The sequence below is a fragment of the Musca autumnalis genome, unplaced genomic scaffold (assembly GCF_047663935.1).
Source record: "Musca autumnalis isolate F117 unplaced genomic scaffold, ASM4766393v1 scaffold_3, whole genome shotgun sequence".
Taxonomy (NCBI): domain Eukaryota; kingdom Metazoa; phylum Arthropoda; class Insecta; order Diptera; family Muscidae; genus Musca; species Musca autumnalis.
In genome coordinates this window covers 104088955-104233133 of record NW_027411866.1, presented here as the reverse complement: position 1 = coordinate 104233133, position 144179 = coordinate 104088955, and the positions used below count along the sequence as shown (strand labels likewise).

The window sequence follows — 144179 nt, the reverse complement described above, 5'->3', positions numbered from 1 at the left end:
TCCAATCGTCGGATACGCGTTTTTCATGCCAGATGGTGCTAACTAACTGACGCATACACCTTATCATCGCGTCGCCCCCGGGTTTAAGCATCTCGGCTGATAAGCCATCAACTCCTGCTGCTTTATTATTTTTCAGCCGGTTGATTGCTGTTTTTACCTCATCTTGGCCGGGCGGTATACATTCTATACCATCTTCTGGGATTGGATCTGTGGTATCATCGTCTTCGCTACTATTGGATACCAGCAGATTGGAGAAATGTTCCTTCCATATCCTGAGCACGCTATCTGTATCTGCTACCAGATTACCTTGCTGGTCTCTACAGGAGGATGTGCCTGTGCCAAAGCCATCTGTTTGATGTTTCACTCTTTGGTAGAATTTTCGGACTTCATTCTGGCTCCTGTGCATCTCCATTTTTTCACACTCCCGCCTTTCCATTTCTCTCTTTTTCTTGCGGAAAAGACGTTTCTCTTCTCTCCTTTTCTCTCGATATCTCTCTCGTGCGCTACTCGTTGCTACTGATTGTAAAGTAACTCTATATGCCACATTTTTCTCTTCGGTAGCAGCACGAGACTCCTAGTCATACCATGAATTCCTTTGTGGAGGTCTCTGGTATCCAAGTATGGATTTTGCGGCTGTTTGCAATATTTGCCATTGGCAATATTTTGCCATTGTGTTGTTATGTTATGTGTCCTGCAATTTGGAATTAAGATTGGTATTGGGGTGTAGGATTGGCGATGTTTTGGGAATTGGTACTTATGGTACGAAAAGTACTAAATTTGGTACAATTTGGATATGGGTGAACGGATAGAGCTTGAATCCTGAAAGTTGGAATTAATATTACTGTGGGAGTGTAGGATTGAGGATTTTTTGGAAATTCGTACTTATGGGTACGAAGCGTACTAAATGGTACTAAATTTAGTACAATTTGGATTTAAGCGAACGGAAAGTACGAAAAGTACTTAATGGAACTAAATTTGGTACAATTTAGATTTGGGTGAACGGATAGAACTGCAATTCTGAAATTTGGAATTAAGATTATACTGGAGTGTATCACTGAGGGAGTTTTAAAAAATTTTACTTATGGGTACGAAAACTAGTAAATGGTACTAAATATGGTACAATTTGGATTTGGGTGAATTAATAGAGCTGGAATCCTAAAATTTGGAATAAAGATTGTCGTTGTAGTGTAGGCTTGAAGTAGTTTTGGAAATTCGTACTTAAGGATACGGAAAGTACTAAATTTGGTACAATTTGGATCTGAGCGAACGGATAAAGCTGGAATCCTGAAATTTGAAATCAAGATTACTGTTAAATTGAAGGATTGAGGTAGTTTTGGAAAATGGTAATAAGTTTGTTACAATTTGGTATTGGATGAATGCATACAGCTGAAATCGTGAGATTCGGAATGAAGATTACTGTTATTATTTTGTATTAATGTCAGTGTAGGGTTGAGATATATGGTTGTCGAAGTACGTATCATAATTATACGAAAATTACAAAATGGTACTCAATTTGCTGTTGGGTGTAGAGACAGAGCTGGAATTTTTATTTTAAGAGTTAAGTTGAGTATTAGTTTGTAACGTCGGTATATGGACGTGTGTTAAAAATACGTACCATAAATTGACGAAAAGTACCTAAGCGGTCTAAATGTTGTATCGGGTGTAGGAACAGAGCTGGAATACTAAAATTTGTTCTTACAGTAACGGTTGGTATGTGGGGTTAAGATATGGATATGGCTTTGGAAATGCATATCTCATGTGGCTCTACAGTTTATTTTCAATTATATATCTGCTTACAGTGGCTTCACAAAATTGCCCAAAATTCTGATAAGTTCAAATTTTAAAATCATTTTGTGCGTGAGGGTTTTCAGCGAATCACCTTATAATTAAGATTTTATGTAATCTTTTGTAGAAACTCATCACGCTATGATACAGGGATATGAGGTTGTAAACAAGTCATAACCCTAATGTTCGTCCGTCTGTTGAAATCAAGATACTGCTCGCAATTCTGAAGATAGAGCTTTGCAATTTGGTATAGAAGTTTCTACTACTCCTAGGATGTTTGGTATTGCAAATGGGCTATATGGGTCCACGTTTTGATATAGCTCCCATAGAACGGTACCACCCTATTTTCGGTATTTTGAAGGTTTAAGCCTCATTATCAGACCGAAATGGCTGAAATTTGAAACTTAGTCTTCGTTGGGGTAAAGCTTTTCCCCAGAAATTTGTCGGTACAGGTCCACGCCTTCATATAGTCCCCATAGAACGGTACCACCTGATTTTCGGTATTTTGAAGATTTTGTCCTCAATATTCCACCGAAATGGCTAAAATTTGGTATTCAGTCTTCGTTCTGGGTATAAAACTTTTTCCCAGAAGTTTGTCGGTACAGGTCCAAGCCTTAATATAGCCCCCATAGAACGGTATCTCGCGACTTTAGGTATTTTGGAGGGCTCTGCCTCAATATTCCACCGAAATGGCTGAAATTTGGTATTTAGTCTTCGTTATGGTTTAGTCTTCGGTTACTGGTTCCGTTATATTTGAGTCATTGAATAAAGTGAAATCCAAGTCAGTAGGCGTTGACAAGCTACCAATAAAATTTATAAAGATGATTTATCCGCACGTTTCCGATATTTTACTCCATTTTGTAAATTATGTTCTTATGACTTCTACATTCCCTCAGTCTTGGAAGAAAGCTCGAATTGTCCCTATTCCTAAGATTAAGGGTGTTAGATGCCCGGATGATCTTCGACCAATTTCGATCCTCCCAGCAATATCCAAAATGGTGGAAATTATTATGAAGGACCAAATTTTGGACTATGCATCGAGAATGATATCTGATACCCAATTTGCGTTTCGGCGCGGGCACAATACCACTCACTTACTCATAGAAGCTATTGATTGCATTCGCCAGAACATTAATGAGGGTAAAATATCTGTACTCGTTTCTCTCGATCTATCGAAGGCATTTAACTCTATTAATCATGTTCATATGATTATGAAACTAAAAAATATTTTCAGATTTTCGACTACTGCTTGCAAACTAATTTATTCATATCTTACTGGAAGGTCGCAGTTTGTCTCCTTGAATGGCTGTGAATCCGATACAGTTCACCTTTATAGCGGCATACCTCAAGGCTCTGTGTTAGGCCCACTCTTATTCATACTATATGTGAATGATTTGGTGAATTATACTGGTACAGAATTCTGCAAAACCTTTCAGTTTGCTGATGACATTTTTTTACTCTTTAATGGTCACAGTGATACTCCTACCCTGCTTGAACGACATATTAATGTATGCCTTAGTCGATTTTCTTCTTGGGCATCATTAAATTTTCTTTCTATTAATACTTCTAAGACGAAGGCTATAATGTTTGGAGTGTTTAATAATAGGTATCCTGCTATCAATATTAACTTGCTGAATGAAAATGTTGACTTTGTTACTCACCACAGATGTTTGGGAGTTGATATTGATAACGACCTGTCTTTTAAATATCAAATTGACTTTATATCTGGAAAGGTCTGGTCTACGCTGCGAAGGATTCATGCTGCCAATTTGTATATCCCTTTTCATATAAAAGAGAAATTGGCTCATGCTCTGCTTATGCCTACAATTTTGTATGGTTTCGAAGTTGTGTCTGGAACAACTGGGGTGAATCTTGTCCGTTTGCGGAGAATTGTAAATTCGATTGTCCGTTTTGTATATAATGTTCGAAGAAGGGATCACATTTCTGGATATGTAAAAAGATTCATTGGTTGTTCCTTTAATGACTTTACCCGATCTCGAAATCTCTTTTCTTTTTATAATATAGTAAAGAACAGAAAACCAACAACTTTGGTGAGATGTTTTAGATTTTCGCATTCAACTAGGAACCCACAATTGGTTATTCCTAGAATCTACAAAAATTCCTTCACAAGATCATTTCTGATTCGGATTTCGCGATGTTGGAATGCATTGCCTCATGAACTTCGAATTTTTTCCCACACAAATAATGTTTTTCGATTGAAACTTCTTCAGCATTTTGCATCTAATTAATATCATCTTATGCTTTTTTGTTTTGCGTCGAATTCTTTGATCATTAACTTGCGAATTGCTTATATTTATGGCTGGGGAGCCGATAGATAGTGAAAGATAAATAAATAGGAGTTTGGTAATTTTTATGGAATAAATATGTTTAGTTTTATAACTCAGGTTTTTTTGAGGACTAAGTAATATGTATATATGGTCTTTTAGGCCTTGTATTATGAAATGAAATAAATAAAATAAATAAATAAATAAAACTTTCCCCATAAATTCCCAATAAGTTTGTCCGTACAGGCCCACGCCTTAATATATCCCCAATAAAACGGTACCTCCTGATTTTGTTGGGGTTATTCAACTTTCCTATCTAGATTTGTCGGTATAGGTCCATGCCCTCATATAGCCCCCATAGAACGGTACCTTCCAAATATTCTGTATTTTGAAGGCTATGGCCTTAATATTCCACAGAAATGGCTGAAATTTGGTATTTAGTGTTTGTTGGGGGTATTCAACTTTCCCCCAGAAATTGGTCGGTACGGGTTCACGCCTTCATGTAGCACCAATTTGGTATTTAGTCTACGTTGGAGGTAAAAACCTTTCCGACTGAAATTCGTCGGTATAGGTACACGCTTTGATATAGCCCCCATAGAACGGTACCTCCCGATTTTCGTAAGTCAGAAGGTTGTGACGTCAATATCCCACCAAAATGATTGAAATTTTTTATTTAGTCTTCAATAGGGTTATAAAATACTCCAGAAGAATTATCAGTATAGGTCAACGTCTTTCTATATCCCACATAAAAGCGTACCTCATGATTTTCGGTATTTTGAAGGTTTTAGGCACACTATCGTACCGAAATTTGGTATTTAGTTTTCTTTCCGCAAGAAATTTGATGGTATAGATCGACGTTGTGATATATCCCCAATAGAACGTTACCTCCAGAATTTCGTCATTTTGTATCCCCGATCTGACCACGCTGGAGGTAACTTTCGAAAAATTTAAAAAACGTATTGGATTATTTAGAAATGTAAGTAGCATAGAAAAAGTTTGGAAAATTTTCAAGTCTATCGGAACAAAATTATCTGAAAGGAAAAGTCATTGCGATTTGTGTCTAGTACGCGTTTATATTTAGTTTATCGAAACAGAATTTTTGAAGTCGGTATCCACTAAAGCTAAACCGATCATTATATATTTTTTTTGGCCTCTTAGGTACATGAAAATCTTGACATTACCCCCTTTTTTGTAAAAAATTTTGTTCTTTTCACACAAATTGTAAAATTTTGTGGATCGATTTACTTCCTTTAGCGCAAATGTAGAGCGCAGATTTTTAAATGAGGAATTCTTAACGATACATGGAACGGGTATACGAAAAATTAGGTATGAATTCGTCTATATTATTACGAATATAGACGAATGAACAAAAAATAGTTACAAAAACAGGGAGTTAAACTAGAGAAATTTTCTTTTTATTTTTTAATCTTTTTATGGCTAAAAAACTGCGCCTTTTTTCCTCTAATTTGAAATTTTTAATTTGACAGTCCACCTTCTGCAATATTATGGCGTGCAGAGATTTGTATAGGAAATAGCAATCTGTAAAGGGAAGAGGTCAAAAACTGAAATAAGAATTAGCTACTGCCAATAAGATCGTTTACTGGAAGACAAACACTGGTAAACCTCTATTGAAATAAGACGTCAAAATTCTTCAAACGACTATGGTCAATCTGTGTTAACGGTGAATATCCGCCTCCGGACATTGACGAACTTATTTGTATCGAGTTACAACGATTACGGCAAGAAAATGAAACAAGTTCAGCCGGACCGAATTTGTTATACCCTCCACCACGAGCTGTATTGAAATTAATAGGAACAATTATTTTAATTTCGTTTATGAAAGTACTAAACTCTTCCTTTCATTGCAGGAGTAGTACATATATCCCATCTAATGATACTCTCTTCAAAACAGCTCATATGGGGCAACATCGTTGTGGACCAATATTTACAATTTTCCGAATTGAGCGAAATACATAAAATTGGGCAAATCCGACTAGACCTAAACCTGGATATTTTTTCGAAAATACCAAAAATCGGGATGTACCGTTCTATCAACACGTAGACAAATTTCTGAGGGAAATTTTTGTAGCCCAGAAAAAGACTAAATACCAAATTTCAGCCATTTCGGTGAAATAATGAGGCTAAAAGCTTCAAAGTACCGTTCAGTGGGGGCTATATGAAGACGTTGACCTATACCGACCAATTTCAAGTGGTAAGTTTTATAACCTCAACGAAGACTAAGTACCAAATTTCAGCCATTTCGGTGTTATAATGAGGCTAAAACCTTGAAAATACCGAAAATCGGGAGATATCGTATATATAATGTATATAATATTTTTTGGTAAAAATGTTTCTTAACCTCTGGAAACACAAAATTCCAAATTACAGCCGATTCTGTGATCAAATGGGACTAATACATTCAATATATATTAAAGTGACGCGTACTATATGGGGCGTTATAAGGGGGCTATACCAAAACGTGGACCTATATAAACAAATTTTGGCACAAATGTTTTTAGCCTCTGGAGACAAAAAATAGCAAATTACAACCAATTCGGTTGTCAAATGGGACAAATATCATAAAAATTCCTTCAAATTAGTCCCGTTTTCAATATCAAAAGTCCTACGTATATGTATATAGTAGATTTTACCAAAATTTCGTCCACCTGCTTCAATCCGCTCGGACGCTAGAGTGTTTCCACAGACGGACGGACATGGCTAGATCGATATAGAATTGCACGCTGATCAAGAATATATATATGTAGTTTGTAGGGTCTACAATTATTATTTCGAGTAGTTACAAACAAGGAGTAATAGATGTGTTTGGTTGGAAATTTATACTTAGTTCTCCCACCTAAGTGTGCAAGAAAGAGTAGAAGATCGATGTAATGAAATTCGATCCCAAGTTTCTCTTCAAGGATATTAAAGAAAGAATATAAAACAGTGTTTTCTTTTTCAATCTTATTTTTATTATATTTTCATAATAATAATTTATCACTTTTACTTCACATATATATGTATGCGTATATGTATTGTTCACATTATATATTATTATTATAGATTACACAATAAAAATGTATACTTATGTTTCAGTATTTTCCATTTTCGGGGGGTACTTAAAAACTAAAAACTTCATTACTGCTATTCATAAATATATATAACTTAGAAAAATATATAAAATAATAATTATAGATATGTGCGTATGTATGACAGGCTTTATGATATTATTTCAATATTAAAGCTTAGTTTTTATCATTTTTATTTATTTGGGAGAAGGTAAGGTTTTGAAAGAAAAACAATAATTTTTGTAATTCAAAATTCTGTTACAAGAGAACATTTACGAATGTTTTCCTTTTTGAAAAAAAATATATTTACATTGTTCTGATTGGAAAACATAAATGTACTTTGTATTATTTTTGTTGTTGGGATTTGAAGGGAATGTTAAAGAAAATTGATTTTGAGTAGTGGAATTCAAAATACTTGCAAACAAAATCAATATCATGGGTAGCGAAAACATTCCACCTGTTTTTGGGGTGTATTTTATGATTTCAAGGATTTGTAGAGTGATCTCAATTTTTTAGAGGATATTCATTCCTCGATTCTTTTGACTTATACACTAAATAAACAATTTGTTCAATTGTTTAATTTCTTTCATAGTATTCTGTTATACTTGGATCTACAACTAAATAAAACTTAAGGATTACAGTAACAGGAGAGGGAAGGGTAGGGTAGGGTAGATTAGGGAGATGATAATGTTTACACACATTGGAGGTCTTGTGTGTTAGTTCTACTTCTCGTGGCAGACGACAGAAAAAATTAAAATGCAATTAAACAAAAAATAGTTTTTTTTTTAATTTTACATCAAAGGACCAATTACTTGGGAACTTTACAGTTATTGGCATGTTGCGAAGTTGACGCCGTCGCCGCTGAATTCTGTTCAGTCAATGATGATTGCTCAACATTTGTGCCCATCGAGGAGTTAATGAAGTTGATGTATTGATGCAATTTCAAGGCAGCAATCAGAGAGCTTAGATAGTCGTTTACATTGCCCTTTTGGACTTTGCGGATTTGTCTGGAGACATTTCTATAGACGCGACGGGATATCTTGTTCTTGAGTCTGCCGACTGTCTGTACGGTGTGTAGTACTGGGTCCTCGCTTGCGGGAACTGGGACTAAAAGTAAACAAGAAACAAAACAAAATTGAAATTAGTATGCAATTTTAAATAGTGAATTGCTTAAAACTAATTTATAAATATTGGCCTTTTCTATAGCTATGGCTTACCATGAACTCATTGAGTTGCCTATCGATTATATTGATTATTTCGGGATTTTTTCTAACATATTCTACAATTTCGGTTATAATTTTCAGTGACATGGATAGAAAGACAGTGGATGCCGCAACTAAGAATCTACTATCAAGTTCAATATCTGGATTATAAATTTCTTCAACTAAAATGATGGAAGAAAAAGAAAAGCGGGAAATTTTGATTTACTGAATTGTTAAATTTTAGTCACAGATAGAAAGATTAAATATTATTGGACACAAAGGGAATTTTGAAAGGATTAAGTTAAAAACAAGATAGAGGGATGGCAGGCACATTCCTTTCTAACCATGTTTAGTTGTTAAAACGGACATTTTGCTTTTCATTTTAAGATATTTAGAAATGTTAGTCGATTAATGGCAAGTTAATAATGTTTGGAATTATTCAGAAAAAGGCGTGGATTTTTAAGGAACATTTTCTAGAGCAACATCACAGCAAAAGACAGGCGTGGATTTTTAAGGAACATTTTCCATAGCTACATAACAACAAAAAGCAACATCACTCCTAGAGGTTTGGATTGTTAAAGAATTGTTCTAGATTGTTCTAGAGCAACATCACTGTTATAGGCGTGAATTTTCGAGGAAGATTATCCAAAGCAGCTAACACCAAAAGGCGTGGATTTTTTAAGAAAGATTTTCCAAAGCAACTTTACAGCAAACAAGTAAGAAAAGCGTTAAGTTCGGCCGGGCCGAACTTTTTATACCCTCCACCACAAATTTCAGCCATTTCGGTGGATTAATGTGACCACAACCTTCAAAAAACCGAAATCCGGAAGGTACCGTTCTATGGGGGCTATATGATGGCGTGGACATATACCTAAAAATTTCTGGGGGAAAGTTTTATAAGCCTAAAGAAGACCAAATACCAAATTTCAGTCGTCTCGGTGTGATAATGAGGCTAAAACTTTCAAAATATCGAAAATCGGGAGATATCGTATTATGGGGGCTATATCAACACGTGGACCTATATACAAATTTTATGGTAGAAATGTTTCTTAGCCTCTGGAAACACAAATACAAAGTTACAACCGATTCTTTGGTCAAATGGGTCGGATACATTCAAAATATATTAAAATGACGCGTACTTTATAAGGGGCCTTATGTGGGGGCTATACCAAAACGTGGACCTATATAACCCAACTTTAGTAGGAATGTTTTTTGGCCTCTGGAGACACAAAATACCAAATTACAACCAATTCTGTGGTCAAATGGGTCTAATACATTCAAAATATACTAAAATGACGCGTACTTTATATGGGGCCTTATATGGGGGCTATACCAAAACGTGGACCTATATAACCCAACTTTGGTAGGAATGTTTTTTGGCCTCTGGAGACACAAAGTACCAAATAACAACCAATTCGGTGGTAAAATGGGACAAATATCTTAAAAATTCCTTAAAACGACGACGCGTCACGCGTCATTTTGTATGGAGGCTATACGAAAGCGTGGACCTACATAGCCCGCTTTCAATACCAAAAGTCCTACGTACATATAATATATTTTCCCAAAGTTTCATCAACCTACGTCAATCCGTTCGGACGCTAGAGTGATTTCCACAGACGGACAGACGGACGGACATGGCTATATCGATGTAGAATTGCACGCTGATCAAGAATATATATACTTTGTGGGGTCTACAATGATTATTTCGAGTAGTTACAAACGTAGTGACAAACTTAATATACGCCCATCCTATGGTGGAGGGTATAAAAATACCCTTTCTCAAAGAAAATGTGGTTCTTAAGACTCCTTCTCAAAGAAACGGTGCTTCTTAAGACTATTTCTCAAAGAAAGGGTGCTTCTTAAGACTCTCTCTTAAAGAATTGGTGCTTCTTAAGACTCTTTCTCAAAGAATGAGTGCTTCTTAAGATTCTTTGTCAAAGAATGGGTGCTTCTAAAGACCTTCTATGGAAAAACTGAGTAAACCGATAGACCTCGGATATTAGTTTAAATTTTCTCTAGCAAGAACATAGCATGAATCGGTCAAATTTTAATTTATTAGGCTTAAGGTAAGGTCACATTAGTCAAATATTTGCTCCAGCGACCGGCAGTGTGTGCTTACTGCGAGGAAATGACCGTAAATAATGCAATGAATTTTATTCTCACTCGCTCTCAGTAAGCGCCCACTGCCGGTCGCTGGAGCAAATATTTGACTAATGTGACATTACCATTAGCTCAATACAGAGATATCGCCCACTATCGAAATTCTGATGTGGCAACTGCTAACATCGGTTTGTATGCCATTGCGTACAGTAATTATTGGGGCTTTTGTTGTAGCAATACCTCAAGCACAATTGGTTCCTTGAGGTTCGCGTAAGTGTTGCCAAACAATTTTTTCATTTTTTCATGTGGTTTTAAAGCGTTATGAGCTTCTTACTAGGTTAACATTCTTAATTAAGATTTATTTGACGTATACGCAATGATATTGACATTGGGTTTATTAAATCCATTTATATAGACGCGTACTATTATTGTAACATTCAACGTATTTATTCTGACTTAGGCAAGACGGCTGTGGGTGGCCACACATTCTACAGTCGATTTATAAAGTATGATGTCTGCAGCACTAGCAGGCATGTCACAAAAACGAATTCCGATCGAAAGTGGAATTAATTCCGTATTTAGCATCTTCAGAAAACGAAAAACGAAGAATTTTTCGGAATGAAACCATTTTTGATTTTGCAAACGGAATTGTATTTATATTTTTTTTTAAATTTGCCACTTGAAAACAGTCTAAAAACACTTAGAAATAATAAAAATGTTGTTTTGTTAACAAATTTACATTTAATTTCATATTTAAACTAAATAATGAAGTTTTCTGATTTTACAAAATCGATCCGAATCTGAAGAAGCTAAAACAAAAACGATTGAAATGAAATTACGGAATTGAAACCATTCCGATCGGAATCTGTGACACGCCTATAGATTTCATTTTAGCAAATGCATCGTACCATGGTACAATAATTCATAGGTAGGCCAGGTATGAGAATCGCCAAAAAAATACAACCCTGTCGCTATGGCGTAAAACGTCAAAATTGTTTTGATGAATGATAACGGATGAGTAAACAAAGAAGAAGAAGTAGAACGAAATGTGAAATGAAAACAAAACAGAGTTGAATTTTTTGATCAATAATAAATATCAACTCTGCATGTCAACACGGTTTTGACAGATTAAGCCATAACAAAAAAAAAAAATTGTAATCAGCTGTTAGCTGTGGCCTACCTAAGAATTATTGTACCATGCATCGTACTCTATACTAGCATGGAATGGCAACATTTTCAATTGATGCTTTAGAGCTTTTAATTGTAAAACATTTTCTATAGATCTCCTTGGTTTAAAAATTGTATGTAAAATGTTATACTTCATTATAAAATTTATAGATCCATGCATAGTATTATTAAATTGAACTTAAAACATGTCAATTACAAATATTTGATAAATATTGAAGATAGAAAAAGCCAATAAATATTATTTATTTTTTAATGCATGCAACAAATTCTTTAACCCCGTCTATTACTGCTATATACCCTTTTCTGTTTTCTATTAGGGTGTAATAGAAGGATTTTGTATACGAAACGAAACCAAACAAACAACAAAGAAAACTTACTGTCATTTTCGGGATGTTTGCCATTATGGCCATTTTGTGTGACAGCAGTGTCTTTTACATCTGAGAATTAAACGAAAAAATAAATAAAAATAAGTTTCTTTTTGTTAAACAAAAGAACATTTATTGACTTTTTCTAACACACAGAAAAACACAATTGAAATTAGGCATCATGCAATATTAAATTTAAACATTTATGACGAAATTCCAATAAAGTAAAAAATAAACTACTAGACATGCAAATCAAAATGGAACACACAAAAATGCACACGGCGTTTTTATTTTTATACCCTCCACCATAGGATGGGGGTATATTAAGTTTGTCACTACGTTTGTAACTACTCGAAATAATCATTGTAGACCCCACAAAGTATATATATTCTTGATCAGCGTGCAATTCTACATCGATATAGCCATGTCCGTCCGTCTGTCCGTCTGTCCGTCTGTCCGTCTGTCCGTCTGTGGAAATCACTCTAGCGTCCGAACGGATTGACGTAGGTTGATGAAATTTTGGGAAAATAAGTTATATTTACGTAGGACTTTTGGTATTGAAAGCGGGCTATATAGGTCCACGCTTTCGTATAGCCCCCATACAAAATGACGCGTGACGCGCCGTCGTTTTAAGGAATTTTTAAGATATTTGGCCCAATTTACCACCGAATTGGTTGTAATTTGGTACTTTGTGTCTCCAGAGGCCAAAAAATATTCCTACCAAAGTTGGGTTATATAGGTCCACGTTTTGGTATAGCCCCCATATAAGGCCCCATATAAAGTACGCGTCATTTTAATATATTTCGAATGTATTAGACCCATTTGACCACAGAATTGGTTGTAATTTGGTATTTTGTGTCTTCAGAGGCCAGAAAACATTCCTACCAAAGTTGGGTTATATAGGTCCATGTTTTGGTATAGCCCCCATATAAGGCCCCATATAAAGTACGCGTCATTTTAATATATTTTGAATGTATTAGACCCATTTGACCACAGAATTGGTTGTAATTTGGTATTTTGTGTTTCCAGAGGCTAAGTAACATTTCTACCATAAAATGTTCATATAGGTCCACGTGTTGATATAGCCCCCATAATACAATATCTCCCGATTTTCAATATTTTGAACGTTTTAACCTCATTATCACACCGAGATGGCTGAAATTTGGTATTTAGTCTTCTTTAGGCGTATAAAACTTTCCCCCAGAAAGTTTTAGGTATAGGCCCACGCCATCATATAGCCCCCATAGAACGGTACCCTCAGAATTTCGGTATTTTGAAGGTTGTGGCCACATTAATCCACCGAAATGGCTGAAATTTGTGGTGGAGGGTATAAAAAGTTCGGCCTGATCGAACTTAACGCTTTTCTTACTTGTTCCTACTAAAACCTCCATTCAAAATAATCCAATTTACTTAATTATATTTTTTTTTTTATTTATTTTCCCTGCACTTTTTGTCAACAATACAAATAGAGCACAAAGTCCATCCACATCATACATTGTATTGTGACTAAAATAAAATAATGTTTGCAACTAAAAACACACAATGATGTTGTTTACATAGTCTTTTGTTGAAGTATTAAGGCCTGCGTCAGATAATAGTGTTTATTCTTCTCATCATCAACAACATTGTTTCATATCAGTTAGAATTGAACCTTGGGCCATTCAAACAAAAAAAAACTGTAGCGTAAATATGTGAGTTTGCTTACTTTTCACCTTGGTTAATATATACAGACAAAGGTAATTGATGGAATTCTTAATATTTATCTTATCATAGAAATTATTCTATATTTTCGTGTTGCCAATTTTTGTTGCACTCACACATACGAGTACACGCTTAGAAGTGATAGTAAAGAAGTTCGAATATCGAAATTGATAGAGAATTGTGGCTAATAATTTTTATTGACTATTAAAAGAGAAATGGATTTGATTTGATTCGCTGAAAACTCAATGTACAGAACATCCCAGAAGGGACAAAGCGAGACTTATCTCATATCAATGAGTGCATTTTTAGGAACATTTGCTAGAGCTACATCATAGCAGAAGGCGTGGGTTTAGGAATATTTTCTAAAGAAACATCGCAGTGAAAGGGGTGAGTTCTTAGAAACATTTTTTAGAGAAACATCCCAGCAAAGGCGTGGATTTTTAGGAACATTTTCTAGAGAAACGTCACAGCAAAAAGCGTGGATTGTTAGGAACATTTTCTTGAGGAACATCACAGCAAAAAGGCGTGGATTTTTATCAACATTTTTTAGAAGCACAAAGGCATGAATTTTTAGCAACATTTTCTAGATAAACGTCAAAGCACAAAGGCATGGATTTTAGGAACATTTCCTAAAGAAACATCACAGCAAAAAGGCGTGGAGTTTTAGGAACATTTTCTAGAGAAACATCACAGCAAAAAGGGTGGATAGTTAGAACCATTTTCTTGAGGAACATCACGGCAAAAAGGCGTGGATATTTAGCAACTTTTTCTAAAGAAACGTCACAGCACAAAGGCATGGATTTTTAGGAACATTTTCTAGAGAAACATCACAGCAAAAAGCGTTGATAGTTAGAACCATTTTCTTGAGGAACATCACGGCAAAAAGGCGTGGATATTTAGCAACTTTTTCTAGAGAAACGTCACAGCACAAAGGCATGGATTTTTAGGAACATTTTCTAGAGAAACATCACAGCAAACGACGTTGGTTTTAAAAAGAATTTTCCAGCAACATCACAGCAGAAAGGCGTGGAGTTTTAGGAACATTTTCTAGAGAAACATCACAGCAAAAAGGCCTGGATTTTTAGCAACATTTTCTAGATAAACATCACAGTACAAAGGCGTGGATTGTTAGGAATATTTTCTAGAGAAACATCACAGCAAACGGTGTGTGTTTTTAAACAGATTTTTTCAGCAACATCACAGCAAATGGGAACATTTTCTAGAGAAACATCACAGCAAAGTGGTGTGGTTTTTAAGCAACATCATTGCCAACATCCTGCGAAACATCATAACGAAAGGCTGTTTAGGCAACATTTTCTAGATCAACATTACAGCTAAAGGCGCAGACATGTTTTTTTTTCTAAAAAACGGCGCTTTAAAATATCGCTTTCTCCAAGAAAGTCTGCTTCTAAAGATTTTTTAAGAAAAACGATGATATAGGCTTTCCTAAAAGAAAGGGTGAATCTTAAAATCCTTATTCTGAGTTGTAATCCTTTGAGGGTCGCGACATTCTGTAGGCAGAATACTCTTTGAAGGTTTTCTGCAGACAGAATATCTTTGAATGTTTTCAATAGACAGAACAAATTCTAAAGATTTTCTATAGAAGGAGAACCTTTTGGAAGTAATCTATATATAGAATACCACCTGAAAGCTTTCTATAAAAGAAAGGCCTTTTGAAGGTCTGCTATATACAAAATACCTTTTGAAAGTCTGCTATACTCAGAAGACCTTATGATGGTATTCTATAGACCGAAGACATTTTGAATGTCTTTTTAGACAGCTTTTCAATGTCTTCTGTAGATAGAAAACCTTCGGAAGAACTTCTATGCACAGAAGACTATATGAAGGTATTCTATACCCAGAAGACAGTATGAAGGTCTTCTACACACACAAGAATTTATGAAGGTCTTCGAGACACAAAAGATCTTATGAATGTCTTTGATACCTCTGTATGAAGGAATTCTATAGACAGAAGACCGTTTGAAGGTCTTATATATTCAGGACTTTTATAAGCAGAAGACATTTTCGTAGCCGCTTTGTCAGAGTATTTTTAGAAAGAAGGCAATCTGAAGGTCTTCATTTAACAGAAAACATTTATAGGTTTTCTAAAGACAGAAACCATTTAGATTTTTTATAGAAAGAAAACGTTCGTACTTTTCTGTAGGCAGAAGAACTTCCAAGTCTCACTTTAAATGTCTTATACGGACTGAATTAATTTCGGAAGAACTTACAGGATAACATTAAGAGGTCTTCTTCTTTCAAATAAATCATCTAATCTAACTCTGTCTCGACTTTAAACACAACACTTTACGCACTTTATGTATTTTCGATAACCTCACAAAAATCCCTTTACACACAACAACACAAACATACATATCTGCCCACCTTAATACTCACCATTATCATCTTCTTCAACATCTGATTCGGATTTGGGGAAATAGTATTCCAATAAACGTTCAGCCAATGCGGTTGTGGTGTCAACACCATTTACAGCTAAACTACCATATTGAGTGGCCAAAACTTCATTAGCCTTCTGCCAGGCTAAGTCCTTCAAAGAGGCAGCCTTTTGTTGACCAGCAGTTTTGAATTTAACAACACGATCAATATGTGGCTGGACAACATCAATGACTTTATTTTTCGCTTGATTATAGATTTCCTGAGGGGTGTCCTTAATGATGGGTGCCTTAACTTCCAATTTATCGATGCCCTTAACCAAGGTTTGATCAACATATTGTATGGGGCGATCCAATCGGCTGACAATGGGTGCAGCTGTGGTAACGGCACGTGATACACAATCTTCGGCAGCGCTCAACGCCCAATTGAAGACACGATTTTTTCCTGGAAAAGAAGAACGGAGAGGTTTTTTGTTATTAAGTGGCTCAGAATACAAGTGAGGTTAGGTTAAGGAATATCTTTTATGTTGATTGTAGGCTATTCAAGTTTTGGGTGAGATTGAAAAATTTTATCACTAAGTCTTTTGTATATAGAAATAAGTTATGGGTTCGTAATTGGATCATACTAATTATTCTAACATTGCCCTGGGGAATTTTTTAAGAATTCTAAACGCACAATCAATCTAAAAAGATTATCATTTCAGCGAAATCTATCAGTGAGAAATTATGGCTGCACTGCAATGCATTTCTTTTTCAGCAAAAACAAATAGCATTATCTCGCCGTTTTTTCATGTCTGAGAGGCATTATTGACCCGATTCTGATATGGCAAAATATATGGCAATGTCAGGGTCTATTGTTTCTTTTTCGATGTTTGTATGGTTTTACAATCGTTTTATGGACTTTTTTCTGTGCTTCGTTATCAGACAATTGCCAATTGTACTTTAGCAATTCAAATTGGGTTTTTTCCCCATCCAGACTGGCCAAGTATTTAATTATCGCCAATATCAGCGTCGACGTCAAATTTTAGCTTTAAATAAATCATAGGATAATACCATAAACAAATCGATAAGGTAACATTTATTTTGTTCCAGAACCAAAGTCATACGATGTTTGCCAAAAATAGCACAACAACAAAATGCATAAAGCGAAATTCTTAGTGTGGGGAAGGCCTTTTCTTGTTATCATGGCTAGTAAAGAGAGCAGTTTTTTTGCAATCAAATCATCAGATTAGTAAGTTTTTTTAATATAATTTTAAATTTTGTAAATTAAAATTTCATTCAAAAGCAATTTCCAGCGACAGCTACGAATAGTTAATGAATAATATATTGTCACATGTAAATGACTTAGACGTGACAAGTGATCTGTAATCAACTTTTATTTCATCATAAATAATTCATCCATGAACAAACAAAAAGTCATTATTAATAAACAAAACAAAAAGTTTTCTGTTTCCCTTTATACATTTTGTTTTTTTTAACGAAATAAACTGTGAATAAATTGAAATGCGCATTAAAAAAACACACACAAACAAAAAACCATTACTATAATTAGTTATAAATTACTTGCATTGTTGGTAACACTAAACCACATGTCTACAGTGACAAGTGTTGTATAGAAATGTTTGTTATGAATAATTCAAGTGGGCTAAATATGATCTCAGAGAATAATTTCACAATTTTAAAAACAAAAGAGGAAAAATTAAGCCTTAACCTAATTCTCAAAAGGGACAACATCTTATGTCGACCCTAACCTAACCCCAAACGAAAGTGAATTTGGAGAACAATTTTGGAGGTGTGAAACAACATGAAACAACACCCAAAACGAAAATGAAAATATGCCCAAACAACAAAAAACCTGCTGGGGCCTATTTTCATCTTTTTGGGACCTTTTTTCATTCAGCGGTTGGGTTTAATTTGTATAGGAGTGTAATTGATTTGTGATTGTAATTTTATATGTAATTTAGTGTTTAAGAAAAACAACAAATTGGGATGCATTTGTGAAAGTTATTATTAGAATTTCGTACATTTTTTAATAAAAACGCCGATTACTTAAAATCGCGCTATTTATTTGGGAAAGCTTAATAGTGTTTGAAAAACTTGAATTTAGGAGAACTCTGGGTACAGTAGCCAGTTTCTAAACATACCCCACGGTGCTCTTGAAACAACTTTAAATGAAAGGAGCTTGGAAGTTTTTTCGGATTCTGAAACCACAATGTTCCTAGATGAGAAAAATCGAAAAACAAACAAAAAATCGACGGAGCGCTTTTTAAATAAATCACGGTCAAAGTTCACATTTTTAGGTTTATTTTAGGTTTTCGCGATTTTGCTTGGAAACAGCAAGCTCCAATGGAGCTGAAGAAAATGTTGCAGCTGTGAAAATTCTCTAGAAGATTCACCGTTATTATTTGTTCCTAGGTTTTACCATTTTTGAGATATAAAAGTTCAGGTACATTTTTAGGTTTTTTTGTTAAGTTTTCACGAGTTGCTTGAAAACGGTAAGTCCTATGGAAATGGAAAATCTTATAGCTGTGATAGTTCTCTACAAGATTGGCTTTCGTATTTTTTTCTAGCTTTTACCATTACTGAGATACTCTTGTGCCAGACATTGAAAATATAACATGAAAATTTGTGGACTTTTAGGAGAGAGAGGAGGTGAAGGAGTTCCCTTTCTCCCTTGTTACCCATAAACTCAAATAATTTTCATAGTCTGGCACAAGAAATATATAAGTTTAAGTTGGGAAATTGCAGTTATGGCATTGTTTTGTACGGAGAGAGAATTGTCCCAATTTGAACTTCTATATCTTAAATATGGTGAAGTCTACGAAAATACAATTAAGGACAATCTAGTAGAGAATTTTCACTGCTACCACAGTTCCTTTAGTTCATTTTTATAGGGCTTGCGCATGGTAGAACAATATAAGGTAACAGCAAAACCCAGCTGACTGAACTGGGCTGTAATGTTAGTGTAAAATTCCGTACGACATTTTATATATATGTTTCTATTCTCTGTGTATATTAGGGATAAATATTTTTTGAGGAAAAAATATATCATTCCGAAAAAAACTATTTCCCATAAATACTTCTTCATATCAAGGACAAGTAACCTCATATCCAAGTCCGAACGACGTGGTGTTTTACCACTTATAGAGGCGGTACAATATTTGTTAATATGTGTGGATTTTGTTAAATTTGAAAAAATAAAGCCCAAATAAACATGTGTCTTTTGATTTTTTCAATGAATTTCCAGCGATCCCAAAGATTTTTGCAAGAATTCTACCTTCTGCGAGAAATTATCCATTTAGTGGAATGATATGGAAACATTCAAATTGAAAATGAAACGAATTTTCATTGATGTTTTTCAAAATCTTTAATGAAATGTGAAAAAATCTTGGTTTTTTAAATTCCAATAATTTATAGACATTTCCTTCTTTTGTTTACATATTCCGGTGACACTAACATTACAAACAAAAATAATTTTCTATTTGGTTGTTGTTGAGTTGTATTTGTTGTAGTATTTACTTTACCTTGTTTGTTCTACCATGGGGCTTGCGGTTTCCAAATCTTTGAAAATTCCAACGACAAAAAATAGAATATTTGTGTCATACAGTTTTTCGATTCTTCGTTTCAGCTTACAAAGAAATTACATATGAATATATATTTTATAAACAAAATATTTTTAATTTAAAAATTGCATAGAACAAGAATCCAACCCCAGCATCCTATATTTGTTCTTATTCGATTGTATTTCCATCCTAAACAGACTATTGCGAATTAAACAGCGGATCCAAGGTAGGGATCACTCGACAATAAGATGTCTAAGGAAGCCTTGTTTTTTAAGCTTTAAAACTATTTTTTTATTTATTAATTTTTATTTTATATTTATTTTCTCTAAATCACATATTTGTTAGTGATTGTAGTTCAGCTGCAAATTACAGGATATACCCAGCAAAAATTCGGATCCGGTAGTCATTACAAAGTAATGTAAACAAGCTTCTTTTCCCATTACAAGTAATCTGAAAAGTAATGGGATACTTCTTAAAAAAATTACAAGGCAAACCTACTTACTTTGCTCCTCACTAAGTAATGAGGACGGTGGCACAGTGAGTGTGTGTCTGACTATAAATCCTAGGGTTGTGTGTTCAAGGCTCACTGTCGGCACGCGAGTTTTTTTTAATTAAAAAATAACAGTTCGTGGTGCACATGTGTACTGCACTTTTAAGTTCTTAAGCAACCCTTAATGTTCGTGTGCGTGGCATAGTAGGTAGTGTCTTTGGCTAGAAATCAGAGGGTTCGTGTGTTCAACTCGCACAGCAAGCGAAATAAAATAAAAGTAAAGAAGTGTGATGAAATTAAAAAAAAAATCTCTACATTAACTGTTCTAAAAATAGAATTTTTTCAACTTACTTTTCAACTTCTAGTGGCCACAGAATAACTAGTTATTCTAGTGGTCATAAAATAACTACAAACTGAGTGCGACATGCCCTTGTAAAAATAATGGGGAAGAAAGGGGGTTTGCGAGTAGTTACGGCTGCCAAAAATCCCTTACAAAACCCATGATTTTGGGAGGACTTTTTTTGCTGGGTAATTACCTGAAACTAAATAAAGTCTTAAGGCTTCTCAACAACTGACCTTTTCTACAGTAAAAAAAAAGAAACTGCTAAAAATCGTTTAACTGATTTAGATTACTTTCTAGAATAATCCCATCACTTTACCTTAAACTGACCACACCCTGGGCATGTGCTTAGTTTCTGTTTTTTGTTTTGCATAGCAAAATTATTGTTATTTGTAAATTAAGGTTCATTTTAAAAACAAAGCACAACCTCAATCACATTTCATAGTTAACTGCTATAGTTCATACCTATTCAGCCAAAGGGGGAAAAGGCAAATTTGCTGAATGAATGAAAAACTACACCCAAGAATTTTCTCACAATTGTATTTGTTGTTCTACGACGATATCTTGACCGCAATATCTCCTCCTACTCCCCTCAAAAAGTAATAATTGAAAACAATTAAATTTAATTGAAATTTAAATTATCAACAATATACTACACATATGTGTGTATGTATATATGTAAGTATGGATGTGTGTATGTTAAATAACCGGGAAAAAGTTCATCATCATCAGATCCAACAAATTCATTCAATAACAGAAAAATCAATAAAAGGCAAAGGCCTTTAAAGAAAGCTAAATTGCTAAAAATATTGCCACTATACAATAATAATAAATAAACCAAATAAAAACTGTTTGCCAATTAGAGCGAGAGAGAGACAGAAAATGATAATGGAAATTATTGCTTATTGGCTTATTGATCATATGCATATTGACGTGATGACCTCTTCAAGCAAACAGAAAATGCTGATCAAATTTTAAATTTCAATAATTGATTTGAATTGAACAAAAGGGAAATGCAAAACAAAAAACGTGAACTATTTAATGATGGCTGTCGATAGCCGTAATCGCTAGAGCTTTTAGTTATAAGTTTTTTTCACTTTAAAACTATAATAAGTATATAAATGAATAGTATTTAAAATGAATAGTATAAAAAATAATGGAGACAAGTCATCAGGTAACACAACCCATAAAACTACAATTTTCCAGTTTTAAAATTCGTATAGAATTCTTAAAATCACAAATCAATATTTGGGCTGAGTTCGTTGTTTGTTTTATCTGCAAAAACATATTTTTCCCTACGATGTTTCAGTAATCGGCTATAGATAGAATTCAGTCCGAAATCTCTAAACTCTTATCATATTGTTCGCTGGGCTAAATATATTTTGGTATCACGTTTAGGTACAGATCACACAAAGAAAAATTTAATGTCACAAAATGACGTATTTCGTAGCATTTCCTAACAGATAGCGGATTTAAATTTAATTACACACACTCAGATTGTCAGTTATATAAACAAAAACAACAAAGCCAGTTATAAAAAAACATCATCATCATCATCATCATCATTACCGACATCATCTGCTTTATCTGCTTTGTTAACTTTTGTGAGCAAAGTCCAAATTAATTTACATAAATACTTCATATATATAAATAAATAAAAGATGAGAAGAAACACAACTGAATAAAATATTAAGTCCCCCACCCTTTCCAATTTTAAATCTACTTTTTTTGTCGGAGATACAAATTATTCTAAAAAAGTGTGGCATAATACCCAAGAATTATTAATTAATTAATTAATAGCACGGTTTTTTAATTAAAACCAAATATTCAACAGCTTTTTAATTCCAGTAATGACACCTGTTATATATTCTGACATTGAAAAACTGAATTGACGTAGAAAGAAGATAGAATATTCAATGTTGCAAGAAATACATAATTCCTGCGTCCTTTTCAACCATAATATAAAGAACATCTCCCCCAAAGACAACAAATATTAATTTTGGGATTTGTCATATGAAATTAGCTGAGTTATAAATTGCAAGCACATTTGCTCACACACCAATTATTATATTAATACTTAAATTTATTAGAAAATACTAAGTGACCGGTTTGTGATTTGTGGTGAAATCCGAAACATTATTTTTCTCCAACTGTCTCGAAAGTAATCATATCAATCATGAACATATATCCCTCATTTATGTTTATTTTCAAATACAAATGCAAACTACAACTGCACCCCGACTAAGTGAACATATAGAGATTTGAGGCGACATCCATAACTATATTATATTTTCGAAAATGATCAAATTTAAGCCACTTTTAAGCTTCTTTGCTTTTCAAATAAAAAATTAATAAAAAACTACAACTGCTCCCCGCAATTCAAGCTTTTTATTTTTTGGAACATTTTAATACGAACTAAGACATTTTTATAACTTTGAGTACAAAGTCTTCAAATAATCAGCTGTATTTGGTAATCAAAATATTTACTAAGAGCAACAATAACAAGCATTTTAAACCAATTTGCTTAAACTCAGATTATCACAATAAATCCAAGAGAATGAAAGAAAAAAAACAACAAATAAACAACAAGTAAATTCTGGAAATATTAAGCCACAAGTTGTTTGCTTATCGTTCAAATAAAAATAAAATATCAAACAAAGACTTTCAAAAAGAGATTCGAACACGATTAGTATGTATTCGTAATTACTCTATTTATGGACTGCAAATTTATTATTCATAAACATAAAAATGTTTTGAATAATATTTTAATTAAAATATAATTATATTTTATATATATTTCTAGTCAATTAGTATTATGCAGTTTGCAAATGAACTAGTTCAGTCAACTATGCACAGAAATTAGCAATTAAAATATAATAAGGAGCACCAGAATTATATATTATTCTTACTGAGACTTTATCGAACCGTCAAACAATTGAAATTTTAGTAAATTTGTATTCCACACTTAAAAAAATGAACTACATAGTTCAGTTAAAGTAAACACTTAAAGAAGTCGAACTTCTTAATAAACTAGAATGGTGAACTAATGAACTAAAAGGCTCATAGAATTGTTGAATTAATGTAGTTGAACTCTTCAATGAATTGACTTTAGCCGATAGGGTGGAGCTGGTCCTCTAAAGAAAAATTTGCACACATGTATTGGTATTTTTGCTTCCAAAAAGTCATATTTTGACTATTGGGCCCCTCGAAATACTTTCCTCCTCTTTAAGTTGATTCAAACGATTAAAGTAAATAGCGAATAAACTACTGATCATAAATACTTAGTGAAAATTAATCTAAGAGCAAAGAAAATTTCATTGGAGGTGAGGGAGCTCATAGTGAAACCTTGAAATAATCTCCAAAACCTAGAAATGATTTATAAAACCTTTGATCACACAGAATCGATCATACAAACTAAATTAATTAAATTTTTCAAGAAAAATCAATATAGGAAACCTATAATGTCTGTTGTGGATCAACCCTAGGACAAGAGCACACTACAAACCGCTTATGAACAATTAACATGATACGGTTCATTTCATCTTTAAAATGAACCAAATTTCGGAAGATTGCAACACTTATCTGAAGCAAATTCGATATGAAATGCTGAACTTCACTAAAAACCCTGAATTATAAAATGCGTTCAAAAGCAAACTACAGAGAGCGTTCTTTTGGACGAATGTGTGAAATATACATATGTTTTGTTCCCGTACTTTTTAGTGGTGTAGCTAGCAAAGGAGCAAACTGTCAAATTTGTCTTTACCATAGAAATTTATTCAAAATGTACGGGAACGGAAAGTGGCAAAACTTGCGAACAATCTGGCAGAAATGTCAAAACAATGTATCAGCCAATCAGATGCCAGCAAATAAGCTGCTAGTTTCTACTCACCTAAATTTGTTTGGTACAAAATAGCAAAAGAGAGCGTCATTCAGCGAAATTTTTGTTTAAAGAGAAGTGCAAGTTTCGCAATTATTTGGAATACTAGCACAAAATTGGAAATTTAGTAGAGCTAACAAATTTTTTTGCTGTCGCTAAACAAAGGTTGCATCGGCCACCAAAATATGTGGTTTGTGTTATCTGTCGCGAATTATTTACAAAATTATAGTTTTTTTTAGGTTTAGAGTCCGATATGAAGAAAGTTTTACGACAGCAATCAGAACGATAGTCGGACTGTCGATAGTTTGTAGCTCTAAAAGTAGTAATATGAAGGTCAATGGAAAACCTTTTGGCCTAGACATTTGACATTTTTTTTGAAAGTTTGACGGTTTTTAGCCTAAGCGTCAGGGCAGCTTCACATATGACCATGTGTTCATGTGTTGAGTTGTTTACAGTGATTTGAAAAAATCACTTTGCAAACAAAATGGAATTTACTTGAGAAAATTTTCGTCCGATAATTGTTCACAACTTCCGACGTGAATAATTGAAGTGTATCGATAAAATTAAATCTTTGTATGTCGATAAAGGACCATCCTATAGCACTATGAAGAACTGGTTTAATGAATTCAATCGTGGCCGACACTAGCCAAAGATAACGAAGTTCGTGAGGGTCGTCCAAAAACGGACGTTTTGCAAAAAAAAAAAAAAAAAAATAAGCCGTGTGTGATAATGCAAGAACGCAATGCTATATACCGTGAGATGGAGGCATCCTTGGGCTTTTTTTCCACCAACTAACATTCGATATTGCATGAACACTTGGCGGCAAAAATGGGGGTTTTCTCGTTTGATCCCCTGTCGATCGGTGCATGAAATTTCGAAAAAAATAGATCGCGGTGCTTCAAAAGAAGTTTATAAGGTGGATCCAGGTGATGCATCATGGAACTATTCGTATGAGCCCGAAAAATAGCAGCATTCGCCAGAAGATGCTGCAAAAACCTTTAAAAATCATGTTTTGGAGTTGTCTCAATCAAGCCACATGGTCCTAAATCAAACTGTCCCGAGTACTCTTAGCTTAAAAACAGTCAAACTTTCCAAAAAAAAAAGCCAAATGACGCTTGGCGACAATGCGTGTTGCCTAGGCCAGAAGGTTTTTTAAACCGCCATAACTTTTGTCCGCAACAACCAAAAATTGGCTCGCGACCAGATTCGTACTGGGAATTTTTTTTAACCTACATATCAAAAATCGTTGATGTAGCGCGAAAAAAATTTATCCTTTTTTCTGAAATGGAATATGAAATAATTGAAAATATTTGTGATATATTCAACGATTTGAACATATAAATTCAAGGTGGTGGTTCACTACAATAGAAAAGTGAACTATTCAGAGCGTTCCTCAAAACGAATGTTTAAAATAAATTAAAGTCAAAAGATTGGAACACCCATCCGATACAAACACAAACTGGTGTTCAAACTGCTAATTGTAGTAAATTTAAATGAAAGTTTAAATTACTATTGTTTATAAAAACCGAACTATAAAGTGTGTTTTTTAATATTCACTAAATGTCAAAGATTGGAACACTTGCCAGAGGATATTAATGCCTAAAAGTTCATCTTAAGGTTAGACAAACACCAGCAAAAAAGTCATTACCAAGTAATGACGTTATTCATTAAATTTTGGCAGTAAAATATACCCTTAAATTGGCCGTAAAAGTCGTTGTTTTTACATGGAGATGTCATAGGCAAGAAGTACTTCCTTAAATATGTTTTTAAGTACATATTTAACCACATACCGGCAGTCGAAAAAGCTAAAAACATACGTTCTATTTTTATAACAATTGAGCTGAATTTATGTTCAAATTCAACACTCCACATTATTGTTGTTTTTCTTTTTCTTTTATTTTTCTCTCTGCTGGTTTTGAACAAACGAACTTTTGATTTTTAGCCAATCACACTACACACACACGCATGTGTACATCAACATTTCTTCGTAATTTTGAAAACAAAAAACTGCGATGCTTACGATGCACTCGGATACACTAGTTCTGTGTTACCTTAATCTTTACTTAGTAATGAGTAAAGTAAGTAGTTATGTGTAAGTATATATGTACTACCTGATAATGCGGAGAGTAATGAGCTTTAATTACTCGGTAATGCATGAAGTAATGACATGTTCCTACCATTTGGGCATGCTGTAAGGCGTGGAAAATATTTCCTTAGTTTACAACTACTAGACTAAGCTCACTTCTAAATTTATCTCCTTCTGTCAATTAATTTCCTAGGAAGGAATGTTATAGGGTGATTTAACTTTTGGGATATTACAGATGCGATAACTGTTATCCACAGTTTTTAGTTAGAACATGGAGTTCGATTTTCTGCAATCAGTTTATTATCAATACGAGGAAGGTTTTCGACTGCGGTCAAATATAACATATAAAACAGAAGGCGTCAAGCTGTTCCAAAGTTTAGATAACCTATGGTAAATGGTTTATATGCATATTCATTCTACAAACATTCCAGACGGGACAAGGGAGGCTTCTCTCATATCAATGAGTGCACCCCGATTCATATTAGCTCAATAATATGGGACCTACAGTTTATCGCCGAGTCCGAACGGCGTGTCCTAAGACACCACTTGTAGAGAAATTTTACATGGCTGAAATACTCAGGAAATGTTGCAAACATTACTGAGGGGTATTTTGCCACCGTGAAAATTTGTTGTTGCCTAGCCGGGGAATCGAACCCACGACCTTCTGTGTGCAAGGCGGGTGTGAATACCATTGCACCACGGTGGCACCAATGATAAATGGGTTCACTTCGAAAAAATCCGAATTCAAATTTGTTCGAAATATTGCCAAACTTCTCTTTTTTGAAAAATATTTAATTATTTTATTTTTCAAACAAACAAAAAAATTATTTGTTAATTGGAGTTTGGTAGCAGTTCGGACGAATTTAAATTAAATGATCTTCGGCCTCACAGGCAAATTTTCAAATTAAATTCGAATCATCTCACAAAATCCGGCATAAATTCTACAAAAAGCAGGTGTTTTAGATCAGACTGGAACCCGGTAAGCAATTGTTTTTTTAAGTATGATTCTAAATACACCGTGTTCATCTCTAAGTTAGGCCTTAAGATGTTGCATTAAAAAATAAAAAGAGTTGCCACATAACAAGGCAGATTAATATTCTAAGTCTTATTTTAAGGCATCAGTTTAGTCTATGCACATCCAAAAAATCTCTATTCCTGAAAATGAAACAATTGCCATCTCGAAATCTCTCATATCTATGATTCGCAATTCGCACAAAATGAAAACCACATGTCAAAAATGTTTTTAGACCGTATGTCGACCTACAAAATTAAAAATGGCTTCACCCAGTAAGCACATTGGACGAGCGTGTTTGTCATGTCTTGGCCACCGCAAAAATATTGCCAATATGGATGGTAATGGATGGATGGCTGGTTAGCTAGTTGGTAGATAACGAACGAACGAAATAATAATTACAGTTCATTTGCATAGATGCAAACCAAATAACCGACTTACAGCGACAGTTGTTTACAACAATTTTCGTTCTGCTCTTTACATAATGCAACTGACATTTATTTATTGACAACATTGGTTGTTGTTGTTGTTGTTATTTTTTTGCCAAAGTATATAATAACCGTTTTTTGTGCAATAAGAAACTCTCAAGGTTTGCACTGAGATAGATGGCAGGCAGAAAAGAATGAGAACCGAACACTAGAAATCGAGAATCGAGTTCATTGAACTTCGTGTATTACATTGAAATGGTCGATGAAGTTTCTAGCTTCGCCATTGGCAGCCAGTAAAGTACATTGAGGTCGTTTGTCATTTTCTTTGTCGTCGATTTTTCTACTCCAGTGGCAATGAGTGGAGTTTCGTTTCATTTTTCTTGTTTTTTTTTTCTTTTTTGTTCTGTGGTACCTACCTTTTACTTTGCCATAGACATCTTGTGATTTATCCCAGGCGGCACCAACTACAGGCAATTTAATAATACGTTCCAATGATTCCAAATGTGGTAAAAGATTTTGGGTATCTTTTGTTTCAACAACGGCGGCAGAGTTGCCATTTCCGGTGGCTGTTTTGTTTTCTACACTTTCCATTTTTTTATTGTTGTTCTTGTTTTATTTTTTCTCACTTTTTTGTAAAATAATATTACAAATTGTTAATCACTTCTTTGTTTAAACTTTCCGAAATTATTTTTCCAAAGTAATAATTTTTTTACTTTTGTATTTCTTTGATCACTATTTTCTTGTGGTTCTTTTCTATCTTTTTGTTCAAAAACTTTTAGAATTAAAGTTATAAAAAAAAACCGTTTAAAATTTGTCCAATCAACGGTATATGCTCTCTTTAGCGCGTACACAAAGTGTCTGACTTGCTGTGAAACTGGTTCCACGGATAATATATAAAAAAGAACTCAAGTTGTTACGCCTGCATTTCGTTTGCTCTGTGCGATTTGGCTGAGTACAAAACGATCGAATTTTTGTATTTTTATTCAAACTCATTTACTCAGAAATACATACATACAGTCCACAATACCCAGTACCCTCAGTTTTTGGCTTATCATGGCGTGAACTTCGCTCGTTTGCGTGCTCTTAATCAACGGTTTGGGTTACTCACCGATTTGTTTGTTTTTTCCATTTCGTTGCCATTATGGTTGCCACTCTTTATACCAAAGTAGGGAAGTTCTAATATTTGACAGACATGCCAGCATGAAGGCAAAATAAACTATGTGATACCGGGGGTCCAACTATGTGATACCCTATACCACTACTCTTCTGAATCTTCACAAAACCTACAGTAATTAATTTTACTGATATCCAAACCTGAATGAGGTGGATATAAATCGCTTACACAACTTATGTCATTTAATTCAAGCTGACTATCAATTAAGTTTAAAACCTTTGCATGCCCGCAATGTGAAGTTTGTCACGATCCTGACTCTCGGGGCCTAATCCTGGCTGTGGAGCGCTTTCGATTGCTTCGGTAATCAGAATTGACGCACACTTGATAATGTAAACCGTAGTGCTTTATTTCCAAACAAATTTACCGTAGAATAACAATACCACGGTAGCGGGTTCTTTCGTACCGGATTGACCCGAGACCATAGTGTTTCGGCCAGCATCAATCCTATGATTCCACCTATGTTTTATGCTGCTACAACAACAACAATAAAGACGCTTCTACGAGGATTAGAGGAGATTTCCACAGCTCGCCAGATATTACCATCCTGGCAACCAGTCATTTTCCTTGGCTCAGACCACGTTCATAGACCACCCGACTTGTTTCGGAACCATGGCAAAGCTGATTGGCAAGGGTTCAGAGAACTTAACAATCAACGCTGAGAGCGATGACCACTCCCTCAGATCCTCGGTTACCCGAGAGAACGTTCTGGGTCATAATCACTTCAGCACCCGCTCGCTACATACCTGCTGGTCGAATACTTGAAATCAGACCAAATTTCCCAGCAGAGGCGACGGGACTAGAGGATGAGCTTTGTCGTACGAGTCCAGTTGTCCAACATTAACATTTATTCCGGAAAATGTATAGTACATATCTATAGAGCTCTGAACCAAAACACGCCATGCGCCCGAACAGTTATGGTGGCACTTGATCTACCGAAGGCCTTCGATACCGTCAACCATGCCAAGCTGTTCGAGGATGTAGAGCCGTGTTTTAATGGTTGGATAATCAACTATATGTGTGGACGCCAGTCGTTTGTTGAATTCAGAAACAACAAGTCCAAAACCCGTAGAGTTGAACAGGGAGTTCCCGAAGGCGGGGTGATATCCCAGGAACTGTTTAACCTCACCTTTCTGAAATTCTACACCCTCTAGACGACTTAGAGAATATAATGTATGCGGATGATTGTATCATCTTGGCGTCGGGTCTTATCGTCGATGACATACATATGTGATAGGTTAAATGTCTACATATCTGACCTAGTGCAATTTTTTCATCTGAGGAATATGAAAATATTCGCCGCTAAATCCACAGCCACACTGTTCACCACATGGGCGGCTGAAATGAGGCCCTCAATGAACATATTGGTCGATGGTGCACTGATTCCCACCACTAACTGTCCCAAAATATTGGATGTAACGTTGGATAGCATGTTTAAGTCGTCCGCGTAAGCCGCAGCTATTTGATATAAGATGAGAAGTAGTAAAAAGGTCCTCATGTCGCTGGCCGGCAGCACTTTGGGTGCGGCACCAGCGTGGTATGCAAATGTTAGCGCTACGCAGTGGTAGAATGTTCAAACCTGCCAGAATGCCGCTCTGAGGAATGCAACAGGGTGCCTTCTCATGACACCAGTGGACCATCTTCATGAGGAGCCGAAGGTTTTACCGATGAATCAACATAACAGGATGTTGTTGATGCAGTAGCTGCTTGGTTGTTATCGCAGTTAGCATCCTGTCACGAGTTAATGGAAAGACACGTCAGGAGAGATCTTCATGATCTAGAGAGGGGTACAAAGGTATAAACGAGAACCTCTAGACCAACGAGCCTATCAGGCAGGCTTGGATAGCATTCACACTGAAGCAGTCGCGCATGCAGTACAAAGATACGGTACCACCACCCATCCATCGCAGCCGAAGAACGCCAGCTGCCAAGGCAAACACGCCTCGTAATGGGCCCAAATTGATGCCACGATACCCAACACATGCCCGGCATGTGGTTTGGGACCACACGACACGCTGCATTTGTTTAGCTGCCCAACTAATCCCACTCACCTGCCTCCTGATTCTTCATGGACGCAACTAGTCCAAGTTGCAGAATTTTTGAGTCTGGATACTGAGGAACCAGAACTTGATAACTGAAATAACTGGTGTTTAAGAATCGGGTAAAATTTTCAGTCTGACTACTCTGTTTCTCAAGCTCTGAAATCTGGAGTTTCTCACGCTCAAGTTTTTAATACTCTGGGTTACAAACCTGATGCCTATCTCAAGTCTCAAGTCGATACAACAGTGCCCGTCTGTCTGTTGAAATCAAGATTCATCTCGCAATTTGTGTACCCTCGGCATTTATGCTAAGGAGGGTATATATATTTTCATCTCCCCCTCCCCCACAAAAGTTCAAAAATGTTCGGAAAAACCCACAAAAAAATTAAAAAAAAATTACACTAAAGTGTAATTCGGAGCGACCGATTTGTTCCAAATTTGAATCTCCGAATATTTTGCCCAAATATAGTTTAATTTCAAAAATGGTTCATATCGGTCTTCTCCTTATTGTACCTCCCCTACAAAAGTTCAACATTTTTGTTTAAGTGCAGGTCCTTGTATACCTGTATAGCTATAGGTCCCGAATTCATAGAATGGTTCTTCCCGATTTTAGATATTTTCAAGGTTTTAGCCTCAATATTCCACCGAAATGGCTGAGATTTGGTATTTAGTCCTCGTTGGGGGTATACAACTTTCAAGCTGAAATTTCTCTGTATCTGTCCACGTCTTCATATAGCCCCCATAGAAATCTATCTCCCGATTTCCGGGTTTTTGAAGGTCTGGCCTCAATATCGTAACGAAATGGTTGTATTTTTGAGTTTAGTCTTCGTTGGTGGTAAAAAACTTTCGACCAGAAATTTGTGGGTATATGTATCATAAGTAGAAAAGCTCCAAACAGAAAATTTTCAGTATAAAGTGATTATTCTTCTCCAAGGTATTACACTTGACGTAGATAAAGAGCTTACTAGTTACTAATTGTTCATATTAAATTCAATACAGTTCGTGGTGGAGTGTATAAAAAGTTCGGCCCGGCCGAACTTAACGTCGTACTTACTTGTTTTCATAGTAGGTTGCTTTTTATAGGGTTGGATTACTAACCCGACGACTAACTCAAGTTTTTAACGTTCTTATGGGTGCCACCGTGGTGCAATCGTATGCACACCCGCCTTGCACGCAGAAGGTCTTGGGTTCGATTCCCCGGCTAGGCAACATCAAATTTTGAACGGTGGCAAATTACCCCCCAGTAATGTTGGCGACATATACTGAGTATTTCAGCCATGTAAAACTTCTCTACAAGTGGTGTCTTAGGGCACGCCGTTCGGACTCGGCGATAAACTGTAGGTCCCGTATCATTGAGCTAATATGAATCGGGGTGCATGAGGGAAGTCCCCCTTGTCCCGCTGGGATGTTTGTGGAACAATTATTATTATTATGGGTGAACAGCGGTATATGTTAGCTCACTACCTTTAATGGGTGTAAAGGTAGCTTCCCAGGTGAGGGACTGAGATAAGTCCTGGGATTTGCCATGTTAAAACCATTGGCATTGAGTCATCAGACATTAAAAACCAGAAATGTTGATCCATGAAAGCTTATGCACAGGGGTAGAGTAGTTCATAATTCTCAGGACGAAAAAAATTACTCAAAAAACCTCCGATTTGAATAGCTGTTTCTCAACAACAACTTATCGAAAAAATCAGACAAGGGTCTGTTCCTCACTACAGCTGACAAAACTCCCGTTTTTATTCCGAAAAAGGTGGCAACACTTGTAGCTGTCGTTTTCTGTTTGTAGTCGCCTGATAATAGTTCTCAAGAGTTGGACTCTGTATTCCATAGCTGGAGGCCTATAATTAACTTTCTCTCTCAATATGACTTTCATGCTCGTACTGTACCTAGCGGTTGTTGTTAACTGGCGATAAGTACTCATACATACATACGTGTATAGCTTGCCAGTATCACTCAATATTGTTCTCTTCTTCATATATTACTGATAAACAGCGAACTTTATTTCAGCTTTTGCTCTCCTAACTTATCCATGATTCATATCTTACAATTCTAGACGACGAGTGTTCTCTGGGCGATTCGTAAAGCTAGACAAAAAAAAAAAAAAAACACAAACTGTGTAAATACACACATTTTATTCAGACTTTGATACCCAAATGAAATGTAGGAAACCCCATACTTCTCCTCCACAAATGACACCATGCCGTACAAAATACCTCCATTTTTATTGTTCTGAAAACAAAAACAGACCACAGACATTTTTGTAGAGTAGTTGAGTTGCCAGAAAAGATTAATCAGAGAGGTAAGTAAACAAAATTTGAGGCATTTTTTTCATTTCTGTCTGTCGAAAGGTCATTTTGAATTTCAGTCCGCATTGCAATAATGTTGAAGTTGATGAAAATGAGAATGATGTCTGTATGTTTCCTTCGTCGTTACTTTATTTTCAGTTAGGTCGCAAAAACATACATACATATACATATATGTATGTATATCATGTGGGTTCAATAGGGTGAAGATTTTCAAAACATGACTGCGTTATTTGTCATACTTTCATATTGGATAGTCCAAATTCCATTTCCTCTCTATGAAAGTCTCAAGTCTGATAACCTATCCATCATCTGATGATTGCTTACTGTTGTCGTTTATTGGAAATTGTGTCATGGATTTCCGTGACAATTGCAACAATCTATTTATTCTAAGGTTAAACAATTTCATTAAAATAGATAAGTCAAGTGGTACATCCCCCATTGATGGAATTTTGTGTTTGTTTTACTGTTTTACTTACCGTGAATCAGTAATGGAATTCCGTAACATTGTTTTACTTAACGAGCGCAATCGGTAGAAATTAAAACGCAAAATTTGGAAGCAATGCCAAAGAACATGACTAGTGTACAGTGACTGGCAAAAGTTTAAGCACCCCTGCCACATAGGTACATTTCTTTTCAATATTTCAACTAAATCATTAATAAAAAGTCTCGGTACCCTTGAATAAACATTAAATTACGTACTTAATAGGGCATGGAATCCCCTACGCAATACTTGAAACTGTTTGGGCTTCCCTGATGATGACTTTTTGACTTTTTTCTCAAAACTTATTTCCTGCTGCACGAATGAATGAACTTTCGTCTATTAATGACTAAAATAACGTTTATTCAGTATAAATATTATTTTATTAAAATGTATCTAAAATGTTTTCAATCGGGCGGTACCTTTATAGGGTGGCTATATCAAAGTGTATGCATATCTTCACAAATTTTGGAGAAGTTCTGTGACCACTGGGAACCTCAAATGTTTAATAACAGATAGTTCGGTCAACAAATGTAGCTAAATTTCTCAAAACACCTTAAATCGGGAGGTGCCTTTATATGGGAGCTATACCAAAACATGGACCTGTGTTGACAATTTATAGTGAAGAAGTTTTGTGACCACTGGCAACCTCAAATGCCCAATAACTAGTAGTTCTTTCAGAAATGTAGATAAACACCTAAAATACCGAAAATCGAGGGGTACAGTTATGTGGGGCCTATACCAAAGCTATACCAAATATGGGAGCTATAGCAAAACGTGGATTTATGTTGACAATTACTGATGACGAAGTTTTGTGACCACGGGATACCTCAAATTACAAATAACACGTAGCTCGGTAAAAAAATGTAGCTAAAATATTCAAAATAGCGAGAATCGAGAGGTAACGTTATATGGGGACTATGCTTGAACATTGAAATATGGTTATTAGGGTTATGATTTTTTACAACCTCGTATCCCTGGTTGATATTTTGATGAGTTTTTACCTAAGATTACATAAAATCTTAATTGTTAAGCGATTCGATAAAAATGCTTCCGCACAAAAAGCTTTTAAAGTTTTTTATTTTTTAGAACTTTTGACAATTTTTTGAAGTCACTGTAAGCACAACATAACCAAAATGACATAACCGTTTGTTTCTCATTAATTTTATTTTAGGCATTAATAGGCAAACATTCATTCATTTTCACTACAGGACATAATTTTTGAGAAAAAATTAAAAAAAATCATAACCCTAATGTTCATAGTTTTTGGTGGACACGTGTTGTGACGACTAAGAACCTGAAATGTCAAAACACAAATAGTCTGGTTAAAAATTTTAGCTAAAATCCCGAAAATACCGAAAAACGGGATGTACCGTTATATGAGACGTTATGGGGGGTATGGGTACCACTATATGGACCTATGTTGACAATTTCAATGGAGGACCTCAAATGCCAAATAAAAGGTAGTTCCAAAAAAATGTAGCTAAAATCCTTAAAATACTTTAAACCGTTGTATGGGGGTACCTCCCGATTTTCGGCATTTTTAAGGGGTTTGGCAATATTTTTTGACCAACTACCTGCAATTTGACGTTTGAGATTTCCGGTCACAAAACATCTCCGCTAAAATTGTCAACATAGGTCCATGTTTTGGTACAGCCCTCATATAACGGTACCTCCTGATTATCGGTATTTTCAAGGATTTTAGCTACATATTTTGATCAAACTACCAATAATTTAACATTTTATGTTCCCAGTAGTCACAAATTTTATCCACAAAAATTGTCAACATAGGTCCATGTTTTGGTGTAGCCCCCATATAACGGTACCTTTCGATTTTCGGTATTTTTAGGATTTTAGCTACCTTTTTTGACAGAAGTACCTGCAATTCGATGTTTGAGACTTCCTTTTGAGGTTCCCAGAGGTCACAAAACATCTCTAACAAAAATTTTTTAACTTACTTCCATGTCTTGGTATTCCGCCCATATAACGGGACCTTTCTATTATAGGTATTTCGAGAATTTTTAACTACTTTTTGACCGAACTATCTGTTTTTAACATTTGACGTTTAAAGTGGTCACAAAATTTCTCCACCAAAAATTGTCAACATACGAGGCGGCTCGGAAACTTCTTAGCCTATCAATGAAAGAGAATAGTTAGTTTTTCAAAAATATTTTTATTTTTCAATATAATCTCCTGAAACTTCAATACACTTAGTCCAACGCTTTTCTAGCAATTCTATCCCTTGATTAAAATAGTTTTCCTCAAGGTCTTCAAAATAGTGGTTTACAACTGTAATTACATCTTCATTTGAGATAAAACGCTTGCCAGCAAGGAATTTTTTTTAGATTTGGGAACAAGTAAAATTCACTGGGAGCTTAATCAGGAGAATAAGGTGGTTGGTCAAGCAACTCGTACTTTAATTCGTTGATTTTAGCCATTGATAAAACACTCTTGTGAGCTCGTGCGTTGTCTTGATGAAAAATTATTTTTTTTGTGTTGTAAGCCAGGACGTTTTTCTCGAATTTGTACATTTAATTGATCCAAAAGGTTGCAATAGTACTCTGAATTTATTGTTTTACCCTTTTGCAGATAGTCAATCAATAAAATACCTTTGAAGTCCCAAAAAACCGTTGCCATAACCTTACCAGCCGATTGAATTGGTTTTGCCTTCTTTGGTACACTTCCTCCAGCTTCAGTCTATTGTTTGGATTGTTCTTTTGTCTCTGGAGTATAGTGGTGGATCCATGTCACATCAACAGTTATGAAACGACGCTTAAAATCCAGTTTATTTCGCTTAAAACGATCCAAACAAGGTTGAGAAATGTTCATTCTTATGCGTTTTTGATCGACTGTTAACAAATGCGGCACCCATCTTGCAGAAAGCTTTTTCATCTGTAGCTCTTCATGCAAAATTAAATGGACTCGCTCATTTGAGATGCCCATAATATTAGCAATTTCACGCACTTTTATTCGTCGATCATTTAATACCATATCATGCACTTTGGCTACAATTTCTGTTGTTGTTGCTGTTTTTGGACGTCCACTACGTGGTTCATCTTCAATGCTTGTACGACCACGTTTAAATTCAGCAACCCAATTTTTTACTGTTGCATATGAAGGATCACTTTCAACTAACACATTCACCATATCATTACGAATTCCTTGTCCCGATAAACCTTTTTTATGTAAATATTTAATGACAGCACGCATTTCTAATTTTTCCATTGTAAAAAAATTGCGGATGCGTCTTTTTTGAACACCTGTTTCTATATGAAGGAGTTGCCAGATCGAAACAAAATTTAACATGTGTTCATACCAGAGATGGAAGTTTCCAAAACACTTAACTTTTTTCTGTTTATACCGCGCTTTTTGTGCTAGGCTAAGAAGTTTCCGAACTGCCCTCGTAGGTCCACACTTTGATATTTTTGATACGTTTTCTGACCGTATATAGGCATTTGGATTTCCGTGGTCACAAAATATCTCTGTTTTAAATTGAGAACAGGAAGGAAAATTAAGTGATATATATTTCATGGTGGAAGGTATAAAATAACGCTTGTTTGATGTTATAACGGTAAAGGTAGTGCAAATCGGGAAATCTTAATTTTTCAACATTATTATTCTTTTGTTCGTTTGTTTTTCCGTTTGTAACACGTTTTAGTATATACCGATACCGCCCAATTTCAGGTACTTTTAGGTTTTTATTTACATTTTCGGTAGTGATAAAAAAAAAATGTCTCCGCTTAAAGTTGTAGACATAGGTCCACATTTTGAAGTTACACCCATAAAACGGTACTGCAATATTTAGGATATTTGGATGTCATTTGGAATATAGGGTTCAAAGAGTTTAAAAATCTTCTCGTTCAAAAATTGCGGATATACATATGTCCATGTTTTGGTATGACCTCATATAACTGTACCAACGACTTCTGTTTTTTATCTGCATTTTCGGGCATTTATGGTTCCCTGTGGTGAAAAACGTATCCATCAAAAATTTTGTGCATAAGCCAACGTTGTGGTATAACTCCCTTATAACGTTTTCGCTCGACACCAGTGGTCAAAAACTTTTCCATCTAAAATTGTGGACATTGGTACTTTCGTAACAGACAGAAAACTAATTATTCCATGTTAGTTGTAGGTTATAAAAAGTTCGGCGGCTGATCTTAACACCTTTTTTACTTGTTTTTTTTTTTAAGGGCGAAAAATATATTTCGAACAATCCATTAATATTTTTAAATCGGTTAACATATGGCTAAGTTATAGTGGTTGAGGTGTAAAAAACGCATTAAAAACAGGGAATGGGAAAAACCAATGAAATCGTTTGAAAAATATATGAGTTATGATATTGTGTTTTAATGTTTAGGTTTTTATACATTTCCGTCCGTCCTTCCCTCTGTGTTAATCACTCTAGTATCCACAAAAATTGAGGTAAGACGCTGAAATTTTGAAAAGAGGCGTGTTCTGTTTACTTGCAGTTTCCACGTTTTGGTATGGCCCCCATACAATATAACCGCCAGATTTCAAACATTTTAACGTTTTTAGCTACATTTTCGGATCGAATTATACATAATTTAGCACTTAGCCGTTGATTTAAACACGTCAAAATATCAGAAATCTGGCGGTATCGTAGCACATCTTAGAACTTGACCTGCTTCAAACAAAAGATGCATATTTCCAGAATTTCAGCGTACTATCTCAAGTTTTCTGTATGCTAGAGTAATTAACACAGACAGGCGACAGGGCGAGATCGATTTAAATTGTTACGGTGATCAAGTATATATATATACCCCATACTATGATCAATATTAAAATTGAATTAAAAACGACGCCAGCAATGTTCGATAAAATTGTATTTCTAGCTTCTGATAACCCAAAATCATGCGAATTATATACAAAACGTTTTTGTAAACTATTATTATGACAACTCCAGCCTGAACAATTGGGATTTATCTTTAGTTAATAATATTCAGAAATATGTATATTTCAATATGTATTCGCAATTCCCATGTGAAAACAGCAAGTGTTCAATTTATTTCTATTCGTAATGTTTTTATTTTATTGATTACGCTGGTACGGGCATGTGTCAAAACGAAATTGTTTATCTTTTTGTCAAACATTTAATGAAAACATTTTTCGCACACCTTTAGACCTAGACGAAATGTGGTAAACATGTTCTCACAAAGCTTTCGTTGCTGGAATGAATGGAACAGTACCGAAATAAACATTATTAATTGATAATAAATGTCACACTCTATAAAAATTAGCGTTTCTAATTCGCAATGTGATACGTCATACTTATAGAAAATGACATAAATTATCATTAAATGATATCATATAATGTGTTTCAGACTCAAAGTACAAAGTCTAATGGAATTAATTTTTTATTTATTTATTCTTTTACGTTATGGCGTTGCTGTGAAATATACATATACATACTTATATGTACAAACGTATATAGATGAACATCACGTGAACATCATCATTAGTCGAATGAAGATTAATGAAATTTGTCTAGCTTTTAGCAACTTATTTATTTGTTTCTTTCTTTTAAAATATCAAGCAAATTGACACGACATATTGGAACGAAAAAATCTGGTGGTTTAGATCCAAAAAATACCAAGTCATAAACTGGTATTAATCATTATTTTTATTTAATTCATTAATTTTTTCTTACAATACTTACATACATATGAGGAAAAGTCAAAATTTTTTAGTTTCCATGAAGCCAAGGTTTGCACTATTATAATACGCGAACTATTGTAGTTTATCAGTAACTATGACTATTGCTGGATTAATTTAGATGTTTTTGTACAAAGCTCAAAAATTTAGCAAACAAATTTAATTTACGTGGTAGTTACGACCGCGTAAAGGAAAAAACATAGGTAAAAACACGTTGAAGCTAAACAGGTTTTTTACATTGCTATTTGATTTCTGATCAATCCATTCAAATGACGGACATCTGTCCAAAGTAAAAGTAGGAGAATACAAAATGAAGATTACACTTCTAATGTAACACTTTCCAAAATTTCCACTGTATCCACCTTTTATGGATGCTGACATTTTGAAGCCGGATTTCAGGTGTTTTTTGCATTTTTTATGTAAGTGGGACGCGCATTCGGATATTTCGAAAAACCAATTATAGGATTAAAGAACTCGCGATTTCGCATAATCTGATATGTATATTGAGTATGTAGCCCACACAGCAGCAGAGTAATCTACTGCCAAAGGCCAAAATTTAGTGCGATATTTTTTCTAAAAAACCTATTTTTTGGGTACAGCATTTACAATATCATTTTGAGTGTGCTGGTACCCCGCGATATTTTAGTTTTTCGACGATCCGGATCATGTGAATCACAGATCGTAAAAATCCATCTACTAGAACGGCGGAAATGGCTACTGCAAAAATTGAAAAATTTGCGAAAAATGTTTTTCAAAATATCGCTGACTAATTCGCGTTTTATATGGATCGTTTCCATTTCAATGAAGAAAGTGAATCATCACTCGCGTTTGTGCGAAAACAGCGGTTTGAAAAATTTAGTGGCATGGGAGCTGTATCCGATTTATCCAAAAAATACTGTGTGATGCTACATCCACGGTTCTTGATGGATTTTATTGAAATATGTTTAGATCGATGTATTTTTTCGCGGTTGATACTGAAATCGGATGCGCATAAAAAGTGTATGCACTTTGTGCAAATTATAAGCGTTATACAGTTTGTTGCACACTAAACTGCAGACGAAGCTACATCTTAGCGGCCTAAGTAAATCCTGGCAAATGTGTACAAATTAAAAGAGAAGAATTCGCTGTGTTGGTAAACCGCATGCGCATCAAGTGATTTTGAGGATTTCGCGATTTACACGCATTTCAAAATGAACATTACCCGATACAGTTTTATTTCAAGAGTATACCCCATTTAAAGGAACCCAACATTTAGTTGAACGATACCCATATCTTCCGCTAGATGTTAGCGTGTATTCGAGAAGTGATTAGAATGAAAAATGTGATTCTTTGCGTGAAAATTAACTAAAATAGAAAAATAACTCTAACCTATTTTTCCTACATTTTCTTCAACTAACTCATAAAATAAATTTTAATAAATATTTTCTCTTACAAAAATTTTATAAATTTCCTCAATATATTTTTTTGTTTTTGCTATAATATGAAAACCATTAAACGGATTTGTATAGTTTTGGTTTCATTTGAATCTTCGCGATGTATAGATTACGTACATATTTTTATATATTTTTCAGATGCATAAACAGGTTGAATTTTATTAAAACAAGTTGCAAAGTACGAATTGTTTTAACTCTTTCTCAATTTCCGCGAAAACTTTAAACTTTTTCACTAATGTTATGGGGCCTCAGTAATCATATATTACGTAGGGAGCCCCTAATTAAGAGAGTTTCTCAATATAATGATTAGAGCCTTTTAAAGATTTTTTTCTTTTTATCAGAATTGAAACCGCCATTACTTTTGCGCGCAACAACCAAAATTAGTATCTCGAACAGATTTAAGAATGGGATTTTTTCCCATTCTATGTACCAAAAATCTTTCATGTAGCTTAAAAAAAAATTTTAATTTTTTTTCTTATGGAAAACTAAAAAATTTTGTCTTTTCTTCATATATGTTGCCGCAACGACACAGAGGCTTTGGTGGGATTAATTTGTTTAACAATTTTTTAATTGAATAAAATTTATAAAAAAATTTATAAAGAATAAATATACAAAACAATAACAAGGATATAAAAGCAATAACAGGAGCCCTATATCCAAATGGGCTAAGAAAAGAGCCTAATTTAAACAAGCAAAAAAAGTGTTAAATTCCTGGTTAAAAACCTGGTTTAATGAATTCAATCGTGGCCGACACTCGCTAAACAACGATGGTGAGGAAGGTCGTTCAAAAACGGCCGTTGTGCCAGAAAAAAATTGAGCTGGGCGTGAACGGATAATGCAAGTTCGGCATGTTATATACCGTGAGATAGATGCATCCAGCACCTAATTGACCGAACAAAATTTTTGCCAAAATACTCCACAACATCGGAAGGTAAGGTTATGTGGGAGCTATGTTGATGATTTTTGGTGAACAAGTTTCTTTACTGCATGCATGGAGCCTCAAATGTCAAATTACAGGTAGTTCAGACAATTTGTAGCTAAAACCCCCAAAATGCCGAAAATCGTGAGGTACCGTCATATGAGGGCTATACCAAAACATGGACCTATAAAAAAAATTTTGGTGGAGAAGTGTTGTGGTTTTATGTTGAAAATTTGTTGTGAAGAAGTTTTGGTCCTTTATCAAAATTCGTATTTAATAACATTTCATATGTACATAACAAATTGTTTAAAAATTGTTTGTAACATAGATTAGAAGTTGTTATACTTAGTTACACTTAGCTGAATTCTATTCCAAGTCCAAATGGCATGTTTTTCATTTCAAGTGGTTATTAATATGTATGTATATAATGTCCTTAAGAAGAAAACCATTACCAGCTATTTCTATTTTAGTATAGACTCTTAACTTTTTTTTTGATAATCCACTATTGTTCTGCATGCATTTTGACCCAGACATATCGGATATTCCCTTGCATTATTAAAAAAATAAGTATAGAACAACTCAGCGATAAGCAAGTTCGAAAGTACAATGCACATATTAAAAATACATTCATACACATGTTTCCACTTAACCATTGAATAACATAATCTTCTTATTAAGAAATAAATATGACATGTTAACGCTTAATAAATATATTATAGTGAAATAAGTCTGTGTTGAAACATTCATTTATTTCACTGATATCATTTCAGTGAATGTTTGCCGGCACTTTCCACAGTATTTAGTATATATTTTGCACTAGACGCAAGTCAAAGTCCATTTGTTGAAATAGATAATGTCTTGAAAGAGTTTTACTAGCAAGTATTACTTCAGATGTTTCATCATTTAATATACATTCAGATGTTTCATCATGCAATATACATTTGTCATAAAATCTATATTGAATATCTGAACGCATTAAATTAGAATTTTATGTAGATACTAGCAAATTGCCCTCTACTTCGTATGCGGAAAGGGTTAAAACCAAATAAACAATATTTAATATGTACCGAAAGGAGTAGACCGATATAACCCATCTTCGAATTTGACTAAGTTTGCACAGAATATTACGAAAACCAAATTTTGGACCGAATCTGTTAATCCGTTCGAGAGTTATCGTCACTATAAATGAACTTCGCCTTAATAAGGCAAAATTAAATTATTTCAGTATGAGCCAGGCTGGGATTCAAAGTTGGGTCCCCGACAACATAGATTCTAGTTTGCCGGCGTCTTAGCGTTCAAAGCCACCATCAACTTGTTTAAACTATAATAGACAATAATTGATGACCAAATTTCTTCTGATATAGAAGAGCAAATACAAATGACGTAGAAATAAAACTTACCATAGTATTTGTGAATATTGAACAAAGTTCGGCCAGCCCGAAATAGTTATACCCCCCACCACGAGTTAAATTGAAGTAAAATGGAACAATTAGTTTCCTTTCATTTATGAAGAAGACTAAATACTAAATTTCAGCATGTTCGGTAAAACATTGTGGCTAATCTTCAAAATACCGAAATTCGGGAGGTAGCGTTCCATGGGGGCTATATCAAAACGTCCAGGGACGTACGCAGGATTTCATTTCGGGGAGGGGCTCACCTTGGCCAAAAATTATGAAATTAAAAAATGTTGTCTAGCGTTACATAAAGCTTTTTTAAACGGTTTTTAGTTGATTTTATATGATATATTGACAAAATGTATATAATTTCAATAGAGAGAGTTTAAAATATTTTAGATATAACTTTGAAATTTGGAACAGAGTATAAAAAATTAGTCTTTGGATGTTTAGAATTGAAATGAACCATATCAGAACAATTTCAGTATAGTCCCATACAAAAATTCCGCCTGGTATTTTGAAGTTTTTAACCAAATTCTCCAATAGAATTGACGCAATAACTAAAAAATCTTTCAAATGAATATTACCCATGTAGGTTTACGTTTTAATGTATCCCAGAATTTTTAACCACAGTACCTCTTATTTGGCATTTCGATTCTATTTCAAAGATTTTCAGTAGATCTTCATCTTTAAAGTACATATGTATCCATATATCACACATTAACTTCAGTCACGTTAAAAAAGTTTTGTCTTATTTTTGCCTTATTAAGTTATCAGTTGAACACATTTTTACCGCGAGGACTGATTCTGAAAAAACCCTATTAATGTTATTTGTATACCAATAATTAATTGAAATAAATAACTCCAAAAAAAGAATAACTCGAATCCGCAAGTGCAGATTGGACTTGTACCGAACTATTGTAAAAAAATAATATTCTTTTATATCATAAAAACACCAAAACTTTACTATTTTACTAGAAGTGATAGAGTCCATGCAAGACAACTACTGCAAGAATCTACACATTTTTAATAGAAAAAAATGTGTAGATTCTTGCAGGTTCTGGAACAGACCTTTTTTGGACTTTCCGACAAAAATATCGAAACATTTGGGTATAAAACTTCACGAATGATGGCGTTGCGAATAAATGCTTATGTTGAGCTTAAAAATTTAACTTCAATAAGAGCGCAAAAGTTTTGCACTTTTGTGGAGAAAATACCTGAATGAATGGTCTATTTTGGAAGTGGACGTAATTTTGGAAGTAATTCCTTTTGATAGTTATGGTGTCAAGCCGTCATTTTAGTTGGTCATGGTAAGATTTAGAGCTTTTGAACCGTTATGTCAGGAAGCATAGACTTACCCACGAAAAATAGAATATCGCTGTAAACAATACCGCAAGCAGTAGCATTGGTCAAAATGTCCAATGGATTCTCGAACAGCCCTTGTATTGTACTTGTGTTGAAATTTTTTTAGGGAGGTATCCGAAGATGTTTTCGCATATAGACCCTCTTTGTACTTGATATACATATGTGCGTCCGGAAGTAATTTTAGGATGTTCAAAGTTTCGGTGAAATCGGATATTGAAATTTTGTGTGGGAGATACCTGAAGGAGTGAACCGATATAATCTATATCCGAACCTAATCAATGTCTCGAAGAAATCGATTTGGACCTTCGAGAGTTATTGTGCGCAGCATTTTAGCGAAACATTTTGTAGTCTTGTGGGAAAAAAGGAGTGGACCGATATGACTAAAGTTCGGTTGATCCGTTTGAGAGTTCTCATGCGCTCGAGCCAGACAGACGAACGAACTGGGGTAAATCGACGCCAAATTACTTAAAGCGGCTTTTGTCGAAACATATGAGAGGTCAAAGGCCATTATTTCGATGAGGTACATTCTTATCGTTAGCCAAATGCCGAAATTACAGCAGATGTTAATACCATTTAACCAATGTTTGAGCATTAATTTCGTTTACGGTTGTTTTCAGCTACAACTTTGTTAATGATAGGAAAAAATGCTGGTGGGTATGCTAATTATAGCATATATTAGCACTTTATGACGCACAACAATAAATTTTTCTCCATTAAATAAATAATAAAAAAATAGGGTAGTAAGAGATATACTCCACGGAAAACACTTGATATATCGTACATTTTGTCCAGTGCACATGTCTTTTCATACACTTCCAATCAGCACAATACTAAACTCGTCATTTTTTGAATACAGAATGAGTTTAAAGCCTCAAGACCTTTATATTCGTAACAGAGTTCCTCGAGCCTTTATTATTTGATTATGAAATTACATGAGATATAGAAGTAATTCAGATTTTACTGGAAGTTTTTATCAAAAGAGTATTCAAAAAAAAAAAAAAAATAAATAAATAAATATTTCATAGACAACTTGTTCATAAAGTACATTTTTAGTACATAACCTTCAGAACAATCTAAGTTTTCTTCTCAAAATTCCAAAAATAAAAATTATTTTAGAGAAAAAACGTAATAATTTGTTAAAGTAGCTCAACAAATTGTAGGCCCGGGCCCCCCTGCGTACGTCCCTGAAAACGTCGGTCTATACTTACATGTTTCTGGCGTAAAGCTATAGGAAGGCGTGGAACTATACGGACAAATTTTGGGAGAAAGTTTTATACCCCCAACGAAGACTAAGTAAACAATTTCGGTGTGATAATGAGGCTAAAACCTTCACAATACCGAAAAACGGGTGATACCGTTCTATGGGGGCTATATGAAGGTTTGAACCTATGCCGACAAATTTCATATGGAACGTTTTATACCCCAAATGAAGACCAAATACCAAATCTCAGCCACTTCGGTGGAATATTGAAGCCACAACCTTGAAAATACCAGAAATATGGAGGTACCATTCTGTGGGGCTATACTAAGGCGTGGACCTATACCGACAAATTTCATATGGAACATTTAATACCCCAAATGAAGAACAAGTACCAACTTTCAGCCAATTAGGTGGAATATTGAGGCCACAATCTTCAAAATACCGGAGATAGGGAGGTACCGTTTTATGGGGGCTATACTAAGGCGTGGACGTATACCGACAAATTTCATATGGAACGTTTAATACCCCAAATGAAGAACAAGTACCAAATTTCAGCCAATTAGGAGGACCACCACACCACCATTGAGACCACAACCTTCAAAATACCGAAAATCGGGTAGTACCGTTCTATGGGGGCTATATCGAAACGTGGCCCGATATAGCCCATTTGCAATACCAAATATCCTAGGAGTAATAGAAGCTTCTGTACCAAATTACAAACATCTATCTTTGAAATTGCGAGCTGTATCTTGATTTCAACAGACGGACGGACGGACATGGTTATATCGACTTAGAATTTTACCCTGATCAAGAATATATATACTTTAAAGGGTCTCCGATGAATATTTCGATGTGTTGAATTTTTCCATTTGATCCAAAAACTTAATATATGAAATTTTAAGGCGATCGGTTAACGTTAACCCGTGCCAACATAGCGATGTTTGTTTCCAAAGTAATTTGTATGTAAAAATTTCTATAGGCCGTAATTATGGTGGAGGTTATAAAAATGTGTTTTGAAATTAAGCCAATATTCTTTTCTTTGTTTTGCAGGCCGAGGGTATATCTCTGACGACAAATTCGACTGATATTGTTTTACTCGTTTTGTCATTGTCAGTTATAATAAGGAGATTTATTTGTTCAAAAATTATTGTTCACAATACAACACCTTCAGATAATTGTAATAAAAGTTATAATAAGGAGATTTATTTGTTCAAAAATTATTGTTCACAATACAACACCTTCATTTTAATAAAAGTCACAATCGCATTTTTCTAGGCCATAATAATTAAAAATAGTTCAATTTGATACAATATTTGATAAAGTCTGGTACCAAAAGAGGTCAATGCCAGGAAATTTTTCTTCTACACAAGAGAACATAAAGTTACTTGCGTTAATTTTTCTTGTCGCATATTTAATTTAAATCTCATAAAAGGCGATAAAGTTATCAATAAAAAATGCAGACGAAACAACTCGATTATTTTTGCACAATTTGTGTCTGGCTAGCGTACAACAGTCACATTCTGTGATATTTGCAATTTATTTTGCAAATTTGTTTGTTATTGCCGATTATCAGCAGCACTACGACATATGGTTATAGTTTGTTGAGACTTTGGAAATTTTTTGCAAATCTAAACATAAATACTACTTTGTATGTACTTAAAGAACAGAACATTCGGTGATAACATAATACATACATACATAAATATGTAGAACCACTAACACAAAAAAATCTTTTCTTTTCTTAATAGGCTCTCCCTTGGCAACTAGACTTGTATGGAGCGTGATACATATTCCCAACTACTTTGTAATCGCAAATATTATTCATTCGCCTTTTGCTTTGGGTTTCAATTTCATTTTTCATTTTAATCTTTGGATTCTTTTTTATATAGAGTGCCTTTCTTCGAGTGGCACTGAGTTATTATCGGGAATTTCGAATTTGCAGTGAATGTGACCTTTGATCACTTCGCGTTCAATTTGTTGTTTGATTTAGCTTTTTTGTTCGAGACACTCAATGCTTTATCGCCGTGCCGACATTGTCAACGGTTGTCGCAAAGTTTTTCACAATTTTATATTAATGCCATTTGACAATAATATTAATCAACACTCATTCGCACATTCACACAATTCCGCCTATTTTGGTTTTTGCTGATAGAGAAATAATTTTTTATTTTGTAAAGGTAATACATATTTTTCTGAGCAAATTAAGGATAATAAAGGGAAAAATCGATAAAAGGCCTAACTCTATGTCTTTAATTTACAACATAGGATTCAGAAAAAGAAAACTATTGCCAATGGAAGGATAAGGGGAGATTTCTATCATATCAAAGGATGCAGTCCTATTCTATTTTTCATCGAGTCCGAGATGTGTGTACAAGTCTAATACAATTTCAACAACCGTGTTTATAAAATGTCTTAAAAATTTTGCCAAGCCACATCGAGCTAATTTTATATTGCAAAGCAAAACTTGTACTAACACATGCAGTGTCTAAAATGAGGCATTAACTTCTTTTAATACGTAAATTAGAAAATTAATGAAAACCATTATCAGGAATTAGATGCATTAAAATTCCCAACGAAATATGAATTATTGCAACTTTAAAATTCGTACAAAAAATATTTTTGTGATAAGTTCTCTTTTAAGAATTATTTTTAATGATTAAGAATTTGTTGTACAAAATCGGATTTTGTTCTAGACTACAAAGAATAATGAGCGCCAGCCAGCTTATCAATTTAAATTGTTGTTTTGTTTTGGACAAAATAACAGAACTGTTCATTCAAAATCTACGTGACATTTGAAAGGCATTTAGTATTATGTATGCAACCACATAGCCCAATATAAGAAAGTAACTTCAGATTTAATCGGAGATCGGAGAAATTTAATTGAATAAAAAGCACCAGCAAAAATTCGGATCCGTTAGTCATTATGTAACCGATTACAAAGTAATGTAAACAAAAATAACTACTTATGTTACCCCTTACTAAGTTATGAATAGGTTGGCACAGAGAGTGTGTGTCCAACTACAAATCAGAGGGTTGTGTGTTCAACGCTCGGTACATTTTGTTAAACAAAACAAAGAACAGAACAAGAGAAAATTAATAAAAATCATTAAAAATGATCTTCGCCCTAAAAAAAGGCAAAATTTCAAAAAATAAAAAAGGCTGAGCCTTGCTGGTATTTGAACCCACGTCCTTGACAACATATCAAAAAATGTTGTCATGGCGTGTTAGCGTTCAAAACCAAAACTCATAACTTCAAAGGCAGCGCAAAAAAGCGTTTGTCGTGAAGAAAATACATTTCAGCGGCCAAATATCCGCGTAAATGTATAAAACACATTTGCATTTGAAAAACGAAAAGTTCTAAGACAGAGAAGCCATTACATAGTCGATACGTCCGAAGATCAGCTTTACAAGCAGTGAAACCAGGTAACGTAATTTGGTGACTATGTGGGTTCGAGTCCTTGGCTTTCTTTCTTCACTTGCAAATAATTTCCGATCATCAAGCTTAACTCTAAACGAGAAAATTAATAAAAGACAAAGAACAGTTGGTGGTGCACATGTAAGCATTTAAACAATAGAGTTGGGCAATTGAACGACCTAGTTCAAAAACGTATGATTAACGTCATACAAACTAACATCTGATATTAAGTATACGCAGTTTGTTCATACACATGCCCGGTGTCCATTGAACTAGATAGTGAAGTAGATCGTTCAATATAGTTCAACTCTATTAAACAACCCTTAATATTTGTACGTTCGCAAGATCAAATCGAGCAGATAGCGGAATAAAATATAATAAAACAAGAAAGAAGGGCGTTAAGTTAGGCCAGACCGAACTTGTTATTCCCTCCACCACGAGTTGTATTGAAGAAAATGCAACAATTAATGTCCTTTCGTTTAGAAAGCTAAATACCAAATTTCACCAAGTTCGGTAAAACAATGTGGCTAACCTTCAAAATACCGAAATTAGGGAGGTACCGTTCCATGGGGGCCATATCAAAACGTCGATTTATAACTACAAATTTCTGGCGAAAAGTTTTTAGACTCAAAGAAGACTAAATAACAAATTTCCGATATTTTGGTAATACCTTCAAAATACCGAAAATCAAGAGGTACGCTTCTATGGGGGATATATGAACCCGCGGAGCTATTCTGGAATATTTTATAACCCCATGGAAGACTAAATAACAAATTTCAGTCTTCCGGTGGAATATTGACGTCACAACCTTAAGAATTACGAAATTCGGGAGGTACCGTTCTATGGAGACTATATCGAAACGTGGACCATTACCGACGAATTTCAGTCAGAAAGTCTTTTACCTCCAAAGACAAAGACTAAATACCACATTTCAGCCATTTCGGTGGTTTGCCGTAGCCACAACCTACAAAATACCGAAAATCGGGTAGTACCGTTCTATGGACGCTAAATGAAGGAGTGGACCTATACCGAAAAAATTAATATGGAACGTTTAATACCCCAAATGAAGACCAAATTCCAAAATTCAGACATTTCGGTGGAATATTGAGGCCACAACCTTCAAAATACCGGAAATAGTGAGGTACCGTTCTATGAGCGCTGTGCGTGGACCTGTACCGACAAGATTCTGGAGGAAAGTTATATACCCCCAACGAAGACTAAATACCAAATTTCAGCCATTTCTGAGGAATATTGAGGCCACAACAGTCAAAATACCCTGCCCCCAATACGATGGTACAAGTTTCCTCAGGGGCAAGGAAAATATGATAAGGAAAATATGAAAAAAACAAAAAAGTTGTAACACAAAAAATGCCATAACGCATTCATTTTTCAACCGATTTTGTTGGTTTTTCCCATTTTGGAAAGCCAACTAAATTTCCTAGTTGCTAACAGTAAATAATTGTACTGTTAGGTGTCGTTTAAGCATCCTAGAGCACAAGGGAAAACATTTTACTGTTTTTTAATGCGTTTTTGTCGCATTTAAACCACTATTACTTAGCCATTTGTTAACCGATTTTAAAAATCTATGGCTTGTTCGAAAGGCATTACTCTCCCCTTTAAAACGAAAAACAATGTGTGCTAATCGGTTGTGGAAAAAGGAAGTAATGTCCGTTAAAATTCGAAAATCCAAGAAAGCCCATTTTTCACTACATTTACCGTTATAAAGTCAAAACCTGAAGTGGCCCAAAGAAACCAAAGGTATTTTCGACTTCTATGGACTCGCACAAAACCGAATTTGTGCATCAGAAATCCTGCAAAAAATTTTTGTCCACTTTTGTATCACAGTGAAATCATTAAAAATGATCTTCGCCCTAAAAAAAGGCAAAATTTCAAAAAATAAAAAAGGCTGAGCCTTGCTGGTATTTGAACCCACGTCCTTGACAACATATCAAAAAATGTTGTCATGGCGTGTTAGCGTTCAAAACCAAAACTCATAACTTCAAAGGCAGCGCAAAAAAGCGTTTGTCGTGAAGAAAATACATTTCAGCGGCCAAATATCCGCGTAAATGTATAAAACACATTTGCATTTGAAAAACGAAAAGTTCTAAGACAGAGAAGCCATTACATAGTCGATACGTCCGAAGATCAGCTTTACAAGCAGTGAAACCAGGTAACGTAATTTGGTGACTATGTGGGTTCGAGTCCTTGGCTTTCTTTCTTCACTTGCAAATAATTTCCGATCATCAAGCTTAACTCTAAACGAGAAAATTAATAAAAGACAAAGAACAGTTGGTGGTGCACATGTAAGCATTTAAACAATAGAGTTGGGCAATTGAACGACCTAGTTCAAAAACGTATGATTAACGTCATACAAACTAACATCTGATATTAAGTATACGCAGTTTGTTCATACACATGCCCGGTGTCCATTGAACTAGATAGTGAAGTAGATCGTTCAATATAGTTCAACTCTATTAAACAACCCTTAATATTTGTACGTTCGCAAGATCAAATCGAGCAGATAGCGGAATAAAATATAATAAAACAAGAAAGAAGGGCGTTAAGTTAGGCCAGACCGAACTTGTTATTCCCTCCACCACGAGTTGTATTGAAGAAAATGCAACAATTAATGTCCTTTCGTTTAGAAAGCTAAATACCAAATTTCACCAAGTTCGGTAAAACAATGTGGCTAACCTTCAAAATACCGAAATTAGGGAGGTACCGTTCCATGGGGGCCATATCAAAACGTCGATTTATAACTACAAATTTCTGGCGAAAAGTTTTTAGACTCAAAGAAGACTAAATAACAAATTTCCGATATTTTGGTAATACCTTCAAAATACCGAAAATCAAGAGGTACGCTTCTATGGGGGATATATGAACCCGCGGAGCTATTCTGGAATATTTTATAACCCCATGGAAGACTAAATAACAAATTTCAGTCTTCCGGTGGAATATTGACGTCACAACCTTAAGAATTACGAAATTCGGGAGGTACCGTTCTATGGAGACTATATCGAAACGTGGACCATTACCGACGAATTTCAGTCAGAAAGTCTTTTACCTCCAAAGACAAAGACTAAATACCACATTTCAGCCATTTCGGTGGTTTGCCGTAGCCACAACCTACAAAATACCGAAAATCGGGTAGTACCGTTCTATGGACGCTAAATGAAGGAGTGGACCTATACCGAAAAAATTAATATGGAACGTTTAATACCCCAAATGAAGACCAAATTCCAAAATTCAGACATTTCGGTGGAATATTGAGGCCACAACCTTCAAAATACCGGAAATAGTGAGGTACCGTTCTATGAGCGCTGTGCGTGGACCTGTACCGACAAGATTCTGGAGGAAAGTTATATACCCCCAACGAAGACTAAATACCAAATTTCAGCCATTTCTGAGGAATATTGAGGCCACAACAGTTAAAATACCCTGCCCCCAATACGATGGTACAAGTTTCATCAGGGGCAAGTCCATACATATCCTGAAAGTTGCAAAAAACAAAAAACGCTATGACACCTTGTGTAGTATTTGGAGTGCAAGATAACTCTCGAACTGATCAAGCGATTTGGTCAAAAATTTCGCCTTCGTAATAGTTTATCCAAACAAGGTTTAAGTTCGATGATAAGCCATATACATAGGTCCTTCAGGTTTCCCGTGGGCGCGATATCTATCGAAAAGATATGACTCCCAAAATAAGATCCACTTCCATAATGGACTATGTCGGTCCATTCCTTAAAGTACCTCCTCTGCAACACTTTTGAACTTTAATCATAATCCACATTTTCGTCGGCAAGGCCACAAAATACTGAAAAAACCCTAAATACATTCGATCTGACCGTAGACAAAAGTTTCAATTCACAAAGGCTGAGAGTATATCTCTGTCGGCAAAGCCGACTGATACTTTTTTACTTGTTAATACAAATTATCATTTATACGAGTTTGAACATTTGTTATATTACAAAACCAAAAAAAATATTTTTCAACATTGCTGTATGGGTATTACTGAATGAAGTTTTGTGTGCCCGTCACGTCAAGGCTTATTCCTAGAGTGGAATATGAAAACTAAAGAAATTACAGAACTTCGGTCGGGATATGGGAGTCATACTAAATGTAGACCTATGTATGTCTTAAATTTTTATGCAAACGTTTTTTAATTACAAGTAACCATAAATGGCACATTAGAAGTATTTTGTTCGGAAATGTAGCTAAAGTCCTCAAAGTATCGTGATATGGGGGTAATACAAAAATGTGGACATATGGCGTCAATTTTTGTAGAGAAAATTTCTCAACACTTAAAACGTTATAAATCACTGCTATTTTTGTATAAAAAATTTGCTGAAATTCTCAAAGCTCGGCCGGGCCGAAGTTTTGATACTCTCCACCGCGAATTGTGTTAAAGTGAAGAGGAAGAAAGACTCCTTTCATTTATGAAAGTTCTAAGCAGTTCCTCTTATTCCAGGAGTTAAGAGCTCATATGGGACATCAGCGTTGTTCTTTCCAAAACATCGACCAATATTTACAATTTTCCGAATTAGCTTTTGTATTCTCTGCAACTCAAAATATTAAATTACAGCAATCTCGGTTCCTACATTTGACTCCGACTTAAACCTGGATATATATATATATATATATATATTGTATTTTGTAGGTATCGTAATCAATTGTAGTAAGCTAACTTCTGATTTTTGAAAAAGTTTGAGAATTATATTTTGGAAATCTTGGACCAATATCTCAGGAAGTATGGACTTACTCCGGAAAAGTTGTACCGTTGCAATAGGTACAGTGAAAAGAACCTTCTTCAAAAAATACAAATAGATCCGAGACTGGTCCTCAAACTGCACTATTCCAAAATTTTGTGTAGGAGGTACTCGAAGGACGACACCGATTTAGTACATATTCCAACCTGATACATTACTGGATGAAATAATAGGATAAGCAAAGTTTGGACCAATCAGAAAATCCCCTTGAGAGTTATCTTGCGGATTTGCCATTTTAGTTAGGTTTCTTGCATGTTTTTCACGGTTTCTTGGACCTTTTCGGCCATTATCTCTGGAGGTATGGACTTTGCAATTGTACCATCGTAAAGGGTGCCGCAAGGACAATCTGCTGAAAAAATCAAAACTATTTGATAGGACTCTTAAATTTCACTTTTACAAATTTTGTGTGGGAGGTACTCGAAGGTGTGGACCGATATAGTATTACGAGATCTATATCTGGAAGGAATAATAATATATGATTCGCACTTCGACAGTTATCAGAAAAATTTTAAACTTTTCTTCTGTAAATTTCTCTGTCATGTTTGAGACAATTTGTAGTATGAGAGGAAATTGTGTTTCTAACAAAACCCATTATATATTAGGCAGTAAGCCCGTTATCTAGCAGACACATTATTGCAATTTGCATCAGGGGAAATATCAATATTTATTTTTTCATCTGTAGGCTACTTTGCCGGTATATGCCATCCAGGAATAAAAATATGGACCAAAAATAAAATTTGTATATTTTTCATACAAAAGTAATGGTCATTTCACCCGCTAAATAATAAAGGATCATCATCCAAAATTGTAGGCATCTTCTTCGACCTAAACCCTTACCTCGTGCAAAATTTCGTGACTATTGAGCTATAATTGCGACCACACTTGATTACACTTCAAGCAAAAAACTGGATATATTAGGCTGTAACTCTGTTATCTTACCGCGTAAATCAATATAATTGGCATCAATGGAAAGGGCAAGAGTTGGTCTTCCAAATATTATTTACGTGTGCGGAATGTGTCTTTCAGGAATAAAGATATAACCGGTATATTAAAAATTTTCACAATTTTCACACGAAAGTTATGGTCCATTTAACCCTCTAAACATCATCCAATCACCATCTCAAATTGCAAGCATCTTCTTTGTCATATACTGTTACCTTGTTCAATTATGTTTTTGGTCCATTTCACCCGCTAAATATTTCACGATGATCACCATTTAAAATAGCGATCTATTTTGATGTGAAACCGACCTCCATACCAAATTTCGTGACGATCGGTCCAAAATTGCTATCTGTAGTTTGATTACAATTTATAATGGACAGACGGACACACGGACGGACGGACACACATCTCAAAATCACTTTATCTCGCCGAGATATGAAGATTGGTATACCACTTTGGGGGTCTCCGACTAATATTTCGCGGTTTTACATGAATTTTTACCAAAACAAACATAAAACTAAATAGGTTTACATTGTCAAACAGAGTTATTCATTGAGGATTTGAAATTTGTCAACAGAAATTTTTTCTGTAATTTGTCAGATATTTCCACCCAATTATGCTGTTTAGGATTGAGGCCCAGTGGCACGTGTTAATATACTCCGATTGTGCTCAAACTTTGGCAATCTTAAAATCTAACAAACTAAACACTTTTGGGGAGTACCGCCTAAAAAAAATCCGACATCAAAATATATGAAAATTGGTTTACGAAATATAACATATTTAAAAAGCGACCATGGTCGGGACTTCCGGCTCCGACTAAGAAAATTTAATCTGGAGCACAACCACCAACCACTCGCAAATTAATTTACAAAACTGATGCTTTCATAAGTTTTGTAAACTGATAGTTTTGCATATATGTCGTTAAAACATAAATTCTCCACCTCCTCTGAAATTCATTAAAATAATTATTACGTTTATAAAAATATACATTATCACATTTTCTGCAAATGTCATGAAAAAACGGTTCAGTCGTATCAAAGTCGACTCCAAATTGTCTGGAACTAATTTCGTCCAAACATACTTGGGGTTTAAAACCATTACTTCGATGAGGCATATCTTTGGTCGTATTTTGTATATATTCCCTTTACCTTTTTTGATTGCTTGAGTGGAGTATTCCCCCATTGGCTCAACTTCATTTATTACCTCTATTACAGAGAGTAATGTTTTTCAAAACGAACTGAGAGTGTTGCAAAATTTTACTGATCGCTACCAATATCATGATTTCATCCCGCGAAGGGAATTTTCAATTGGCTTCCCAGTTTTTGAAATGATGCCTTTTTAGCGAAAAACCGAACTCTTTAAGTGTCTAGTATTCCCATATGAATGAGAATCACACTCACTTTTCGGCTTTTCCAAAGAAACATCAAAATCTAAATATTCTGCAACATGTCAGCACGTATCAACTAAGAATTCGTCGAATTCTGTGAGTTGAAAAGAACACCAACACAGTTGCCTGTGAGGTTGTTTATTGGAATTTTGTTTTTTTTTTTTTTTTGTTTTTAACAAAGCTCCAATCCGCCCGTGCCTCGGCTGTTTTTTGTTTGTTTTGTTTATTGTTGAAGTTCAATCTCATTTGATTGCTTGAGTGGAGTATTCCCCCATTGTAGGGGTGAGCACGCCTTTGTGCTAGCACACAGGCAAATTGAGAAAACGTACTCCTAGATTTTTGTAAGCCATAAACAATTAAAATGTTATGCAATTTTTTATTTATATTTTTAATCATTTGCATTGTGGACGGTTTTAGACAACATTAACGTTTAAAAAATATTGAAATAAGTAATGAAACATCAAGAAAAATTAAATATTAATTCTCCCTTAAATTTGCCGCTCTCTCGATTTTGCTCAGCTCTGCCCCATTGGCTCAACTTCATTTATTACCCTCTATTACAGAGAGTAATGTTTTTCAAAACGAACTGACAGAGCTGCAAAATTTTACTGATCGCTACCAATATCATGATTTCATCCCGGCGAAGGGAATTATCAATTGGCTTCTCAGTTTTTGAAATGATGCCTTTTTAGCGAAAAACCGAACTCTTTAAGTGTCCAGTATTCCCATATGAATGAGAATCACACTCACTTTTCGGCTTTTCCAAAGAAACACCAAAATAATAATATTCTGCAACATGTCAGCACGTATCAACTAAGAATTCGTCAAATTCTGTGAGTTGAAAATAACATCACCACAGTTGCCTGTGAGGTTGTTTTTGGAATTTTGTTTTTAACAAATTTCCCTTTGCGCGTGCCTTCGCTGTTTTTTGTTTGGCTCAACTTCATTTATTACCCTCTATTACAGAGAGTAATGTTTTTCAATACGAACAGACAGAGTTGCAAAATTTTACTGATCGCTACCAATATCATGATTTCATCCCGGCGAAGGGAATTATCAATTGGCTTCTCAGTTTTTGAAATGATGCCTTATTATCGAAAAACCGAACTCTTTAAGTGTCTAGTATTCCCATATGAATGAGAATCACACTCGCTTTTCGGCTTTTCCAAAGAAACATCAAAATCAAAATATTTTGCAACATGTCAGCACGTATCAACTAAGAATTCGTCGAATTCTGCGAGTTGAAAATAACATCACCACAGTTGCCTGTGAGGTTGTTTTTGGAATTTTGTTTTTAACAAATTTCCCTTTGCGCGTGGCCTTTACCCTAAAGGCTGAGGGTAATAAAATAGTTGGCGAAGCGACCCCATGCTGCAATATTGGTATAAAAAATCCAATTGGACAACTGAACTGAAAATTTCTCTGTCATGATAGAGACAATACCATGTAGCAAGTGAGGAAATTGTGGTTCTCTACATAAAACCCATTATATATCAGGCAGTAAGCAGCAGACACATTATTGCAATTTGCATCAGGGGATATGTCAGTAGTTATATTTCCATATGTAGGCTACTTTGCCGGTATATGCCCTCCAGGAATTCAAATATGGACCAAAAATAAAATTTTTGTATTTTTTTCATACAAAAGAAATGGTCTATGTCACACGCTAGATAATATCAGATCATCATGCAAAATTATAGGCATTTTCATTAACCTGCAAAATTTCGTGACTATTGAGCTGTAATTGCGACCTCTAGCGTGTTTATGACAACACTACAAACAAAAAAACTAGATATATTAGGCTGTAACTCTGTTATCTGATCACGTACATCAACATAATTGACATCAATGGAAAAGTCAAAAAATCGTTTTCCAAGTATAACTTACTTGTCCGGAATGTCTCTTCCAGGAAAAATGATATAAGGCCTATATTAAACATGTTCATACAAAAGTTATGGTCCATTAACCCTCTAAATATTATCTCATCGCAATCTCATATTGCAAGCTTCTTCTTTGTCCTATACTCTTACCTTATTTAAAATTTCGAGTTGATCGAACTATTATTGCGGCCTACAGAGCCGTTACAAAATTGGTTAAATATTATGTTTTTGGTCCATTTCACCCGCTAAATATTTCACGATCATCACCAATAAAAATAGGGATCTATTCTGATCTGAACCCGACCTCCATACAAAATTTCGTGACGATCGGTCCATAATTGCGGCCTGGAGTTTGATTACAATTTATAATGGACAGACAGACAGACGGACGGACGGACACACATCTCAAAATCCCTTTATCTCGTCGAGATATGAAGATTGGTATACCACATTGAGGGTCTCCGACGAATATTTCGCGGTGTTACATGATTTTTTTACAAAACAAACTTATAATACCCTTTCCACATAGTGGTGTAGGGTATAATAAGTTTGTTTTAGGAAATTTTAAATAAGGTAATGGTATATTACAAAGAAGAAGTTTGCAATTTGAGAAAGTGATCAAATAAGATTAAGAGGATTAAATGGACCAAAACTTTTGTGAGAAAATTGTGAAAAATTTGTTTATACAGTTTATATCTTTAATCCTGGAAGACATATTCCGGGCAAGTAAGCTATGTTTGGAAAAGGAACTCTTGAACTTTCAATTGATGCCAATTGTGTTGGTGTACTTATCAGATAACAGAGTCACAGCCTGATATATCCAGTTATTTGATTGTAGCATAATCACAAACACGCTAGAGGTCGCAATTATAGCTCAATAGTCACGAAATTTTGCACGAGGTAAGAGTTGATGTCGAAGAAGATGCCTGCAATTTTGGATAATGATCTGATATTATTTAGCGGGAGAAATGGACCATTTCTTTGGTATGATATGGTAACATGGGGCGCCTTCGCCACGTTTTTGTTCAAAATGTTCTCATACCGACACCGTTAAAGTTTTTTCCAAATATTATTTTTGTTACAAATATTAGCATATCTTGAATATAGGTTTTGATATATAAATGGTTCTAATTTTGTTTTTAAAATATTATTTTTGAGAGTTTACAAAATGTCTAAAAAGTGGCGAACCCTCCCCAACCATGGGGCAGCTTCGCCATCGATATTGAACATTCCCCAACAGACTCTAAAACTGTAGTTTACCAACTTCTTCCCTAAATATCAACATTATGCAAAAAAGGAACATGTTTTCTATTGAATAATCAAAAATGATTTCAAAATTCACAAAAAGTAACCGATTCTAGCGGTTAATTGAAGTTGTATTTTGCGAGATAATCGGCGCTAGCGTAGCCGCCCCAGTGGCGAAGGCGCCCCATGTTACCATATATGAAAAAAGAAGTACTGACCCCTCTCCTGATGTAAATAATGTATCTGCTACATAACGGTCTTACTGCCTATTATATAACGGGTTTTGATGCAATAATAGTCGGATCGACGCGAAATTGTAAGTAAGGTTTGGGTTTATGACGAAGAAGAAGCTTGCAATTTAACATGATGATCAGATAATATTTAAGTAATTATTATTTTTGGACAATGATCGGATACTATTTAGCGGGCAAAATTAACCAAAACTGTTGTGGGAATTTTGGCTCCACATTTTAATTTCTGGGGGACATTGTCAGACAAATTACGAACACGAAAGTAGAAAACCAATTCGTGACCTCTCTCTTGAAAGGTTAGATAACGGAAGCACTGTCTAACATATAAATGACACGAACAAAAAAAACCATTCCATATCTACCCACGAAGACAATGTGGAGACGTAGTTTTTTTACATTTTTGCTGGTGTGGGCCCACAGAGTAAATGGCGTAAGGAAAATCTCCAATATTGCACAACTTAGCGAATATATAACGATGGAAAATGTCATGTCATATGACATTTACATATAGTGTAAACTACCCCTTATTGTTTTGGTTTGCTTGTAACGACCTACATTTAGTTGCTATGCTACAAAATGTCTAGCGAAATTTCCACAATTTAAATTGATGCAAATTGCAATGATATACTAGTCTTGACATTTTTGTGCAACCTTTCGTCAAAAGTAATGTAATACCTAAAAAAATTGTCGTTTTTGGGTAAAAATCAGCGAAAACTACTTCTAAATGTCTTTTGATATTTCGTTCTTTATTAAAATTTTAATTAAAAAAAAAACCATGTATGTATACATATATAGCCAAAACGGTATATGTGTCCATCTTTATATATAAAACTCAATTGCCGTTTGTTGGTAATTGAATCAGTTGAAAACGGCTAGAGCGATTTGGATAATTTTTTGTGGAAATGTTAGTCATAGTCAAGTTTAGCTTTTTATGCAAAGAAAAATTGGCCACGCCCACTTTTCCGCCCACTTTTATAAATATGTTATATCTACGGAACTACTCAATAGATTTTCCTGAAATTTGCAGGGAACGTAGAGTGGTGGCCCCCGGTTGAAATAGGATACATATTTGGTTAAATTTCGGATCGGGCGGGTTACCTCCCCTATGCCCTATTTTTGTAAAAATGCAATATTTGCAACAATTACAAATGTATCGCCTTGAAAATTAATTTCCGAGTCAATGGCGATTGTGTCTCCGACCTTACGTGCTTATTTGGGGCATTAAGACTGGACAACGCCCACTTTTTTAAATATGTTATATCTACGAAACTTCTAAATCGATTTTCCTGAAACTTTCAGCGAATGTACAGGATTGGTCCCCGATAAATATAGGCTACATATTTTTTGACTTTCGGATCGGGCGGGTACCTCCCCTATGCCCTATTTTTGTAAAAATGCAATATTTGCAACAAATACGAATGTATCGGTTTGGGAATTTATTTGCGAGTCAATGGCGATTGTGTCTTCAAACTTACGTACTTATTTTGTGACTTAAGATCAGACCACGCTCACTTTCTAATTAGGTTATATCTACAGGGGATTTTCAAGAAAATCGCGATTTGTCTAAACTTTTAAATCTTTATAAATAAAAATCAAATATCGTTCGTTGGTAATGGCATCAGTTGAGAACGGCTGGACCCATTTTCGACTTGGGTTTTTATGCAAAGAAAATTTGACCATGCCCACTTTTTCAATTTTCTATTTTTATCATTTCTACAAAAACTACTGAACCGATTTTCCTGAAATTTGCCAGGGAATGTACAGAGATGGTCCCCGCTTAAAATAGGCTACAAATTCAGTTGAATTTCGGAAAGGGCGGGGAACTTCCCCTATACCCTACATTTTTAAAAATGTTATATTTACAATAATTACGAATGTATCTATTTGGAAGTTAATTTGCGAGACAATTGTGGTTGTGTCTCCGACCTTACCTCCTTTTTTGGAACCACAGACTTGACCATACCCACTTTTAAAATATGTTACATCTACAAAACTACTGAACCGATATTCGTGAAAATGTCAGTGAATGTACAGGCATATTTTCTTGAATTTTGAAAAGGGCATATTTAAAAAAACGCCTTACCTTTATGAATAAAAATCAAATGCTGTCATAACCCAACTTAGGTTTTTTGGAAAGAAAAGTTTATCACGCCCCCGAAAACAGGTTACATATTTTATTGAATTCCAGAGGGGGCGGGGTACCTCCCCTATGCGATATTTTTTTAAAAAAAACGTTATATTTGCAAAAATTATGTATGTATCGGAATAAAAATTTACGGATTAATCTACAATCTATGTACTTCTTTGGGGCCTATAGGCCCGACCAAGCCTGTTTTTTTAGTATGTCATAACTCCAATACTACTGAAGGGATTTCCATAAAATTTGCAGCAAAAGCTCAATGTTTGCCGTTGTTATGTGGGGTACCTTCCCCATGCCTTTCTGTTAAACGCTATACATATAGCGCCAAACTTATGATTATATAGGTTTCAGCATACATTTTGGTAGGCAATGAAGTTGTGTGCACCCTAGGACCGGACCAGGCCCACTTTTTTTAATATATTATATCTTGAAAACTGATGACCACGCCCACTCTTTCCAAAACATTATTTTTCCAAAACTACTGAACCTAATTTTCAGAAAGTATTTAGGTATGTCCCGTGGTCCAAAATGCTATATATTTGTAGACAAATTTCGGGGCCTATTATTTTATAATCGGTGTATTTGTTAAACTTATGTGTGCATCAGGTTGCAAATTAGTTTTCGAGACAACGGTGGTTGTCTCCCGATCAAGAAAAACTATATATTTACAAATGTACTTAAATGGTGAGGTTCAACGGTCCATGAGCCATGAAAAGCTAAAACATATAGGTCTAAATAAGCGGGAGAATTCGATTTAATCATTTTTTTAACTTTTATTATTAGATCGCTTTAGGATAAAGACAGTGACATGGACGATAATAAATCCTAAAAGGCACAAATTGGCGAAAAATCTGACAAAGTCCGTAAGAGAAAAGAAAGGTTACAGACAAAATCTGTTGATAAATTTAAAATCCTTCTCGGTTTGACAATTGACCGAAGAAGTTAGGTAGAAAATACCTACTTTTGAATTAAAACTCATTACGACGGGCCAGCAACGCGGACCGGGGTCTGCTAGTTATAAAATAAAGACAATAACACCTAACGTTCCCAGTAATGACGGTGTATGTATGTGCTATATCTCTGGCATGTTATCGTGTATATCAACTTATGTATGTATGTATGACCGGACGGCAAAAATATGTCGCAATCATATAAAATTTATCCAGTGGAAAACTAGTGCCCAGGGGAAATGGTGTAAGGTATCACATGTTCGGCGCCGTTCGACTATAACCATCTCTTACTTGTTTGTTGATGTGGTGATGCTAAGTAAGTAAGTAACTAAAGTATATTTTCAGATTTTGACTAACGGTTCGACTTCAAAAAATTCGAATTCTGTAAAAACTATGTGCAAAGAAATGCTCATAAGTTCTTTAATATTGGCAAAGATATAAATATTCTAAGATGGGAAAAGTCAAGTGCGATATCATAACAACCACAGTTTATACAGTTGGACACTGTGCCCTGTGTATAACAACCAAGGCATATAGAAGGTCGGCCATTCAGAGTTCTGTTAACAACTTTTGACAACAAACATAATAGATTTTATATTATTGTGATTTGAGTTTATTTGTATTTTAAATCACAATAATGTTTTTGACAACAAACATAACAATCAGGTGGGCTTAGTGTCCAACTATATAAACTGTGATAACAACATTCTGTTACATGAAAACTGTTATTCACTGGAATATTGACAAGAAACAAATATAAACTCAAATTTGACGGCATTCACTTTTGTTTTTTTGTTAAGTAAAAAGCAAATAAAAGTAAAGAAACCAATTTTCGCCACAAAACACGACGTTTATGTTTTCTATGGCTAGAGATGGACAGTGGGTAAATACCCAATGGGTAAATACCCGGTAAATTGGGTAAATTGGGTAAATACCGGGTAAATACCCATTTGTGGGTATTTATTTGGGTATTTACTATATTGAATCGCTAATACAACATCTTAGACCCTATTTCTGGGTTTAGGCTATGGAATCGATTCAAAATGGATAGTTTTACAATACTTTAAACAAGTGGGTAAATACTTGGGTAAATACCCGAGTATTTACCCAAGTGTTGGGTAAAAACTCATTAACTGCCGAACCACTTGACGTAGGCTGACAAAATTTGGCTCAAATCTTACTTATGTCAAGAGAATATCTAGCATTGAAAATGGGGTCTCTGGGTCCATGTTTTAATATAGCCCCCATATAACCGTACCTCCCGATTTAAGGTATTTTTTGTCTTTTTGCCTCATTGTACAATCATAGTGGCTGAAATTTTGCATAGTGAGTTCTCAATATGTCGAAAATACCCTTGCAAAAACTTGTCAACATAGGTCCACGTTTTCTAATAGCCCCCATATAAGGGTACCCCGATTTCGAGTATTTACCCAAATTTTGGGTAAAAACTCTTTAACAGCCGAACCACTTGACGTAGGCTGACAAAACGTGGCATAAATCTTTCTTATGTCAAAAGAACTTCTGGTACTGAACATGGGGTCTCTAGGCCCATGTTTTAATATAGCCCCCATATAGGCGTACCTCCCGATTTAAGGTATTTTTCATCTATTAGCCACATTTTACAACCAAATTGGCTGTAACTTGGCACAGTGAGTCCTCAAGAAGTAGAAAATATCCTTGCAAAAATTTGTCAATATAGGTCCACGTTTTCTAATAGCCCTCATATAAGGGTACCCCGATTTCGAGTATTTACCCAAATTTTGGGTTAAAACTCTTTAACTGCCGAACCACTTGACGTACGCTGACGAAATTTTGCTCAAATCTTACTTATATCAAGAGAATATTTAGTATTGAAAATGGGGTCTCTAGGTCCATGTTTTAATATAGCCCCCATATAGCCGTACCTCCCGATTTAAGGTATTTTTCATCTATTAGCCACATTTTACAACCAAATTGGCTGTAATTTGGCACAGTGAGTCCTCAAGGAGTAGAAAATATCCTTGCAAAAATGTGTCAATGTGTCAAGGAGCAGAAAATATCCTTGCAAAAATTTGTCAATATAGGTCCACGTTTTTTAAAAGCCCCCATATAAGGGTACCCCGATTTCGAGTATTTACCCAAATTTTGGGTAAAAACTCTTTAACTGCCGAACCATTGGCGTAGGCTCATAAAATTTGGCTAGAAACTTTCTTATATCAATAGTATTAAAAGTATTGAAAATGGAGTCCCTGGGTCCACTTTTTGATATATCCGTACCTCCCGATTTCAGAAACCCATATTGGGGCCACAAGAAAACCTGGACCTACGTCGACAATTTTTTGCAAGGATATTTTATACATATTGGGAACCCACTGTACCAAATTACAGTCAGTATGATTGTAAAATGTGGCTAATAGTTAAAAATACCTTAAATCGGGAGGTACGGCTATATGGGGCCTATATCAAAACATGGACCCAGGGACTCCATTTTCAATACCCTTATTACTATTGATATAAGAAAGTTTTGAGCCAAATTTTGTCAGCCAACGTCAACTGGTTCGACAGTTAATGAGTTTTTACCCAATTTTGGGTAAATACTCGAAATGGGGGTACCCTTATATGGGGGCTACAGGAAAACGTGGACCTACGTTGACAAATATGTGCAAGGATATATTATACTCTTTGAGGACTCACTGTCTAAATTGCAGCCAATTTGGTTGTAAAATGTGGCTAATAGATGAAAAATACCTTAAATCGGGAGGTACAGCTATATGGGGGCTATATCAAAACATGGACCTAGAGACCCCATGTTCAGTACCAGAAGTTCTTTTGACATAAGAAAGATTTATGCCACGTTTTGTCAGCCTACGTCAAGTGGTTCGGCAGTTAAAGAGTTTTTACCCAAAATTTGGGTAAATACTCGAAATCGGGGTACCCTTATATGGGGGCTATTAGAAAACGTGGACCTATGTTGACAAGTTTTTGCAAGGGTATTTTCTACATATTGAGAACTCACTATGCCAAATTTCAGCCACTATGATTGTACAATGAGGCAAATAGACAAAAAATACCTTAAATCGGGAGGTACGGTTATATGGGGGCTATATCAAAACATGGACCCAGAGACCCCATTTTCAATGCTAGATATTCTCTTGACATAAGTAAGATTTAAGGTAAATTTCGTCAGCCTACGTCAAGTGGGTTGGCAGTTAAGGAATTTTTACCCAAAATTTGGGTAAATACTCGAAATCGGGGTACCCTTATATGGGGGCTATTAGAAAACGTGGATCTATATTGACAAATTTTTGCAAGGATATTTGTTGCTCCTTGAGGACTCACTGTGCCAAATTACAGCCAATTTGGTTGTAAAATGTGGCTAATAGATGAAAAATACCTTAAATCGGGAGGTACGGCTATATGGGGGCTATATCAAAACATGGACCCAGAGACCCCATGTTCAGTTCCAGAAGTTCTGTTGACATAAGAAAGATGTAAGCCAAATTTTGTCAGCCTACGTCAAGTGGTTCGGCAGTTAATGAGTTTTTACCCAACACTTGGGTAAATACTCGGGTATTTACCCAAGTATTTACCCACTAGTCTAAAGTATTGTAAAACTATCCATTTGAAACGAATTTACAACCTAAACCCAGGAATAGGGTGTAAAATGTTGTATTTGCCATTCAATATAGTAAATACCCAAATAAATACCCACAAATGGGTATTTACCCGGTATTTACCCACTGTGTGGGTATTTACCGGGTAAATACCCGGTAAAAACCATCTCTATCTATGGCGACAAATGGGAAACAAACGCGATTAACATTGCTGTTATCTATTCCAGTAAAATATGTCGCGATCTGTAAGCAAAATATGGTACTATTATCATATGTTTTTGGAAAATGCATTTGTTCATGTCTTTATTTCTATACGTCTTTGATATTGGTCCAATTTTGAAAAATATTATTTGTAAGTTTTGTTGTTTCATTAGCTATTTTATAAAAAATGGAAAAAAATTTGCACAGTGAGCTTGGATGAAATTTTCGCGATTTAATATTTAAAATCAATTTTTTGAAATTTTTGTGTATTAAACTACGATCAGTTACAAAAATTTTAAGTCCTATTTGGTAGTGCATATTTCAAATTAAAATCGTCTTTCGTATTTTAATAAAGATCTTCTGAAAAAATATCACTTTAATATTTGGTAGATTATTCGGCTCGGATGCCCAGTCATATAATTCCCGAGCTGCATTTATTTGGCTGGTACAATAATTGCTAATCCATTTTTAAAATCGAAAAAAAAGTTTTTAAGATGTTTAAGATTTATTCTTAAAATAATAAATTTCTACAAATTCCTAAATTTTAAATAAATAGGACATAGAGAGGTTCACAGGGCCCTCCGAAATTCAACAAAATAGGAAAATCGGATTAGTCGTTTTTGAGTCTATACGGAACATACGAACAGTGTTTTTTATATCCTCCATCATAATATGGGAGTATAATTAAATTTGTCATTCCGTTTGTAACACATCGAAATATTCGTCTCCGACGAAGTATACATGTATATTCTTTAAGTCGGTATAACAATATCAGTCTGTTCGTCCGTGTGTTGAAATCAAGGTATAGCTGGCAATATATACGCTAGAGCTACATAATTTGGTACAGAATTTTCAATTACTCTTAAGATGTTTGATATTGAAAATTGGCTATATTGGGCACGTTCCCATATAGCCCCCATAGAACGGTTTAAGATTTAGACTATAAAAGTTTCCACATGAAATTTGTCGGTATAGGTCCACGCCTTCATATAGCCCCCAGAGAAGGTACCTTCCGATTTTCGGTATTTTGAAGGTTGTGGCCACAATATCCCAACGAAGTGGCTGAAATTTGGTATTTAGTCTTCGTTAGGGGTATAAAACTTTCCACCTGAAATTTGTTGGTACATATGGCCACTATAGAACGGTACTTTCCGATTTTCGATATTTTGAAGGTAGTGTCCTCAACATCCCACTGAAACTTCTGAAATTTGGTATGTAGTCTCCGTTGGGGGTATAAACTTTCCACCTAAAATTTGTCAGTATACGTCTTCATATAACCCTCGTAGAATGGTACCTCCCGATTTTCGGTATTTTTAAGCTCGTTGCCTCAATATCCAACCGAAATGACTGAAATTTGGTATTTAGTCTTCGTTGGGGGTATTTATTATAGGTAAATAGCACCAATAAAACAGTACCTCCTGATTTTCGGAATTTTGAACGGTGTGGCCGCAATATTCCACCGAAATGGCTGAATTTTGGTATTTAATCTTCGTATGCCCATGTCTTCATATATCTTTGGTATTTTGAAGATTGTGCCCTCAATATTTAGTCTTCGTTGGGGGAATAAATCTTTCTACCAGAAATTGTTTGGTATAGGTACAGCTTCCTGAGAACGGGATTCCGGTTTTTCGTGATGGTAAAATTTCTAGCCACATTATTCACCGGGAATAACTAAAATTTAGTATTTTGAAATATTTGTAAGACATTTTGAAGATAATTTCTATGGAATTGGTTGTTAAGTGGAATTTTGTGTTTCCAGAAGTAAAACTTACACGCACATATATATATATATATATATATATATATATATATATATATATATATATATATATATATTTTATACGGCATAATTATTGCGTTTGTTTCTTTTTTTGTTCAGATGCTGAGGGAATATCACCGTTAGCGGAGCTGACTTATACTATCTTACTTTGTGCGTAATTGAATATGAATAATTTTGGGATTTATAAATTTGTTTGCAATTTTTCGATATTTGGGGGCATATCAAAAATATGCAAAAAATATGCAAAATATATGCAAAAAATATGCCAAAAAATATGCAAAATATGCAAAAAATATGCAAAATATGCAAAACATATGCAAAATATGCAAAAAATATGCAGAATATGCAAAATATGCAAACAGTTTTTGGTCGAAAATCGTAAAAAAAAGTCGTAAAATTTACAATTAAAGTTGGAAAAAACCATCAAAAAAAACTTTAAAGTGTCCTAAATTAAGACTGTTGGCCATTTAACGTCGATTTTTTAGCAGATTATTGTGTTATTGATACCTCTTACGACGGTGTGGTGTAGGGTAAATGGTATTGTAATACTATTTTTATTACACTGTGCAACATTTTTGAGCCAATCGCGTGCAAACAACTTCTGTCCAGAATTTTATGAAAGTAGGGGACCAATAGGCAAAAACCATATTTGGGTTTTGTTTTCTTAGATCGGGTTCGGTTTTTACGGCCTCATCTAAACATGGATAAAGATCGAATTTTTAAAACAAATCGGGGCTGTATCTCTGAAACCAATACGAATCTTGTTTTGACATCTGCAGCAAACTTGTAGATAAGAGCAAAAAGAAAATATTTGGAAGAATAATGAACACGAAAAATTGCATTTTTTTGCCTCAAATTTTATAATATATTTAAAAATTCTATAATTTGTGTATATTTCGCAGCGTATCTCCCAAAATGTTAAATTCGTCTTAATGTTGCTTTTTGGGAAAATATTCTCTGAAATGTAATACACAACTCTTCAGAACATTATATTTTTGTAAAATGCCTCTATCGCCTTGTTTATAGCAATTTTTTCAACAACAATTTGGTAAATATTTCAATAATTCATTGAAGTCCCCAACATGAGAATAAACAGCCTGTGTGAACATTGTTTGAAATAAGTTTTGTAAAAGGTATGTTATGAAATACCCCTTAAACAGCGTGAAATAACCATTTTAGAGTTTCAGAATGTTCTGAAGAATTGATGGTCGCAATATTTGGAAAATTTTTAGAATGGTTACTTGTTTCAACTCCCAACAGATTAAGTTGTTACTGACCAGAATTTCAGAAATTATGTAAACTTTTCTATACTTTAACGAGTTTGATGCGCTAGATGCAGCTTTTCCTCGTTCATCTGTTTGACACATAAGTTTTATTACTTTAGGGCTACAATATTGCTGAAGACTGCAAAGCAAACTTCTTATTAGTTTCGGAGATAAAGGTCCGATCACTGGAAAAAAGGCTCATTTTAGGTCGGTTTAGATGAGGCCATAAAATCGAAACCCGATCTAAGAACACAAAACCCAATTAAGGTTTTTGTAGCCTCAATATGTACTTTCAGAAAATGCCCGTTAGAAGTTGTTTGCATTTCCAGTGTTGCACAGTGTTATTAAACTATGCAAAAATATAAAATTTGATAAAATATCAATCATTTTATGTAAATCTAATATTTTCTTTGTCTTAGTTTGTAGCTTTAGGCTGGTTTTAACTCAAAGGGAAAAAATCGATGTCGGATTTTTTTAGGCGGGGGTGCCGCCTAAACTGTTTACTTAGATTAGATTTAAGGTTAAGATTGCCAATTGAGCATAATTGGAATAAGTTAACACGTGCTACTGGAGCCTCGAAGTTATGAAAATCTCGTCTCTCTCGGCGACCCATATCTGTGGAACAATTAAAGCTATTTGCCCGTATTATGCATTAAATTAAAGGCCATTCTGTTTATTTTATATTTAAAAACAAAATGCGTAAGTATTACTGAATTCGAGATAGAAAGCCAGTGTCCCGATTAACGTGACTACGTACGCCTTAGGGTGAAAATGGAGCCTATCTGGGTATAGCCGACTACTTGGAGAACGCATTGTTTTAGTTGTTCGTCCTTTTTAATTAATTGGTTGTAATCTGTGGTGAGCTCTTCTCGGAGTTAATGTGACTTTTTTATGAATTTCGAACAGTGGTTCTTTTGTAAGTTTGGGTCGAATATTTCCGGAGAAGTTTCCATCTTCGCTTTGTTAAGATTTTTGTCGCCATTTGACTCTTTACGGTGTTTTGCACTGTCGGATCAAACAATGCCAAGCCAACAAGTTCAGGACTAAGATACCACAGGTGATTTATCATTTTTTATTTCCTTTTTCTGTCTATGTTTTCGTATTTCAATAGATTTTCAATGAGGTCTAGGTCTTCTTTTGATGCTAAAAGCTTCGTAGAATCTGAAGAACCATCTGTCCCGAAAATAATCAAGCGCAGCTTCAACAAAAACTCCTAACCATGAAATTGTCATTAATGTAAAGTGTCCTATAAGAACGTTTTTTCTACAGTAGAAGCTCTCGGAGAGGACTCCAACATATATATGATCTTTAGAAGCTTTATCTGTTTATTCCGGAGAATAAACAGTGAAAAATACTAGCAACAACTTCAAGGAAGATACCCCAAAACAAGGCTATTTGCGTGCACTGACATGGAAAACTATTACCAGGTATTCCCAAAACAGTGCAGAAAGAACGGGTTGCTGTTCTGGTATCATCTGGTATGGGGGTAAAGAACAACTCCTGGGCGTTCCTGAAACTGACAGTAGCTCAGGGGAGAAACAAGACTTAGCAGTGTATGAATGCCTAGAATAATGGGGTCTTACCAGCTTGAGCAGATGTTAAGTCGAGAGCTTCTGTACCTGCGTACAGATTTATAAGGGGTATTGTTGAGAGGGATTTTTGAATGCAAGTTTGGCAGCACATCCGGACACCAAACAAACATATTCACGCGATTTCTATAAGAATAGTCTGCGATTGACAAATCCAAGTTCGATGTAGGCGAGAATGTTTTAAAACTACTTCCCAGCTGACTTCCCAAGAACAAGAGGTCGTAGAAGCACTTTGTGTTTTCATCTTTCGAGCCCGGTTTAACGCGCCCAGAACGTTTCTTATTTTGTTTATTTATTTTGTATCAAAGGACAACAACTGAGTGTTATAAATGAGAGTGTGGGTTATTAATTTTACAAAACCTATAATGAACAAGATAATGGTTATGTAGATATAATATTGGATGAATTGGGTAAACATAATCAATAGGTTAAAAAGGATTAGAGACAATAGATTGAGTTTAATACAACAAATAGTGAAAGCGAAATTCAGAAATATTTTTTAGGTCCAAAAAAGACCTAAACCACATTGAAGATTTATTGAAATACGAAACAAATATCAGATAAAGGAAATAACAAAATTATAGATCATCTGTGGTATCTTAGTCCTGAACTTGTTGGCCTGATCTGATAGTTCAAACCACCGTAAAGAGCCAAATGCGACAAAAATCTTAACAAAGCAAGCAGAAGAAGATGGAAAAAACCAAACTAATAGTACGGTTACACTAGAGTTTTTATGCCGAGTTAACCCACTTCGAGAGGATTTATTTGACGTTTGCGCTATGGAATTGACATTCGAAATCCAAACCCACTGGGTTAATCCGGCTACTTGTAAGCGGGGTATAACAAAAGAACAACTGCCGAAATTTCCAGAAAAAGTCTACCAGGCGTAATTACAGGGTATACTTACTTCTTGTTCAAGAGATTAAGCATTAACTCCGAATTTCTTGAAAAAGATCCTGTAACTTGACCGCACATCAATTACCAGGAACGGTAAAGGATGTTAAACAACTTGAAAGTTGTGAACGACATAGTAGAGCAAGGAGTCGAGTTCATCACCAAGTAGTCATCTTTGCCCAGTAGTGGGATTCTGTAACTCATTTTTGCTGTTATCGATAATTGTCGGTAAAATTAAAATGCTTATAATTTCGATAATTAACGAAATTTTTCGGTAAGTTAACGATGAGTAAAAAGTAGTCGCTAGCCTCTACCGACACAAACATTGATGCCAACTTTTCTTTATGTTTTTAGTCATAATCTTGCGATTAAATTTTACCGATTTTTGTCGGTAACAGCAAAAATGAGTTACAGAATCCCACTACAGATGTCTCCAAAATCACATTATGTCAGCCCCTTAAATAAATTTAAATATGAACAAAATGTAAAAGACATTTGTTTTCATTCCCAAAAATTGATAATATAAGAAGATATAAAAAATAATTTAAAAAATTAAGTTACAATATTTTATTTACAAAAGCACTTAAAACTAGAACATAATTTTTAATGATGTATTCTCTCAAATAAAACGCTGGTGCCCGTTTAATATTGCCACAATTTTAAATTCAAATGCAAGCGTTTTATTTGAGAGATTTAATCATTAAAAAATATTTTCTAGTTTTAAGTGCATTTGTAAATAAAACACTGTATCTTATTTTTTTAAATATTTTTTATTTTTAACTTTTCAGCATTTAATTTTTTTGACCACTGCGAACCTCATAACAAAATTATAGCCAATTTAGGCCGAAAATGTAGATAAAAACTTTAAAATACCTGAAATCGTGTTGTACCGTTATATAGGGGCTATACCAAAACCTTGACCTGAGTCCAACATTTTTAGTGAGAAAGTTTCTGTACCATTGGGAACCCCAAATGCCAAGTTATAGCCAATTCGGCCTAAAAATTTAACCAGAATCCTTAAAATACTTTAAATCGGGTGGTACCGCTATATGGGGGCTCTAAAAAAATGGACCCATATTGGTTTTGCTTTCATATTCATGTATTGTCATCCAAGTCTGAAAAGTGGGCAAAGTTTTAGTTCGATTGGTCAACTACACCTGTGTGGAAAATATGTTACTAGATTTGAACTAAACAGACACAAAAGCAAAAGCATTTTCACCCTAAGGCGTTTTCGGGACATTGGCTTTATTATCTTGAATTCAGTATTACTTACGCATTTTGTTGTTCGGCAGGAAATATTAAGAATAGTATGGCATTTAATTTAATGCATAACACGGGCAAATAGTTTTAACCGTTTCATAGATATGGGTAGCCGAAGTCGTCAAATAGCCAAAAAGTTGAGATTTTCATAACTACGAGGACCCAGTGGCATGTGTTAACATATTCCAATTGTGCTCAAACTTTAACAATCTTAAAATCTAACCAAACTAAATACTTTAGGGGAGTGCCGCATAAAAAATGCGACATCGATGTTTTCCCTTTGAGTTAAAACCAGACTAATGCAACAAATTAAGACAAAGAAAATATTGAATTTTGAATAAAATATTTGACAATTTATCAAATTTTATATTTTTTAATAGGTTAATACTAAAAAATGGTATTACAATACACATATAACCATATTTTTATATCCACACTGTGGTAAGGGGTCTCAATGGCATAATAATCTGCTAAAAAAGCGACGTTAAACGGCCAACAATTTTAATTTAGGACACTTTGATGATTTTTCCCAACTTTAATTGTCAATTTTACGATTTTATGACGATTTTCGGCCAAAAACTGTTTGCATATTTTGCATATATTTTGCATATTTTGCATATTTTTTGCATATTTTGCATATTTTTTGCATATTTTTTGCATATTTTGTATCTCTACTTCGTATCTCTATTATTAAAAAATATGCAAATATGCAAAATCCGATGTCTAATTATTAGTTATTTCTATCGGTATAAAATATGTATATAACCACAATGAACTTATCGAAATGCCCTGAAAATCACAAAACTGCGTGCATTACCAAACATATGTGAGGACGATAGATCTTCAATAACCCCACAATCAATGTGAATTTTCCAAAATTGGCATATTGTTTAGAAATGTATAATTTATATAATTGTTCCACAAATATCCCAGTAGGGACAAGGGAGCCTTATCTTATACCAATGGATTCATGTTATGTCATTGATATGTGACGTATTTTTTATCGCCGAATCCGAAAGTCGTGTCCTATGTTGCCACCTGTAGAGGAGATCTTCATGGCTGAAATACTCAGGAAATATCGGTAGTATTACAAAGGGGTGTTATGCCAACGTTGAAAATTTGGTGTGGCCAGGCCTGGGAATCATACCCGGACATTCAGCGTACAAAGTGGTTGCACGTAGAGGTAGTGGTGTAGGGTATGACATGGTCGGCCCCGCCCGACTATAGCCTTTGATTACTTGTTTTGAATTGGAAAGCATAAAGGCCATAGAAGAAGCAAGGCGGATCCGGGTTTGCTAGTCTTAAATAAATACTCATCACAATAAGATACACACTAAGCGACACACATAGCCAGATGGACACAGCTCTTCGATAAAGTTCTATGATCATTACTTCGATGTGTTATAAACTCTTGAGCCAAAACCAACTTATAATACCCTCCCCACATAGTGGTGTGGGTAAAATAAACGAACCAAAAATAGTCTCAGAAAGTAGTTCTAATGGGCATCAACTGTAAGTAAGAAAATTATCAGTGATTGAAATGCAAAACAGACCTTTGACCTCTCATCCAGACGACTTTGTGGATATAGCAAATTGCGATGACAGTAATATTTTATTTAATGCTATTTTTTGTTTTCTTTTATAAAAAATACTGATTATTATTATAAATACAATCGTCCACCCATCCATCCATCCGTCTGTCCACACACTATATACATACATATGTATTCACAAGCGATGATAAGAGCTTTTTGCTTTATAAGTTTTGTGTTTTATTTTTCAGATTTTTCAGACTGCGCACAAAGTACAGAACTATGGGCAAATACGGCGAGTCAAAGCCTGCATTGCCTGTCGGCTGACTGACTGCCTGCTAGCGATTGAGGCATTGTAATCAAATTAAATGTTTGTCGTTTTAAAGATTGCTGGTGTATGTGTTTATAGTTCTTCCCGGCGAAGGCCTGGACTCGGCCTGTCTCGACAATGACATGTTACATATACAGTATAGTATACAGAAAAATATAAACAAACAAAGATGATTGCAAAAGAAAATAAATTTCCACTATTAAATAAATTTTTATTATAAATGACAAGAGTGTGTGTATTATACATGTAGAAATGCGTTTTTGTTATTGTTGTCAAGTATTTGTTTACATTAGCAATTTAGTAATTCTCTTGCTGTTTGTATAAAAATCTGGATAATTCTATATACATATGTACATGTGTGTTTCTAGAGAAAATCTAGTAAGTCATTTAATTTGGTAATCAGGTGACTTTTATGATCATTTTACAAAACAAAACAAAAAATAGCTCGTCTTCAATGTTTGTTGTGAGTAATTTTGTTTTATTTTCCGAACATTTGATACTGGAAACGTCATAAAATTATCGTAATCAAAATGGTTTATAACTGCTGTAAATATGAGATTTGTTTATTGGATTGTAATCTTAGTCGTCACGGTGCTCTTGAAGCAACTTTAAATGAAAGATTTTTTTGTTTTTGATTTTTCTAATCAATGAGGTGTAAGCACTTTCGATTTAAAGTTCCTTCATGAGCACCGTGCCGTTAATTGAGTATTTGAGTTGCGAGCAGTGGGTAACTTGGGTATTTCCTCGTCAGATTGTAAAACTTAAGTGTGATTACAATCAATTCAAAACCCCTAAAACGACACTTAAAAATATTGGTACACGAACAAAATTAATTGTAGGTAATTCGGTGTTTGTGTGTGGAAAATGTATTTACTTACGACTGGAACAAAGTTCAATTGGGTATTTCCTTGATATAATATCGGTAATTGCCGTTTTGAAATCCATTTTTATGATGGAAATGTGTAGTTATAATAAGTGTCCAACCAATTACTATTGTATTCTTCAGGTAAGTAGAAAAAAATGCTGAGAGCAATTAAACTATTGAAGGGTTTCAACATTTTTGGTATAAAGTTGAACTAAGAGATTATGTTTAAAAATACTTCAATTAGGATTGGATATATTTTTAAGATTTTGCAAAAGAATGTAAAATTATAAATTATTAAGTAGCGCTTTGTCCTGCGTCATCTTAGATGTCAACATCCTGCTGGAGAATGTTGTACAATATCGAACGGTCGAATACACCATTCAACATAGTCAATTGCGTGAAAAATAACACTCCCATAATATAAAAGCATTGGTATATGGTATATAAAAAGCGTTAAGTTCGGCCTGGCCGAAATTCTATACCCTCCACCATAAAATGTTAATTTTCTTTCCTGTCAATAATTTTGTGACCACAGATATCCAAATGGCTACAAAAGATCAGAAAATGTATCGAAAAAGTCTTCAATCGGTTGTTACCATTATATGGAGGATAAATAAAAGTGTGGACTTATGTTGACAATTGTTATTGGAGAAGTTTTGTGACCACTGGAAACTTGAAATGTTAAATTACAGGTAGTTCGGTCCAAAAATACATCTAAAATCCGTTTTGGAACCACTGGGAACCTGAAATGTGAAATTACAGGTAGTTCGGTCCAAAAATGTAATACCGAAATTCGGGAGGTACCTTTATATGGGGGTATGCCAAAACATGGAACAATGTTGACAATTTTTTATGGAGATGTTTTGGGACCACTGGGTACTTCAAGTGTTAAATTACAGATAGTTACGTCCAATAATGTAGCTAATATCCTCGAAATATCGAAAATCGGGAGGTATGGATGAACCTATGTTGACAATTTTTGTGGAAATGTTTTGCTACCGCTGGAAACCTCAAATGTGAAACTACAGGTACTTCGGTCCAAAAATGTAGCTATAATCCGAAAAATACCGGAAATGGGGAGGTATGGTTTTATGGGGGCTATACCAATACATGGAGCTGTGTTAACGTTTTGTGGTGGAGATGTTTTGTGAACGCTGGGAACCTCAAATCTGAAATTACAGGTAGTTTTTTCCAAAAATTTAGCCAAAATCCTCAAAATACCGAAATTCGGGAGGTATCGTTATATGGGGGGGCTAAACCAAAACGTGAGCCGATATAACCTACTTGAGTGCAAAAATATAGCGTTCTAGCTCAATTATTGCGGAAGCTAGAGTGATTACAACAGACGGACATAGCTTTATCCTGATTACACGGTGCGACAGCCAAAAAAATTACAAGGAAAACTGAGTAGATTATGAAAGAATAGCTAAAAATTTGAGACAAGTGTATCGGCGTTTTAAAGTTTATACCGGAAGTAACTCAAGTAGGCGGGACAAGTTCCGCCCATTTCTAGTTTTTTTTTCGGAATATTCGAGTTGAGATATCTTGATATCCTTGCATTTTAGGTATATAGTGTCCTTGGTAATTTTACAGAGGAGGATATGGGGAATATGTTTTTAAAAATTTTAACCCTCATGCGGTTCATCAAAAGGGCCATTTTGGTCCTTTTTTCGAAAATCTTTCAAAAACTCCTTTAACATGTGATCATATCAAATTCAAATATTCTACAAAATTATTCATCATAAAATTTTACTATTGGTCTCAGAACACACCAAATCATAAATCTTATCTAATCGCCAGGAACCTCTAAAAATTAAAAACACGTTTTAGGGTTAAAGTCAGACTTTATCTGAGTTTATTCAAACTGTACCACAAAACATAAATTTAGAGAGATGACGTCAAAGACAAAAATATTCTTCGTCAAATTTAAATATGAAATGTCTATTTACATAATATATCATGAAAATATCAGTATCAATTTTTGTGAAACAAACATGAAAACATTTCCCAATTTTTCCTTCTTTTTTCGATTTGATACATGAAAGTAATATGAAATTTGGTTCTTGGTGAAAAGTATCAAAAGAAGAAAAATTCTACACAAAATTTCACTATGAGTTTTCGAATAAAGCTAGGTATAATATTTCTTTAAGGAAATTAGATCACAAATTTGTAAGTTTTAGGATGAAATTATTTGTTTTAATGTAGGACTGTTAATTTTACATAATTCCATGCTGGATCAAAATCTAACAAATTTCACTATGAGTCTCTGTATAAAAGAAATCTGTAACCATAACATGTAAAATTTAAATTTAAAGTTTTATGACGAATAATTTTGTAGAATATTTTAATTTGATATGATCACATTTTAAAGGAGGTTTTGAAACATTTTCGGAAAATGGACCAACAGTTTTAACAAAAATATTCCCCATATCCTCCTTAGTAATATTGCCAAAGACACCATTTAACTAAGATGCAAGGATTGCAAGATATCTTAACTCGAATATTTCGAGAAAAAAACATTTTCAAATTTTTAGCCCTACTTTCATCATCATTTTTAAAAAAATTGAATTTTGTTGCACAGTGTTATGATTATTTCAATGCGTTACAAACGGAAGAACAAATTCAATATACCCTCCATACTATAGTGGAGGGTATAAAAAATTCGGATTATAAGGGAAATAATTTGTGCAATTCAAATTAAATTGTGAAAAAATTCAAATTAAAATGGAAAAAATCGAATTAAAAAAATCGAATCATAAATAGAATAATTCAAATTGTAATTGGAATTCTCAAATTACAAATGAAAATCGTAAATGAATAAGATTGTTAGGGTTCCCAATGCCATCTGCCTTAAAAAATCCGTTGTATTGAATTCCTAACTACAATTTCGTAGTAAATTCAGTATATCGTCACCATAAATGCCCGAAGACGTAACCCACATCAAAACTTTACAGGGAGAAGCAAAAAAAGTTTTAATATTAAAAACTGTTTTACGGAATATTAATCTTATGAAGGCGAGTATATCAGCAAAAACGTCTAAAACCGTCTTTTCCTTTCCAAAAAATTTTTGATACTATATCTATGATTTTTAGTTCATAGATTAAGAAAAAAAAAACGTCATTCCCAATCTGTGTTCGTTACCAACATTGATCGTAGCGCGCAAAAGATATGACGGTTTTAATTATGCTAATTAGAAAATAATGCAAAAATACAAAATATGACGAAAATAATAAAAATCATGTTCTTCAATTTTTATTATACCCTATACCACAATGTGGAAAAGGGTACTATAAGTTTGTTTTGGTAAAAATTCATGTAACACCGCGAAATATTCGTCGGAGACCCCCAATGTGGTATTTTGAGATGTGTGTCCGTCCGTCCATTATAAATTATAAACACGCTCCAGGCCGCAATTATGGACGGATCGTCACGAAATTTTGTATGGAGGTCGGGTTCAGATCAAAATAGATCCCTATTCTTATTGCTGATGATCGTGAAATACTTAGCGGGTGAAATGGACCAAAAACATAATATTTATCCAGTTTTCTAGCAGCTCTGTAGGTCGCAATAATAGTCCGATCAACGCGTAATTTTAAATAAGGTAAGAGTATGTCACAAAGGAGAAGCTTGCAATTTGAGATGGCGATCAGATAATATTTAGAGGGTTATATGGACCAAAACTTTTATGTGAAAATTGTGAAAATACCCCATACCTCAGTTTCAACATAAGTAAATTTTCTACAAAAAGGCAGATATGGGATATTATCGATCATATACGAAGGGGAATAACTAGTGAAACCAAAACCGCTGAATTGCTTAGTTTTGAGATCCTCCATTACAACAAAATCTGCAATATTATCTCATTTTCCGAAATGCCATTTCTTGAATAGGATCGTTGTTTTTGAACGTAGAAGCTTGAAATTTTGCCAGAGCATGTATTTTAGCTTTATGTATAAGGATAACATCAAAAAACGAATTTCGATATTCATGTCGGTTACGTCTTCGGGCATTTATATAGAACGAAAAAAATTTAAAGTAGGGGCATGGTCAGATTGCCACACAAGATACACCTGATGATCACTCCAACAACGTGTGAAACATGTAGTGTAGTGGTTTGTGATGACAATATCTCTGACATTCGTTTTCTTTTCAAAAGAGAAAAATAACAAAATTCGAAATTCTATTGTAATTCTTAAACTACAAGAGAAATGTTTCGAATTTTACATGAAGTAATCAAATTACAACTCAAATTCTTCGAATTATATGTGAAATGGTGCAGTAGCAGATAAAGATGTTCAGACATGGCATATATACCGACCGCCAGACCGAGGTCGCCACCTCGTTATATCGTAGGGAACGCGTACACTCCATAGAATACTGCCATATGAGGGCTGCACGATAACGTTCTGGCCTAGGCAACACTGGATGTTGCCTCGCGCTTTTTAACATTTCCGTACCCAGGACAGATTGAAATACAGTGACTTGAAAAAATCACTTTGCAAAAAAATGGAATTTACTTGTGAACATTTTCGTCCGATCATTTTTCACAATTTTCGAAAGTTGCATTTTTTCCACCCACTAACATTTGATATTGCTCATCGTTGAATCGTTAGATCCAATCGCTCAATAAGGCCCTTGTCGATTGGTGTAATTGTGAATAAATACGACGTTTAGAAAATCGTCACAGACGAATCTTGGATCTATCCTTATGAGCCCGACACAAAACAGTAATAGAATTGAAAGGTCATCTGCCGTACAGCCCTGACATGGCACCCAATGATTTCATTTGATTCCCACACATCAAGAAAAGAAGGCGTGGCCAACGATTTTCGTCGCCAGAAGATGATGTTGAATTAAACGCTTCATCTTTTGGGGGTGTCCCAATCGGAGTAGAAAATTAGTTTGAGCACATGAAAAAGTGTTTAAATCATGCTGAAGACTTCTTAAGAAAACAATAAAACTATTTCTGATGGTAAATATTTGCGTTGTCATTGCTACCGATTTGCCGATTTCTTTTTCGATTTTCTTATATGCGTTGTCTACTGTAATAATATAAATATTTATGCCAGGGCAGTTATAATGTTATGTTGACCCTAGTAAGTCGGCTGAATAATAATAAGGCAGCCGTAGCCGATGATTTACCAGACCAGAACGAACAAAAATCCCTTATTTGAAGACAAGACTTGTACGAGGTCTGATCAAAATATATTTTAATTTTTTTAAAAAGTATTTATTCCTCAATAACTATCTTGTCCCCTTCAAAGTAATCCCCCAGAGATATCATAAACTTATGCCTACGTCCTTTTAATCCTCAAACACTTCTGAAATGCGCTCTTTGATATAGCTAACAGCCCCTGTTTCGATTTTTCTTTCATCGGTGTCTTCAGTTTTGGGAAGAGGAAAAGTCAGCGGGGCCAAGTCCGGTGAATACGGTTGTTGAGCCATGATAACCCATTCATTTTTGGCCAAAACTCACGCACAAACATCGATGTGTGAGCTGGTGCGTTATCATGGTGCAAAATCTATGAGTTTTCCACAATTCTGTCCGATGTTCAACAGATCCTGCCGCTGTTCATGCGACGCACAGTGGTTCAGAATCGTTTTTTCCTAGTCAAAATTTTTTTGTTCGACAGATAACACAATCAACTTTTCGATGAATCGAGCTAGAGGGCTAGATTTTTGCACCCGAGTACATTTTATCCCTAGGGAGGTCAAGTTCGAAGCTGGGTTTCGGAGTCGAGGTATTTTTGGAACGACTCCAGACCAGTTTTTTTCACGACTCCGATTCCGGGTCGACTCCGAGAGTGAATTCCTGTAACACTAAAATTAATAAAATGTGCACAAATGTTTAACTTTTTGCTATATTTTGGCCTATATAGACTAATCTGATGGTTTTTCTTTACATATTCTTTAGAAATTGCTTTCGTTTGAATATAATACTCAACTACAGAACATAAATATGTAAAATTCGTATCTATATTGAAAAAAGGAAGAAAGTTTTTCCGGGTTTAGGGTTTTTTTTGCACGAATATGGAAATATGAAAATGAAGGAGTAATACAAATCATAAGTACTAAATGCGATTAATATTATAAGCAATTCATAGTCAAGTTTTAAACTGGATGTAAGCCAATGTGTTTAGCCTTAAAAGGAGACCCCCAGTTGTAAAGCCCAATAAAAGCCATGTTACTTGCGGTGCTAAATCTAGCACCAAATCTAATAAACCGATTGGCATATATTTTTCTGACCGATTACTAAATGTCATTTTGAGAAAAACACCCTCATATCTAGGGCAATATTGTTCCGATTGACTTGAAAATTTGACCACAAATTCTATGATATTTATCCTTTTTTCAGAAATTGTGGGGATCACCCCTAAAACTAAAATTCAGCGCACACATTTTGAACATTGGTGTCCCTTATTACTTTTACCCGATCCTACGTACAATTTTCGGTGAACATCTATATATGCATATATAAAATTCTTCAAGTCTGCCATCATGTTCGAAATTAAACTCCTCTGAAACTGCTGGACCGAATTTAATGAAATTTTGCATGTGGTGTTTTTAGATCGGAGAATATGTGTTTAACTGCTTTTTGTACTGGTCAAATTTTTTAAGAAAACATAAAATCAAAGATATTTTTGAACGTAGTGTTAAAAAATTGTTTGCAATGTTATGGTAATTACTATCTTGACTCTGAAAACTCATCGCGGAAGTAAAATATCGCGGTCTCGACAATTCAAAGTTGCATTTAAAGGTAGTTTTTTTAGAATTACAGAAGGTTTCATATTTAGGATAATAAAATAAAAACGTGTTCAATGAAACAGTACATTGTTAACAACATGTAAAAACGGCGTTTAGTTCAACTGGGCCGAACTTCAATCCGTTCTTTGGAAGCTATATATAAAACCTTGAAGGTTTTGTACACAAAGGTGACTAAAAGCAAATTGTAGCCATTTCGGTTGGATAATGAAACTAAAACCTCCAAAATATCTATAATCGGGAGATACTGTTCTGCGGTAGCTATATCAGAATGCATAAATATTTTATGCCTCCAAAGGAGACTTAATACCGAGTTACATCTAATTCGGTTGATTAATTTAGCTAAAACCTTTGTAAATGTCTAAACCCGGAGGTACCCTTCCTATTAAACACCAAATTTAAGCCACTTCGGAAGAATAATGCGGCTAAAACCTTAAAAATGTCGAAAATCGGGTTTTGTACCAAAGTACAAAGTTCAATGTTAAATATTGTGAGCTGATTTCAGCTGAAGGATATCGCTATATTGACTTATTTTTACGGTGATCAGGAATATTTCCAAGTTGCAAATGGAATCAAGTTATGGAATAATTCAAATTTCAAATGGAATAATTCAAATTACAATTTAAATGTTTCGAATTGCAAATGCAACTTAAACAGCATCTGAAAAAGGCGTAGATAGATAAATACATATGTATGTAAATCGGTTATAAATGCTTACACGGAATAACAGAGCCGTCCCCCCCTCCCCCCAAAAAAACGGGACAGCAACCGGGTCAACTAGTTTTTGTATAAAATTTAATCTTGTTTTACTTTCTCAGTTTATGAACAAAAAGGACACGGAAGGAACTGAGCTAGAAGGACAAATTATTAGACTATTTAACTAAAAACATGTCATCTCAAAATTATGAGACAATATCTCCAAACAGATATATAAAGCTATTTTGTCAATCATTGTTGGGGGTCAATCAAGAAATTCATCTCGACCTAACTCAGATATCTCAGATATGTAATCCTTTGGCGTTCTTAATATTATCAATAGGGGATTTCATTCCGAAATAGAATTTTCCACCCCAGACATTCCTTGTCTTCCATTTTGTACGATTTCGCATAGAGGCCACAATGTCTTTAATAAAATACAAGGATGACTTTTCATACAAACAATATCAGAAGTCCAGTGGACCTTTTGTTTGCAAAAATTAAAGGGTCAATCGGATCAACAAAACAGGGATGAATAGAGTAGACTTCTGAGGATAATATATATCCTGTGAATTGTCCTCTAATTTAGTATAATATACCGTTTGTATGTATGTTTTCTTACATCATTCTTTTAAAACAAATAATGATTTTTGAAAAAAATATTAGTGTGCCGAATTTAATGTTATATTTCTATAAGGTAGAAAAAAATTGCCCGGAGTCGGAGTCGAGTCCATGTTTAGGTATAGTCCCCATATAAAGGAACCTCCCGATTTTCGGTATTTTGAAGGTTTTAGCTAAAATTTTTAACCGAACAAGCTTAGGTATAGCCCCCATATACAGTACCTATGTTTAGCTATAGCCCCCATATAATGGTACTTCCCGATTTTCGGTATTTTGAGGGTTCTAGCTACAATTTTTAACCAAACAAGTTGTAATTATACCCTCAGCATTTATGCTAGCGAAATAACGGTTTTAGACCCCAAGTATGTTTGGACGAAATGTGTTTCAGACAATTTGGAGTCGATTGAGCAATGTCCGTCCGTCTGTCTGTCTGGCTGGGTGGAGCGCACGATAACTCTCGAACGGATGAACCGATTAGGTTCAAATTTTGGCTTTCGTAATATTTTGCGCAAGCATAGTTTAAGTCTGAAGATGGGCTATATCGGTCCACTCCTTCTGGTACCTCCCCCACAAAAGTTCGAAAATGTTCGGAAAATTTGTGCGCACGATAACTCTTGAAGGGAGTAACCGATTTGGTCCATACTATGGCCATCGTGAAATGTGCACCAGACTGAGATAAAGTTTCAATATGGACTCAACCGGTCCACTCCCTCGGGTACCTCCCACACAAAATTTCGGAAAAGTTCAGTTTAGGGCCATCTCTCGAATCGCTTTGATTTTTGTTGTAGCAACTTTTATTCACCGATCCCATACGACTGTACAAGTTTCATCAGGGGCAAGTCCATACTTCCTGAACAAATAGCCTGAAAGTTGCAAAAAACCCCTATGACACCGTGTAGGTGGTTGGAGCGCAAGATACCTCTCGAACGGATCTGCCGATTCGGTCGAAAATTTTGCCTTAGCAATATTTTGTCCAACAATAGTTTAAGTTCGAAGATAAGCCATATTGGTCCACTCCTTCAGGTACCTCCCCACAAATGTTCAAAAATGTTCGGAAAAATTGTTCGTACGGTAACTCTTGAAGGTACTGGCCGAATTGATCCATACTTTACACATCCTAATATATCTACCAGATATGTATCAGGTTCAAATATGGACTATAATTGTCTACTCCATCCGTACCCCCCACAGAGATAAGTTCACTTTAAGACCTGATATCGAATCACTTTGATTTTTGTTGAAGCATCTTGCATTCGCCGCCTAATTTACGATGGTAAAGGTTTTTTTCAGGGGGGGCCATATGTTGTGGCTGGAGATCCATTCTTTTTAGTATCTCGTCCGCAAAACTTTTGATCTTTAATCCTAATCAACATTTTTGTCGGTTCAAACGCCCAAAGTTTTTAAAACCCTCTAAATACATACGTTTTTTGGGAAAAAAATGTTTCAATATACACAGGTTGAGGGTATATCTCTGTCGGCAAAGCCGACTGATACTTTTTTCTTGTTTGACATTTAAAGTTCATAGGTATTACAACACATCTTCACCAAAAATTGTCATCATAGGTTCATGTTTAGGTATAGCCCCATATAAAGGTACCTCACGTTTTTTGGTATTTTGAGGGTTTTGCCAACATTTTTTGACAGAACCACCCGTAACTTGATATTTGATGTTCCCTGCAGTCACGAAACATCTCCACAGAAAATTGTCAACATAGTACCTCCCGATATCAGTATTTTGAGGATTTTTGCTACAATTAATTTGACATTTGAAGTCACGAAAGTTCTGCACCAAGAATCATCAACAAAGGTCCATGTTTTGGTATAGGCCCCATGCCTGCAAACATTTTCTATCGCCTAAGAATAATTCCCGATTCTCCTGGGCGATTAATTTGTCGAGTAGACTCTGAGTATTTGCAGGCGATATCGCCTAAAAATCTTCCGCGTATCACCAACCTAAAGTAAGTGTTTATGCAATGCGAATCGGTACCAAGATTCGCTGACGAATCATATGGAAGATCTTAAGAAGAAGAAAATATAAAGAAAAAACTAAAGGAAATTTATTTTAGGTATTTGCAGTTTTTTGGCGACATTTTTTGACTGAACTACTATTAATCTGATATTTAATGTTTTCAACATAGGTCTTTGTTTTGGTATAGCCTACATATTTCGTATTTTTAGGGTTTTAGCTACATTGTTTGACGGAACTACACGTAATTTGACATCTTAGGTCCCCCGCAAACCTTTTCTACCAAAAATTGTCATCATAGATCCACACTTTGATATAGCTCCCATATAAATGTATCACTTGAGTGAACACATTTTTAGATTAGATTAGATAATTTGGGTTATCCGTGGTCGACAAATAGGAAACTAATTATTTCATTTTAGTTACGAATGTTTTATGGTGGCCCGGCCGAACTTAACGACTTTCTACTTGTTTTGTGCTCTTTCCCTTGTGAAACGAAGATGCCAAAATAGAGGCTACTGAATAGGAAAATGTTGCCAAGACCCTCGAATTAGTTAAAATCTGGTCCAACCTATATACGGGGGCCATACCAAAAAGTCTCTATCAAAGCTTTATCTTTAACATTGCGATGTATTGGACTAAATATTGGTGCATTGCCTTTGCTTAAGGTTATATACAGTGAGAGACAAAAGTTTACATACGCCCCATATATCTCGGGTTTTAGGGTAAGTAATAATTTTTATGAAATTCCATGTATACAGTTTTATTTCTTCTCACTAATAAACAATATTTAATACAACAAAAGTATATTCCATATACAAATAACGGTAAATTTTACAAAAACCAAAAAGATGGTAGGTACACAACAGTGTTGCAAGTATTGGGGATTTTTCCCCAAAATGTGGATATTTTTTCGAAAATGGGGATCAAAATTTAGGATTGGGGAGCTTTGATGGGGAAAAGCCTTACAAATTTGGGGATTTTATGGGGAAATTTTGTGTACAAATCAATATGCAATTTTTATAAAAAAGAAACACAATCGTCAATCAAAAGCTCTTGTTTTTTCAAATCTTGTAGTTCTCATCGAGAATAATGTGCTTTGAATATTTGCATTTTGTTGGAACACAAGACGTGTAAGTCAAGTTCCTATGATGGTAGCCGACTGTTTTGTTGTGTACGTCATATGACCTATTGAATTACTTTATATTTTCAAAGGATGAAGTGGAAAATGCGATTACTTTTTCAGCCGTCTCGGTTTCAAACTTTGTCATGATAACACCAAATTTCTCAGAGGTTGTTAAACTCCTCAGTAAGGGGAAGACACATTTCTGAATATTTCGACTATATACAACTTCATCGAAAGGAGTGTCGTACTATGCACGCAAAGTTGTTTGAATTCAGTGTTAAGCTGGTCAGCAGAATTGATGATTTAATATAAAATCGATTTACAAAAATTGATTTGCACCCTTTGGAAGAAGAAATTTGAATTTATGAGTTAGTATATGGTTAGTATAGCGCGATGTTGCAAGTTAGAAGTTTTTATTAAGTCGGGTACTATCGATGAAATGCGTAAAGACAGCTTAAGTAGGTATTCAAGACAATTCGAAAAAATGTTTCTCATATAAATACATACAACTTAAAGTTCTTTTGGAATGTTCAGATTCCAAACACTTCTTATAATTTTTAAAGAAGCACTAGCGTTGATTCAAGAGCAATAAATCAAAAACATTCCCTGATATTAGTAACAAAAGTGAGAAATGTGTTGAACGATCTACCAGTAACACCATGAAGGGGATGGAGAAATCATTGTTTTCGGGAATAACCCGGCAATAAAGTGAAATATTAATACAATTATTAAGAATTTTCACTAATTATCGTCTAAATATTTCTTGGGGATTTTTTCTGGGGAAAAAGGAATATATTTGGGGATTTTTGGGGATGAACGACTCTGAATTTGGGGATGAGGCACAGAATAATACTGGCAACACTGGAACACAAGTTCAATTTATGGAATTACAATTTATGGAATTAGCAGCATAAATGCCGTTATTTAAGGTCAGACTTCTTGTATAGATCGTTAAAGCGGAACCTTGCTTATTTCTTTGCGTTTTTAGGCAGTGCACTTTTTGAAAACCACAAAATTAATGTCTGATTGCAAATCTTGAGATCGCATAAAGCTTTGAAGTTGTTCTTTTGCATGGACGTCGATAAATGCACGTTTTTCGGTTACCTCCCAGCAAAATTTGAAGGAAGGTGTTCAATGTGATGACGTGATTTCATGGCATCTTTTGCATTGGATCAAACAATGTCGTGAAAGATCCGACATTGTCATTAACCTTTGAACCAATGCAAAGGAAGTCGTGAAAAATCCGATCTTTTCATCAGCATTTAAACCCATGCAAAGGAAGTCGTGAAAGAGTCGATCTTTTCACCAGCATTTGAACCCATTCCATCGATCCAATAGAGATGAATTTTGTGTTTTTATTTATAAATTTTTTTCTAAATATATAAGATTAATTATTTACAATAGGCTTGATGTTGTCGGAGACTCGAAATCACAACCAACGTTGTTAAAAATCTCTTCGTAATGATAATGTCATTGCAAAGGGTTGGTGAAAATGACATGCCAAAGCATTGGGAGAAATGACATGCCAATGCATTGGTGAAAATGACATGTCAAAGCATTGGTGTAAATGGCATGCTTTGGATCCAAAAATGAATAGCATCTTTTGGGGTCCACGCTCATATAAAATTCATCGATGAAGATGCTAAAAAGATGACGTGCCAGCTTACTTGCACCCATGATTGAATGACATCTTTGGCATCGAACATTTTGCTGGGCTAGTAACATTGGGGATCTTTTGCTGTACTTTCTTCTAGTATCTTGTATTCTGTATTGAGAAGGGTTATTCCTCTCCAGTTATTACCAACTATCAGGTCTCCGAGAAAACTAGAACTCCACCCAAGTACATAAATGATGTGATCTTTATGTTTGTTTGATTTGTGTATAGCTAGATATGAATCAGTTTTCATATAATGCAACTGCACTTAACTTCATAAACTATTCGTATTGTTAAAATTCAATCTATTAATACAATAACCTACAAAAACAAATATTTGGAGGCTATTTGACGCATTTAGTTATGCTTTCAAGAATGTTGAGTAGGTTGATCCCTCTCCCTAACCTACCCGGCGTTTTTAGTTTTGTCATAAACTGCATTGAATTGAAAAACACAAAAAGTGATCAGTACTCTCTTATCTACTCTAATCGACTCATATTAACGTTGAGCTAGCTCTAACAAAATTCAACAAATGAGAGATATGAGTGGGATCCACATTGTTGGGGACTCTTGTATATATGTATGTATATAACTGAGTGAATGAGTGAGTTATTCTACAATTGCAATCAGTGTTGCCGTTATGGGCATTTCGGCCCAAATTTGGGCCGAATAAAAAATAATTTTTAATTTTGGGCCAATGGGCGGCCCAAATCCATTTTGGGCCGTTTTCATGCTAATAATTTTAAACAATATTTTATAAAATATCAAATATTAGTCTTTGGACTATTATTACATGCTTACTTTTACTATTGGATGGATTTGAAAACGTAAAATAAAGCATTATAATTTTCACATTAAAAGTAGTTTAATGGTCACTTTTAATTTTTAGTTACCCGGGTTTTGAAATATATTTTTCATGATACTTAAGTATTTGGTAAAGATTCATGCATTGTGTTCATAAATAAAAAAAAAAGTTCATAATAATTTAGTGGCAACGGAATCATGCCAAGCTAGAGGTTTTTTTCTATTTTCGGAATATATTTTACCTATAATTAACAACCTTAAGAATGAATTTCAAGCAGAAAGTTCAGTTTTATCCTATTTATATCCGTGTGTCAACTCAAATTGTCCTTTTTATAAAAAAAATAAATAAAAAACAAAAAACATTGACTACAAAAATAAATCGTACCAGCTCGAAACTTCATAAATATTTGTAGGCACAAAAGCAGACAATTACATTTATGCACACTTACTTAACAGAAAATTAAAAGTTTGAAATAAAATTTGCTGTTTTGGAATTTTATATTTAATTACTAGATCAAAATAATAAGAGAATACACTATAACCCAAATACCCCCTTTATTAGAACTCTTCTTTTGTTATAGTTTGGATTTTGCGTACTGATTTATAGCGTTTCGGCTTACTTAAAGTTGAAAGTAATAATTGAAAGTAATAATAATTGAAGGAGGACCTTCTTTGTATTAACGTTTAGTGTGAAAATTACACTTTTAATGCATCCGTATTGGTTTTTTTGCGTTTTCAAATCCATCCAATAGTAAAAGAAAGGATGTAATAATGGCCCTTAAACTACTAAATACAATAACTCCATATAAGGTAAGCTCAAACGAAGTTTTGCCTATTATGAACCAGGTATTACATTTTCCCAGACTTGTAGAATGTGACCATTATTTAATAGTAACAGATTGGAATTTGCTAAGACTCGGTGAAACTATACTTTCTTTCATCTCAAAGAGCACATAATACGATTGGAATTTTTGTTGTTGTGCATATTCTTGAGGTAAATGGCTATCTGCGAAACCATCTTTTTGTAAAAGCGTTTTGCGGTGCCAACGATAGCTCGAAAAGGGATGGTCCGATCAAAGCACATTTTTTAAGCGTTTTAGGAACCTCATAAAACAGAATTAAAAAATATATTTAAAAAAACGAAAACGAAAAAAATTGACTTTTTTTGTCAATAAATTGGGCAAAATAATTGTTTTAATCTGTCTCCCTTAAAGGCAAGCGTTTTATGTATTTAATAAGCTCACATGGATAATATAATAAGGTCATATGAAGATCGGTCAATTTCTTTAAGAGCTATCGTTGGCACCTACTTCAAAAACGCTGTTTCGAGAAACACGCACTTAAAGTTCATATGCTACATTCAAATCACAATAAATTGTTGCCTTCCAATCATATCTCAGACAATTTTTTGCGACATACTACCTTTACGTAAAAATAGACAATATTTTTTAGATTTTTCTTAAAGTAATAAAGAGTATCTATGAGAAATATATATTTTTGTTTTAATTTTTAATGTTGGACCGTTTTAGGTCGTTTTGGGCCGTTTTTAGGAAAATTTTGGGCTGAAAAAATTTTTTCGAACGGCAACACTGATTGCAATTGCGAATCCAATTAACGATGAGTGTACATCGTTCGGTAACGTCTACATGTTTGGATGACTGTTGGCATCATTTTAAATTTGTGACTTTGTCTTTTCAATGTTCTCTCTTTTTTATTGTGTTTCGTCATTTTTTGCTGCGATGGCGTGGTATATGTTTTTTTTTTCACAGTGTCCGTCCGCGTAATATTCAACTTATGGCTGTCTGTCTCTCGTTTGGACTTTGATCTTTTACGTGTGTCTTCGAAACGTGTTTTTCTGGTGCGATCTGAATTCTGTTGGGATGTTGTTGATTTTTGTGTAATTTTTATTTTCAATATTGCCTTCTTTCGTCTCTGCTACGTTGTCGCAGTCATTTTGACTCAGTGTTTTGTTGCTGTTGGCATTTGTTTTTATACTTTTACCGGGTACATAAATTTACCTCTTCCTTTTCATTGCAGCTTATAGGAAGATTTAGGTATTTAAGGGGCGAAAAGCGTATTTCATAATTGTTAGCTATTGCTTTGTGAAAGCTTCGACAAAACATCAAAGTTCTGTAGTCTATAGAACGTTGGAACGATTATCCAATAGGTGTCAAAGAATATTTTCTACATGGGGTACAGTGAGTGTCAAAAATATTCGGTTTTCAATTTTGCCAAAAATAGCACCTCAGTATTTAGATGTACATACCAAATAACCAATTACAGTCGGACCTCGATTATCCGTCATGCTTACTTTTACTATTGGATGGATTTGAAAACGTAAAATAAAGCATTATAATTTTCACATTAAAAGTAGTTTAATGGTCACTTTTAATTTTTAGTTACCCGGGTTTTGAAATATATTTTTCATGATACTTAAGTATTTGGTAAAGATTCATGCATTGTGTTCATAAATAAAAAAAAAAGTTCATAATAATTTAGTGGCAACGGAATCATGCCAAGCTAGAGGTTTTTTTCTATTTTCGGAATATATTTTACCTATAATTAACAACCTTAAGAATGAATTTCAAGCAGAAAGTTCAGTTTTATCCTATTTATATCCGTGTGTCAACTCAAATTGTCCTTTTTATAAAAAAAATAAATAAAAAACAAAAAACATTGACTACAAAAATAAATCGTACCAGCTCGAAACTTCATAAATATTTGTAGGCACAAAAGCAGACAATTACATTTATGCACACTTACTTAACAGAAAATTAAAAGTTTGAAATAAAATTTGCTGTTTTGGAATTTTATATTTAATTACTAGATCAAAATAATAAGAGAATACACTATAACCCAAATACCCCCTTTATTAGAACTCTTCTTTTGTTATAGTTTGGATTTTGCGTACTGATTTATAGCGTTTCGGCTTACTTAAAGTTGAAAGTAATAATTGAAAGTAATAATAATTGAAGGAGGACCTTCTTTGTATTAACGTTTAGTGTGAAAATTACACTTTTAATGCATCCGTATTGGTTTTTTTGCGTTTTCAAATCCATCCAATAGTAAAAGAAAGGATGTAATAATGGCCCTTAAACTACTAAATACAATAACTCCATATAAGGTAAGCTCAAACGAAGTTTTGCCTATTATGAACCAGGTATTACATTTTCCCAGACTTGTAGAATGTGACCATTATTTAATAGTAACAGATTGGAATTTGCTAAGACTCGGTGAAACTATACTTTCTTTCATCTCAAAGAGCACATAATACGATTGGAATTTTTGTTGTTGTGCATATTCTTGAGGTAAATGGCTATCTGCGAAACCATCTTTTTGTAAAAGCGTTTTGCGGTGCCAACGATAGCTCGAAAAGGGATGGTCCGATCAAAGCACATTTTTTAAGCGTTTTAGGAACCTCATAAAACAGAATTAAAAAATATATTTAAAAAAACGAAAACGAAAAAAATTGACTTTTTTTGTCAATAAATTGGGCAAAATAATTGTTTTAATCTGTCTCCCTTAAAGGCAAGCGTTTTATGTATTTAATAAGCTCACATGGATAATATAATAAGGTCATATGAAGATCGGTCAATTTCTTTAAGAGCTATCGTTGGCACCTACTTCAAAAACGCTGTTTCGAGAAACACGCACTTAAAGTTCATATGCTACATTCAAATCACAATAAATTGTTGCCTTCCAATCATATCTCAGACAATTTTTTGCGACATACTACCTTTACGTAAAAATAGACAATATTTTTTAGATTTTTCTTAAAGTAATAAAGAGTATCTATGAGAAATATATATTTTTGTTTTAATTTTTAATGTTGGACCGTTTTAGGTCGTTTTGGGCCGTTTTTAGGAAAATTTTGGGCTGAAAAAATTTTTTCGAACGGCAACACTGATTGCAATTGCGAATCCAATTAACGATGAGTGTACATCGTTCGGTAACGTCTACATGTTTGGATGACTGTTGGCATCATTTTAAATTTGTGACTTTGTCTTTTCAATGTTCTCTCTTTTTTATTGTGTTTCGTCATTTTTTGCTGCGATGGCGTGGTATATGTTTTTTTTTTCACAGTGTCCGTCCGCGTAATATTCAACTTATGGCTGTCTGTCTCTCGTTTGGACTTTGATCTTTTACGTGTGTCTTCGAAACGTGTTTTTCTGGTGCGATCTGAATTCTGTTGGGATGTTGTTGATTTTTGTGTAATTTTTATTTTCAATATTGCCTTCTTTCGTCTCTGCTACGTTGTCGCAGTCATTTTGACTCAGTGTTTTGTTGCTGTTGGCATTTGTTTTTATACTTTTACCGGGTACATAAATTTACCTCTTCCTTTTCATTGCAGCTTATAGGAAGATTTAGGTATTTAAGGGGCGAAAAGCGTATTTCATAATTGTTAGCTATTGCTTTGTGAAAGCTTCGACAAAACATCAAAGTTCTGTAGTCTATAGAACGTTGGAACGATTATCCAATAGGTGTCAAAGAATATTTTCTACATGGGGTACAGTGAGTGTCAAAAATATTCGGTTTTCAATTTTGCCAAAAATAGCACCTCAGTATTTAGATGTACATACCAAATAACCAATTACAGTCGGACCTCGATTATCCGTCATGGTCGGGTCCGGAGGCATTACGGATAATCGATTTTTCCCGGATAATGGAGGCAATGTTTTTATGCAGTTATTGAACATATTTTTATGTAAAAATGGCATAATATTGTACAATAATATGAAAATCTGCAATTTTTATTAAATTTGTTACGGTAATCCACCAAATATTAGAAGGATACATAATATCATCATCATCAGATTCATCTGAATTGGCTTTGTCCCATTGTTTTGGTGATACTACAAATACACAAATTGTGTAATACGGGAGAATTTCCAGTTTTCGTTTGTTTACCTTTTGTTTGCTTAATCAAATTAATTGCAAAGTGTGTTTTTGCTCCCGGGTAATGAAGTTTATAACGAAAAATAGAAGAAATGGAAAAAGTCCAACAATTCTTTTCTATCACGGATAATGGAGGTTCTCGGATAATCGATTTACCGATAATCGAGGTTCAACTGTACTTAAAAAAATGTTCTGTGGCTATTAAAAATGTATATAACATGGATTAATGGCAACCCTATAAGCGAGAATAATAAAGAAAAGTTTGTTAACCTTGTTTTCTATGCGTCAAAAATATTCGGTTTTTGACAAAAAACTTTTTGTAGCTTTTGTTAAATATATTTTGCCAGAAAACAGATCTTATTGAACTTTTTCTGCAATATTAGTATACATTTTAATAATTGTGAACAGAATCTTTGTCCCTGTGTGTACGTATTAATTTTAGCTAATAATATTGGATAACAAGTAAAAACGGCGTTAAGTTCGGCCGGGCCGAACTTGTTATACCCTCCACCACGAAATGTATTGAAGTAAAATGGAAAAATTAGTTTCAATTCAATTTTAGACGCAAAGATAATTCAATACCAAATTTGAGCCATTTTGGTGGAATATTGAAGCCACAATATTCAAAATACCGAAAATCGGGAGGTACCTTTCCATGGGGGCTACATGAAGGCGTGGACCTATACCGATAAATTTTGAGTATCCCAAATAGGCCGGGGCGATTTGTATGGAAGGAAAAAAGTGATAGTGGGCGCCTGGAGTTTCTGATTCTTGGGATTGTACTGAGCAAAAATGTCCACTTGACCATATGTCTACGGTGAAAATCGAGCCCCCGGATTTTGACTTGAAATTTTTTTAAGGTTATTTTGGCCAAACCATATCTTCAAACTTGACCTATCCTGAAAATTTCCTTTTGCGTTCTTAGTACACTCACTAAGAGCTTTCATCTCCAAAAGGAAATTTCCACCCACTAACTTTGAGTCAAATTTTGTAGCACAGAGAATTTAAAGATATTTTCCGAAAAATGTGCACTTTCTCGGGACAATAACTGCCAGAAGAGCGTTCCAATGCTTTTGCGATGTACTAGAGAGTTCTTACCCCCTGTTTTTGTAAAAAATTGTATTCTTCTCACACGAATTGTCAAATTTTGTAGATCGATTTATTCGTTTTAGCGAAAATGTAGAGCGCTGATTTGTAAATGAGGAATTCTTAGCGATATATGGAACGGGTATACGAAAAATTAGGTATGTATGTTTTCAGGGGGCTGAGCTATGGATGCCTAAATTTTTACGAATATAGACGAACGAACAAAAATAAGTTACAAAAACAGGGGGTAAATTATTGTCTTGGCTACAATTTTTGTCTTTGTGTTGGATCGAAAATCTCAGTGGTTTGGCTGTTACATATATGCCAAAATATCCAAAAAACCCTGAAAAGAAACTTCAAGTCAAAATCTGGGGGCTCGATTTACACCGTAGACATATGGTCTAGTGGACTTTTTTGCTCAGTACAATCCCAATAATCAGAAAATACAGGCGCCCGTGGTGATGTTCAAATCGCCCCAACCTAAGCCCCAACCAAGTCTAAATACCAAATTTCAGCCATTCGGAGGAAAATTGAGGCCACAATCTTCAAAATACCGAAAATCGGGAGGTACCGTTCTATGGGGACTATATGAAGGCGTGGACCTATATGACAAATTTAAAGAAGAAAGTTGAGAACCCCTAACTATGTCTAAATACCAAATTTCAGCCATTTCGGAGCAAAGTTGAGGACACCAAACTTCAGCCATTTCGGTGCAATATTGAGGCCACAACGTTCAAAATACCGAAAATTCAAAATACCGTTCTATGGGGGCTATATGAAGGCATGGACCGACACCGACAAAATTCTGGGGGGAAAGTTGTATACCCCTAACGTAGACTAAGTACCAAATTTCAGCCATATCGATGTGATAATGAAGCTAAAACCTTCAAAATACCGAAAATCGGGAGGTACCGTTCTATGGGGGCTATATGAAGGAGTGGATCGATACCGACAAAATTCTGGGGGAAAGTTTTATACCCTAAAAGAAGACTAAGTTCCAAATTTCAGTCATTTCGGTGTGATAATTAAGCTAATACCTTCAAAATACCGAAAATCGGGTGATACCGTTCTATGGTATTTTCAATACCAACCATCCTGCAAGTATAAAAAATTCTGTACCAAATATTGACTCTCTATCTTTAAAATGGGTGACGTAGGGGATGGAAGATACCAAGGAACGGTCTTGACCGGTTTTAACATGGCAAAGCCCAGGATTTATCTTGGTCCCTCTTTCATCCCAAGTGGACACTGACCTCCCCGTGGTGTCACCTGGGGAACTGCCTTTAACACCCGTTAAAGGTAGTGAGCTAACATGTGCCGCGCGTTCACCCATAAGAACGTTAAAAACTTGGGTTTGGACGTCGGGTTAGTAACCCTCCCCTAGAAAAAACAGCCTACTATGAAAAAACGAAAGAAAAGAAAAACAAACCCCTCTAAAGTTGACGAACCCCGCAAACTTTTTAAGGACCATGATCTGCGAATCTGCACCTGGAATGTTCGCACTCTTTATAGAGAAGGTGCAGTCTTCGCATTGGCAGACGTACTTGAAAAGTACAAGACCGATATTACTGCCATACAGGAAATACGATGGATTGGGAAAGGCGTCACAACAACACCTAAAGGTGACGCACTGTATTATAGCTGCCATGACGTAAAGCATGAGTTTGGTTGTGGATTCGTAGTTAGTCGAAGACTAAAACATCTTGTATCCAGCTTCACTCCAGTGAATGAAAGACTTGCTGCAATTCGAATAAAAGCTAAATTCTTCAACATCAGCTTTATCTGCGCTCATGCTCCCACTGAAGAAAAGGATGAACAGACCAAAGATATATTTTACGAGCGCTTAGAAGAAACATATGACCGTTGACCTGCCCATGACATTAAAATCATTCTAGGCGATTTTAATGCCAAAATTGGAAAGGAGAATATCTTTGGCCCAACAGTCGGGAAATTCAGTCTCCACAGTGAAACATCTGACAATGGTATGAGACTGATAGACTTTGCAGCTGCAAAAAACATGGTAGTTAGCAGTACCAGATTTAATCATCTCGATATTCATAAGGGCACCTGGCTGTCTCCAGATCAGAAAACAAGAAACCAAATTGATCATGTTGTGATAGATGGAAGACATTCATCGAGCGTGTTGGATGTACGATCGTTCCGAGGCGCAAACATTGATTCGGACCACTACCTTGTTGCAGCAAAGGTACGCACCCGCTTAAACGTAGCAAACAAAGTACGAACAGACACAACACGAAAGTTAGACATCGGTAAGCTGCAATCACAACAGATAGCCACAGCATATTCCACTCAACTAGCCCAATTGCTTAATCAAAGCCCTCCTCATCCCGATAACATATCAGCGCAATGGCAAAGCATTGCCCACTCCATGCAAACAGCCGCAAAATCCATACTTGGATACCAGAGACCTCCACCAAGGAATCCATGGTATGATGAGGAGTGTCGTGCTGCCACCGAAGAGAAAAATGCGGCATATAACGCTACTTTACAATCCGTAGCAACGCGTAGCGCACGAGAGAGATACAGGGAGAAAAGGAGAGAGGAGAAACGTCTTTTCCGCAGGAAAAAGAGAGAGATGGAAAAGCGGGAGTGTGAAAAAATCCAGATGTACAGGAGCCAGAATGAAGTCCGAAAATTCTACCAAAGAGTCAAGCATCAAACTGATGGCTTTGGTACAGGCACATCCTCCTGTAGAGACCAGCAAGGTAATTTGGTAACTGATACAGATAGTGTACTCAGGATATGGAAAGAACATTTTTCAAATCTGTTGGTATCCAATAGCAGCGAAGACGACGAAGATACCACAGTCCCAATCCCAGAAGATGGTATTGAATGTATACCGCCCAGCCAAGATGAGGTAAAGACAGCAATAAATCGGCTGAAGAATAATAAGGCAGCAGGGGCCGATGGCTTACCAGCCGAGCTGTTCAAAACCGGAGGCGACACGCTGATAAGGTGTATTCATCAGCTAGTTAGCACCATCTGGCAGGAAGAACGAGTACCCGACGATTGGAACCTGAGTATCCTGTGCCCCGTCCACAAGAAGGGAGATAAGACTGTATGCTCTAACTATAGGGGCATAAGTCTACTCCCTATTGCCTACAAGATCGTGTCAGGGATATTGTGCGAACGACTAAAGCCAATGGTCAACGAGATTATTGGACCATACCAATGCGGCTTTAGACCTGGCAAGTCCACCATTGACCAGATATTTACCCTGCGGCAAATCCTGGAGAAGACCCAAGAGATGCAGATCGACACCTACCACCTTTTTGTCGATTATAAAGCAGCCTTCGACAGTCCGCTGCGCTCAAAGGTATTCCAAGCCATGTCTGAATTTGGTATTCCCGCAAAGCTCATCCGGCTTTGTAAAATGACTTTAACTGACACGAGGTCCTCAGTTAAAATAGGAAAGAACCTCTCCGAAGAGTTTGGTACCAAAAGAGGTTTCAGACAAGGAGACAGCCTTTCGTGTGACCTCTTCAACATCCTGCTAGAAAAGGTTATACGAGAGGCAAACGTCAAAAGAAGTGGCACAATCTACACCAACAGTCACATGTTACTTGCTTATGCTGATGATATAGACATCATGGGTCGATCAGTAAAAGAAGTAACTGATACCTTTATAAAGGTCGAAGGAGAATCTGCTAAAGTGGGTCTGGCGGTTAACGGTGAGAAGACCAAGTTGATGGTGTCGACGCGCAATGCGTCCATTGAGCTCGGACCGACTGTGGAAGTTGGTTCCTATAATATTGAGGTAGTAAAAGACTTCGTCTACCTCGGCACCTCCGTCAACACAACAAACGACATCAGTTGTGAAATAAAAAGAAGAATTGTATTGGCCAACAGATGTTACTTTGGATTAAGTAAGCAGTTTAAAAACAAAGCCACATCTCGTCAAACAAAAATAACGCTCTACAAAACACTGATACTACCCGTGCTGATGTATGGCTCCGAAGCCTGGGTACTTGCGCAAGCAGACATGGCAGTGCTTGGTGTGTTTGAGAGAAAAATTCTTCGAAAGATCTACGGACCAATCTGCGTTGACGGTGAATATCGACGTCGCATGAACCACGAGCTGTATCTGCTATACAACGACATCAATATTGTTAAACGTATCGAGATGCAGCGATTGCGTTGGCTAGGCCATATCATAAGAATGAGCGATGATGAACCCGCTAAAAAGGCGTATGAATACATGCCACATGGCGGTGCACGCAGAATTGGCAGGCCAAGGAATAGATGGCGCAAACAAGTGGATGATGAGATGACAAGGCGCGGTATTCCAGTGTGCAAAGCAACAAATAGAGAGGAATGGAGATCTCTTCTTAGTTCGGCCTATAGAACAAATGTTCTGTAATGGGCCAGCTAAGTAAGTAAGTAAGTATCTTTAAAATTGAGCTGTATCTTGATTTCAACAGACAGAAAGACGGACGGACGGACAGACGGACATGGTTAAATCGACATCGAATTTTATGCTGATAGGGTCTCCGAGGAATATTTCGATGTGTTACAAACGGAATGAAAAATTTAATTATACCCTCCATATGGTGGGGGGTATAATGAACAAATTTTCAGTAACATTTTTGTTGTGATGGTAGATAATATTCAAAAGAACACATTAGAAAAAGAAATTATTAAAAATTATTGTAATTCTGTCATTTAAGCTGATGCCGACTTTAGGGACATCAAAATGTAATGTTTTCCAGAAGTCGGCATGGAGTAAAAAAATTGCGCGTTGTCAATTAATTTTAGCTCGAAATTGTAAAAATATGTTAAATAAATAAAAGCTCTGTTCCTTTACGTGCAAGAATCTCCAAGTTTTACCACTTTTTACTCGAAAAGCGTTCCTTTACTTCAGACACTATACAATTCATATGGGAGCAGTTTACGACTTTTACTACTTTTGCCGGTTTTACCAATTTTAAAAGTAAAGGAACAGACCAAAATACAAAAGATTACCAAGCAATATTCTAAAGGTAAAGTTAAATAAATACTTCAAAGTATATTTAATAAAAATAACTTCAATAAAAAATGAGTTTTTATGCGATTTTAGGCTATATTAGGCCTAGTTTGAAGTGCTTGCGTTTGTGACATGCCGACATGTAGTTACCGACTATAGACAATAATTTAATTAAGCAACATATTTAAATTTTCTTGCTTTTTGATGCAAAATTAATTGAAATGTGAACGAAAAATGCTCACAAACTATTGACCTTTCAAATAATTATGTATATGTTATAAACACCTAAAAAGGAAATTTTTACTGAATTCCAAATGTAAAAAAATCTCAACATTTTTTAATTTTTAAAAGCAATGTGGATTAAAATAAGAATTATTTTTGTTGTTTAAATAAATTCGAATTTTCCCGACTTTTATAAGAAACAATTCAAAATGTTTTTATTTCATCGAAAAGTTGACACAATATCGAAGCAAATAAGCTTTAGTTCATAGCAATTGAAAAAATTTACTCGGAATGGTGAATGACTGAACTTAGGCAAATCCTTAAAGTGTCGACTAGTGGTGCACTTACCCTATACAATTACTTACTTAGCTGGCCCATTACAAAACATTTGTTCCATAGACCGAACTAAGAAAAGATCTCCAATTCTCTCTGTTTCGTGCATCGCTTTTTGGAATACCGCGCCTTGTCATCTCTTCATCCACTTGTTTGCGCCATCTATTCATTGGCCTGCCAATTCTGCGTGCACCGCCAATTCTGCGGCTCGAATTTATAAGTCTTTTTAGCGGGTTCATCATCGCTCATTTTGATTATATGGCCTAGCCAACGCAATCGCTGCATCTCGATACGTTTGACTATATTGATGTCGTTGTATAGCAGATACACCTCAAGGTTCATACGACGTCGATACTCACCGTCAACGCAGATTGGTCCGTAGATCTTTCGAAGAATTTTTCTCTCAAACACGCCAAGCACTGCCTTATCTGCTTGCGCAAGTACCCAGGCTTCGGAACCATACATCAGCACGGGTAGTATCAGTGTTTTGTAAAGCGTTATTTTTGTTTGACGAGTAGTGGCTTTGTGACATATTGCGCGTCGACACCATCAGCTTGGTCTTCTCGCCGTTTACCGCCAGACCCACTTTAGCAGATTCTCCTTCGACCTTCATAAAGGTATCGGTTACTTATTTTACTGATCGTCCCATGATATCTATATCATCAGCATAAGCAAGTAACATGTGGCTATTGGTGTAGATTGTGCCACTTCTTTTGACGTTTGCCTTTTCTAGCAGGATGTTGAAAAGGTCACACGAAAGGCTGTCTCCTTGCCTGAAACCTCTTTTGGTACAAAACTCCTCTGAGAGGTTCTTTCCTATTTTAACTGAAGATCTTGTGTTAGTTAGAGTCATTTTACAAAGCCGAATGAGCTTTGCGGGGATACCAAATTCAGACATTGCTTGGAATACCTTTGAACGTAGCGGGCTGTCGAAGGTTGCTTTATAATCGACAAAAAGGTGGTAGGTGTCGATCTGCATCTCTTGGGTCTTCTTCGTTGACCATGGGCTTTATTCGTTCACACAATATCCCTGACACTATCTTGTATGCGATAGGGAGAAGACTTATTCCCCTGGAGTTGGAGCATAAAGTCTTATCTCCTTTCTTATGGACGGGACACAGGATTCTCAGGTTCCAATCGTCGGGTACGCGTTCTTCCTGCCAGATGGAGCTAACTAGCTGATGCATACACCTTATCAGCGTGTCGCCTCCGGTTTTAAACAGCTCGGCTGGTAGGCCATCAGCTCCTGCTGCCTTATTATTCTTCAGCTGGTTTATTGCTGTCTTTCCTCATCTTGGCCGGGTGGTATACATTCAATACCATATTCTGGGATTGGATCTGTGGTATCTTCGTCTTCTTCGCTACTATTGGATACCAACAGTTTGAAAAAATGCTCTTTCCATATCCTTAGCACACTATCTGTATCAGTTACCAGATTACCTTGCTGGTTTCTACAGGAGGATATGCCAGTTCCAAAGCCATCAGTTTGATGTTTCACTCTTTGGTAGAATTTTCGGACTGTACATCTGTCTCCTGTACATCTCGATTTGTTCACACTCCCGCTATTCCATCTCTCTCTTTTTCCTGCGGAAAAGACGTTTCTGCTCTCTCCTTTTCTCCCGATACCTCTCTCGTGCGCTACGCGTTGTTACTGATTGTAAAGTAGCCCTATATGCCGCATTTTTCTCTTCGGTAGCAGCACGACACTCCTGGTCATACCATGGATTCCTTGGTGAAGGTCTCTGGTATCCAAGTACTGATTTTGCGGCTGTTTGCATGGAGTGGGCAATGTTTTGCCATTGTCTTGATATGTTATCGGAACGAGGAGTGCTTTGATTAAGCAGTGTGGCCAGTTGAGTGGAATATGTTGTGGCTATCTGTTGTGATTTCAGCTTACCGATGTCAAACTTCCGTGTTGTGTCTGTTCGCACTTTGTTTGCTACGTTTAATCTGGCACGTACCTTTGCCACAACAAGGTAGTGGCCCGAGTCTATGTTTGCACCTCGGAACGATCGTACATCCAACACACTTGATGCATGTCTTCCATCTATAACAACGAGATCAATTTGATTTCTTGTTCTTTGATCTGGCGACAGCTGATGTTGAAGAATTTTGCCTTTAATCGAATTGCAGTGAGTCTTTCATTCACTGGGGTGTAGCTGGAGACCAGATGTTTTAACTTTCGACCAACTACAAATCCGCAACCAAACTCATGCTTTTTGTCATGGCAGCTATAATAGAGTGCGTCACCTTTAGGTGTTGTTGTGACGCCTTTCCCATTTCATCGTATTTCCTGTATGGCAGTAATGTCGGCCTTGTACTTTTCAAGTACATCTGCCAATGCGTAACCTGCACCTTCTCTATAAAAAATGCGAACGTTCCAGGTGCAGATTCGCAGATCATGGTCCTTAAAACGATTGCGGGGGTCGTCAACTTTTGAGGGATTTGTTTTTCTTTTCTTTCGCTTTTTCATAGTAGGCTGTTTTTCTAGGGGAGGGTTACTAACCCGACGCCCAAACCCAAGTTTTTAACGTTCTTATGGGTGAACGCGCGGCACATGTTAACTCACTACCTTTAACGGGTGTTAAAGGCAGTTTTCCAGGTGACACCACGGGGAGGTCAGTGTTCACTTGAGATGAAAGAGGGACCAAGATAAATCCTGGCCTTTGCCATGTTAAAGCCGGTCAGGACCGTTGCTTGGTATCTTCCATCCCCTACGTCACCCATTCATTCGCACTTGGCGGTGTTACAATGTCAAGTAAAACAATGTTGTTGAAAATTTGCTGATCAACTTAAGCCAGCGCTTATTGTTGTGAAAGAGAGAAGGGTTGTTTTGCCTATTCATGTTTTCTGCTTGTTAAACACACATTCGCACCACACAACTGGAATTTACTTCTTAGCAACAATGAAATAATAACAAATGACAACTGAGAATAACATACCGAGAGAATAAATCTTGATACACGAGTAGAAAAAATGAGACAAACATATTTTACTGAGAATGAATATGTATGTATGTATATCAAAGCCAATCGCTGACAGTAAAGAATTTTTGTACAGTTACGCTGTTAGTGGCGCTTCTGCTAGTTTTTGCAAATATTCATGCATACATATGTATGTATGTATAATGAATGTGATTCCATACACACATATTTATGTACCTTGCAGATTTATAAATGTGTTCTGTTTATGATTGTGGAAAAAAATATAAGGGTGATAATATAGATAAGACTTAATTATAACAGACCGCATTTTCATTCCGCAAAATAGTATTAGGGACTTCAGAAATGTTTCATTTATTTAATGAAACCGTTGCATTTATTTAATAAAAATGTTTCATTTAATTAATGAAATTGTTTAATTTATTTATTGAAACTTTTTCATTTAATTAATGAAACTGTTTCATTTATTCAATGAAGCTATTTCATTTATTTAATGAAACTGTTTCATTTATTTAATGAAACTGTTTCATTTATTTAATGAAACTGTTTCATTTATTTAATGAAACTGTTTCATTTATTTAATGAAACTATTTCATTTATTTAATGAAACTATATCATTAATTTTTGAAGCCAACCACAAACATCAAATGTATCAAATTTTCCGACACATACTATTCAGCATAATTTCAATGCTCACATATTTATCTTAAATTTAAAGAAATAAAAATGTTCATTACATCAATGAAATCCGTTTCATTTATACAATGAAACCAAAAATCATTAAATTTTAGGTAACGTAAGGTTTCATAGCATGGGCGGAACATTTCATTGTATTAGTGTAACATTTTACAATGAAAAATAATCAATAAAACCCGTTCTTTGATACAACGAAGCTTAAAGATTTTTAACAAATCAAATCATTGCATTGATTTTTATTCTTTGGCTATTTTAACAAATTAATTTCAAATGAAAAAATCTACTCAATATTGTGTAAATATTTCATGGTGATAGGCTGAGAAGTTTGCCAAAATTCAAAAACAACAATATTTTTGAATTTACAAATCAGTAAGAGACTTTAAATCATGCTTGATTTTGCGTACAGTTACTTCTTTTATTGGAAGCAGTTTGAGAGAACCTGATAAACGAGTATCTTAGATTTTTTTTAATTTAATTGTTTGCACACTCCTACTGCACCTGAAATTGACCCATGACGAGATTTTCAGTTAGTATGATTACTTTCATTATTAAACTGCGATAGAAATTCATAAATTTAAATTATCGCATTAAATAGCCGTAATTAGAATAAAAGTGAAACGTCACCCTAAAAACGCCTCGGAACACAAAGTACAATTCTTGTTATAGGTGCATTTCAATCAAAGTACAAAGAGCTGGTATAGGCAACAATCAAATTGAATGCGAACGTTGTCATTATCACATTCATTAAAATTGGGAAATATTCATACATATGTACATATTTGTTCATGTATACAATTTAGGAATTTTAAGTGCTATTTGATATACATAAATAAATGATTTTTTTCCTAGAATAATGACCAGTGAATATTATTTGTCACATATCATTGGAAAGACAAAACACAAAAGCTGACAAATTTAGCACCAATCTATTTGATTTACCATGGAACGGAAGTGGATAGGTGATACACTAACGAAGGACAAAGAGAAATATATGTTGAAAAAAGCAGAGTAACCTGGAGCGAAATTAACATTAGATAGAAATAGACAAAATCTGCTGTGCATGAAATCCAATCGTCGTTTTCTTAAAATTTCTTGAATTTTTTAAATAAATGAATCATTGAAACGAATTGAATCTCTTATAAGATAACCTTTGACCTTTATTGTCAACATAAGAGAGCAACATGGTATCATCATCGGAGTTTATCAGCAAATAAATCAAATTTAAATGGACAATTTTACCTTAATTATTTTTGCCGTTAACGTGTGAATGAATTTTAAACGGAAGTTTGCTCGAGACTTCTTATTTGTTTATTTATTTGTTTTATTAATCTCCGGTACCTCTGGGAAAAATTTACATTGGTCATACAAAAAAATTTTGACAAAAAAAATGCTGTACAAACTAAAATATTAAGAAATTTTTTCTATGAAAAAATATGTTAAATAACGTGTAAATGGTGACCTTACGTTATTTTTTTTTTTTTTTTTTTTTTTTTTTTTTTTTTTCATTTCATTTATTTATTCTTTCATTATACAAAGGCCTCAGCGCCATTAGGCATTTTAGAGGCAAGCTGGCAAATATCATGTAACTATACTATGAATAAATAACAATTAGTATGAAAAAAAACTTAATTATAATAATTTTGTTTCATTTTATGATTTATAACAGGAGCTCCTCAACATTTCGAAGTAAAAATATTTTTATTTCAGACTTAAAACGTGAATATATAGTAATATTTCTTAAATCTGGAGGAAGGTTATTAAACATTTTACATCCACAATGTTGTATGCATTGCTTTGTCGTTTCAGTGCGGCATAGCGCTACGCGTAATTGATCATTATTGCGAGTACTGTAAGGATTATGATTTCGTGAAAATGTTATTGTATGATGTCCTATGCCATTTATGCATTTAAACACATACATCAACACTTGTAGCTTATGAAGACCACAAATAGGCAAAATGTTCGGAAATTCATATTTATACAAGTTTAGTGTAGAATATGTAAGTGGTAAATTTGCAACTGATTTCAAAGCTTTGTTCTGCATTCGTTGAATTGATTTTAATTTTGCATTGCGACCATATGCATAAATATTAGCAAGATAGTTACAGTGACTTTGAACTAGAGCGTGATATAATAATAATTTTGTACCTCGATCAAATTTGTTTCGAAATTTATACAACAAGCCAACAGCAGGTGCAAGTTTTGACCTCAAGTGCTCAATGTGTCTGTCCCACGAGAGATTGTTCTGTATGTGTAGGCCTAAATACTTTACATAGTTAACTTCCACCACTTCGTTACCATCAACATAAATTTTAAACTCATTTTCTGTGCGAAAATGAGGTCTAAATCGTATTAACTTGGTCTTTATTGGATTAATAAAGAGCCTATTAATTCGCATGTATTCGAATATTAGTGAAGCATCGCGTTCCATATAGGGTCTCACACCGTCTATATGTCTGAATGGGTATATTAAGCATATGTCATCTGCATAGACAAAAAGTTTTCCATTGAGCTGAAGCCGGGACAAATCATTGATATATACTGAAAATAATAGTGGACCTAAAACACTCCCTTGAGGAACACCGTATTTTACATGCCTAAAATTACTTTTATTCCCGTTGACGTTAACGAATTGTATTCTATTCTTCAGATAATTTTCTATTATCCATAGACTATTACCACGTACACCATAACATTCGAGTTTCTTTAGCAATATGTTGTGGTCTACAAGATCAAACGCTTTGCTAAGATCGTAAAAAATTGCCGCTACACCACAATTACCATTATCTAACCCATGATATATACAATTTAGAACACTCATCGTTGCCTCCTCAGTACCGCAACCTTTCCGGAAACCAAATTGATGATCATGTAACATATGATTATCATTCAAAAACGAATATAGCTGTTCATGCATAATTCTTTCAAATATGTTATCAATAACTGACAAAATTGAAATTGGACGAAATGAATCAAATGTTCTCGAGTCTTTACTCTTAGGAATAGGAATGACTTTATGGATTTTTAAAATTTCAGGATAAACACTTGTATGAATAATGTTATTGAAAATATCCACTAAACGCGGTGCTAACAAATTAATACAATTTGATATTAGCTTTAGTGAAATTCCATCGTGCCCACAGCTTTTACCATGTGGCATTTCCGAAACTAAAGTATCAATGTCTACATTTGTAACGCACTGAAAATTGAAATTGACATTGTAAAAGGGCATTGTTCTCAATGCGTCATAGTTATCAGAATGATATACTGTAATGTTATTTTTGAGTTCTTTAACCGAATCCAGAAAATAATCATTAATTTTTTCCACTATAACCGAATTATCCCTTATAATTTCACCATTTTCATCTTCCACCAACAACGTTCCGGTAGTCTCCCTTCCCAAAGAATTATTAATAAATTTCCAAGTTTTTCCCGCATCATTCTGCATATTGCTCAAATTTACCGAGTAGTATTTATTCATTGACGTTCTGTAGGATGTTTTTATTACCTTACTAATTCGTTTAAGATGTTCAGCAATAATTTTATTATCAGGTTTCTTTCTTCTAAGCCTAAGAAGTTTTTCCTTAAAATCAAGCAATTTGTACAAATTTCCATTAACCCAAGGTACGATTTTCCTCTTCAAACTACAATTAACATTCCTTTTAACCGTGCCCTTCTCAATAGCAGATCGGATACACGACACTAAATTGCAAGTGTCAATAGATGGGTCGCCTGTGAAGGATAACAAAGGCACTTGTTCCTGTAAAATATGTTGGATCGCATCAAAATTATATCGAATTATATTATTCGAGATAAAATCAGACTGCTCAATAGCCAAATTGATTATACAAGAAATAATATTATGGTCTGACAACTCCTGCTCTACTGAAAAAATGTCAATTGCTTTTTCCAGGTTGGTATAAACATTGTCAATAGACGTTTTACTAACTTTTCGAGTGACCAACGTATGACAATTTTTGAAGCAAAATGACGAAAGCAAATCAATCAAATCATTACACGCCACTTCATTCAAAACATTAATGTTAGAATCTCCAACAAAAATGCAAGGGTTCCCACCAAACTGTATAAATAATTGTTCCAAAACACTTAGAAACGTCGATTTACTGCATCTTGGAGACCTGTAAAATGTTACAATAGTAAGTGGTCTACCTTCCAATTTAACATCTAATAATTTTACGGCAATACTTTCAATATTTTGTTGACTAGAACAGTGTTCTACTTTATACAAAAAATTTTCCTTTATATATAATGATGTGCCACCGTAACCATCCGACCTACAACAGTTAACAACATTGTAACCTGGCAACTTATATATTTGAGTTAAATCGCTGTTTAACCAAGTTTCTTGTATGGCAATAAGAGCGGGTAGTTTAGAAAATTGCGCAACTAGGCTTTTAAAACGATTGAACTTCGAAATTGATGAGATGCTCCTGGCATTCACAGATACAATATTGATGTTGTTTAAATTATTTTTTAATTGAGTATTAAAATATTCAAAATCACTAAAATATTTATTATTGATCATTAGAGATGAGATTAATTACAAAATGAAATTTAACTTTTATAAAATGACATATTAAGAGGGGGATTCATAATTAGCATCAGATACATCATCATGTTCCACATGCCTGGATAAGCGTCTATGCTCCTGATATGTAGCTTCCTCTTCCAAAATCTTATCTACCTCATCCATATCTTTAATTAACTTTGGCTTTGACAATTCGCTTCTCTTCACGAAAACTCTTCCATCAATGGCATATACACTTCGAAAACCAATTTTCTTCAAATTCTTGGCATAATTAAGTAAGCCCATAGTGTCTTTACTAAGAAATATAGTCCTTGGAAATTGCGTCATCTTCATCGCCGCTAATATTTGATACCAATAGGTTTCAGATCCATAGTACACAGTTAGCTGCATCTTCTCTACTTTCCGGTTTAGTCCTGTATAAGATCACACATTTACCGCCCCATTGATAGGGGTGCGAACCATTGCTTCTGCGACTACTTCACATTGGCAATTTGATTTCTAGTGGCTTGGGGTTACCCAGCCAAGAGCCTTGTATAGACATGTATATTAGGGTTATGATTTTTTCCTTCTTTTATCAAAAATGATTCCCTGTTGAAGGAACGAATGAACTTTTGCATTTTAATGATAAAATAGCGTGCATTGCAGTTAAGTATTAAAAAAGGTTTTTGTGAAAAAATAAAATGAAATGAAAAAAAAAATATTTCCTGTTGTACGAATGAATGAATGAACTGTTGCCTGTTAATAACTAAAATTACTTTTATTCCATTAATGTATTGCAAAAGTTCACGCACAAACCACTTTTATTTTATAAATAAATGATATAATGTAGAGAATGATATATATGTAGAGATATGATGATTCAATTAGTGGGAAACAAAAGCAGGTTTTCAATTATATATTTGCTTACAGTGATTCAATGAATGTTCAAAGAGCTCAAAAAAAGTTTAAAATCATTTTGTGCCGAAAAATTTTCATCGAATCATCTCATAACCCTAATGTATATGTTGGATAAAATCAGGAAAGCACAAGGAAATACGAATTATCTTTACGGAGGTATTATTGAAGTCATTTGATGGTAGTTGTCACCCCCAAGAAAGTATGTCTACATACTCGAAATAATAAATAAAAAAATATCTTAAGTCTCTATCTGGGGCGACGATCTTTATACTAAACATAATTAATACAACAAAATAACCACAGCAATTATCTATATACAACATCGAACAGTCATATACAAACCGAAGTAATGGTGGACTATGGGAAAAATAAGATGGATTAAATCGAAGGAACTTGAGACCTTTTGATGAGTACACTCGTCGATCACTACGTTTTATGCAGGGACACTACATGCCACTCTTTTTATATTTTGGCTATACAAACTTGAAGTAACAAGTTGATAAGAAATTTTTCTACCCCCAAGAACTCGAAATCCTGAATTCCAATGGAAGCAAAATGTTTTAAAAATTGTATTTCGGGCCGGATCCCTTGAAAACACCGGGCGTAAGTCCCTGGTTCCGTCCAACGCCAAAAATCAAAAAATATATGTTTTAATTTTTATACCCTCCACCATAATATGGAGGGTATAATTAAATTTGTCATTCCGTTTGTAACACATCGAAATATTCATTGGAGACCCTATAAAGTATATATATTCTTGATCAGGGTAAAATTCTACGTCGATATAGCCATGTCCGTCTGTTGAAATCAAGATAAAGCTCTAAATTTTTAAGATAGAGCTTTGTAATTTGGTATGAAAGTTTCTATTGCTCCCAGGATGTTTGGTATTGCGAGTGGGCTATATCGGTTCACGTGTTGATATAGCCCCCATAGAACGGTACCACCCGATTTTCGTTATTTTGAAGGTTTTAGTCTCCTTATCACACCAAAATGGCTTAAATTTGGTACTTAGTCTTCGTTGGGGTATAAAACTGTCCGACAGAAATTTGTCGGTATAGGTCCAAGCCTTTATGTAGCCCCCACACAACGGTACCTCCCAATTTTCGGTATTTTGAAAGTTGTGGCCACAATAATCCACCAAAATGGCTGTAATTTGTTACTTAGTCTTCGTTGGGGGTACAAAACTTTCCCCCAGAAATTTGTCGGTATAGGTCCACGCCTTCATATAGCCCAGATAGAACGGTACCTCCCGATATTCGGTATTTTGAAGGTTGTGGCCACCGAAATGGCTGAAGTTTCGCTTTATGTAGCCCCCATAGATCGGTACCTCCCGATTTTCGGTGTTTTGAAGGTTGTGGCCACAATAATCCACCGAAATGACTGAAATTTGTGACTTAGTCTTCGTGGGGGTATAAAACGTTCCCCTATAAATTTGTCGGTATAGGTTCGGTACCGGTATAGGAACGGTACCTACCGATTTTCGGTGTTGTGGCCGCAAAAATCCACCGAAATGGCTGAAATTTGGTATTTATTCTTCGTTGGGGTATTCAACTTTCTCCTCTTAATTTGTCGGTATAGGTCCACGCCTTCACATAGCCCCCCTAGTACGGTACCTCCCGATTTTCGGTGTTTTGAAGGTTGTGGCCTCAATAATCCACCGAAATGGCTGCAATTTGGTATCTAGTCTTCGTTATTGGTATAAAACTTTCCCCCAGAAACTTGTCGGTACAGGTCCACGTCTTAATATAGCCACCAATATAACTCCTGGTGGAGGGTATAACAAGGAAGGAAGGAAATCAAATTTTTCGAAACTCAACTGCGGTTTCGTTCAAACTTAAATTATTATACCCTCTACTATAATATGAAAGGTTGTATAATCGAATTTTTCATTCCGTTTGTAACACATAGAAATATTCGTCAGCTCGCAATATTTAAGATAAATTTGTAAAATTTGTCGTTATAGTTCAACGTCTTCATAGCACGGCCCCACCCGATTTTCCGTATTTTGATGGTTGAGATGGATGGAATCTGGTAGTCTTCGATGGGGGCACAAAAAATTCCAGAAGAGAATTATTAGTATAGGTCCACTTTTTCATATAGCCGCCATAATAGTGTATCTCCCGATTTTCCGTATTTTGAAGATTGTGATCTTAATATCCAAAAGAAAATGCTGAAATTTGGCATTCAGTCTTCGGGGGAGTAAGAAACTTTCCTCCTGAAAAAAAAACTTACTCGCAAAAGCTATCGAATATATTCAAGTACGGTTTGGTATCTATGGACCAGAATCTGAGAAAAAAAGTACAAAAATCGAATATTTTCAAACGTTTTTCGCTATCTTCACCATTAAGGGGAATTCATAGGCAGTTCGTATGTTCCAGAAAGTTGTTTACTGATATTTTTGCTAGATTCATGTGGTTAATTATTTTCTTGCATTTTCAACGGTTTAGTATCTATGGAGCAGAAACTGGTAAAAGAGGATAAAAATCGCAATTGTATTGCTATTTTGGCCATTATGAAGCATTTATACAGAGTTCGTATGTTCTAGAATGTTGTTTATTGATACCTAAGGTACATTTTTGCAGATGTTTGTTTGCTTCAGTTCTGATCGGTTTGATATCTGTAGCCTAAAATCCGAGAAAAAATTATACGGTAAATTTGAATATGGTTAATAATTTTCGTGTTGCATAGAGTTATAGGAGTCTCTGAAACCTGGCTAAATAGTACAACTTTGGATAGAGAAATGAAATACTTGTAAGAAAAGGTGGAGGTATGTGTTTGTACATAAAAAGTAAGTTGAAATTTAAGGTTGTTCATGAGGTTATGGACGAAGGCTTAGTGGAGGCTTTTCGTTGAAATTGATTTGATAGAAAATGGCAAATTGCTGGCAGGAGTTATATATTTGCCGCATGGGGGAATACAGTGTTGTGAAAGTACACTCTCTGAACTATTATTTGGCTGAAATACTCAGAATATGTCGCCAACATCACTGAGGTGTTGAAAATTTGATGTTACCACGCCCGGGAATCGAACCCACGACATTCTGCTTACAAGGCCGATGTGAAGTTGAAATATAGCTCCACTCTATGGAATAATATTAAAAACGAAGATACGTAATGATTTGTTTGCTTTGAGCAATTAAAGTTCTCCGAAGTCTATTCTTCACGCTGAATGCCCGGGTTCGGTTCCTAGGCCAGGCCACACGAAATTTTCAACGGTGGAAAAATACTATTATTGCGATTTTGCGATCTGCAAAATCGGATAAAAATTATGATTTTGGTCCATTTCATCCGCTAAATATTTCACGATCATCACCAATAACAATAGGTGTATATTCTGGTATGAACCAGACCTCCATGCAAAATTTCGTGAGGATTTGTCCATAATTGCGGCCTGGAGTTTGATTACAATTTATAATGAACAGACGGACGGACACACATCTCAAAATCGATTCATCACGTCGAGATATGAAGATTGGTATACCACATTGGGGGTCTAGGACCGATATTTCGCGGTGTTACATGAATTTTACCCAAAACAAATTTATAATACCTTTTCCACATAGTGGTGTAGGGTATAACTACTGTTGCTTATCATAGTCAGCCATCAATGTTTGAAGGGTAGAAAAATCATTCGACAGATTTAAATAGTTAATTCCATATTGACTGTATAACTGAGTCCACAGTGGCTGGCCAGAAAGACGAGAAAACTTTGAAAATCTTAATTTATGTTATTTATACACCAATTGCTATTGTTAAGAACGAAAACGTCAATGAAATAAGTAAGAATCTAATGCTCAAGATAGGAAAAAAATGTTAATGTCCAGATTATCGAGGTACGAAAAATATGAGATGCCCGGATTACCGAGTATTACTTACTTACTTAGCTGGCCCATTACAGAACATTTGTTCCATAGACCGAGCTAAGAAAAGATCTCAAATTCTCTCTGGTTTTCGCTTCGCTTTCTGGAATACCGCGCCTTTTCATTTCTTTATCCACTTGTATGCTCCATCGAAGCTTGGGCCGGCCTGCCGATTTTGCGTGCACCGCCATGAAATAAGTAAGAATCTAATGCTCAAGATAGGAAAAAAATATTAATGTCCAGATTATCGAGGTACGAAAAATATGAGATGCCCGGATTACCGAGTATTACTTACTTACTTAGCTGGCCCATTACAGAACATTTGTTCCATAGACCGAGCTAAGAAAAGATCTCAAATTCTCTCTGTTTTTCGCTTCGTTTCTGGAATACCGCGCCTTTTCATTTCTTTATCCACTTGTATGCTCCATCGAAGCTTGGGCCGGCCTGCCGATTTTGCGTGCACCGCCATGTGGCATGTATTCATACGCCTTTTTAGCGGATTCATCATCGCTCATTCTTATGATATGGCCTAGCCAACGCAATCGTTACATCTCGATACGTTTAACTATATTCATGTCTTTGTATAGCTGATATAGCTCGTGGTTCATACGACGTCGATATTCACCGTCAACGCAAATCGGCCCGTACATCTTTCGAAGAATTTTCCTCTTAAACACACCAAGCACTGCCTTATCTTCTCCAGGATTTGCCGCAGGGTAAATATCTGGTCAATGGTGGACTTGCCAGGTCTAAAGCCACATTGGTATGATCCAATTATTTCGTTGACCATTGGCTTTAGGCGTTCGCACAATATCCCTGACACTATCTTATAGTTGGAGCATACAGTCTTATCTCCTTTCTTGTGGACAGGACACAGGATGCTCAGGTTGCAGATGGTGCTAACTAGCTGATGCATACACCTTATCAGCGCGTCGCCTCCGGTTTTAAACAGCTCGGCTGGTAAACCATCGGCTCCTGCTGCTTTATTATTCTTCAGGTTGATTGCTGTTTTTACCTCATCTTGGCCGGGCGGTATACATTCTATACCATCTTCTGGGATTGGATCTGTGGTATCATCGTCTTCGCTACTATTGGATACCAGCAGAATGGTAAAATGTTCCTTCCATATCATGAGCACGCTATCTGCATCCAGATTACCAGATTACCTTGCTGGTATCTACAGGAGGATGTGCCTGTACCAAAGCCATCTGTTTGATGTTTCACACTTTGGTAGAATTTTCGGACTGCATTCTGGCTCCTGCACATCTCGATTTTTTTACACTCCCGCTTTTCTATTTCTCTCTTTTTCTTGCGGAAAAGACATTTCTCTTTTATCCTTTTTCCCGATATCTCGTTCGTGCGCTACGCGTTGCTACTGATCGTAAGGTAGCTCTATATGCCGCATTTTTCTCTTCGGTAGCAGCACGACACTCCTGGTCATACCATGAATTCCTTTGTGGAGGTCTCTGGTATCCAAGTATGGATTTTGCGGCTGTTTGCATGGAGTGGGCAATATTTTGCCATTGTGTTATGTTCTCGGGACAAGGAGTGCTCTCATTAAGCAATTGGGCTAGTGGCTATCTGTTGTGTTTGCAGCCTATCGATGTCCAACTTCCGCGTTGTGTCTGTTCGTGTTTTATTTGCAACTTTTAGACGGGTACGTACCTTTGCTGCAACAAGGTAGTGGTCCGAATCAATGTTTGCGCCTCGGAACGATCGTACATCCAACACGCTCGATGAATGTCTTCCATCTATCACAAAATGACCAATTTGATTACTTGTTCTTTGATCTGGAGACAGCCAGGTGCCCTTATGAATATCGAGATGATTAAATCTGATACTGCTAACTACCATGTTTTTTGCAGCTGCAAAGTCTATCAGCCTCATACCATTGTCAGATGTTTCACTGTGGAGACTGAAATTCCCGATTGTTGGAACAAAGATATTCTCCTTTCCAACTTTTGGCATTAAAATCGCCTAGAATAATTTCAATTTCATGGGCAGGGCAACGGTCATATGTTTCTTCTAAGCGCTCTTAAAATATATCTTTGGTCAGTCGTCCTTTTCTTCAGTGGGAGCATGAGCGCAAATAAAGCTGATGTTGAAGAATTTAGCTTTTATTCGAATTGCAGCAAGTCTTTCATTCACTGGGGTGAAGCTGGATACCAGATGTTTTAGTCTCCGTCCAACTACAAATCCGCAACCAAACTCATGCTTTACGTCATGTCAGCTATAATAGAGTGCGTCACCTTTAGGTGTAGTTGTGACGCCTTTCCCAATCCATCGTATTTCCTGTATGGCAGTAATATCGGCCTTTTACTTTTCAAGTACCTCTGCCAATGCGAAGACTGCACCTTCTCTATAAGGAGTGCGAACATTCCAGGTGCAGATTCGCAGATCACTGTCCTTAAAACGTTTGCGGGGTTCGTCAACTTTAGAGGGCTTCGTTTTTCTTTTCTTTCGTTTTTTCATGCGAGTAGTAGTCTGTTTTTTCTAGGGGAGGGTTACTAACCCGACGCCCAAACCTAAGTTTTTAACGTTCTTATGGGTGAACGCGCGGCACATGTTAGCTCACTACCTTCAACGGGTGTTAAAGGCAGTTCCCCAGGTGACACCACGGGGAGGTCAGTGTCAACTTGAGATGAAAGAGGGACCAAGATAAATCCTGGGCTTTGCCATTTTAAAACCGGTCAGGACCGTTCCTTGGTATCTTCCGGGTTATCGACACTGTACTGTAGTTATAATAAACAGGGGAAATTGTCAAGCAAATCCAGTCCAATGTCCTCTTTTCCTCTCAGTATTACGTATTTTAATTGTTCATTTCTAGGCATATTATATTAATTAACCCATTTATTGTGTATGACAGCTACTAGACAAGTTAATTCATAAGACTTCAAACGCTGTGACGAAAACTTCAAAGTGCAAAGTGCGTGAAATCGTTGTGTGTGGTTTATAGCAAAAAATAAAAATATTGACCTTTTACAACATTTACAATTTTACTCCTATGTTCATAGTTCAGTTGCGTTTTAGCTTTACGTGTTTCATATATTTATTATTGTTGGTTCTGAGTATCGAACAAAACTAAGACATTAATTTAAGAATAAACATTTAACAATGGCAGAAGTTGCAAAATCTTTAAATCTCTTATCACCTGATAATCCAGTATTTTGTTGCTATTGTTTTTGGGCAGGTTTATTGCTGTTGAAAATGCTATTGATGACTTTAATAACGGCAGTTCGGCGTCTTACAAAAAAGGTGAACATTTGAATTTAAATTTTATATATTGTTACCAATTCAGTTACTGTAGAAATTTAACCAACATTACCAAGGATTTTAAAGTCTGCTAAAAAGCAAACCTCTTATAATTTTGTATGTCAAAAGTATTTTATTCCAATATTATGATTTAATGATTTTAATAAACCCTGTCTAATTTTATTTATTTCATCTTTTCATGTCTTTACAGTCCTTTGCAAATCCTGAAGATTTAGCTTTAAGCAAAGCCACGGAAGTAAATTTTCATGATCCAGATGTAGAACGTGTACGCAGGTAAATGTTACAGACCAACATTTTATGTTCATATGTGCTTTGTTCTTAATCTTTTGTAATTTTTTGGTTTACATATTTCAACATCACCAAAATCCATCGACAACATCTACAGAGCCCATCGCAATGATTTGGAAAACATTTTGCCCTATTTATTGATTGCCTTGGCCTACATAACCACTGCACCGAATATCATAGTGGCACGTTTACTATTTTGCATTGTTGCCATATCGCGTATTTTTCATACAGCGGTTTATGCATTTCGACCGATACCCCAACCATCCAGAGCAATAGCGTTCTTTGTGCCTTTCACAATTACACTGTACATGACGTTTTGTGTTATCATACAAATGGCAAAGTACGTTTAGACAGTCGAGTAAGCCAGAAAAGATAATAAATTAAATTTTCGTTTTTTGTTGTAAATTAAAAAATTAAATAAAATAAATAAAATAAAAGTAAATAAACAAATACATTGTTTGATCAAATGAACAAATTGAGCAGATTTTCAATGGAATTTTTTCTTTAAATTTAAATGAACCTTAATGACCATTAAGAACCAAAGCTTTCGATTTGGGTTTAAATCCCAGTTTAAGTTAATACTGAAATTGCACTCCGTATATAAACATTTTGATTGTTAATGTTCTAGAATCATATATGTACATATGAATGTACATATTTGTTCGCATATAACCTAAAGTGGAAGTAAAATTCAGACGAAATAAAACAAATGTAAAGATATGATGATATTATCGTTTACCCCTCTGCAATCCGCACTCAGATTTACCAATATTATTGTGAACTTTGGTCAGAATGCAATACAATTCCTGCTACGCGGTTAAATGTGCTCATATGACGAAGATAAATGCGGTTTCTGTTCGAATATAAGTTAACAGATTCCAAAGTTCACCACCATCATTTCAAAATCGCTTGTGTACGTACATACGTACTTACATATGTACATATTTGGGATTGACTCAGAGGTAATGATGAGTAGTTTTGTTAATGTATCAAAGAAAAAAATATCGAAGAGGGGTTTTGGCACCGCGTGATAAAATTTTAGTAAGATATGCACGACTAAAATTGGCTCGTCTTTATAGGCGGTCAACAGGTAGTTTTTATAAATGAGCGAAAGGATGTCTTTATCGACAAGAGAAAGGGTGTCTTAATGGAGGAGCGAAAGTTAGACTTTGTAGACGAGCAAAATGGAGTCGTATTATTCGAGCGAAAGAGAGTCTTGATAGATTGAAAGGCAGTCTTTATAAACGAACGACACAGAAGTTTTATAGGCGAACGAAGGCCTTTCTAGACGAGCCAAAGGAGGTCTTTTCAGACGAATCAAAGGGAGTCTTTATACACGAGTCAAAGTAAGGTATGTTTAACTAAATCGAGGTGAACAGACTTACGAGTCAGAAGACCACATTTACAACGAAGCTGCTCGTTCGACTGAAGCAGTAGATTGTGAGAGCTCTTTATCTGTAGAAATGGAGCATGCACTCTGACGGCAAACACCTTGAGAGCTTTGAATACACTATGCAACACTGAAAATGCAAACAATTTCTAGTACGGATTTTTTGAAAGCACATATTGAAACTACAAAAACCCTAGTAGGGTTTTGTCCCGTCAGATCCAGTTCGGATTTTAAAGCCTCATCTAAACCGGGCTAAAACTACAGTTTTTTGCATTTATCGGACCTATATCTCAGAAACGATTAGGAATTTGACCTTGCTATCTTTGGCAATATTGTAGCCCTAAACTAGTAAAACCTATCTTTTGAACAGACCACAAAAGAAAAACTCCATCTAGGGCATCGAAATCGATAAAATATAAAAAATGTTATATAATTGCTGAAATTCTGGTCAGTATCAGCTAAACTACTGGGAGTTGAACCAAGTAATCGTTTGCAAAAATATTCCAAATAAAGATCTCAGCAATTCTTCAGAACATTCTGAAACTCTAAAATTCTGACTTCATGTTGTTTCAGCGGTATTTTGCATCATTTCTTTTAAAACACGTATTGCAAATACAGTTCACAGCTACAGTTAATTGTCGCATTTCGAATTTCACCGCATTATTGACGTATTTATTAAATGGTCGTTGAAAAATATACTGAAAACAAAGTGATAGATGCATTTTACAACAATGGCATGTTCTGAAGAGTTGTGTATTACATTCCAGTGAATATTTTTCCAAAAGAAAACATTAACAAAAAATTTACGTTTTTGGAGATATGGTGCGAAATGTATACAAATTTTCGATATTTTATAAAATTTGAGGCAATAAATGTAGTTTTTCGAGTTCATTATTTCTCCAAATATGTTATCCTTGCTCTTATCTACAAATTTTCTTCAGAGTTCAGATGAAGATTCACATAGGTTTCAGAGATATAGACCAGAATTGCTTTAAAAAGTGAACATTTGACCATGTTTAGATGGGACCATAAAATCCATACTGGATCTGACACAACAAAACCCAACTACACTTTTTGTCGTTTGGGCATGTACTTTCAAAAAATCCTCAGCTCAAATTGTTTGCACGATTACTTTAAAAATGTTGCACAGTGATATTAGACCGTGATACTCAAGAATGTATCTATAGGAATAAAGTTGGCTGCGCTAAAATTGAAACAATGCTAGATGTGTTAAAGCTGTGGGTTTGTTTCTCTTTCGTCACTTCACCGACTAGATTGAGATCCCTTTTGTAAAGTTTAAGCAGATCCCAATCATGCAATACACGCTGGAACTCTCGTTCCGTTCTAGCTCTTCTTGCGTTTATTCTGATGCTGAAACCCAGAACAATTAGCCTGAGAAATCAAAGCGCTGCTCTTCTGAACAAATCGGTTCAGAACGTGGACTTTAGAGGTACTGTTGTATGGGGACTTTCTCATAAAATAAAAAAGTTGGCATGTGTATTCAAAGCTTTTTTGACATTTTTCTCCACCCAGAGAATATCGGTTGGAAACGTGGACTTGAGAGGGACCGTTATATGGGGACTATGTCACAATATATACCTATATTGAAAATCTTCTGGATTAAGATTTTGGCCAAGACCCTCGAAATAGGTAATATCAGCAAGTACCTTTATATGAGCGCTGCTCCGAAACATCAACCTTCAATGAAATTCGTCTGCGAAAAATTGTTCTTTTCCTTGGGAAACGTAGGTGCCACATTATAGCCTAATTAATTGGAAAATGGAGTCAAGACCCTCGAAATAACTAAAATCAGGGTGTATATATATATGAGGGTTATACCAAACCGTGTGGACCTATCTATACTGATGAAGTTTGGCATCGAGAGTTTATATTTACTATGAACTCCAAAATTAGTTAGAAACTATCGTTAAAACGTAAACAATACTCGAAATCGGGGTATAACTTTATATGGGGGCTATACGAAAGATTGGACTAACATGGCTCTATTTTTTGTACCAATGACTCTATATGTAATTCAAAGGTTGTAACGTGGTTTTCTCGCCGGCTGGGGTAAGTTCAGGACCCAGTAAACGTTACGAAATGAAAAGACTAGTATTCTCCTTTTCCTGGGGGCTATATCGGGAATTTATTGATTTAATCTATGTTACAACCTACTTGTGTTTTAATGCGATAAGAATGAATTCAATGGGTATATCGGTGTTCAGAAACACGATGAGTACGGCGTTCGGCACGATGGATTCGTCGCTCGGGTGTTAGTCTAGGTCTACGATCTAGTTTCTACAATGTACTACTATTACCCAAACAGTGGAACAGCTGACCCGAAGGCCCTGTACAACTGAAAACCCCGAAAGTCCAGTGCCGAATGGAACAGATGACCCAAAGGTCCTGTAGAACTGAAAAACCCGAAGGTCCAGTGCCGAATGGAACAGATGACTTAAGAACCCTGTAGAACTGAAAAACTCGAAGGTCCAGTGCAATTTATTAGGCACCACAATGTAATGAGTAGCTTCCAAAAAGTATTACTAACTAGGTAACACCAAGGTGTACGTTGGCGGATTTAGAACAGCCTTCAGTTCCAACCCGTGTAGCTAACTCCCTGCAGTAGCCAGCTAGCCATCAGCAACCAACTCTGAAATATATGAGTGACTCGAGGCATTAAGTGAACGTGAATTATTCGCCCCAAGCACTGACTATGATAGCTGCAAAAATACACTGGAGTTAAATTTACCTGTGTGTGGCATGTTATACCACTAGTGCTGTCAATGCGCTGTTTACCCATGACTGTAATGGATTTCTTGGTAGTAGTTGTTGGGTTATGTACGTGATCATATTGTCACGTTACAAGGTCTCTATCAAATTTCTAAGCTTTTTCTCTAATCTAGCAGAGTATAGCGCGAAATATTAGATACCTATTACCTTTAGTTAAGCTTTTATAAGGGGATGTAAAAAAATTTGGCCACAGATCCCAAAACCCTTTTAAATTTTTATACCCTCCACCATAGGATGGGGGTATATTAAGTTTGTCACTACGTTTGTAACTACTCGAAATAATCATTGTAGTCCCCACAAAGTATATATGGGGAATTCCAAGTGAAATCGGACAGTTCGGAGAAAAGTAATTTTTGATTTCAATTGTTGTTGGTTCAACTTATGCTCCTAGCCAACAGAACATTTTAGTATATTTTAAAATTATTTTTTGACCAACAATACAGAGATATCGCCTATTGAAATTATCGCATTTTTAAAGAGCTATGTTCAAATAAATACTCATAACTTCTTTAATATTGGTCCAAATGGGACCATCTTTTTTTTGATTTGTTTGTTTTTTTATCAGCCATCGAAAGAAATATTTTAAAGAAAAATGCACAGTGGGCTTCAATGCAATTTTCGGGATTTAATATTTAAAATCAATTTTTAAACATGATTGCACCCTTCGATTTTTTCAAAAAAATTTTATGTTAAACTACGTTCAATTACAAAAATTTTAAGCCCTATGTGGTAATGGGATTCGGACGATTACTATTTTTTCTGAATTTTTTAAAATTTGTCAATTCAATTTTCCCTTTATACCTTTGTGCAAAATTTATTATTTTATTCAAAAAATTAAAAGTTTCATTTATAAATAATTGTTTTGATTTTATATTTATGAATTTATCTTAAACATCTTAAAAACTGCGTCATTTTTCGATTTTGAAAATGCATCAGCGAAAATTCCATTAAAGTCCACTGTGGATTTTTTTTTTCTATTTTTTATGATAAATATATAATATATAATGATAAATATGTACTCTTAGCTTCAAAAATACAGGAAATACAAATTTTGGACAAAGGCATTAAGGAAAAATTGAATTGGCAAATTTTAAAAAATTTAGACAAAAAAGTAATCGTCCGAATCCCATTACCACATAAGGCTTAAAATTTTTGTAATTGAACGTAGTTTAACATAAATTTTTTTTGAAAAAATCGAAGGGTGCAATCATGTTTAAAAATTGATTTTTAATAATTAATCCCGGAAATTGCGTTGAAGCCCACTGTGCATTTTTCTTTTAAATATTTCTTTCGATAGCTGATTAAAAAACAAGCAAATAAAAAAAAGATGGTCCCATGTGGACCAATATTAAAGAAGTTATGAGTATTTCTTTGCATGTAGTTTTTACAGAATTTGACTTTTTCAAGACGCGATATCTCTGGAACCGTTAGTCAAAAAAAATTTGAAAATATACTAAAATGTTTTGTTAATCAGCAGAATCGCCACAGCAAAAAATAAAGGAAATCAAAAACCTCATCTTGAAAAAATGTCCGATTTCACTCAGAAATCCCCATATATTCTTGATCAGCGTGCAATTCTACATCGATATAGCCATGTCCGTCCGTCTGTCCGTCTGTCTGTCCGTCTGTGGAAATCACTCTAGCGTCCGAACGGATTGACGTAGGTTGATGAACAAAATGACGCGTGACGCGTCGTCGTTTTAAGGAATTTTTAAGATATTTAGCCCATTTTACCACCGAATTGGTTGTAATTTGGTACTTTGTGTCTCCAGAGGCCAAAAAATATTCCTACCAAAGTTGGGTTATATAGGTCCACGTTTTGGTATAGCCCCCATATAAGGCCCCATATAAAGTACGCGTCATTTTAATATATTTTGAATGTATTAGACCCATTTGACCACAGAATTGGTTGTAATTTGGAATTTTGTGTCTTCAGAGGCCAGAAAACATTCCTATCAAAGTTGGGTTATATAGGTCCACGTTTTGGTATAGCCCCCACATAAGGCCCCTTATAAAGTACGCGTCATTTTAATATATTTTGAATGTATTAGACCCATTTGACCAAAGAATCGGTTGTAACTTTGTATTTTGTGTTTCCAGAGGCTAAGAAACATTTCTACCATAAAATGTTTATATAGGTCCACGTGTTGATATAGCCCCCATAATACAATATCTCCCGATTTTCGATATTTTGAACGTTTTAGCTTCATTATCACACCGAGATGGCTGAACTTTGGTATTTAGTCTTCTTTAGGCGTATAAAACTTTCCCCCAGAAATTTGTAGGTATAGGTCCACGCCATCATATAGCCCCCATAGAACGGTACCTTCCGAATTTCGGTATTTTGAAGGTTGTGGCCACATTAATCCACCGAAATGGCTGAAATTTGTGGTGGAGGGTATAAAAAGTTCGGCCCGACCGAACTTAACGCTTTTCTTACTTGTTTATCTTCTAACCGAATCGAATTGTAATTGTAACAAATAACTGCTATAACGCGATCCAAAATAGCAGATTTATTTATACATCAATAAAACTGTTGTCCCCTTCAAAGTACACTATTAATTTCTCTTTATTTCTACAGATTGGATTTAGATTTACCTGACTGAATTAATTTAAGTATAGAACCAGGTTTGAAAACCTTAAGTTTGAGGATAGTTTTAATTTCTTTTGTATGTACTGGGGAATTATTTTTTCCAGGTCATATACGTATTAACATATTGTGATATCTTAAATTACTCTTAGGATAACTCCCATTTTTATTTATAATTTTTACTCAAATAATGATGATATATCTATCATAATAACAAATTATTGTTAAGAAGTCTCTAAAATATATATTATATCCCGTCTCATATTCCAAATTTCATTGAAATTTAACATATGTACATACATACATAGCGTGTTTGGTGCATAAAATACAGGAAATCGTCCGAAAGTATTAACCGATTTCGATATAATTTGGCACATTTATTTGTGGAACAAATTCCTTAACACATTCCAAATTTCAGCGAAATTAATCATATATAGCGTCTTTGGTGCATAAAATACCTCAAATCGGTCGAATATATATATGGGAGCTATATTAAAATCTGAACCGATTTCGATATAATTTGGCACACTTATGTCTATATCCCAAAATTCAGCGTAATTGGACATACATATATAGCGTGTTTGGTGCATCAAATACAGGAAATCGGCCGAAAATATACATATATGGGAGCTATATTCAAATTTGAACCGATTTCGATATAATTTGGCACATTTATGTCTAGACCAAATTCCGTCACACATTCCAAAATTCAGCGAAATTGGACATATATAGTGTGTTTGGTGCATCAAATACAGGATATCGGCCGAAAATATATATGGGAGCTATATTCATATCTGAACCGAATTCGATATAATTTGGCACATTTTTTTTTCTAGAACAAATTCCGTAACATATTCTAAATTTCATTGAATTTGGACATACATAGAGTGTTTGGTGCATGAAATATAGAAGTCGGCCGAAAATAAATGTAAATGGGAGCTATATCCAAACCTGAACCGATTTGAAAATCATTTGGTAAATTTATTTCTAAATCAAATTCCGCCACATATACCATATGCTATATCTCCAGATCAACGCGGAATTTAAAAAAATGATATAGCCGATTTTCATTCCAGGCGATGTAGCAATCAATGAACGGAAATAAACAAAACGATTCCCGTACTAATCACACAAAGCCACAAACTTTTCAGCCTCTCTGAATCGTTTCATTCTCACAACCAAAACAAAACCACAAACTTTTCAATGTAAAAAGATGGAAACCGTACGATTACTGAAATGTAACTTCGGCGTTGCTGTGCCGAGTTGTTTCATTCACCACCCAAACAAAAAGAATTTTTGGCAAACATTTACGAAATGAATCAACGACACACTTATAGAGACACACATTTGATTGCTTAACAACCCTCCTATCGCTAACATCAACATACTGAACATACCCTGTAGGAAGCATGGGGACACGTGTTGACATGTCACCACTTTGTCTACTATTATGGTGACAAAGTCAACACTTTGTCAACAGGTCGTCAACAATTGATACTTTTACCTTAATAAGAAGAAGCATTGTTTATATTGAAAACTGATAGCCCAACGAGGCATCTTCTAATTTTTCTTCATTTTCTTAATTGTTTGGCGTAAAATATTTTTGGCGGTTCGTTAAAAAAGTGTTTTTGTGAAAAATCAATAAAATATATAATTTTAATAACAAGTATGAACAAAGGAATGTAGGAAGGGAAAATAACAGACAAGTGAAATATATCAAAATACAAATTCTGAGGCGGCTGACAACATTTGTGGTGAAACTTCGACAATTAGACATTTTATGGAATCTTTAGAGAAGATTGTGGAGCCTGACGAATATTTTGTCCTGTCTCGCTGGAAATGATGAACACATATTACATCTGATATTTGGGCACGGCGTAATAATGACTTAGAATGTTGAAGGGTTAGCCAGCCTTGAAAACATTGGCTTTATTTACTAATTTTGTGCTTATGTGGAATCTTGGGCTTAGCTCTTTATAAAGATAAAAAAACTGTAATACGTAATTTGTACTTTTTTAGTATTTTCATAACTATATGTTTTTCTTTAATAAAATATACTATATAAACAAAAGTATAAGTTTATCGTCTTATTAAACACACTATATAGTTTTTTAATCTAGAAAAAGTTCCAAATAGGCCAAAAAACTTAATAGTGAAAAAATTGGTACCAATGCCACCATATGAGCCTTTATGTACTATTGACTCACTACCTCCAATGTCAACACATGGTTCCTCAGGAACTACTGACATACTAGTTCATACAAAATGTCTATAGGAAATTACATGAGTTGTCCGCAGTTGGTCAGTAGCACTGTTGACAATGTCAGTAGTAAGTCAGTATAGATCACTATTGACATTTCCTACAGGGTACATACTACGGTTGATGTGGTTGATGTTTTCAACAACCAAACGAATCATTCGTTCATTGAATCGTTCATGTGTTTTGAACTTTTTCGTTTTCTATCTGTTGTTGTGGAATTGAAAACTTTTCGCTATTCGTTTTGTTCGCACTCACGAATGTAAACAAAACTAGTTCGGTCAACGTGGGTTATGTTTCGTTTTGTATTGTTCCTATGGAAAATACGAAACGAAACGATAGGAAATGTTATTTAAAGTATTTTTACGTACGCTGGTAGCAATATACCCTAAACATTTCAGGAAGATCGGTTTAGCGGTTTTCGTGTCTATAAGGCACAAACAAACAAACAAATTTCTATGTTTTTCTCCAAAGTCTATTTTCCCAGCGCCACACATTTGACCGAACTCGGCGACCAGGACGTGGATCATCATTGGCATATTCTCGGACTTCCTTAAACTGGTTATACCAGAATTTAACTTCTGTTCTGCGACGAATAATTCGCGATGGTACATGAATATTGGACAAAACAAAATTATAATAACCTTTACACATTTTTGTGTAAAGTATAAATATTTTATTAATTTTCTCGTTTAGAGTTAAGCTTGATGATCGAAATTTTTTGCAAGTGAAAAAGGAAAGCCAAGGACTCGAACCCACATCTTCACCAAATTACGTGACCTGGTTTCGCTATTAGTGGAGTAGCTCTTCAGGCGTATCGACTGTGGGATGGCTTCTCTGTCCTAGAACTTTTGGTTTTTCAAATGCAAATGTGTTTTTATACATAAACCGATATTTCGCGGTTGAAATGTATTTCTTCATGACAAACGTTTTTTTTGCGCTGCCTTTGAAGTTATGAGTTTTGGCTTTAAACGCTAACACGCCGTGACCAAGGCTTCGGAGTCGAGCAACTCCGGAGTCGACTCCGAAAAAAAAAAAATAAAATAAAATTCACAACTTAAATTACAGTCATTTCAGTTTGAACTTTCAAGATACATTACATTGGGAGTATACCAAAACTTAGTTGTTCGTTGTTTTTTTCGCTGACAATACGGAATACAAAGTAACAAGCACTTCAGTATACTTCACACTTCAGAACATGTAGCAAACCCCTTCAAAGCAACTGCAATCGGACGGTATCGTTACAAGGTTTCTCTACCTAAACACCAACATACGAGTATATTTACAATTTTCCGAATTTGACTTATGTACCCAATGAGACTCGAAATATCAAAATATCTGGTAACACTCTTTATAATTTTTTGAGTTATGGAAAATTAACGATATTTTAACACCGCATCGTGATAGAAGACAAAAATAGCCTATTTTCCCTTAACATACACTTTCGTGTGAAGTTCACATTTTTAGGGCTTTTTTATATTTTCACGATTTTGCTTGAAAACGGTAAGTCCTATCGAAGATATTGTTTCTGCAAAAATTCACTAGAGGATTGACCTTTACAATTTCGTAGGTTTTACCATTTTTGAGATATAGAAGTTTAGGTCACATTTTTAGGTTTTTATTGTTAGGTTTTCACCATTTTGCTTGGGAACGGCAAGTCTTATCGAAATGGGACTGGTGAAAATCATATAGCTGTGGAAATTCTCTACAAGACTTACTTTTGCAATATTTTCCTAGGTTCTACCTTTTTTGAGATATATAAGTTTAAGTTGGTAAATTGTAGTCATGGTATAGTTTTATAAAGAGGCGATACAGTCAGTGCAGAGAAAATTTTCACTGCTACAACATTTTGTTTACACCTATTTCCACAGGACTTGCGGTTTTCAAGCAAAATCGTGAAAATTAAAAAAAAAAACCTATAAGTGTGAAATTTGACCGCGATTTATTTAAAAAGCCCTCCGGCTATTGCAGTTTCAGAATCCGCGAAAACTTCTCAGGTGTAAGCTCCTTCCATTTAAATTTGGTTAAGGGGCACCGTGGAATGTCTTTCGTATGATTTCCCTTAAAGTACTATAAGGTCTTTCATAGAAGTCCAACAGGTTCTTTTACAGCAGACATAAATGACTTCTAATAAAAAAACAAGAGAAGACCACTGAGTCTTCCTTAAATTAAAATGACCTGTAAATCTTCTAAAAGATCTTCCCTAAGTATATTTGGAGCATGCAAACATTATTCCAATCAATTGACCCAAAAATGCTTCCGATATGCATTTTGTAGTCAAAATAGAGATTAAGAGCTTTTTTAAACTATGGTCATTTAAATAAATTAAATTAATTTGACAAATTTTGATAAATGTAGAACACAATTTTTGCCCGGAGTCGGAGTCGAGCTTTATTTCACGACTCCGGCTCCGACTCCAGCAAAATTTGCTAGACTACGACTCCGACTCCGAAGCCCTGGCCGTGACAACATTTTTTCATATGTTTTTTAAGGACGCGGGTTCAAATCCCAGCCGGGCTCAGCCTGTTTTTATTTTTGAAATTTTGCCTGTAAAGGCGAAGATAATTTTTAATGATTTTTTATTAATTTTCTCGTTTAGAGTTAAGCTTGATGATCGAAATTTTTTTGCAAGTGAAAAAGGAAAGCCAAGGACTCGATCCCACACAGTCACCAAATTACGTGACCTGGTTTCGCTATTAGTTGAGTAGCTCTTCAGACGTATCGACTGTGGGATGGCTTCTCTGTCCTAGAACTTTTGGGGTTTCAAATGCAAATGTGTTTTTTTTATAAATATTTTATTTAAAAAATCCAAAAATTGATTTCCCAAACAAGATAGAATTTGATCAAATAAAATACAGGTATCAAAGCTAAATAAATAAACGAAGAATGCAACTTTTACGACCATAACAAATTTTTAATACAGAAATCAGTAGAATGTTTATTTCTTTCTCCTGAAAAAGTTCTAAAAATGGACTTACGACCTTTTCGTGCGAAGCAGAAGATGTATGGTTCTATAGATTGTGTTCAATTGTATATCAGCTTATAGTGACTTCAAAAAGTGTCTTATAATATAAATATATCGAATATGGGCTATATCAGTCCACTCCTTATGGTAGCTTCCACATTTTTTGCAAAAGACCAGTTAAGGAAAAGCTCTCGGATAGCTATATACAATCTATTCATAAATGAAACTCTAACTTCACACATCAGTCGACAGAGATATAGACTCAGATCTCTGTCGACTGATATTTTTTACTTGTCATATAGTACCTTTTTATTTATCACCCCTTTTTCTGTTGTCTTTTAAACAGTTTCCCTTTTTGTACAAAAATTGCTAACTTCTGTAAGAAAAGGCGAAAAAACTCGCACAACCAGTTTAGTTACTTGTTTGTTGAAATGTTTAGGATTTTTTTGTTGCGGATGACTTTTAACCACATTTAGGTCTTCATGCAAACTGTAAGCGATCGCTGAGATGTGAAACTATTTGAAAAAAAGTATATTAAGTTTTTGTTTTGTGGTTATACTTTATATAATTCTTGACTTCATATCTGTGAGTTTTAACTACATGGAATTGGTTTTTTTCGAAATAATTATAGGACAGTGGAACGAACCACTCGCCATCGTGAAGTGTTGTACATTTCCAATGAAAACAGTATTTTATATACAAAATGTTGATACATTTTTCTTTTAACCTTTTTGTCTTTAAAGGAGTTTAAATATTTATATTTTTGTTCGAAAATAAATGATAATATTGAAGTTTTCGATAGAAACTCTCTTGTGGTCGATTGTACTGAAAGGTTTTGCCAGACTTCCTTGGTCCTTATACTATATGTATGTTCCTATACACTTCCCCGGAGGGACTCGGGAGATTTCTCTCATATCAATGAGTACACGACGATTCATATTAGCTTAATGTTATTGCCTAATCCGAACGGTGCGTCTTACGACACCACTTATAATGAGTTTTTACATGACTGGAATACTCAGGAAATTTCGCCTACATTGTGCTAAGGGGTATTTTGCCACCGTTGGAAAGTTTGATGTTTTTGCACGGCCTGGGAATTGAACCCGGACACACAAAGGGCAACCTTACTGTTACAAAACACTAATAAACTCCTTTTCATCATTTATGAAGCCAATGTAGTGGTCATTTGGAAGTAAATAATTGAGTCGATGTTTCCCTTCCGATCTATAAATCTTACTGCGGATATCTACAGAGGAATATTTATATTACTTATGAATATCCTGCCTTCTGAATAGCCAATACCTTCCGATCGTCAAAATAGATTCCGTTCGGACAGTCTATAACAATTTGCTTCTGGTTATCTGAAAAGTTTAAAACTCTAAATGTTTACTTATACCACTGTTTGTGTGCTATCCTTTCCCTCTCATTTTGGACTGGTCTCTTTTTGAAGAGCAATTATGAGTTCCCAGACCATGACAAACAAACCCTTTGCATTTTTTAAGTCATTAAAATGAAATGTACGCTATTCCAATGAATAACTCATGAATATTTATATAAAATAGCAACAACGGACAAAATTCTTTGTTGACGACTTTCAAAGGGAAAGAGTTTTTGAAAAACATTTTACTTGTCGACGTTACCAAAACAGATCTCAAGGTCAGACACTACGTAGTGATTTTACATAAATACGTATATACATATACATATGTGTGTCCGGTTTTGGTTTAAACTAAATACATCATCAGTTTCGACATCTTACCAAAAGAACAAACCTTTTTTCAATGCTTGAAAATGCAATATCTGACTGTCACTAACAATGTAGAAGGAAAGCGGAAAGCCAAACATTTATATGTAAGAAGTTAGTTTTTGTTTGGATTTATAACCAAAGTTTTAAAAGATTTAACAGGAATCGGCCACAATGTATCTTGTTGTAAGTTGAGTTCAATGTCATTGATGAATTCACTTGAAGTGCCTGCATGCAGAGTGAATCGGGATACAGATAAGTTCGGTTAGGAGGTAAGTACGGTATTCGCACTATGGTGAAGACGAGTTGGGAATGAAAAATGTAGGACTGCCTAGGCAGGTGCTTTGAGACGCTACTGGTTGGAATGGAGTTTGTCGTAAGATTTCTGGCATGCCAAAGTTCAATAGTGATTTTATTGCGCACTTTAGAGTTCTTAAATATATGTTACGTGTTTATTTTAGCAAAAGTGCATATGTTGTTGCTTTAAATAATTGAAGAACTACAAAATGTTGGACTGTCGATAATGACATTTATTATTACCTTCGGTGGCAGAGAAGATTGTAGTTTCGGATGAAACCATCAGTCCCCTTATTCTTGTATAACAAGATAATTTTCTGCTTAGAGTTTTCAACCCAATAACACTGTGCAACATTTTCAAGATAAATTTGTGCAAACAACTTTTAATGCGGTTTTTATGAAAGTACAAAACCAATAGATAAAACCCATATTTGGGTTTTGTTTTGTTAGATAGGGTTCGGGTTTGATGGCCCTATCTAAACATGGTTAATTATTGACTTTTTAAAGCAAATCGGGGCTATATCTTTGAAACCAATGCGAATCTGTCCATGACATCCGCAGCAAACTTGTAGATAAGAACAAGTAGAAGGTATTTGGAAAAATAATGGACATGAATAACCTCACTTATTGCCTCAAATTTTATAATATATCTAAAAATTCCGTAATTTGTATATATTTCGCAGAGTATCTCCAAAACCGTTAAATTTTTCTTAATGTTATCTTTGCGAAAAATATTCGCTGGAAAGTAATACATAACTCTTCAGAACATATCATTGTCGTAAAATGCATCTATCACTTTGTTTTGTAGCATATTATTCAATGACAATTTGATAAATATATAGAAATTTCAAATATGAGAATAAACAGCATGTGCGAACGTTGTTTAAAATATGTTTAGTAGAAAGTATGATATGAAATACCGCCTAAACGACATGAAATAAGTGTTTTTCCTAGTTCTTCTATTTGACACTTAAGTTCTACTACTTTAGGACTACAATATTGCTGAAGACCGCAAAGCAAAATTCTTATTAGTTTCGGAGATAAAGCCCCGCTCAATGGAAAAAAGGGTCATTTTAGCCTGGTATAGATGAAGCTACGATTGTGTCTACATTTCTTATTTGATGAATCTAATATAGTTAATATGCTAAATTATTGGTTAAGCTAATATTTGGCAATGAATTATTAATTTATTTAGATCAATCTTTTAATATAGCTCCCATATAAGGGTATCTCCCGATTTTATGTATTACGAGGGTCATGACCACATTTTTTAGTATATTTATCTGCGAATTAGGATTTATAGTTTTGAGTCATCGTGGGAAAAATGTTTAATATATGTCAATTTTTTCGTATAGCTTACATATAAAGTTATAGTCAAATTTTGGGGTTTTTAAACATTTTACGTATATATTGCAATCAAAGTTGATTAAATTATAAACCATTTTTAAGGGATTAAAAGTATTTTTACAAAACACCTTCACCATATATTCTCGTTTTGAAATAACCTTCATATGCAGGATCAGTCAAATTTGACATATTTTTAAAATCTTACCCATTCCTTTAATAGAATTTTTACAAATGTTGGAATAGATATCTTAAAAATTATGATTAAACAGTTTATTATAGTGGTGCCCTAATAAGTATACAGCAAAATATATTTCTAAGTGTGTGAAAAGTATATTCAGTAGTTCTATGTACAAAAACTACTACTTTCTGAAAAGATGTTATCCTGGTGATCCATAACAGTTTGTCCTACGTAGATTGAAAAGAATAACAACCATAGCTCCAATAACGTGTACAAAATATATTATGTTCAAAATTCCCAGATTTTTAATGAATAAATATTTTCACCATTTCTTCAATAAAAAACAAGTAAGAAAAGTCTATAGTCGGACGGAGCCGACCATGGGATACCCTATACCACTATCCCTGGACAAACGCTCTCCACGGGACTTCTTTTCAATGATTGTGAAAATTTAATTATCAAATACCAGAAATGTAATGTATAATTCTTGTGACCAAAACCAAAAAGTTATCTAGCATGACAAAGACATTTTTGTAGCAGGAAAGGAAAATTTAGTTCACACAAACTAAAATTGAATGAAACCCACTTATGTAGTACTACTACTTCCGTTATTTAACCGCTACGTTATTGAAATTTTTACCAATTTCACACAAAAGTTTCAGTCCATTAACCCGCTAAGTATTATCTGATCTTCACGTTGGTTTGTACGCTTCTTCTTCATCATAAACTCAAACTTTGTTTAAAATTTTGCGGGTTATTATTTTGACCTACAGAGCCGCTACAAAATTGGTTAAAATTTTGTTTTTGGTCCATTGCATCTCGTGAACATTTCACGATCATCACCAAAAACTAATCATTTCTATTCCGGCCCGAACAATCGATCCATAATTGCGGCCTTAAAAGCTTGTTTGCAATTTTTAATGGACGGACACACATCGCTTTATCTCGTCGAGATATGAATTTTGGCATACCAAATAAGGGGTCTAGGACGAATATTTCGTGGTGTTACATAAACTTTTGGAGAGACAATATGTAGTATGGTATAAAAATGTGGTTCTCTACACAGAACACATTATATATTAGGCAGTAGGCCCGTTATCTAGCAAACACTTTATTGCAATTTACATCAGAGGAAAGGTCAGTAGTTTTTTTTCATATGTAGGCTACTTTGCGAAATATATATATCCTCAGGGAATTAAAATATCGACAAAAATATAATTTTTATATTTTTCATACAAAAGTAATGGTCCATTTCACCCGCTAAAGAATATCAGATCATCATTCAAAATTGTAGGCATCTTTTTCGACCTATACTCTTACCCGGTGCAAAATTTCGTGATTATTGATGTATATATGCGACTTCTAGCGAGTTTATTATTACACTACAAACAAATAACGGGATATATTAGGCTGTAACTCTGTTATCTAATCATGCACACAAACATAATTGGCATCAATTGAAAGGTCAAGCGTTCCACTTTCAGGTATATCTCACTTGTCCGGAATGTCACTTCCAGGAATTAAGATATAAGCTGTATATTAAAATTTTTCACAATTTTCACACAAAAGTTTTGGTCCATTTAACCCTCTAAATATTATCCGATCGCCATCTCAAATTGCAAGCTTCTTCTTTATGATATACTCTTACCTTATATAAAATTACGCGTTGATCGGACTATTATTGAGACCTACAGAGCCGCTACAAAATTTGATAAATATTTTGTTTTTGGTCCATTTCACCAGCTAAATATTTCACGATCATCACCAATAAGAATAGGGATCTATTCTGATCTGAACCCGACCTGCATACAAAATTTCGTGACGATCGGTCCATAATTGCGGCCTGGAGCGTGTTTACAATTTATAATGGACAGACGGACGGACGGACACACATTTAAAAATCGCTTTATCTCGTCGAGATATGAAGAATGGTATACCGCATTGGGGGTCTCCGACGAATATTTCGCGGTGTTACATGAATTTGTACCAAAACAAACTTATAATACCCTTTTCCACATTGTGGTATAGGGTATAATAACTTCACGAGTTTTGAGTTGATTTCGAAAGGCAACACTCAGGACTAAAATAAAAAACTATCATTATCGCGCTATCTCGCTTTACTTTTTTATCTCTATATACTTTTCAAAAATAGGAAAAATATGGATACATTTTAAATTAATTTTGAATATGTTTCAAAAACTACTTTTGCTAGAATTATATTTTTCTAAAATTCTGATAACTACCTGAAGTTGACGATTCCATTCTATAATTGTCACTTTTGATGCGTATAAAAAAGATATTACACCTTAAAAACATGAAAATTTAACTTTTATAACCTCCACCATAATATGGAGGGTATAAATAAATTTGTCATTCCGTTTGTAATACATCGAAATATTCATCGGAGACCCTATAAAGTATATATATTCTTGATTAGGGTAAAATTCTAAGTCGATATAACCATGTCCGTCTGTTGAAATCAAGATACACCTCGCAATTTTTAAGATAGAGCTTTGTTATTCGGTATAAAAATTTCTATTACTCCTAGGATGTTTGGTATTGCAAATGGGCTATATCGGTCAACGTTTTGATATTGCCCCATAGAACGGTACCACCCGATTTTCGGTATTTTGAAGGTTTTAACCTCGCTATCACACCGAAGTGGCTGAAATTTGGTACTTAGTCTTCGTTGGGGGTATAAAACCTCCCCCAGGAATTTGTCGGTTTACGTCCACGCCTTCATATGGCCTCCATAGAACGGTAGCTCCCGATTTCCGGTATTTTAATGGTTTTGTCCTCAATATCACACCGAAATGGCTAAAAATTGGTACTTAGACTTTACTTGGGATATAAAACTATCCATATGAAACTTGTCGGTATTGGTCCAATTCTTTATATAGCCCCATGAACGTACCTCCCGATTTTCTTGTTTTGAAGGTTGTGGCCTCAATATTCCTCAGAAATGGCTGAAATTTGGTATTTATTCTTCCTCCAGAAACTTGTCGGTGCAGGTCCACGCCTTAGTATAGCCTCCATAGAACGGTACCTCCCGATTTTCGGTATTTTGAAGGTTGTGGTATTTTGATGGCTGAATTTTGGTATTTGGTCTTCATTCCATATGAATTTTGTCGGTATAGGTCCACGCCTTCATATAGCCCCATAGAACGGTACCTCCCGATTTTCGGTATTTTGGCCACAGCAACGCACCGAAATGGCTGACATTTGCTATTTAGTCTTTGTTTTAGGTAAAAGCCTGACTGCAATTCGACAGAATAGGTCAATGTTTCGATATAGCCCACATAGAAAAGTACCTCCCGATTTTCGTAATTCTGAAGGTTGCTTTTCGGTATTTTGAAGGTTTGACCGAAATATCGGAAATTTGGTATTTAGTCTTCTTTGAGTCTAAAAATTTTCCTCCAGAAGTTTGTAGGTATAGATCGGCGTTTTGATGTAGCCCCCTTGGAACGGAACCTTCCGAATTTCGGTAGTTTGGGGGTTAGCCACATTGTTTTACCGAACTTGCTTAAATTTGGTATTTAGTCTTCTACATAAACGAAAGGAAACTAATTGTTCCATTTTACTTCAATACAGCTCGTGGTGGAGGGTATAACAAGTTCGGCCTGGCCTAACTTAACGCCGTTTTTACCTGTTTATGTTACTTTTATTTTATGTTATTTTAGTTTTCACCCCTCTGTGCGTCAGTCTTCTGATGTGAAAGTGCAAGATACTTAAATGTTTTCAGAAGAACGACGGACTTGTCATCAAATTTACCAGTTACAAGTCTGGAGAGTAGTACCTAAGAAAAACTCTCTCAACTTTCGAAACTACCATCTCAAGGTGACATCACTACAGTACCGATAGATGGAGGTTGGATCAGGCCTTGGATACTGATTGAAGACATTCCTAATTGTAAGTGGACATAACGCCCAAAATGTTATATTATGTTTTTTTCATATTTTAATGATTTAAAATTGATATTTGTAATGCAGCGCCAGTTTCAATTGCTGTGTTCCAAAACCTACAATAAACTATTATTTTTTGAAATTTCTGTCCAACTTTATTACAAAGAAATCACCCTCAGGAATTTTTTAACACATTTCCAAATATCGAACACTAACAAAACGGAATGTTTGACAGAGTGTTGAGTGATTTATTTCTTATTGTGAATTAAAAATTGAGTCATAGATAAAACCTAAAGATGTTGAAAGCGATCGAGCAAAAGTCTTATAAAATATACCGTTTTCGACTTTTGCTCGATCGCATTCGTAAGTTGTTATGTTAAATGTTAATATGTATTTTAAATTGTTTCCTTATTGTAAATAAATTGAGTCATAGAACAAACCTGAGAATGCTGGGAGCGATGGAGCGAAAGTCAAAAAAGGTATATTTTATAAAAAATCGGTCGCGCGCGATTTCTTATAAAATATACCGTTTTTGACTTTTGCTCCATCGCTCCCAGACAGGGGAGGACTTAATGCCCAATTTCACTTTGGGCGTTATGTACTGGGTCAGGGCGGACATAACGCGTTATGTCAGGTCGCCGTTTTTGCTATATGAGGATTTAAATCCGACAATTTTAGTTAATACGTATTTTTGTGTTTATGCTAACGAGGGTAAATACACTTTCATACGGGCAAAATGTGCCTCATCGAAATAATGATTTTAGACCCCAAGTAGGTTTGGACGAAATGTGCTTCAGACAATTTGGAGTCGATTTAGCAATGTCCGTCCGTCTGTCTGTATTTTGTCCAAACGTAGTTTAAGTTCGAAGACGGGTTATATCGGTCCACTCCTTCCGGTACCTCCCCCACAAAAGTTCGAAAATGTTCCGAAAATTTGTGCGCACGATAACTCTTGAAGGGAGTAACCGATTTAGTCCATTCTTAGCACATCGTGAAATTTCTACCGAACTTAGATGAGGTTCTAATATGGACTCAATCGGTCCACTCCTTCGGGAACCTCCCACACAAAATTTCGGGAAAGTTCAGTTTAGGACCTTCTCTCGAATCGTTTTGATTTTTGTTGTAACAACTTGTATTCATACAGTGTGTAGTGGTTGGAGCGCAAGATAAATTTCGAACGGATCTGCCGATTGGGTCCAAAATTTGGCCTTAGTAATATTTTGTCCAAACCAGGGTTTCGGAGTCGGAGCCGGAGTCGGAGTCGAAAAAAATAGCTCGACTCCGACTCCGGGCAAATTTTTTCCCTATATTTATTATATTTATGTATTTTATTCTTATATGAAAAATATATGAACAAAATATTTTGTTGGCCCGTTGATTTATATTATAAGAAAACTATGTAGTCAGAAAATATATTATATTCAGTTAGAGGATGAGCCGGAGGATATTTACTATCATTTGACCTTCGCCATAATTAATTTCTATGTCGATTTTGCCATGTCAGTATGTCTGTTGAATTCAATACAGTTTAACGGAATATCTTTTAAATTCGGCACATAATTCTTATCAAACCTAATTGTTTTAGTTTCACATATTGTTTCTTATATAGGTCAATGTTTTTATAGCCCATTCAAGCTGACAATGTTCAAAGCTTAAAGATTTTCACACGTGAAAAGTGTGCCAGTAGAACTTAAGTTCAGTTTTATTTAGTTCTCATAGGATAGGTTCAGGAATTATATATAAGTTTTATAGTTTAGTATTATATTAGAATATCTAATGAAAAAGGCAACATATAGAAAAAATTTGGAAACTTGTACATATTTTAATTAAGTGGTATTGAAAATTACCCTCGGAGTCGACTCCGGAGTCTGGAGTCGTGGAAGAAGCCGACTCCAGAGTCGGAGTTCGAGTCGAACTAAAAATGGCTCGACTCTGAAACCCTGGTCCAAACATAGTTTGAGTTCGAAGATAAGCCATATCGGTCCACTCCTTCCGGTATCTACCCCACAAATGTTCAAAAATGTTCGGAAAAATTGTGCGCACAATAACTCTTGAATTGAGTGGCCGATTTGGTCTATACTTTACACATCCAAATATATCTACTAGAAATAGATCAGGATCGAATATGAACTTTATTTGTGCACTCCTTGGGGTACCTATCACACAAAATTTTGGATAAGTTCACTTTAAGACCTGCTTCTGAACCGCTTTGATTTTTGTTGAAGCAACTTGCATTCGCTACCTCAATTACGACGGTAAAAGTTTCTTTGGGGCAAGTCCATACTTCTTTAGAAAACAGTCCGAAAGGTGTAAAACCCCTTGTTGTATCATATGTAGTAACTGGAGAGCACAATAAATCTCGAACTGATCAACCGATTTGGTCCAAAATTTGACCTTCGTCATATTTTGTCCGAACTTCAGTTTCAGTTCGAAGATGGGCAATACCGATCCACAGCATCCGGCATTTCCCCAACATTTAAAAAATTTCACTAATATGGTATGCACTATGTCTCTTAAACGGGTCAACCAATTTGGTCCTAACTTTGGATCTCCAAACATTTTGCCCAAATTTAATTAAAATTCTAAAATGGTCTATATCGGTCCACTCCTTAGGATACCTCACCCACAAAAGTTCAACATTTGTGTCCATGTGCTGTTTAGGGTCTGTTCGAAAATCCTTTGGAAATGCATACCGATGCTGTTCGATATGGTACTATTTAAAGCGATATTATGTTTTCCGTGGACAAGTCCATGCTTCCTGGCATACTGGTCCAAAACTTATACGATGAGCAACTGAAATGACTAGTGGGCGCGATATCGAAAAGATATGACTCCCAAAATAAGATCCACTTAGAACTTTTACTTTAGAACTTTTGTCCTAATCGATATTTTTGTCGGCAAGTTCAAATGTCCAAAAAGTGTTTCAATTCACATGGGCTGAGGGTATATCTCTGTCGGCAAAACCGACTGATACTTTTTACTTGTTTTTTTTTCTAAAATTAATAAATTATATTATGCGTTAATATATAAAATTTGAAAGTAACGGTCGCTGCAAAAATGGTTCCTAAGTTCTCTTGGGATGTAATAAACTTGGCTACACTTTTGTTTGCATGTAAATTTTAATCACATGGTATTTACATTTACCCAAACATGTATTATTAAGTTTATTAATTTTCTGAAGCAAATTTTAAATTGAGTGGAGTGGGAAAAATTGTATAAAAGTGTATATCGATATTTTTTGCTGCATGAGTAGTAAAAAGTGAGTACTTCAAATATAAAGGTCCCAGCTGCAGAGGTTTGCAGACGAATGTGTCATTTCTCTTTTTCAGCGACCACCTCACTGAGAGGATACCCCCTTTTTTTATACCCTCCACCATAGTATGGAGGGTATATTAAGTTTGTTTTTCCGTTTGTAACGCATTGAAATACTCATTTGCGACCCTATAAAGTATATATATTCTTGATCAGGGTAAAATTCTAAGTCGATCTGAGCACGTCCGTCCGTCCGTCCGTCCGTCCGTCCGTCCGTCCGTCCGTCTGTGGTAATCACTCTAGCATTCACAAAAATGGAGATAGGACGCTGAAATTTTGGGAAAATGCGTCTTTTGTTTGCAGGCAGGTCAAGTTCGATGATGGGCTATATCGGTTCACGTTTTGGTATAGCCCCCATATAACGGTACCCCCCGATTTACGAAATTTAGACGTTTTTAGCTACATTTTCAGACCGATTTGGCTATAATTTGACATTTAGGGTTCTTAAGTGTCAGTAAACATATACAACAAAACTTGTGGACATAGGTCCACGTGTTGGTATAGCCCCCATATAACGGTAACCCCCGATTTGCGGTATTTTGACGTTTTTAGCTACATTTTTTGACCGATTTAGCTATAATTTGACATTTAGGGTTCTTAAGTATCAATAAACTTATATAACAAAAGTTGTGGGCATAGGTCCACGTTTTGGTATAGCCCCCATATAACGGTACCCCCCGATTTACGGTATTTTGACGGCTTTAGCTACATTTTCAGACCGATTTGGCTATAATTTGACATTTAGGGCTCTTAAGTGTTAATAAACATATATAACAAAACTTGTGGACATAGGTCCACGTTTTGGTATAGCCCCCATATAACGGTACCCCCCGATTTGCGGTATTTTGACGTTTTTAGCTACATTTTTAGACCGATTTAGCTATAATTTTACATTTAGGGTTCTTAAGTGTTAATGAATATATATAACAAAAGTTGTTGACATAGGTCCACGTTTTGGTATAGCCCCCATATAACGGTACCCCCCGATATACGGTATTTTGACGTTTTTAGCTACATTATCAGACCGATGTAGCTATAATTTGACATTTAGGGTTCTTAAGTGTTAATAAACATATATAACAAAACTTGTGGACATAGGTCCACGTTTTGGTATAGCCCCCATATAACGGTACCCCCCGATTTGCGGTATTTTGACGTTTTTAACTACATTTTTAGACCGATTTAGCTATAATTTGACATTTAGGGTTCTTAAATGTCAATAAACTTATATAACAAAAGTTGTGGACATAGGTCCACGGTTTGCTATAGCCCCATATAACGGTACCCCCCGATTTACGGTATTTTGACGGCTTTAGCTACATTTTCAGACTGATTTGGCTATAATTTGACATTTAGGGTTCTTAAGTGTTAATAAACATATATAACAAAACTTGTGGACATAGGTCCACGTTTTAGTATAGCCCCCATATAACGTTACCCCCCGATTTGCGGTATTTTGACGTTTTTAGCTACATTTTTAGGGTTCTTAAGTATCAATAAACATATATAACAAAAGTTGTGGACATAGGTCCACGTTTTGGTATAGCCCCCATATAACGGTACCCCCCGATATACGGTATTTTGACGTTTTTAGCTACATTATCAGACCGATGTAGCTATAATTTGACGTTTGAAGTTCTTAAATGTCAATAAACTTATGTGACAAAACTTGTGGACATAGGTCCACGTAATTTGACATTTGAAGTTCTTAATGATCACAACACCTCTCCATCAAAAATTGTCAACATAGGTGCATGTTCGGATATAGCTCCCATGTAACGGTACCTCCCAATTTTCATTAATTTTGCTATTTTAGCTACAATTTTTAACAGAACTAACTGTAATTTACATTTGAAGGTTGTAGTGGTCACCACACATCTGCATCAACAATTTTCAACATAGCCCCAATATAACGATACTTCCCGATTTTCGGTATTTTGAGGATTTTACTTAAAATGTTTAACCGAACGTAGGTCCATGTTTTTGTATAGCCCCAAAACAAACCTCCCGATTTTCCGTACCTTAGCTTTATTTTTTGGACGAATTTCTGTAATTTGAAATTTAAAAGTCAACAAAAATTCTGCAACAAAAATTGTTCATTTAAGTTCATATTTTCGTATAGCCCAGATACCTCCGAACTAGCTGTTAATGACATTTGAAGTTCCCATGTTATGTACCGATTTTCGATATTTTGAGGATTCTAGCTAAATTTTTTAACCGAATTAGGAGTTATTTGACATTAAAGGCTCCCATCAAAAACTGTCAACATATTATAACCCCTATATAACAGTACCTCCCAATTTCTAGCCCACCAAAAATTGTCAACAGTTAGATATAGGCACCATAAAAAAGGACCTCACGAATGAAGCATTTTATGTACATTATCTGACATTTTAACGTACTCACTTAAAGTTGGTGACAGGAATGAATATTTTATGGTGGAGGGTATGAAAAGTTCGGCCCGGCCGAACTTAATGCTTTTTTACTTGTTAACAAATCGTTTTGCGATGTTGGCTATAGCGCGAAAACAAATGAACCGATCATTATATATTTTTGTGGGCTTATTAAGTACCTAATAATCTTGCCCTAGAACGAGAGATTTTTAAAAATATAAATTTTTAAAAAAATTGTCAACAGAATCAAATCAAAAATTCGATTTTTTACAAAAAATTTACCGTTTTTTGACCACTAATCGGTCAAAAAAATTTTTTAAAGGAAATTTCTCATATATAAAGACAAGAGTTTGATATAATCAATATGCTCACAAACAATATGAAGACTAAACCCAAAATTTCAGTCATGTCGGGTGGATATTGAGGCCACAACACTCAAAATACCGAAAATGAGGAGGCACGGTTCTATGGGGGCTATAGGAAAACGATGACCTATACCGACATATTTCTGGTGGAAGGTTATAAGACCCCCAACGGAGACTTAATACCAATTTTTAGCCATTTCGGTGTGATAATCAGGCTAAAACCTCCAAAATACCGAAAATCGGGAGGTACCGTCCTATGGGGGCTATATGAAGGCGTGGACCTATGCAGACAAATTTCAAGGTGAAGGTATAATTCCCCCTACGAAGACTAAATACCAAATTTCAGCAATTTCGGGCTATATCAAAACGTGGACCTAAGCCTACAATTCTCTGTTGGAATGTTTGATACCTCTGCCGAAGACTAATCACAAAATTTGAATACTTTCGGTTGGTCATTGTGTCTAAAACATTCAAAATACCGAAAATCCGGAGGTACGGTTCTATGGGGGCTACATCAAAACGTGAACCGACCAACCCAATTTTTTGTCCTGAAGATTGTAAGTCAATAATAGGTACGTGTACCAAAATTGATGCACCTACGACAACTCCTTCTATTTTTGGCCACAGATAATATGAACTCGCGACATTGTGCGACATGATACTATTCCAGATCTCTATACTTGATCAGAGCAAGTCATCGATACTTAACTTAATCCTTCTGTCTAAATACAGTAGAGGTGACATCACTGCAATACGGATGTAAGGAGTTCCGAGCAGGTCTTTCTACTGTAATCGATTTGCATGCCTTATAGGGACCACGAACCACCAAGCAAGGTCACGCAGA

The 144179-nt window shown here is 35.1% G+C and overlaps 2 protein-coding genes across 7 annotated transcripts; one reads left to right on the top strand and one right to left on the bottom strand.

Moving 5' to 3' along the window:
* Nucleotides 1-7016: 7016 nt before the first annotated feature.
* On the bottom strand, nucleotides 7017-28861 carry Lsd-2 (Lipid storage droplet-2). Of its 4 annotated transcripts, XM_073973352.1 has the most exons (5): nucleotides 28297-28836; nucleotides 16089-16529; nucleotides 12003-12062; nucleotides 8353-8519; nucleotides 7017-8242 (listed from the first exon to the last, which is right to left on the bottom strand). In XM_073973352.1, exons 1-5 carry the CDS (start codon nucleotides 28469-28471, stop codon nucleotides 8111-8113), a joined length of 975 nt encoding a protein of 324 aa, XP_073829453.1. In that variant the 5' UTR covers nucleotides 28472-28836; the 3' UTR covers nucleotides 7017-8110. The 4 variants fall into 4 exon arrangements, with proteins under 4 accessions (XP_073829453.1, XP_073829452.1, XP_073829455.1 ...); XM_073973351.1 differs by lacking the exon at nucleotides 8353-8519 and having other exon boundaries at nucleotides 28297-28834; XM_073973354.1 differs by lacking the exon at nucleotides 12003-12062 and having other exon boundaries at nucleotides 28297-28812.
* A 46940-nt stretch (nucleotides 28862-75801) lies between these two features.
* On the top strand, nucleotides 75802-118301 carry LOC141397251 (microsomal glutathione S-transferase 1-like). 3 transcript variants are annotated; one of them, XM_073973355.1, is made up of 5 exons: nucleotides 75919-75940; nucleotides 76011-76022; nucleotides 76126-76292; nucleotides 117708-117790; nucleotides 117903-118301. In XM_073973355.1, exons 1-5 carry the CDS (start codon nucleotides 75934-75936, stop codon nucleotides 118153-118155), a joined length of 522 nt encoding a protein of 173 aa, XP_073829456.1. In that variant the 5' UTR covers nucleotides 75919-75933; the 3' UTR covers nucleotides 118156-118301. The 3 variants fall into 3 exon arrangements, with proteins under 3 accessions (XP_073829457.1, XP_073829456.1, XP_073829458.1); XM_073973356.1 differs by lacking the exons at nucleotides 75919-75940; nucleotides 76011-76022 and adding an exon at nucleotides 75802-75832; XM_073973357.1 differs by lacking the exons at nucleotides 75919-75940; nucleotides 76011-76022; nucleotides 76126-76292 and adding an exon at nucleotides 117242-117499.
* The last annotated feature ends 25878 nt before the right edge of the window (nucleotides 118302-144179 follow it).

Excerpts from the sequence above, each read along its gene's own strand:
- Lsd-2 (XM_073973352.1), bottom strand. The coding sequence starts at position 28,471 with ATGGAAAGTGTAGAAAACAAAACAGCCACCGGAAATGGCAACTCTGCC. Across the intron at positions 16,530-28,296 it reads TGTCTATGGCAAAGTAAAAG|GAAAAAATCGTGTCTTCAAT; the intron begins GTAGGTACCACA and ends CTTCTTTTCCAG. Across the intron at positions 8,243-8,352 it reads GGCAACTCAATGAGTTCATG|TCCCAGTTCCCGCAAGCGAG; the intron begins GTAAGCCATAGC and ends GTTTACTTTTAG.
- LOC141397251 (XM_073973355.1), top strand. Across the intron at positions 76,293-117,707 it reads ATTACTATTGTATTCTTCAG|TCCTTTGCAAATCCTGAAGA; the intron begins GTAAGTAGAAAA and ends ATGTCTTTACAG. Across the intron at positions 117,791-117,902 it reads GATGTAGAACGTGTACGCAG|AGCCCATCGCAATGATTTGG; the intron begins GTAAATGTTACA and ends CAACATCTACAG.